This window comes from Oreochromis niloticus, linkage group LG19 (genome assembly GCF_001858045.2).
Source record: "Oreochromis niloticus isolate F11D_XX linkage group LG19, O_niloticus_UMD_NMBU, whole genome shotgun sequence".
In the NCBI taxonomy this organism is placed as follows: domain Eukaryota; kingdom Metazoa; phylum Chordata; class Actinopteri; order Cichliformes; family Cichlidae; genus Oreochromis; species Oreochromis niloticus.
The window spans coordinates 13,534,048-13,657,934 of NC_031983.2; the positions used below are offsets into that span (position 1 = coordinate 13,534,048).

Consider the following 123,887-nt stretch of genomic DNA (forward strand, 5'->3'; position numbering starts at 1 on the left):
AATAAATAAATAAATGAATAAAAGCAGTCAGCTCTTAAGTGATGTGGTATTATTCTTTTTTTATGGTTAAAATGAACTATTTCAATAAAAGGCCTTCTCAGATAGCAGTGCTAATGTGGCCATTATATTTTGATTTGATTGAAATTGGATTTGCCTTCCAGCTATGCAAAGCAACAGCACACAGTCAAATATTTTTTAGCATAAGCAGGAGTAATAATTACTTTATTATGAATGTTAGATTTATATCGCAGTTACTTTTCATGCTACAACGACTGATCTGGCATATGGCAAAAAAAAATAACCTCTTAACATTTTGGGTCGCTAAACATCTTGTCTTCTACACTTAAGCCAAGGATTTATCACCAGCACAACCAAGGACACGAGGGATGGGTTCTTATGTAAACACACAACCAAAATCCAAAATACATTCATATTCATCCTTGACATTTTAGATGTTAGAGGTGGACAGATGGATCCCCCCTAACAACCATCAAACACCGGCTCATTAATTCATAGCTTCTTTTATCTAAATTAATTCTAATCCTTTCTTTAAAAAAAAAAAAAAAATGTTGCTCTACTGAGAAACAGATGAAATCTTTTTAGGTTTATTTCTGTAATGCCTGTTTAAAAGTTCACAATAGGAAGTGAGTGAGTTTTACAGAGAAAGACATGAATTATTTTTAGAACTGCTGAAAATGTAAATGAAAATTGATATCTGCCCGTGAAATAGGATGGATTGAAGTTAGTTTAACACAGCATAAGGTGAAAAGAGGAAGACAAAAATGCTCGACTGAACTATTTCACATCTTACATCTCAGTGTTTACAGACTGCCACAGTGTTAAAAAGAGTGACAGTGCTGTGAAAAAAGTATTTCCTGCTTTCTTTTTCTTTTTTTTCTTTGTATATTTCTCACACTTACATGTTTCTGAACATTTAATACATTTTTACAAATCTGAATATTAGAAAAAGATACCCTAAATACAAAATGCAGTCTTTAAAACATAATATCATGTATTAGGGCAAATGAATGATCTTTGTCTAATGTCGACATTTCTTTAAAGATCTTGCGAGTGTGAGGGGACAAAGAGTTTTTAACAGCTCTATATATGCTCTAAGAAAAAAGTATATACAGTATGTTATAAGCTAACCAGATGCTTTCTTGTCAGTAATACAGAATCCAGTATGAGTTTTTCATGTAAGATCATACTGGAAGAGATGGAATAAGTTCTAACTAGTGCCAAAGTATTAAATTCATGGCATCAAATAGGACTGATTTCTGCTAATAACACCAACTGTATGGATAACATCCGACGCGGGTCTTAGTGATGACTGTTTGTGCAACCACTTTTTGACTTAGTATTTTGAAGTTACATTTAGTGAGTTAATGATTTTAAAATCTAGCAGTAAACAAATACCCATAATGAGAGCACTTGATGCAAAATGAAAACTCCCAAAATGAAAAACAACGTTTGTTCCATCCTGTTTTACAGTTAAACATCCACAGATGTGGATTTTTTTTTACCACCACAAACAAAACCATTAACTCTTTCAGTGTAAAAGCAAAATCATGGCTTAAAGAAAGGTAAATCAGAGGCCACTGGAGCAGGTCTTTTGTTGTTCTCAACTGCTGTTCTTAGACGTTTGCATCTATTTGTGTTAGTCCCTGTGGATCCGAGAGCGGTTATAAAAGGCAGCAACGTTTAGTTTGATGACATCACTTTAAAAAAATTGTATATGTCAGCATTGGCCCTTTTTACACACAATTCTAAAAAGTCATGTAAAACAGTTTTATGCACGTTACCTTACAAATGACCTTTGTCCACTAAACCAAAATGCCTAAGATAAATCTCTAATTAATTCCCCCTTTTTGCTCACCCCTCAGTTACCTAGTAACAAAAATCCAGGGATTAAATGTAACCACCATCGTCAGAATGGAAGGATGATAATGAAGTATGTTTTGAGTTTCCACTGGGTCACAGAGATCATTGATAAGGTTGGTAAGCTTCACTTAATCCAGGAAATTGCCAGGAAAATGTGTGGGCTATATAATGGGATGGATTAGACTAGAAGGGCTCACTGTAAGTTCTGTACAGAGGCACGGTGAAGGGGACACTTTCTCTCAGCATGGTAATACTCTGTCTCTATACTTTTGCTTTAACTTTATAGTTCTTTATTTTCATTTACCACTTTCTCTGTATTTGTTTCTATATTTTCAGATAATTGCTACAACCGCCATGGGCTCACTGAAATCACCTGGACTGTCCCTTCTGCTGCTGTCTTTTCTTCTTTACATAGCTGATTCCTATCCCAACATTGATTTATCAAACAGTAAGAATTGTTTATGATGTAAATACTATTTTAAGTTCATCCAGTGTTTTAGAATTGGATTTGAAATTAGATGTAAATGATCTGAGTCTTATGAAAGTCACAGCTCCAGAGTTCAACGAATTGGCGCAATGTTCTGTTCTAAATTTCTTATCACAGAGATTTTAATCTCAGTGTTCAAATGCTGGCACAATATTGCAAACCGTGCAGTTTGGTTTTTTTAGCAATGGTTCCCTTTTCTAAACCACCCTCTCTAGTGGGCTGTGAAGAATGCACGTTGAGAAAGAACAATCTTTTCTCAAGGGATCGTCCGGTTTACCAGTGCATGGGCTGCTGCTTCTCCAGAGCATACCCAACACCTCTCAGAGCCATGAAGACAATGAATATCCCAAAAAACATCACCTCAGAGGCGACGTGCTGCGTCGCAAGGCACAGCTACGAGGTAGAGGCACAAACACATGACAATGTCAGGCAGATATTTAACTTTTCTATGAATTTGTGACTTTTTAGCCTCATTTATATTGGTGTCAGTAAAATTTTAGTAAAACAAATCTTGGAGTTGGATGCTATCGAATAGTTAGGATGTATATTACATGTAAGCACTTTTTCTGAGTGACTGATTGTGTTATTCATTTATTTTCATTTTAGGGGATCTTATCTAAATTTTAAAGGGTTCTTTTTCTTTCATGTTTGCTGCTTTACACTCACACTCCACTCTAATTTACAAGAAAATATTGCCCTATTTATAGTCTTATAATGAACATTGCTCTATTGGAAAAAATGCACATAAGCTTCCCATATGGTTTTTATTTCAGTTTAAAACACTACTACAGACTATAGAGCATAATAGCATGACAGAACGGTTTAGTGTTATGCCATTTTTGTGTTAATATTCACCCTTTTTTTCTCCTGCTTAATCATCTGTTCCTTTTACAGATCGAGATAGCTGGCATTAAGGTGAGAAACCATACAGACTGCCATTGCAGCACCTGTTACTTTCATAAGATATGACAGATGGGGACTGGGGACCATTCTGCATCCTTCGGCTTGGCAACACGTTGTGTTTCTTTTAATACGCACACGCTTTACTCTGTTTTAAAATGCATGTGTTTGTGTTTCCCGAATATATTTCACAGTAATTCTGTGGCTGTGATGTGTCATTAACCTACATTTTTTGCCTTATTTGTATTTGAAAAATTGTGGATTTGAAAAACGATTAAAATGTGCAACAAGAGCTTGGAATAACGAGTGAGTCTTATTTTTAAATTTATGCAGAATGATTTGTCACAAGGAGGTTTTCATGAGTGTTTCTTTGGAGAAAGGTGTATTCTTACACAAACTGCATCTCACTAAAAAGTGAGAACTGACTTTCTGGTTGATACAGTCTAATGTCAGTAAGCAGACAGAATAGAACATTTTCAGGAACTAACAGCCAAAATGTGCTTTAATGGCAAATAAATGATAGAAATAAAGCTGAATTTTAAGTCAGCGTAGGAAAGAAAGAAGTCATTACAGTGATGATTTAACCACTTCAGTTTCATGACACTTGGTTGAGCTCAGACACCTAATAAAGATGTCATTTTTATTACTAAATGCTCATTTAAAGAGAGCTTTTAGGATGTGTGGCGATGTAGCGTAACTTCATCTTTTTACGTTTGTTGAGGGAAATGAAAAACCTTTAATGTGAAGGGTTTTCTAACATATATTCCTGGAGGTGCTAGTAAATCAACCTATCTGATATATTTTTTCAAATGTTTTATGACATTATGATAAAACACAATCATAATGAAAACACTTCATTCTTCACTTAGATTAACATGTTACAGTTACATCAGTGGTTTTTGTATTTTTCTTTTCTGGCTTGCCCCTCATTCAAATCACCTCATCCCACACCCAAGACTTTTTCACCAATAAAAAAAGAATTCATGTTGAATTTCCCAGAAATAAAGGTGTGTATCATCTGCTCAGTAACATCAGAAATCTCTTTCTTCTTTATTTATTATGAAGAAAAAAAAACATACTCATCCACTTTAGCTTAGTTGGCCATGTCCCAGCTGAACTGGCTCCAGCTTGATAACCACTGAGTTCCATGTTTCCTGCTGGTCCAGGTAACCAACTAGAGCACCGAGTCTGTTTGTTAATGTTAGAATAGGTTTATTCTGATGTGCTGGTCTGAGCACGCGTGCAGATAGAAGAGTTCAATTTCAATTCAAATGCTCATTTGGTGTAACATGAATTGTGGATTTATGAAATATACCCTGGTATCCTTTTTTCCCTCGGGCTGCACAGAGCTCTGTACCTCGAGTATTAATCTGATTTACCTCTAACATCTGGCCTGCTGGAGTGACTCTGAGCATGTGACACTGAATCAGGCCTTTTTCTGCAGCAGACCCAGGGGCACATTCTCAGGATTCATACCTGGAAGCTACATAAGGATTGCGTGGGGACACTGGGAGTAGACTAAAATCATTTTGCACACAGATTTGTGTTATTTTAGGAGATGGCTGGTTCACGCCTCGGTGTCACAGCCTGTGTGCGGTATCTTTTTATGTCTTGTACCCTACTATGAAGTGTTGATGGTAACCACATCAATCACTCTGAGGTTAGCTCGTCAGCATATATGTGACCCACAGCTCGTGTGCACAGTGTGATTTTATGCGTAAGGTTGTGGATGCTTTGTTGACATCGGGGTTATGTTGAGCTTATAACAGTACACGCTCCCCTCCCCCTGCGTGCGCGTGCGTGTGCAAGTCTGTCAGCGTAACATCTGTGCGTACGCGGTCGTGATTGTTGTGAAGATGGCGGAGGGGGAGACAGAGAAGGAATATGATACACGGAAAGCTATCGAGGAGCTCCGAGAGCGGTTCCAAGCGTTGACCACAGCTTTGAAAGAAAGTTCTCAGTCTCCGTTGGAAGCCTCCTTGCATTTCTGCCAGGAGTTTTGCCAGGTTAGCTCGTTATCCTGCTGCTCATCCCGGGCTGCCTGCAGCCCCTCTGGTTTCCTGGCCGAGGATGCGCGTCTACGTTTGCTATAACAATGTAGCTAAGGGGGTTAGCAGCCTAGCTAGCTCCCTGGCATTTCAAGATGGGGAAAAAACCTCCTCAGTGTTTTCCCCGAGTTTTACCAGTGATGTTCGTATGCGGCATGCACTTATTTGCAAAGTCTGACCATCCACGCGGCGAGAAGCCACGCCATCGCGTGCCCGCGCTGCATTAATTACACGTATTTTCCAGGCCAGATAGCTAATAGCAAATGAATGTTGCTAGCTGGTATGCAGGGTCCCCCTGTCTGTGCAGTGGTCATGCTGTGCAAAAACGGATAGCTGTGTTAGCGAGATTTTCCTGAGCGGTTGCATTCATGTGCACCGCTATTTATACTTGTTAAAGGTAATAAAAAAACACAGTGTAAGCGCTGCAAGACTGCACCCATGCTTGTGGGGATTTTAGCTTGGTGTGTATTTAGGTTACTTTTTGTGAAGCTGGTTTTTTTTTTTTTTTTTTTTTTTGTACGGAAAGGGCAGTGATTTTTTCCCCCAGTGTGCTAGCCCGGGCCTTTTGCACTAATTAATCCAGCTAACCACATCAGCGCATATGTTTATTTCAACGCTGTTACCTGTGCCAGCACAAGATGTTCAACTGATGTCATTGTAAAAGCAACCGATTAGCCTGCAGCTGGCTGAGCAGTGATTTGAAGGAGAAAGTGTTCCAGTGGTCACCGACTCCAATATCCGTCTCATTAATTAGCCATGACCACATAGATGCACGTTATGCGATTTCTCCATTTCCCTGCGATGCAACGTAGATTATCTTCATGGCACCAAATTGGTGTGAGATTGCAAATTTGCTCCTGTGCCTCTCTAACCGGCTCCGAAGAATTCATTCAACTTAAAAGTTATGTGAGAGGGAAAAAAAAGGGAGAGTCTGGGACTGTGTGCTGCGCTGAATGCACTTTTAGTGGGGGCAGGAATGTATTTAAAAGCGTGTAGCTGCAGGGATAATACACTCACTGAGCATGATAAGCGTTTTTATGCGAGTGGTGTGTTAAAAAAATAAAGTTTTATGGGTTAAATTTAGGTTTTAGATTTGCTGAGTCGTATAAAAAAGGATAAAAAAAATACTTTTTTTTGCACACACTAGATTATTTTTAATGGTTTAGGATACTACTCCTTAACTTAATTGTGTCATAAGTATGTCATGACATTAAACATAACATTTAATATTGATTGTCCTGATGGCATGGCTTTTTGTCTTATTAAAGATAGCTGTCTCTTAAATTTAAGCGATAATCACAAATCTGAAGCTTAATTTACACTGATAGCAGCAAGTTTTACATTATTGAAAGCGGTTCCCGTAAAGAGGAATGAGCAAATTTTTGTCTCTACGTTCTTACTGGGTTCCCAACATATTTCTTTACCAGTAAAGCCACATTTCTCTGGCTTTTTTCATCTTTATTAGATAGTCTTTCAGTGAAGTGGAGACACAAAAGCAGGAAGTTAAAAAATGATACTGTGGTTCTTATATCCATCACCCCGAGAGTTTCAGATTGACATAAAAGAAGCCTAAAACAGATAATATTCCACACAACTTTTTGACTATTTGTGCACAGAAGCTAAAATTTAACACTTGTAAGTTGTCATTCAGTGCCCTATTTTGACTGAAGTCTTTCTTTTCTTTTCTAAGGTCTTGGTGGAACATGCCAGTCGTTGGAAAACAGATGAAGATCCACTGCCCTTGCTGGAGGTTTACACCGTGGCCATCCTCAGCTTTGCTAAGGCTGCCTCCTGTCTCTCCTCCGAATGTGAAAACGTGCCACTCCTACTTGAAAAGTTGTCACTGTGAGTAGAAAATGAATTCAGTGTCAGTGCAAATGTGTGATAGATATTAATAACATAAACACAAGAGTGCATTAAGTCCAAAGATTAAAGTGGTGATGAGTAGTTCCAGTTCTACTGGCTTGTTTTAAGAGAGAATTTAATCCCTTTGGGTATTTGGAAAGAGGAATAATATGTGACAGTAAAAATAAACAAAACACACCCAAATCTCAGAGGAAACCTACATGAAAAGTTTTCAAATACTCTATAAACAGTCTACAGGAGCCACTTAGCTATTTGCAGGGTGTGCTCTTATGAAAACAAAGTCCTTGAGGCTGTAATGCAGAGTGGAAGTGGAGGGGATCTCTCAGGGAGCGACAGATTTGGGATGAGCTACATGGGAGGATGCAGCATGTACGCAAAATGAAGTCAGAGACAATAGTTATCAACACCAAGAATTTACATTAATTATTACTCTTAAGATGTGTTTGAATAACCCAGAACACATCATTATGCCTCTGGAGTTAACAGACGTACCGATGCGTCCAAATCACGCTACCGATTTCCGATGATCTAGCTGCAAGACAAAGCCTCCGTTTTAACTTGTCTAAAGTGTGGATTTCAAACTATACACCAGTCTTTAATCCTAACAGTACAGTTCTGTGGATTTTATTGACAGTCTGATGCATATAAGTCCCACACCATAAAAATAGATTGAAGCCAGCAAAATAACCATGCCTATGTCGTCTATGTTGTGAACACATCTTACTATGAATAACACAGAAGCTTTTTAGATATTCTATGATGTGGTAATGATACCATTAAAGTATGTAAAATAATAAATACAAAAGAAAAGATATTATGAATCACATTTAGTGAAGAGTTTGTATTTTCATCATTTGTACATATTAACCGGCATCTGTGTGTGGACAGCAGAGAAAGAATTTCATTGCACAGAGAAATGCTTTTCTTTGTACAGGCCTATTGCCACCTTTTCTTGTAATTGTAAATGCTTTTTGACCACAAAGTGGGCGGCCACTAACTCACTTGACCCAATTAGTCATGTTTCTCAAGTAATGATCAGTGCCTAATTATTGGTAATAGGCAGTTGTGGGATGTGCATTTTACCTGTGTGGAAAGGTGCAGAAAAAAGCATTCAATTCACAGGATTCACTGAATCTGTCTTCCTGAATGCCATGTCCAGGCTAACGTTTGACATTAGTGACCCATTGGTCCTACTTTATTTTAGGTGAATTAGCATATAATTCACCCTAAAGTGATCTCCAACTACTCTCAGAATAAGAGATAATACATTTTGGTTTCTCTAAACAACAATGATTTCATAATTACCCTTCCAACAAACCCAAAAGTGACCTGACACCAGTGTTTACAAGTGGCATCCCAAATAAGATAGGATAATACTGTGTGACAGCAGGAAACATCTAGAGAACTGAAATGTTAGCAAATAAAAACAAACACTGGAATCAGAATGTAAATATATCAATATTGGACCATATATTATGCCCATAAAGGACATTACAAAAATGCAATTCACTATTGTCTCTAGTAATGAAAAAAATAGTTTGAGTTGATGATATGGAGCTAAACAAAAAATGAACTGCAGCAAATGTTTTAAAACTCAATATGCACACCCGTGAGTCAAACGAGTTTATATAAATTGCGGTATTGTACAGCAATTTAAGGGACAGGAGAAATCAACCAGATTAACTTGCAGTCTGTTGCTGATTTTGTATCATGTATGATGCAGTAAGGAAGTAAAATAACAAAAATAACACCATGCGTGCGCACACAGACATATCTTCTAAATGTTAAGCAGAGCAATGCAACCAGTGAAAGGTTTTAGTTGCACTTGACAGATTTTTGTTTGCATGCGCGACCAAGAGGTGCATTCCCGTGCCCTAATATCCACTCGGTTGGAAATCTGACAGTTACCCTAAGGTCTCAGTTGAACCGTCTGGTGAACACAGCAATGAAGGCATGAAGGAACATCTCCCCCTTCAGTACTAAGCCAGGAAAATGACCCTCAACCCATCTTATATGCTCTTTCCAGAGCTAATTCTCATCTGGTCACTGTCTTTGCACTCCAAGGTTTAAATACAACTACCACAGGAACTCCTTTGTTCCTTTAGTTGCAACATTTTTGTTAATATGAACAACATGACTGCATGAATGGTATTAATATGTTTCTTTGTACAAGCAGCTGCGCAGTAAAATTAAAAATGTTCCTCAGCTTTATATTTGCAAAATGCCAAACTGACTTTACACTCACACCCTGCAAATAGCTATTCTTGTATGGTTATCCCCATTTTACGGATTGTGTGCACATCCTTGACCTAAATCTGGCTTTAACAAATTGCTGTGTTGGATTCACAGGAGCTGTGCAGAGCTGCTGCTCTTATTGCCCCAGCATGTCCCTGGTGCCTTATGGGAGGAGTTCCAGTCCTCCATGAAGGTCAGTATCCGCAGAGCTACTTGTAGATACTTTTCTTATCGTTTTTTCTTATCGTTTCAGTGATAAGCAATGAGAAGTCACTTAGTTATTAGAAAACATTTGGTTTTATTATTATATTATTATATTATTATTATTTATTATTATAAGGATTTATTCTATGTGTAAAGAACACATATATCACTTCAATAATTGACTATGGTAACATCGCCATAGCAAATATTTCAGGCAAGGCATGAAATTTTAAAGCACGACTGACTGAAGTTTTAGTAATTTAATTATTACATAGTTGTGCGTCTTCTGTTACAGTTGGCACACGGCCTTTTGCAAGAAAGTGGGAGCACACAGCTCTGCCTGCTCTCAGTACTGGCACAGCAGGACGGCGTCTGGGCCAACACCACATTAAGCAGCATCCTGTCCAATCAAATTCCTCAAACTGAGCAAGGTTAGTCTACTTTTTTTGACGTCTAGGCTTGCCAACGCACCGCACTGACTTTTACAGCTGTAATTCTAGGAAATAGTTCTCGTTGTGTATAATAGTAAACTTTCTGACTGAATTCTCTCTCATGACCAGTTTCTCAACTTTCTTCTTTCTCCTCCTCAGTCCATGAATTTCTTGAGCTCGAAGGTCCCACGCTTCTCAACATGCGTATAAAACATCTTATCAAAGTGGACAGTATTGATAAAGCAGCTGTCCTTGCAAAGATGTGCTCAGAGTATCCGGGATATGAAGGAAAAGGGAACTTCAAACAGACCTATTTGCTTTGCATTTGTATGACAAAAAGTCAGGAACAGCTAATGGAAGAGGTATGAAAACGACACAGTTTGGCTGAGAATTGTTTTACTTGATTAAAAATTGAAACAGTTGATTAGTTTAGTAATATTTCAGCAGGGTTTGTGGCCACTTTTTAGAGCCCTCATACTATGGTATTGTTATTAAAACCACATTTGTTGTTAGATACTTTTTTGAAACAGACAAATGGACTGTGCCTTTCTTAAACTGTACTGATTCCTGATATCTGAAATTGACTGATACTGCAACTGGATTTCATTTGAACTGATTTTTTATTTGATTTGTTTTCTCTAATAGATTGCATCAATAGACTGTAAGGATGCCCTTGAAATGATCTGCAACCTGGAGTCTGAGGGAGATGAGAAAGGAGCTCTCTGCATGTGTACTTCCTTTCTCAAAAGACAGCTTCTTCAAGGAGATGTTTACTGTGCCTGGTAAGAGTTGCTATATATTTCAGACATTTGCAAAGAATAAAGAGTTGCACAGTGAATTGAACAGTAGACTAAACATGCATGCTTTATGTCATAAGTGCAATTCTCTTTATTGTTAATCATTGTTATAGATGCAGTTTATAGATTGGCCAAATGTGAATAAATGAAGGATGCTATAAAGTATAAATTCAACATATTGGTTCCATCAGTGCAGACACAGCCTATTTCGTGTAAAAGTTTACACACTCTTTCAGTTCAAAACCTTGAACAGTTCCATTTGTGAACTTTTTCAGGGAACTGACTTTGTTCTGGAGTAAACTGCTCATGCGATTAGAGTCGTCTGCTGATTCCTTTCTGAGCCGCAGCAAAGAAATGGCTCTTCTCTGCAGAAGTGTCTGTCACATTCTGTTTCTCATCAAAGTAATCCAAAACGAGGTAAGGAAAATAGTCTATGCATTTACCGTTAATGCAAGAACAGACATAGACATATAAGGCTTTAAAATAAAATCGTTGGCCTTTATGTTTTTCTATTTTCATAGGTTGGGGAGGTGGGGCTTCCAGTGTGCGTAGAAATGTGCATTCAAGCTCTGAAAATGACCTCCAGTGACCATAAAGATAGCAAGTCTACCATCTGCAAGACTATTTCCTGCCTCTTGCCAACTGATCTAGAAGTTAAGCGTGCATGCCAGCTCACAGAGTTCCTACTCCAGCCTACGGTTGACTCATATTATGCTGTGGAATCACTGTACAATGAACCTGACCAAAAACCTGAGGAGGACGGGAGTCTACCAGTGCCCAATTCTTTACGCTGCGAGTTACTGCTGGCCTTGAAGACACAGTGGCCTTTTGATCCGGAGTTCTGGGACTGGAAAACATTGAAACGCAACTGCTTGGCACTGATGGGCGAGGAGGCAGCTATTGTGTCTTCTATTGACACACTCAATGACACAGATGAACAGGAGGTGGAAAGTGCACTTGGCAAACTCCCTGAATACAAAGACCTGGAGGATTTCCTGCTAACCACTACAAATGAACTCAATGAAATCACAGATGAAAGAGAAAAAAACAGAGAGGCTAAAAAACTGCGGGAGCAGGGTTTTGTGTCTGCCCGATTCAGAAATTGGCGAGCTTACATGCAGTATTGTGTTTTGTGTGACAAGGAGTTCTTAGGTCACAGAATTGTTCGTCACGCTCAGAAGCATTTCAAAGACGGAATGTATCTTTGTCCAATATGCGCTGACAGTTTTGAAACTAGGGAGATTTTAGAACCACACGTAGCAACGCATGTAAAGCAATCTTGCAAAGAGAGATTAGCTGCAATGAAAGCTGCAAGAAAAGTAACCAAACCACCTCAGTCCCCTAAAAGTCCATCAAAAATTTCAAAAGTTGCTGCCAAGACAAACACTAGTCCTGTTAAAATTGAATCTCAAATTGGACAACAGCTGGGACCCCCTGTTAAGATAGAACAAACTACATCTGACACACAGATAAGCCAAGACTGTTTCTGCCCTGTGAAAAACTGCACTAAAGCTTTCAAGTTTTTCCGTAACCTCATGGCTCATGTCAGATCTCACAAGAATGACGAAGAGGCCATGAGGTTTTTAGAAATACAAAAGCAGAAAGTGGTTTGCCAGTACTGCAGGAGGCAGTTTGTTAATGTCAGACACCTCAATGATCACCTGCAGATGCACTGTGGCACCCGACCATATATCTGCATACAGCTGAATTGCAAGGCCAGCTTTAATTCGAATTCGGAGCTCCTCATGCATAGAAAAATACACCCAGAATTTAAGGCCCAGTGCATGTTTCCAAACTGTGGCGAAGTTTTCAGCGAGGCCTACCTGCTGTATGATCATGAGGCTCAGCATTACCTTACCTACACCTGCCAAACGGACAACTGTGGAAAAATCTTCTACTCACAGTCTCAGTTCTTGTCTCACCAAGAGAATCACAACAGTGATGCAGCGAACAGTTTTAACGTCGCAAATCAGCTCCCCCCATCCGATGCAAAAGTGCAGCCACCACCACCACCAGAGAGCACCCCAAGCCAACAAGACACATGTTCTGCTGCTGTATGCTTTGAAGGGATTAATACAGATATACATATGAAGGAAGCATCAGATGCCAGTGCATCACCATGCACATCGCCAGCCCCCGGTCCCCTGAAAGTGAAACACTCAGTCGAAAATATGCTGAATTCAATTGGACATCCTGAAATAAAAGAACCAGAGAAATGCTACACTCCACTGACCAATCCCACTCCAGCACCAGTTGATGCCACTCAACCACCACAAGCTCCACATGCCCACCAAAATGTGGCTGTGCAAGGTACTGTTCCTCCAGTGTATCCTGTCCCAAATAATACAGATCCTTTGCCAGGTCAACAGGAAGTAACTGTCAGTGGGACTAATAATGTACCAGGCAATGAGTTTCAGAAAGCAACTCCACAAATAATTTCTGCTGCTCAAATCAAGACAGAAATTCCTTGTTCGCTTCAAGGATATCCTACTAGCACACCTGCAGCTACTGCTGGAAGTGAAGAGAACCTGCATTGCTGCCCATTTAATGATTGCACAAGGGCATACAGTACAAACAAAAGTTTGTCTAGGCATGTGAAGAAGCAACACCCTGAGATATTCGAAGATTGGAAATTGGCAAAAAAATATAACAAAGTGGCCAAAATTACTGCAAAAAAGACACCCAGTGGACCAGCGTCACAAAGTCAACCTCAGAACCCAGGTGCCAAGCCTCCAAACCAGCCAGGAATACTATGCAACAAACCTGGGATGCAGCAGATGGATTACCTAATGGGATGCTCAAGCTCTCCTGCCCAGTGTTACCCTGGATCGATGGAGCCTGTGCCTATCACTCCAATGATAAACCCCACGGTGTACCCATCCTGGGGAAGCCCAAACAATTCCAGCGGAATGATGCAGTCAGACATGTCTCAGTCTTGGTCTTCACCTCCTATGAATAACTGCTATCCAGATGCCTTTAACATGAACGAGTACCCAGCCCGCAACTATCCTCACTGGCAGGCAGACCCCTATCAAGCCACATCGTCTCTCCCATCTGATAGAGATCACTCAGTAGCAGCTATGCACGCTCCCACTATGTCAAACGCTCCTTCAGATTCAAGTTTAATGTCTCAGTATGTGTCCAGTTCTCTGATGCTTGACAATGGAGGCCAAATGCATAATGGAGGACATCAGTATGGACTCATGCATCCTGAGGGTACAGGGGACAATGTAGATGTGAGAAAAAGCAATGCAAGTATGACAGGACAGCTGGATAATGGAAACAGTATCTCAACTATTGACAGCCTCCCTGACGGAAGCTACCACACACCATATGCTCAGAGTGAAAACTCTTGTCTCACTCAATGCTCATCAGTTGATATTCCAATGAAATGTTTAACCCCAGAGGCTCCAGCGCCAATAAAATCTACAAGTGAAATAACTGAACCGGAGAGTATGGCACCTCACGGTTATGATCAGATAGACAACTCTGTGGATGGCATGCTCAGCCCACACGGCATCATTCACACTGATTTCCCTTATGATGAGGACTGTGCCAATGCCGACTGTGAGACAAACCCCTCAGATGAAAAGGCAAGTGAACCAGATGTGCAGAAAGGAAAACGCAGCAGGCTGAGCAAGCGTACCAAATGGCCCGCAATCATCAAGGATGGCAAGGTCATCTGCAGGAGATGTTTTAGAGAGTTTACAAGCACCAAATCTCTTGGTGGTCACCTGTCTAAACGCTCACAGTGCAGACCTTTAGATGAAATCGACCTGACAGCTGATCTCCCGACATCATTTCTTGATTTCCTCAATGACCCTCATGTCCCTGACACTAATGGAGCAATATACAACATGCCAAATGGTGACTTCTCACAGGAATCTTGTAGCTTGACCACTTTGACCTCGCCCGTGGTGTTGAAACAGGAGCCCCAGAATACGAATATCATGGACTATCCAAACTCCTTCTCAGTTTCCACTGAAATCCAGCAAGAGAAGGCAGTAGATTTGGCTAATCCAGCTCTTGATGTACCTTATCAGGAGGATCACCTGATGGAAATGTCACATGCCTTTCAAAGGTTGGATTTGATCGAGGCTGCTCAAGAGAAGATGCGGAGTGCAATGTCCTCAGAGCAAAGTGTTAGTCATTGTGATCCAGCCCCTGTTATCGAAAAAAGCAAAACACTGAGTAAAAGTGACGACAAGCCCACTGAAAAGATACCTAAACCTTTCAAATGTGACCAGGAGGATTGTGAGTACTCGTTCATGACAAAGGAAGCATTATTCAAACACTTGAGTAAAATGCACGATTATACTAATGAGATGATAGACGAACTAAAAAGAACGCCATCCAAACTGTCTCCATATCCTTGTCAGATCTGTCCAAAAACATTTACAAGAACGACAGGGTTGAGAATTCACTATGAAAAAGTCCATCGATTGTCAAAGGCAGAAATGCAGAAGCTTAGAATTAGTGCTAGAAATAGACGTGCATTTAGACTTAACAAAGCTGATGCAGTTATTAAACGTCCAAACACCGATGTCAGTAGCAGCCAGATAGCAAAGTCTGCACCTGTAACTCCTGCTATAAAACAGGAACCACTTGATGTTGCAATTGCACCTCAACCAGACGCTGCCAACAATCTAGACGTTCCTCAGATCACTCCAGAAGACGTGTCAAAGCAAAGCGTGACCTCTGAGGTATTGACTGTTACACGACTACCATCACCTCAAAACTACTTGACTGACAGGCCGTTTGAGGAAGTGGCACAACCTGCTCCTGAAAAAGCTCCAGAGGAACCTAAAGTGGCTGTTATTAACAACAGTCCAGAAATGACACTGAAATCCAGTTTGAAAGAGAAACTCAGTCCCGTTGGCAAAGCAAAAGTGCCGCAAGGAAAATTAGCCGTGAGCCCGAGCAAAGTGAAACAGCTAAAGTCTCCGCCTTCATCTCCTTCATCGTCTCCTGAAAAACCCAGCAGCTCCAAAAGCACACCAACAAAGGAGGAGAAAAAGGAGAAACTTCAGAAGAGGTTAAGCCTCAAAATGTTTGACGCAGACAATGCCTACAGTCCGTACAGACCTTATCGCTGTGTTCATGAGGGATGCACTGCAGCATTCACCATCCAGCACAATTTGATACTCCATTACAAGGCCATGCATCAGGCATCCCTGCCCCCTAACAAAACTGAAGGTGAAACTGAAGCTGAAAAGACCAGCGTTAATACCGGACAGGAGAGCGATCAGACCATAGAAAAAGATAATGAAGTCAGGTGTCAAGTGAAAAATTGCTCAAGGGTGTTCATGGGAATCACACGGCTGGTGCAACATTACCTCTTACTACACAAGTTCACCCGTGACAAAGCCACCGCCATGATGGCCAGTATGAGCATAGGAACTTTTAACTGTGACCGGCCAGAGTGTGCTCTCCCCTTCAGCTCTGTGGAAAAATACATTGAGCACATTAAGAATTACCACAAGGAAATCGCCATTTCTGAGAGCGGCTCCGTTGATCCAACTTTCCGGTGCGAGTACGATGGATGTGACCGAGTGTACACTACAAAGTCAAACCTGCTCCGTCACCTCATCAAAAAGCACGACTATATTTATGACCCCAAAATAAGTGATGGAAGAAGGACTAAATCGGTAGGGCTCTTCCCAGGGGTTAACAATGGCAAAGAGAACGTAGAAAGCAAATTCAGAGTGAAAAAGAAAAACACTAAAAAGAAAGATGGAAAGTCCATTGAACACTGGACTAGTTTTGGAAAGCCTACACTAAAATCTCACGAAGAAGCATCGGCCATGTGCACCAAGAAGTCCTCGCTGCAGTACCCATGCATGATCATAGGTTGCGATGCAGTGGAGTCTGCTGAAAGAAATATATTTAAGCATTACACCACACATGGCCTCACAGAGAGATACATTGAAGATCAGAGGAGCCAGTTCATTTTCTGCAAAAAATACTCACGCGCCAGATGCAAAGATGCAAACAAAGCAGAGGGCACGTCAGCTTCATCTTCTGAGGACATGGAGCCAGAAGAAGTTGAAAAGCCCAGTGACCAGAAAATTGATGAATCGGTAGAAAAAATAGTCCAAGAGGACAGCAAGCTGTCCAACGACGATAGTGCAGAATCTCAAGCTTCCACTGGGACAGAAGGAGGAATTAAAAGAGGCCGTCCCAGAAAACCTGCACATCCCACACCAGCTTGTCCGGAGAGGATACAAACCCTTAGGAACCGCACGACTGTTAACAGTTCAAGAGAGAACTCAAATCCTGGTACCCCTGCAGCCCAAGAACAACGTGATGACGGGGTTATGTCAGCGTCTTTCAAGCCGTTAGGACTTGAGGACTCCTTTCTTAAGTTCTTGGAAACCTCAGAGTCGACCAACTCTTCCAAACGCAAATTAAATGATAAATCTAGTGCTGAACTGCCTTCCAAAAGACAACACACTAACAAACAGAAATCTGCAACCAAAAGTAAAGCAGCTGATGAATTGAAAGGTTGTGAGAGTCTTGTAGACTTCAGAAACCCCCTCAATCTCCAATCAGTGAGTAATGTTAAGATAGTCATGGATAAAACATTATCAGATGGCGCTGATCTTTTGCTAAAGCAGCTACAAGACATGCGGCCCATAGTCATAATAAAAAAGTGGATTTATAGCGGATCATAACCCGATATTTTTTGTTTTCAGCTCAGTCTTACTCAGGATTTGAGAAGTTATGCTGCAGAATGGTTTGTTAATGCATCAAATTTCCAACTGTTAACAGTCATGGTCACACTTAATGAAAAAAAAAGGCCTATTTTGTACCTAATGAAATAACGTCTCGGATGATTTTAAGTATGTATGTTAGTTATAATAACCAGGTAATCTATAGGGCATAGATTTTAGAAACATGTTTGTATTTATGCTTAGTACTGAAGATGTTTTTTTTTCTTTTGCTAAATGGAGACTTTTAAAGAAAACTATGTTTTTATATATCCCTATGGGATTTCAAGTTCTGTTTGTATTTATTTCATCCTTTTACAACACTAGTAGACCTATCTGTAATATTTACATGTCTTCCACAAAGTGTTCAATAAAATGTTACTGGTTCTTTTTATAACATACTGACTGCACACTTTCTATTGTTCTAACTTATATAGTTTACAGTAGCTTTGTTTACGCACAATGCCGCTGTGAAATTATGCACATGATTCGGTTTTAAATGATATAATATATGGAAACTTGGAATATGGTGGGAAAAGGTTGTTGTGAGTAACTGAATAGATGTGGAAACTTTTCATATTTGTGGACACAAAGCTTCCCAAAGGAGCCTGGAAAATGTACAGTTTTTGAAACTTTTTCCATAAAGGGAATGCCAGCAATCTACACAACTAAAGTTGTAGACCTAATGTCAGTTTAAAACACCTTAAATTGGGCATACTGACATGAAAAATGTCAATAGTATAAATAAATCAGTGCATTAAAACATACTTGCATATTAAAACATATTATGGAAGCTTGTTTCTTTCTCTCAAATTTTCCCCCATTCAAACTTCACAATTTCAACTTGCTCAGAAACTAAATTTTGAAACGATATGATGAAAATTGACGTAGCTCTGCTTGCTTTTCTTCTTCTTTTTTTGCAGAAATAAGCCTCCATAGTTCATGGAAAAGTACATTTTAACATAAAAAAAATAATATATTGAGCTTATTTCTATAATTAAACATACTGTTCATTCAGGGGGCTTGTGCATGCATTTTTGGCTTGTTTTTACATATTTTTTCTTAAGGTTATCTAAAACTTTAATTTATTGCGACATATTTCCTCCACACAATGCACAATGGGAATTAACTCAGCTAAAAAAAACTATATATATATATATGAAGAAGTAGGTATGCACTGATTTGAGACTTAAATGGCTGTAATAGAGCTTTATGATTGTTATTGCGTCATTATTTTAAGAGTTGCCAGCTGTAACGCAAAATGGACCTGAAGGACAGTAACGGGACACCGGAGATGCTTTGGGGGAACGTTCAAGATCAGCAATGTTAGAAAGCGTTAACAGCAGTGATCTAACGGGAAAAAAGCTTTCGTTCCTTCTTTTAAATTATTTATCTGGTGTAATTTAATGTTAGTTTTGAAAAGTGGGTTGTGGTTGCATAACTTAAAACAACTTGACAAAAGTATGAACTCACGCTTGAAGCTGTTTATCAGCTGAACACAACCCTTTCCGTATACGTCACTTTGGCGGGAAGTAGATACCCAGCAAGGCTACAGGCATCCGTCATTTTAAATGCACATAGGACCTCCAGCTCAGGGTACAGGCCGGGCTATTCACTGCGGACCCGTGTAGCGAAAGATGGCTACTTCATCCGTGTCAAAGGTAAAGTCTTATATATGTTGTGCTTCATGCATGTTTGATTAAAACTTATTAATTTACTGGCAGTCGTCATACAATGTTAAATGAGACTATTTGTCAACGTTTTTAGGGCTGCTTTGTTTTCAAGCCCAGCGCTAAGAAAAAGAAGAAGACTCTCAGTCTGGGTGAGATACGCGAGTGTTTATACAAGATTTGTCTTCCCGAGCTGTCGGGTGGATTTAGTGGTATTAAGTTGCTGATGTCATGTTTTTTCGCCACAGAGAGTTACTTCGTTCAGGGATGCGAGGATGCTGAGAGCAGTGAAATACGATTCAGGTTATGTCAGGAACTGTGGGACGAAATCAAAACAGACACAGAGGTGAGGACAGATGTTCAGCAGGAAGGCCAGAAAGTAGACTTTTCTGTCCCAAGAAGAAAATATGTGCTCAAAGTAAAGTTAATAAAACTGAGAAAACAGTTAACTGCCTCTAGTTTTTATTGTATACATGCATATTTATGCACGACTCTTCATACTACACATGGCTTTAATGTTGTATATGCAAGCGTGCTTTTATAGTGTTGTAAAATTGAATATATAGTGACAAAAGCAGGAGATGCCTCTGGAGTACTCTATTAATATGATTTTTTTTTTTTAAAAAAGTCGTTAATTTAGTCATGGTTTGATTTTTACTGAGCAGACCGTTTTTGTATCTTCTACATACAAATACATTATACATTCATATGTACTTTTTTGCTTCTTAGGTTTTACAAGATGAACTCAACAGGACAATCTTGGACAGTTTGCTGGACTTCACGAGGAAATGCTCCTCTACACGTCAAAACAGTGACTGGACATCACAGATGAGGGCCAGTGAAATCCCCACAGCAGCTCTAATGCTCGGTATGTTGGTTATGAGGCAGTAATATCTGATGTTTGAGTTAAAAAACATGTATGACTCTCACAACTACATATGATGTAGTATTAGTAGATTTTTAGTAGAAACGAGGCATTTACATTACATGCTGTCATCTCTACCTAATCTGAACTTCCTTTAATGTCCACTCTAGGTGTGAACGTCCCAGATCACGACATGACCTTTCAGAGTCTGTCTGACATGCTAAAGCAGTCTGTCAGCCCTCACGTGGCCTCTGTGCAGGCCAAAGAGTGTGGAGGTAAGGGGTTTCGAGATCAGTCAGAAATCATTTTGTGCTCCCCTCATAGGCTTTGCTTTAAATGGTATGTGTTTGGTTTATGATTTCAGCACTGAAGCATTTGATGAAGAAGGTGCTCGAACGGTTGATGGATACAGTTGTGGTTGTGGATGATGAAGATGAGGAGGAGAATGTGGAGACGAGCCCTCGGGTCCATAGGAGCATGCACTGCTCTCTCGGGATACTTTGTGATTGGTACACTGCAAGAACAAAGGTGGGAGCACAAACCACTGCTGGCGTGCATACAGAGACTTGGATTGTAAGTGATATGTATCATATATGATTTTATTTTTTTCAGAAATCTCCCACTGGTACTCCAGGGAAAAAACGTAGCTCTCAAGTCAGAGATGAGCAGCAGCAGCCTCCTGTTGTAATCATTTTCAAAGATTTGGAGGCTTTTAACCCAAGAGTTCTTCAGGACTTCATCCTCATCTGCAGGTAAATGAAGACTCTTGAGTTGAATCGCTTTCTTATTTTTAGGGCTGCAGATAATACACAAATCATTGATAATGCATTTTGGATTTGCAAGCTGGGCAAGTCTCTGCTAAACAAACTCTGCTCCACAGTCAGTACATTGACCGCCTACCGCTGACCTTCATCTTTGGGATCGCTACATCACCCAGTACCATCCAGCACATGCTTCCCCACTCCGTGTCCTCCCTGCTGTGCATCGAGCTTTTCCAGTCACTGTCATGCACACAACACCTGGCTACAGTCATTGACAAGGTAAGTTCAACCTGACCAAAGAATAAAAAAACATAAAAACACTGATCTGTGCAATCCTCCAGACGGGAAAACCTTCCTGATATCTATGAGTCCATGTGTACAGTTAGCTTTCCAATCTGAAGACTGTTGCATACTTAAGCATATCCAACATCTTCTTTTTAAAAGCGGTTTCCTGAGTGTAAGTTGCATTTTAAACCTCCTGACAACACCAGGTTACAGACGAGCAGCCTCTGGTTAAAGAGGCACGTTTTCAGGAATTAGATGGTACATTTATTATGAAGTGTCCTACATTTATAACAATAGTTTCTGTTTTCCATTTCAGTGCCTCAAAAAGGATACATTTCTTTTTGAGCCATAGCGGTCACACTAACCCTAACTGTAGACGATCAGTGGCCTGGAGGATGTAAAGAAATTAAATAAAAGTAGTTAAATTTTCTTTCTTTTATTATTTCAGTTGATCCTGGCATCACGCATTCACTTTAAACTCAACGGGAAAGTGATGCAGGTCCTCATTGGTGTCTTCCTCTACCATGATTTCTCAGTGAGAAACTTCATTAAGGGACTGCAGGTATGGAGCATCCTCTAACAGTCTCCGCAAGTCTGTCATCCCCCTGCTTTCTTGCCTGAAGTGTAATTCAAATACAGAAATATGTGAGTTTAAAGTTTCTGTTTGGTCCTTGTGCAGCTGGCTCTGCTCGAGCACTTTCACTCTCAGCCTCTCAGTGTTCTGTGTTGCAAGAAAAAGCAGGCTCTGTTCAACGTCACACAGCTCAGCAAACCCAACTTGGACAGGATAAGACAGCTGCCGTCGTTCAAAAGGTACTCAAACTTGTTTCTTTCTCCAATCATCCACGTGTGTGAGTCTAAAGTGCAAATGCAGCACTTATTTAGCTGCAAAAAGTGATAGTAGGTGTCTTAGCATGTTTTTAATTTGTGTATTTGTGTTGACCTTTTTTCAAATGTGAAAGTAAGACTTTGAATTGTTCTAATGTGTGTGTTTCGCTAGGTATGTAGAGAAGCAGGAAGCACAGGAACAGGTCAATCTGATGACCGATGACTCTCACTTAAAGGTACATTCTCATCATCTGAAATACTGAACACGAATAACGTGCACGTTTTCAGATCCTGTAATGTCTGAGGTTTTTGAACAAGACCTGCTTGGTCTGTTTTTAGGAAGTGTGTCAACAACTGATAAAGGATCTCCACAAATACCACAAGAACTATTATCCCATCCTGAGGTGTCTCCACACTCTGACCTCATCGTTACCTCGATATCCTCTCGGAAAACAGGCAAGAGTTCACAGTTTTAATGCCTAAGCAGCCCACTATTTCTGACCTACTGTAGGTCTAAGCTATGTCTTCTTTATTACCAAAGTACTGCTGTTTAATCTGCCTTGACATAACAGTGGATTAATTCTGCATTACAGATCAGGGAGCTCTATTTAATATGTCTGGCGAAGAATGTGTGGGAGAATGAGGACTACCAGTCAGCCATGAAGCTTGTAAAGTAAGCGTGATTAGCTGGCACATGAACAGTCTGCTAAAAACTGACTTAAATTTTAGGCACGCCTAGTATTTTAAGATGTATTTTAAGATTATTTGTACTAATCTACAGTAAATAATTTAAAAAACTACTTGAGCAGATGAGATTGGAGTATTTCACCACCAGATGGCAGCATATTCATGGCTGATCAGAAGGTTATTGTGCCTCCTGGTGGCCAAATTGCTATTCATAGACAACAAACGAGTACTGTGCCTTTCTTGGATGTCTTTTTTTTTTTTGTTTGTTTGTTTGTTTTTTTTCTCTTTGACCCTAAAATAAATTAGAAGTTAACCACTTGAGGTGCTAATGTGTTTTCCTTCTAGGATGCTGGCAAAAGGCGAGATGGTTTCTTTACTACAGAAGTGTGTGGAGATACTGCAGCTCAGCAAGTCAAAGAAGATGAAGAATGCTCTTGTCCAGCTGGAGGAACTACTTGCCAAATTCAAGCAGCTGGACAGTAAGTTGAAGATATGATTTTATGTAATCTTGATTCAAGAAGAGATCGCTAGGAGATGGTATAACAGAGAAGGCGGTGGAGTTTTAAACCAGACTGTTTAACACAATCCCGGCGAGTGAGAGGAAGCCTCAGGAATGGAGGAGAAGTGTACTGGTAGCAACTTTCAATAACAAGGGTGATGAGCAGAGGGGTAAACTTGATGAGTCATTCCACGAAGCTAGAGGAAAGAGTTTTTGAAACTAGGCTAGGGTTAGAGGTGATGATCAGCCGAGCAGCAGTGTGAGTGGATGCCAAGAAAGAACACAAGAGATGGAATTTTTGCTTTGAGAGTGTTGATGGAAAAGTATTGAGAAAAGGAGGTTTGTGAATGCAGTGACAGCGAACAAGCAGAGGGTTGGTGTGACAGAGGAGGATGCTAGGCACATGATCCACTGTGGTGACCCCATAAAAGGAGCAAGAAAATGAGTCCAGTCCCTTCTTTCCAAATGTAAAAGTCTTTTATTTTGTATTTCAGCTGCTACTGAAATGACTCCAACTGTGGAAGCCTCTATCCCCTCTCCAATAAAAAATCTTCAAAAGAAAACGGATCTGTTCCAGCTGCAGAAGGTAACTGACCACTTAAATTGTAGCTTTTGTTTCTCTGGAGGGGTTCTTCGCCTCTTTAAAACTGCTGTTTTGCTGTTGCCTAAACTCTATTATCGTTTTCACAGACACTGCTGGAGATGAACGAGTCTCGGAGAGCCAAGCGACTGAGTCCGTTTGAAAACCTCAGGAACGAAGCGCTCGAGTTTATCGACAATTTAGTAAAGTAAGACAAATGAGACTCTGGTTCCCCCCAAATACAACTCGCATCACTGGAAACACTCTACAGCTAACGATTTTATTCCACCCAGGAGCCATCTGTCCCCCCCAGAGTCCCAGCCTCTTTATGAGGTCTGCTACTACAGTTCATCTGCCACAGTGAGACGCCACCTCAATGCGACACCTCGTACCTCCATTCAGGCTGCGCTCAGCAATCCTTACTACTATCTTCAGGTACACCTGCTTCAGCTTGTTACCTCCCTTATAAGCAGGAGGAAGTGAAAGTGAAGAAAGTTCTTCTTTTAGCGTACAACCACTAATGTGCAGCGATGTTCTACAAACATGTGACAACTTTGACTTTCTTTTAGAACGACAGCCTGAAGAGCGAAGATGGGACGGTGTCCAACACTGCTCCCGACATCTGTATCGCTTACAAGCTCCACCTGGAGTGCGGAAGGCTGATCAACCTCTACGACTGGCTGGAAGTGAGTTTAAAAACTAAGAAATTTGATTACCTGTAATGAACCAAGGTTAAACTTCCACAGCTTCCCACTTTGCTTCATAAACTTTCTTTAGCTGGAAGCTTTTGTTTTTCTCAGTGTAAGAGAGGCTTTGTTGATCCGGAGGGGCCCACGTGTCACATTATCAATCTGAGGATTAATTATTGGCCCAGAATGACCTGGACGCTGACATGAATGAAAACATGTTTGTTTTCAGGCGTACTCCACCGTGGTTTCGGCTGCTGAGGGTAACGATCAGGATTCTGAAAATTTTGGGAAAGTGGATGAAGTCAAACAGTATCCTTTCAGAAAAAAGTATTTCTCACAGATCATTTTGTGCTGCTGCTGTTTGTCTGTTTTGCTCAGTGAGTAAAATTGAGTAATGAGACGGCAGTAAAGCAGCTACTCCCCAGTTATGTCTTTGTTTGAGTGTCATGATTGGATAAGACAGTTGAGGTAATTCTAGGTTTGTAAGCAACCCAAGTACTTGGGGAGTTATAATGAAAGTTAAGAGCAGAAGAACACAAACACGACTGCTGAAATATGCCATTTACTTTTAACTTGAGTAAAGACTTTTTGTTCCTTAACTCGTCCTTTAGCGCTCGTTTCATCCGCGCTGTGTCAGCGCTCGAATTTCTGGGCTTCATCAAGTCTACCAAGCAGAAGACCGACCATGTGGCTCGACTCACCTGGGGAGGCTGCTAACCACAATTGTGACAATGAGAAAATTTTTTTAACATCTGTGGAAATTAATTTCAGATTTGTATTTTTCACTCTAATAAAAGACGTGCAAATTACACCTGCTTCTTTAAATAATAGACCGATGTCAGGTGCTGTAGGTCCTGTCTGCAATGACTGGACTGTGGTACACCTGGGCCAATATGTTGTTACACTGAAGCACAACTCAAACTAATTAAGACATTGTAATATACTGAGGTTTCTCACACATTACTTGAAATTTGACCACCATGTCAGACATGATACAACAGCTTGTTGCTAGGGAAAAATATGCATTCTCCAATTAGTTGGCAGTGGTTCATGGAGGCTGCTGACTCTCGCTGAGAGAAATGTCTTGTAAAGAAGTTGCTGTACCAAAAACCTCCAAGGGATTTTCTTTCCTTTCAAACAGTTACAGTGGCCTGTGGGGGTTTTGTTTGTCTGCAAACACCTGCTTACGAGCAGTGGTAAAACTGGAAATGATGGAAACTTTTTATCTGCCACTGGAGAAAAAAACAAAAAAGCCCCGGGGTGATGGAGCAGATTATAGCTGCCGTAGGACAAGAGGTTCAACCTCCAGTCAATTTAGAATCATCAGTTAACATAACCCCTCTAACTGCGTTCCTCTGGACTTTGGGAGGAACTTGAACCCACATAGACACGGATAGAACCTGCAAACTCCACACAGAAGAATGTGGATTCAAACCCAGGACCTTCTTACTGTGAGGCAACCGTGCTAACCACTGACATTTTGAGACGTTTATCCCTCATAACAGGTGTGTGCGAGATGGTCATGGTCTGGTCTTTAAGCCTTTGTGACTGGGCCCTTGTTCACTTGATCCTATATTGTCACAAGTTCAAAATGGCCAACAAGTTGATGTTGCATGGTTAGTGGTCACGTGCCTGCAGAATCTCTATGTATAGTCAGGACTTCTGATCAAGTTCGGGTTGTGAACAGTAACCACAGAGTGTACATAAAAGATGGACACTGGGATGTCACCAGGTCTGCTTTGAAGCCTAAAGACTTGTAATAATTTTGGTGTTTTGAAACCAAAAGTAACAAGCCAGGGGTGACTGACTGAGGAGCTCATATGGTAGTAACTTGTTACGGTGGAGAAGGTAGGCCAGCCCTGAAGATCATCATCCTTTATCTTCATGTTTAACTTTGATCTGGATCATTTTCATCCAAATGAAAATGGTGTTGTGCTAAATAAAGTCTTGAAAGCAGCATTATAGTTTTTAACTGAGGTTACAGATGGAGTGAGCTGAAGGACGCTATTCCTATGCAGTTCTATATAATCCAACTTACTTCTGTAATCAAAGCAGTCACCCCTTACTGGACGTGAGAAAGAATGCAGGTTTAAGGCACTTCCATATTGGCCTCCATGTTTCACTTACAGTTTGAGAGGAATTTAAGCACCAAATTCGTAGCAGTCCCAACGCTGTTTATCACAGCACTCGATCACATACATTTACTTGTATTTATTGAGCTATTCCTGATAGAGTTTGATGCATCCAACCAGTTTTCAACTCTTAAAAGATGTTTATTGTTTTTAATAAGTACATTGGTTTCAAAGTGATACCAGCAGAACAAAACTCAATAAATAAAACACTGGTGGTGGGAGGGGGTGGGAGCAAATCAGCCCACTTTATGCTCAGTTTAAAAAGCAGTGAACAAACAGCAAACATACTCTTTCTGTTCAAACTTGCGTTTCTTCCACATTCTTTCAGACCGACCTGCCAACCTTGTGTAAAACTCGACGCCTCCTTTATTGTATTTACATGTAACAAAACAGAAACAAGTGACAAAGCCTGGAATGCTGGGAATCATTACAAAAGTGAGATAACTGTAGATACACGTACAGCTGGAGGAACGTAGGCCACTGGTAGAAATAGGGTCCATTTACATGAGGAAGCACCTAGTTGCTTACAACAGAGTGGTAACAACTGACAACAGCTTCATATAAACCTTTGCCCAAAGACAGATATATGGCACAGTAAGAAAAGTTTCCTTTAAACTAGCTAAACTTAATCTCTTACAATGATGAGTTTTTTTCGCTTCTCTTCCTCGAGATATCACGTGATAGCTTGCAGCGTGGGAAGGCCGTCTTGCAAAATTTCTGTGCCACACTCAGGAAACATCTGGAGAGAAGGGAGGTGGAATATAAATAAAGTAACCAGAAGCCCCAGTTTAAACTTAAAATCGTAGAGTTCAAAGTGAAAGCCGAGGCTTTGTCCTTTACATCGAATGTGGAAATAAGGTGGGATTAAAAATAAAAAGGAACTCACAACTTGCAGGTTGCTCCCCAAATCGTCGCATTAACTGATCGTGTGTGAACTTCACAAAGGTGTCGTATTGTTCTGAAATCAAAATCAGTTAAAACCTTTTACTTCACAACTACTATTTGTTACTTGTGGAAAATACTTGGCTAACATTTGCTGGTTCTGTTTTTAAACACATCAGCACTGGGTACCAACCGGCCAACTTTGAAGTCATGGTCTCCTCGTATTCCTCCCGAACCTTCTCTTCCCTTTCTTTCAGCAGGCGTTCGCAGATCATTCCAACTTGTCTGAGGGTGAATAATGGTTGTTCTTTTCTAGATGGAGAGACACCTCCAGAGGATGTTCCTGTATAAATAAATAACAATCAAACCTTAAAACCACACTGTAGAATGGGCTTTATGATTATTTGAGCTTAACCGTGCGCTTTTACCTACCAGCCATGCTGGAAGCATTCATAGTAGACGACTGGGATGGGGATTCTGGCGAATAGCAGCACTCTGACTGTTGGTAGCCTCCATCTATATGCTTTCTCTTTTGAATGCGTTTGTACTCCTGTTTGATGCTGTTGAGGATTTGTTCTAGGGGGGTAAACAGACAAGCAGGGCGTCCATTAGTAACAGCTGTCATGTTTTCACGTTTGACACAGAGTGACTCAACATGTTGCTGATGCCCCCCTCCAGATAGTAAACAAGCAGGCCAACTTAGCCAGCATTACCTGCACTAAGTCTTGATGAAGACTCCCCAAATGGCGAAGGCTCCATGCTGAGATATTTCCTAGGGGATGAGGATGAGGACGACGGGGACACGGGGATGCATCTTCGTCTTTTGGGGGATGTAGGACTCATGAGCGGATCGAAATCCATGGTCCTCTTCAAAGTGGCTCCACACGCCATGACTTCAGTTTGTTAAAAGGGAGAGATTGCACGTAAAAAACACCCAAACAAGGCAATAATAAGGAGATGACATCAACTACTTTGGAGAGCTGTTAACCGAGCCTAATTGTTTACACAACTAGCTAATTGTTAGGTTCAAATCCGTTTCCTTTGTCGACGGATAAAACTACGAGCATACTGCGCAGCTCCGGCTTTAAATGCCTGCTAGCGAACTAGCGTTAGCTACTCCTGCTAGCCGATAATCAAAAAGAAAACAAAGCTAACGTTAGCTGCGGCTGCCGCTGGCATGAGCGTGTGTCCTGGTCTGCTTTTGTATAAAGCTGTTTTTATGTTACCTTCTGGGGAGGGGGGAAATTGGCCTGCTGCGCCGCGCTCACCAGCTCGTGTTGTTGTTAAAGTTGTTTCTCAAAAGTTGAAGTGACGATCAGCCAGCTGCGGGCCAACTGTCTGCTGTTAGATAGGGGGGCTAGCTAGCACAACTCAGCTGCCTGTTTTTGATGCGAGGTTGTCGCTGTCGGCTTCTCTGGTTAGTGACGTCACGTCTAAAAAAAACAATCCCAAAACGCGTTGAATTCTGGATTATGTAGTGAACCATGAAGCGTAAACCAATGACAAAACATGACAGCGCTGCAAAAGTCAAAAAGTATGGGTCATAAACCCCGCCCCCTTCGTGTCAGTTTAATTTAATTGATAATTGATTTAATTTTAGCTTTGAGGAATAAACTTCACATTTGACAGTTTGTTGTGATTCTTTTCTCTCCCCATCCTGTATTTCTACTCTTAATGCTGAATACACTCGTTTGTTTTAATATTGGAGTAAATCTTTAGTAATGTAACTGATGAAAACAGTGCAGAGGCTCAGTTACTATATTATGAAACCTGCAGCTGTTTTACTGACAACGCTGAAGGCAAAATGTCAAAGGCATTACATACAGAGCCTCTGTGCTTTGCCCGAGGATGATGGACATTCCTTCTAACATCATATTATTAATTTCCGTGTGGAGTTGTTCATGTTCTCCTCGTGTTTGCGTGCGTTCTCTCCGGATACACCGGCTTTCTCCCACAGTCCAAAGACATACTGTTAGTGGGGTTAGGTTAGCTGGTGATTCTAAATTTATCCATCAGTGTGAATGTGAATACGAATGATTGTCTCTCTGTGTTAGCCCTGCGACAGACTGGTGATCTGTTCAGCATGCACCCTGTCTCTTGCCCGAAGGTAGGTGGGATAGGCTTCAGCCCCCCGCAAGCAGAAGAGAATGGATGGAACATTTTTTTGTTAAAAAAAAAAAAGGAATAAAATACAGCAGAGTTGCCAAAGCAATAAAAGGCCTTTAAAAAAAAAAAAAAAAAAAAAAAAAAGGATAAAAACATGAAGGATATTACAGGGGGACATGAGTGCCTAAATGAATTAAAGAAATACATAATTAAATAATTAATTACATTTGTCATTAATAAATTAAAATGAGAAAGAATTAATAATCAAATATATAAATAATTAATTACACATCTGTTCATTTCATTAAATTATTTAATCAATTATTTATTTGCATTTTCAATTAACATCACATCTAAACGATTATTTAATGATCTTATTATTGAATTTTTTCAATTCATTTTGGCCCTTGTGGCGCTCCGCACATAGCTTTCTTCTTCAGCGTGTAGAGATAGCTTCACTCACCTGATGTGTACAGCTCTAAGCATGCCTCTGAAGGCAACAGATATTAGTAATTCCATTCTTAATATGCTGATACAGATATCTATAATTGGATTTTAGCATGTTGACTTGGGATTGTCAGTAGTGGAAATGTCATTTCCCAATCCAGCTATCAACAAATGCATTTCACACTTCTCAGCAAATCATTTTGGGACATTCTTGCCTAATTAGCTATTTTTTAGATTACGTGATTTTGTGTATATGTGTTGCTTAAATGCTGACTAATGTGCGTTTGTTTTTTATTGCCATATGTAATTGCGACAGATACCACTATCCGATGATCTAAAAATCTGATATTCCATAGCTTATCTTTTTTACTCTTTCAAACACACAAAAAATCAGATTTACCAACCATTAAATGTATTTATCTATTTACACCTTTACGCCCTGGCCATCTCTGCCAGTTGTTGTGTTTTTGGGGTTCCAAACACTTGTTCCCAACAGGGAAGTTGCAGAGTACCATCTGGTGAGCAAACTATGCAAAGTCAGCACTCAAGAATTTGTTGGTTGCTGTTTCTCAACTTTTTAAAATTGACTAATTGCATCTGTAATATGGGATTGCCACTAGTGAGAATTTAACTATTGACGTCAGCAAATTCTGATGAACTGAGCTGTAAATATCATAACTGGAACTTGTCAGCATTGCATCATGAATGTGGCGACTTGGAATTAGAAAAAGTTGAACTGACATTTTTCTATCAGTATTTTTTGTTTAACTAGATGTCAAACAGTAAAAGTTGAACAAGTAGTAATTTAAGTTACTTACATCAATGGACATTTCAACTAGTAATAAATAAATACGAATGTTAATATTAAAAAGGACGAACAGTCAAAAAGCATCAAATATAGTTAAAATGTGAAGATAATTATCACCACATGAGGGCAGTGTTACACAAAAAGACACATAGGAGTTTATTCTTCTACTAACTCCTAAAAAAGTGCCAAGGGGTCGCAAGCCTAAAGGTTAAAGAAAGGAAAGATGACACTTTCATGACTCTGAAATGTTTATATTAATAGCTTTTGTCTTGTTTCTGAAAAACTAAATATCTTATTTTAAGGCCAATCACACTCAAAACTCACCTTTACTTGTAGAACACGTGACACTCCAATACCCCAGCTAGTGGCATATATTTTTGACTTTGAAAAAGAAAAAAAAGACATATTGTACATGTGTGCAATAAGTTTAAGTACTGATAAGCTGATTTTCACCATTTTATTGAAAAAGATACCAGGCATGTTGACAAAGTTATGATAAAAATAGACAAATTTCACATTTTCGAGCACATTCTTCCACACAGGAATGGGACACAGTGGCACAAAGTATGCTTCACAGGAATATGGCAGTGTAGATTTGTACAAAAGATGCTCTTTTTTTGTAAGCCGATGTGAAAAAAAGCAGCTAAGCAACACTCCCAAAACACCACAGGCTATAGTTTTGATCTGATCAAAAGGCCATTCATATTTCAACACTTTGCTTTTCAAAATAAATAACTAAATAACTAAATAAGGTACTGACAAACTTCACAATATCATGGACTTACAAAATCATCAACAGTCACTTGAAAATTATTAATGAAATGCTTTTACTTACAGCAATGTTCTGTTATTCCAAACTGCTATTTTGTATGAGGATGGATACATTTTCACCTTGCATGACTGCCACAATATTGCCGTATAATGTAATGTGAAAATCTTCAAATGCAGTTTGTCTTTACTGCTAAATCTGTAAAAAAAAAAATTCAGACAACAGCAAAGATAACAAAGCATAGCATTTGCTTTGTAACAGTGGAGAGAAATGCCCTTTTTTCATATACAGCTATAATAATAATTGAAGTATTCTTCATAAAATTGCCATTGTCAGTCAGATAACTCATTTTTCACAGAAATGGGAACATAATGAAATAAGTACAGCCCTCATTAGACTAATCACACTCCACTCTACAGGGATCCAGTTTTATAACATTACAGATTAAAAAACAACAACAAAAACTTGCTTTTAGTTCTGTTTGTCAGTCATTTTGGCACATTTCACAGTCACAGAGGAGTGCACTAGGAGGATGGGGGCTATTCTACACTATCCTGACTTCACAGTTGTCTTGAGCAGATTAGACCGTCTTTTATTAGACCGGCTCTGCAGCAGAAGTGTCAGTCCCTCCAGAAACAGTAACCTGGGCTACTTTAATTCGAGTCTTTGCACAGTTTCCTCCATCTGTCCCCGCCCTGCCTGCTGTTGCTCTCACGCTCTTGATGTTCCAGTCACTCTCAGCGCTGCTGTCCAGAGTCTGTGTTGCTCCCCGGCACATATGGCAAATGTTGAGGAAGGCCCTGCGCAGGTCCTTGCTCCTCATGGCGTAGATCACAGGGTTCACGGTGGAGTTGAGCAGGCAGAGCATGCTGCAAAAGGCAAAAATGGTCTTGATGAAGTCGTTCACCTTCCCAAAGAGGTCGTAAACCATGATGGCTAGGAGTGGACCCCAGCAGATGATGAGGGCCACCAGGATCAAGACCAGGGTTTTAGCCAGACGGAGGTCCATACGGGCTTGGTCAGGCCTCACCGTCTGCACTTTAGCCCCTTCTGCGGTGTAGACAATCACACTTCTCTGAGAGGTGCGGCTTAGCATTCGGACGGCGTGGTGATGAGACTTCCAGAGGATGAACATATAGGCGTAGATGATGAATAAGAGCAAAATGCTCGTCATCCCAATCCAGAACATCAGGTACTTTTGGTCAATTAGAGGGAAAATGTCCGAGCAGACTGACCCAAGACGCTTGCAGTTCCAGCCCAGCAGCGGCAGCAGTGAGATGACGATGGAGATGGTCCACATCATGCTGAATGCAATGACAGCTTTAGTCTTTGTGATGATTCGCTTGTACGCCATAGGCTTGTGGATGGAGACGTAGCGGTCTATTGCAGTGAGAAACAAGCTGCCCACAGAGGCAGTGAAGGAGGCAATAACCCCAGCCAGCTTGAAGAGGAAAATGTTGTGGCTGTCCTTTCGGTGGAGGACATGGAAGTCCAAGAAGCTGTAAACAAAGATGATGCTTCCTATTAGATCAGCCACAGCCAGGCTGCCAATGAAGTGGTAGGAAGGCCGGGATCGAAGGGTCTGGGAGTGCAGGATCACACACAGCACCACGAGGTTCTCCAGAACAGTAAATGTACCCAGAGTGAGTGCCAAGATGGCAACCGCGAGCTGCTGACCGGGAGTGAGGATCATAAAACACTCCATATTGTCTGCTAAGTTCTCTGCGCACTGTGGCGCTCCTCCGCCCTCCAAAGAAGTGGCATTACCCAGCAGCAAGTCTGAGACATTGGTGGGAAAAATGGGAGAGAGGGCGCTGAAAATGACCTCCTTGCTTCCAGAGACAATCCCGGGAAAGGAGCTGCTGATGGGAGCAGAGTGAGTTTTCTCATAGTGGAATCCATTCTTGATCAGCCTCGAGTCAGCTGAGGGGTCGTCGTAGGTAGCATCATTGGAGCCGAAATACTGGACACCTGTTGTTAAGGTGCTCACCGTGGTGCCTGCTATCCTGTGCAAAGCCAGCTTCATGGTTTTTGAGGCTGTAGAGACGCTCAGTGGAGAGGTATGTGAGGTATTAGGAGTGTAGAAGAGCACATCTATGAAGAAAAATGCAATTATTTATTAGAATACTAGAAAGTATCTCTTGTTACATCACATTAAAAAAGTATTCAATACATGAGATAGTGCCAGTGCTTATTAAAGATTAATATAGTGGAAGATGAATTTGTTACTGGGAGTTATTCTGTGTATCAACCAGCTGACTCCACAACAGATGCATCCCAGACAATAGTGGGAAACTGAACAGTTGATGACAAACCTGTGCAGCCTCGGGGGAAATCACTGCATTAAGAATGTAGGACATAGAGGGATTTCTTATTAATTAAAGAAGGTCATTAAGCATCACGATATTTTGCAGCAATCACTGGACTAATTAGACATCAAGGGAGGGACAAGATGAAGAGCGACTGTATGTGTCCGATGGATCATTTACATTGTAATGTCGGTAATGATGGTATCAATTATTAACAGTTTTTCAAAAGGAGAGAGCGCGATAGTAGTGTGGAAGCTACCAGCAGCACTCACAAGAACAAATAAAGAAAACAGAAACTAATGCAAAAAACACTTACCTTGATTTTCTCGCTACAAATATCCAGCACGGATCCATGACGCCAAGAAAATAGAAATAAAAAAAATAGAAATAAAAATAATTCATTTACACTGGGAGTAAACCGGTCTGCTGTTTCTGCCTTCACTCCTGACCAACATTTAAAGTAACTGAAAAACCAAAAACTGGAAGCGAGAGTAAAAGTCTGTTGGTTGTTGTTCTTGTTTTGGTGGTTTACGGGGGAATAATCACGAGCTGACTCCTCGGATACTGCTAGTGTCAAACATACAGTAAAGCCAAGCAGGCAGCCGGTGGGGTGTGTGCGTTTGCCGGAGCAGGCGGTTATAAAGGCTGCGCTTTGTGCGCCTGCTAGTCACGTGATCTGAGGTGTTGGAGCGCAGTGGGAAGCGCATCATCCACGACCAGCATCATCCAATACCTAGGTTATTTACACAGGGATGGAACCCAGCTGTGTTACTGTTGAGTTATTTCATCACACAGCAATGAATTTCAAATACACGCCAAAAGCACCTAGAAAATCCACAGTTTTAGCTCTTTTATTAGAGCCGAAAATCTACAGAAGTCAAAACAAGTGATGTCTGATTTTCTGTTGCTTATAAGATGTGGCGATCTTAAGATTATCAGTAAAAAACAACAACAAACAAACAAAAAAACAAAAACAGCAAAACAGCATTGCCTTTTTGTGAAAAGTATTTGTCCTTTTCTTTTGTCACTGTCATGTTTCAGATCAAATTTTAGTATTAGATAAAATATTACAAACAAAAAGACGCAGTTTTTAAATGATGATGTCATGTCACGTTCGCCGAACGTAAAAGACTGTTTCACATCTCTGTGGAGAAATTTTTGCCCACTGTTCTTTTAAGGATTGTTTTAAATCAGTCACATTGGAGAGGTTTTGAGCACGAATGGCAAAAGCATCTCAATCTGATTTAAGTCCAGACTTAAGGAGGCCAGACTCTTTTTCTTTTCCACTCATAGGTAGACTTGTTGGTTTGTTTTGGATATCCTGCTGCATAACCCCAAGTGCTCTTGAGCTTCGAGGCAGGACGTGACGGGTGGATATTCTCCTTCAGGATTTTCTGGTAGAGAGCAGAATTCATTGCTCAATCAATACAGCAAGTCGTCCAGGTCCCGACGCAGCAAAGCAGCCCGAAGCCATCACAAGCTGTTACCTTGTACCCCAGTGTAGGACAAACAGATACTTCATACCATCATTCCTTTGGCTGTATTCATTTTGTTTTCTTCCTTGTCCTTATTTCTTGTTGATCTGTGCCTTGACATGCAACACTGATTGTGATTATTGTTTAAAAGCTGTAGGTTGTGTGAGTTTGTGAGTAGGTTGTGAGGTTAAGCAGCAAACAGTTTGCCCTTTTTGGGGATTAATAAAGTAACCTGAACCTGAATCTAAAATGTGAGATGGACCTCTGTGTTCTTTTAGGTCAGCAGTGGTTTTTCCTCATGGATGCCTCTTTAATCATGAACTCTGACCTTAACTGAGACAAGTGAGGTTCTTTTGTGACCCCCTGGATGTGCCATTAATGCGCTTTTGGAGTAATTTTGATAGACTGGTCACTCCTGGGAAGGTTCACCGCTGCTCTACGTTTTCCCTATTTGTGTCCCAAAAGCTCATAAAAGACATTTTTTGCAACCCTTTTCAGAATGATCTATGACAATCTCTCGGCTGTTTCTTTAGATCATGACGCAATATGTTGCTTTCTGACGTCTCATAGCCAAGCAAATGTGTCAAATACATCAAGGGAGAAGTCTGGAGGAAGTTCTGGTTCTAGGAAGTTCTCTTCATCCATGAGCATTTCTTCTCTCCTTTTCTTATGAAAAGGAAAGCTGTGAAGACAACACTTCTTCTCATCTTACATTTGGAAATCAATTACAGTGTTGCATGCGATTTTAATGGTGTGTAAGTGAGGGCATTTATGGGATTTATGGCCTGCGGTAGAAGTATTTGTGGTGGTTTTTAAAATTTAATGACCGCTCTTGCTTTTCTTTATGTACTTGTTGCTGATATGTGTGAAACGTAGTTTTTGTTTTTTGGGTTTGAGCACACGACCCTCTTATTGTTGTCTTTTAGCTGAAGTTTTTATGCTGATGATGTGAACATTTTTTTTCTTTGTGGTGGCTTGTGGTTACAATAATCTCAAGCTAATTTTAAAAAATGGACCATGATGTGTATTTTTAGTGCGGTGTTCAAGCTACTAAATCTATTCTGAACACTATTCATCTATTTATTTACTGTAGTTGGGAGTCACATTCACACCATTAGGAGTCCTTTTCCTGTCCTGCACAGCTGCGCAATTATTTCCACTATGCACTCCCAGTAGAGCCATCTCCCAAATTACATGTATCTTGTTGTGGAAAATACATGACATTTGGCGATTCAACATTATGGGAGAACAATAAAAGACACTGCGCGCGATGCCAGTGCCTCCAGATTTGGCAGAACAAAAGAGGCTGAGGAGTCATCCAAGTAATTGCTCAACGCTTGCTAAGCTGAGATTGATGCAGATTCTAGCAGCCGCTGATCACTCGCGGCGGGACAGTATATCCAAGACAGACAGTGTAAGCGAAACATCCACAAGTAATAACCGGCGTTTGTGGAATTCATCTGTAGTTAATTCACATAAAGTGACTTCCATTCAGGCTGCTTGTTCGTTCATGTTTGGAACAAAGTTTTAACGTCAATCCACTCCCAAAGCAGTGGGCAGACAGTTGCGACACACATCAATCATAATAATTATCATGGTTATTTCAGTCACCGAGGGCGGGATTTTAAAGACAGACTTGTCTGTGAAGACAAAAGGCCTCTTTATGACTCTATCATCAACTTGTAGAAGCTCATTTTTTTTCTAAATCCTCTGCACTGGGAGGCTGCTGCCATTGTCACATCCATCTGGCTTCATGGATGAACACTGCAAAGTGATTTAGAGTGATTGATTTTATAAGGAGTCCGCGTTAAAGCATCATAATGCACCCCCCCCCCAGCCAATATTGATCCTTCTCCAGTTACAGCCAATTGTCATCTGAGCAGTTGCCTACATTCTGGAGTCATTGTTTTCAGTCCACACAGAGCAAAGTCTCTCAAAACAGACGCAGAATAACATGCAAAGTAAGATTTGTTTCATTTATTGCACATCAAGAGACTCGTTCCCATTTTTGTGAAATCAGAGAGAGCAAGACGGATTTGGAGACTGAAAATATAGTGATTACACACACAGCATGTTAGCAGACGAGTCTCCAAAGCAGGCTGTCTGTCTCTGATGTGTTTGTTTCGATGGGAGCGTGCAAGGAGGCACAAGAAAGCAGGGAGCAAGGGCGGGGGAGCAGGAAAAGATGCATAAATAGAGACCCGCTCAGCACTGACGGTTCTTAACTGTTTCCTAATCTGCCACTTCTATACTCTGTTCCTCCCCAGCTGGAGACACTTCATGCCATAGTCGACGCAGCGCCGCAACATAAATTGAATTGACATCAAATTAGTTCAACTGGCAGAAGAAGAAGTAAAAAAAAATCCCAAATCTAATGTTTACTAAATCGACTCGGGGAGTGCTTTACTTGTTTTTCCAGCTCAGCGTCAGGCGCATCCTCATTATTCACTTCATCAAGCAATTACACGTAGCAACCTGGCTTCATTAGGCAAATCAAAGGTGCTTGTTGATCAGTTTCCCAAAGACTTGTGATTGAACAGCCAGCTCCACACTCTGAAAGTAATATCAGAGAAATAAACAGGCAGGATCAAAGTCTGCGAGCTCACTCTCGCAGGGAACAACACAGCACAACAGAAAGTCTGCAAAAGTTGTGAGTTTAGCCTTCTGTGAGTCAGTTTCCTCTTCTTGGAAAGAGACCAGAACACTAAAATAAGAGGACGTGTGATGCATGTGTTCAACAAAGAATAAATACATGAAATTAGAGATATTATTTTCTTTAATTTATCTGAAGGAAGTTGAAGTCAGTCACTGTTAACACTGCATCACATACCACTGCAGAGATGGGAGGTTTTTTGGTGCAGTGGAGAGGTAAGCAGCGTATGGTCAGTGGGTAGAATCTCCTTCATGCACCATTTAGTCATGTAAAGACCTTTTTTTTCTAATCTCTGCAGAGCACAGTGGTAATCAGAAGACTTAGCAGGTGGTTCAGTGAATGCTCACTTGCGCAAACACTATGCAAATGAATGCTACAGGCACAGATGAATTACTCAGTCAGCAGTGCGAAGCTCCAACTCACAGCCCAGTCGAGCTCTCGGTGTTATCCTTCATGGATTTGAGAAACAACAGCGATACAGTACTTAGATTCTTCTGCAACAAAAGAGGTTTTTGGAGTGACTCGCTCACCGAACAATCTTTTGAACTCTATAACAGAACCTAATCTGGAGCATCCTCATAGTGCAACGGGGTGATTCGCAGCCAGATAATCATTTATTCTCCATGGGCCCAGCTGCAGAGCTTCACCCAAAGACGAAAAACACCCCCACCCAAATGGGCCTGACTGCCATGACACCAGCAGTCAGTTTACCTACAATCACACGACCCTTTTCTGTCAAGAAGAAGAGGAGTTGTGAAATTGGATTTTTATTTTTAACTCGTCACCAGTCCCCATTTCCGATCCAGATTTTCGAGTCATTTTGTGCAGCTTGTGCAGGGAGAAAAAAAAGGTATTTAAAGCTTATTTTGTGGATGTGTGGGGGCTTCGAACACAAGTCACAAACACAAGTTAGGTTTAGGAAGCAGTTGCGTTTTTGTCACTGAGCAGATAAAGAGCAGCTTTAGAAATCATCATGCTTGTGGGATGGAGTCCAATTTTCACTTTATTTTTAGATCTATTTTGGTCTCTACCAACTCTTTGTGGGAATTTATGGTTCCTTAAGCTGCTAAATAAAAAAACATGTTTATGTTATTTTAAATTTATACCACGTTAACTACCTGAATTCTGTATAGCTGATTTAAGCACTCCATTTATTGCCAGTGCTGGAAAAATGCAATATTATGAGAGGGCGTATAGACATAAACAATAAATTAGCACTAAGTGCAGCACTTCAGGGAATATATGTTGTCCTTAAAGGAATCGCACTGCGAGCTCGATTCCAGCTGTTCCATGAAAACATTTCTAACCCACCACACTACTTATCTATTCTCATTCTGCTTACTCCATCTTGTTTATTCACCCATTACTGGCAAACGCATCCAGCGAGCAATTTCAGAGTGCTCTCACATCCCGGAAGAGCTCTTTCATCACACACAGACTTTGCGTAACGGCTTTTATCTTCATCACAAAAGACAAGACAACAGCACAAGTGAATAAGCTGACATTAAAGAACAAGCAGTTTAAATTTGCTTCAGGATCTGTTTTCATTTGTTTCTTGGACAGCGCTGTGGGAGAGGCAGGACTTCTGGGACAAGTCCATATAAGAGATTTTTTTTTAACTTTTGTGAAATTCCGCACTGCAGTCTTCACATGAAGGCTGGTTTACAGCACAAAGGGTTAAAATGTGGATTAAAACGTGCTCGTGCATCTGCTTGAATTTGTATAGAAAAAGGGAAACCTTCAAGTTGTTGGGATTCAGAGATTCTTTTATTGTTACCATATAATCTGCCTTATGATAAATGCATTAAGAAGATGTTTTACAGCATTATTTTATCAGTAATATTTCTTACAGGGTTCATATTGCATTGAATATGTTTGTCATCACATTCATTCTATTCACAGGTAGAGTTCATTTTATACACATTGCATATCTGTGCTTGTTTAGAGTTGATGTTCCATCCAAGAGGGTTTTAAGCTTCACTGGTGAGAGTGTCCAGGTGATACATGTTGAGGGAAGATGAGAACATAGCAGGTTAATTGCATGCATGCTTACAATACACATATTAATCTAGTAGCAGGCCTGAGCGAAGGCCCAAGTGTCTTCTGCTTCTTTTTGAGACCTGCGCCAATTCAGTCTACTTAGTGATTGATGACGAGGGTCAATTATTAGCCCTTAGAGACCCTGAAGCTTGAAGTTTATTACCTTAAAAGGCAAGTGTTATAGAAAAGAGAAGTTACATGTCTGTTTATAGTTATTAGAGATGTACAAGATGTACCCTTGTCTGTAAACAATGACTGTACACAATGTATTTTTGACCTGTATTGACATGTATGTGTGGGCGTTAATTTTCTATGCTATAAAACCAGCATTCAATGTATTTTTGTCAGAGGAAGACATATGCTGATGTTTCCTCTCCGGTGTTAATAAACTCATCGTTTGATTGCACTTGTCTGGTGCCTCCGTCGTTTGTTGTTCTGGTCTCCAATTGATTGATCTCGCACGATAAAATCTAAACCACACCATCAGTACAAATGCATTTGTGGTAAGCAGTAATAAGTCATGTGACATTAATCGTACATGAAGCATTAGTACTGACAGGTGGTGAAAAGTAATTTTTATGTGAAATCAAAACAAAATGTTCAACGAAAGGAGAATTAAAACCTCAGCTTCACACTGATAGAACGCTTTCCATTACTTTGTTTCCATTTGTATCCTTGAAACTGAGTCTGGAAAGCAATTTGAGATTCTTATGTGCAATCAGTTATGAGACAATAAATATATTTCACTCAAGCACAGTCCTATAGGCAGCATAGCAAGCCACAGGAGAGTTTGTGGCACTGCTGTGATGTTATTGAAGCTCATGGTTTCTTTTTATTGTGACCTTAGTCACAATTTTTCTGTATTCTTCAGTTGAGTGTTTCTTACTCCATAGATTAGGCCAGGCGAGTGGGCTGACCAGTGAAGCACAATAATAACATGGTCAGCAAACCATTTGATAGCAGTTCTGGCAATATGAGCTTGTCAGCAGATGGAAGAATGAAGTGCTCTAAAATCTCCTCTAGACGACTGTGTTGACTTTGGACTTGATAAAAACACAGTGGCTCAACCGCCACCAACACCCGCAGATGACATGGCACCCCAAATCATCACAGACTGGATTTCAAACACCTTGGATTTACTGCCTCTCCACTCTTCCTCCAGAATCCAGGACCTTGATTTTCAAATAAAATGCAAAACTTACTTTCATTTGAAAAGCGGACTTGTGGACCACTACATTTTCTCCTTTGCTTCTGATGATCTCTCAGGTTCAGGAAGGCTTGATAGTATGAACGCAACAACTGTAGCCCCAATTTCATGAAGACTTATGTCTGGGGCTGTTGATCCACCGATACCAGACTTAAAGTGGACATGAAACACTACCTCACTCCCCTGCTTTTAAAAACAGACATAGATTTAACACACTCTGTGAAGCTAAATATAAGAAATAAGCTCTTAAAGCTAAAGTTGGAACATGTTTAGCGCCATCTTGTGCCAGTACAGAATGTGATGTCACCGGGTTGGTTGGTTGGCTGATAAGGCTAACAAACTAGCAACACAACAGATAACTCACTGGAAAACAAGGGGACTAAAACTATAAATAAGTCTAAGGGGGTCACTTTTGTACAGCCCCTGCCTGCAATAATAAGAAACCAAGGATATGCCGTCCACTTCCACTCTCTGTCTCTTAAGCAGTAAGTGGTTCTTCATTGTTTGGCTAGCTGCACTGAAATGAGATAATCCACCTGTTAGCTGTGATGTTCAGGTTTGTTAAGCACTTTATAAATGCTTAATGTGTGGGCTTGAAACTGCAGCCATCACTGGCTGGGTTGCTGTTTATTGTAACAGTTTTATTTATTATAACACTAAAAGGAAACTTGTTAAATCTGACAGATTATATTGACCAAATAATGCATGAGCAAAATGTAAGTGGAGGAGCACGTTATGAAAAACGATGGCACATAAAGACAGATTTCATTGTAATCCTTGTCAGGTAGCGCTCATATCTCTCTCTCCTAAAGCAATCACAGCCATCTGGGCTGGAAAATAGATCGATTGCTACAGAGAATAAACAACCGTGCTGGCAGACAGCCACCAGCCAAACACAGATGATTCCTTCACATAACCCGCGCCCCCCCACCCATCCACCCCCGACTACTTTTATAACACTTCACAGCTTGTGGCCTAATTGACTTCAGGCTTACACGTATGTGGACCAAACTTTGAATCATCTGTGAGTTATCACACTGCGACAGCAGTGTATTATAGAGTCAGTAGCAGTACATGAAGTAAAGGAAATGATCATGGATGAGTTTTCCTATTTTAGCACCTTTTGACTTTTTCATGTTTTCAGTTCTGATAATGAATATTCAGCTCTGTTTGCTCTCCGTTTATCCCTGTTTTTCCTCACTCGTCGCCGCAGCTATTCATTTCTTATTAAATTCAGGAGTAACACCAGCCAAGGCCCACAGGAAATTTGTTTTGTGTTTAGTCAAGGACAATTATCTGACAGAAAAGATTATAAAAGCTGCACTGTACCTTTGTGAGATTTTCAGGTGCATCACCATGGAGACTCAGCTTCACCACAACCGCTCAAGGTCACCTGGCCTGCAGCAATGTTGTATTGCGTGTGTGTGTTTTTGTGCGTCTGTGCAAGGGCGATTCTTTGGTATGAATGCTCTGCAGTGGCAAAACCAGAGCGATTCATTTTAAAAAACTGCAGGTAACCAAGTTTTGCTCCGTTATTATTTGGGGACTCTAATCAGATCCAGATTTTGGGATTTGTTTTCAAGTGATTTGTTGTATTCCTTTTGTAATGCACTGTCGCATCCTTACCAGTTAGACCTTAGGATAAACCTTAGGATACACTCTCACACATTGAAACATGTCCCTAACCTGATGAAGACACAAATACATCTTTCTTTTAGTGTTTAAGTATGAAAACACAACCAAAGGAGAATTCAAAGAAGTCACATGTACAGGTAGAAATGCAAGCCGCAGTGCTGCAAGCCTGGCTGCCCATCGCTGCCTTTGTTACATGCTGAAGGTCAGGCTCTGGCTGCTGGGCAGGGGTTGGGATACACACAGCTTTAGCATCACTATTGTTAAAGCTGTGTGTATTAGCACAAGGTCTGTGCAGATGCTTGCAAAGAGGAGATGTTAGCAGTGTAGTGCAATGATTTCCCTCATATAAAAATAATGTTCATATCTCCATATCTAATGATTCACATCAGCTTTAAACCGTCTCCAGGAGATTCTGAAAGATACATAAAAGTGGCATATTAAATTTTCATGCTTGTCATTTCATGAGACACTGTGGGTTCTTCAAAAGGTCTTTACCCAAGGTCACAGCGACTCGTTCCTTTAATAATTCACAAGAATTTGTTCAAATACTGCAAATTCTTTGTTTCTGTGAGTGTTAAGCACTGAGAGCTGGAAAAAAGCACATTAGTTGCCCACATGCTGTGATTATTGCATTTATTGGCTTGGATGTGCAAACTCATCCCCAAGCCTTTATTTTTGCCAATAATCTGTAAATATTAGACATAAATACACACTGCTTACACCACACATTCACCATGTAAAGCTTGTGCACAATGATATGCCAGTGGTTTTTATTTGTATCTTATTTCTTTGGACCCAGCACGCCGATAAATCTGTTAATGTAGGTTTGAAGAAGGATAAATAATTTTCTAAAAATAAGCCCTGTAGCTTCTGGCAACAGATGCTGGAGTAAACAGTCCAATTGGCCGGGCTGGAGATTTAAGGAAGCTGACTGGTGTATCTGGGACTGAATATGAAATAACAGAGCCATGTTCATTATGACAAAGGAATAAATCAATGAGGGAGTGGAATAAGATGGATCAGACTGTGGATGAACAGACAGTAGTTAGTTGGATTTATTGTTGAATTACGTTTTTCAAGCTGGTTTTAACTGAATTTGTTGCGTAAATATAATAAAAAACGTGTAAAGTGTCGCCCATTTGCTTGCTCTTTCATCATTTGAGCAATGTGTCGCATTGGAGAAACATCATGTCAGTTTTGGCTCATTGGTTTAACCCATTTTCGGCTAAACGCAGGTTCGACCCTCATAAATCATTCTAAAAATACATGTTCATGGCTGAGGTCAAAGGTCATGACCAGCAGTGCTGGGAGATCATTGTTAAGTTCTGACTGATTGATGATGTGTCACGCAGCGGCACCTGTTTCCACAATGAAATCAACATATTATCTGCTCCGTTCCCTGATCATTTTCGTTTCAGATACGCTGAGTACGAGGTGTCACCATTACCCCTGGCTACACCACGAAAATCTCAGCTTGCTTTGCCAAGAGTGAGAGTGTTTGTTAATGTGTTAATGCGTAAGAGAGTCAGCGTGTGAAGGTCTCTGGCATCAGAGAAGGTGTCGAAATTATTTCTTTGATGTATGAGCTCTGGGAGCTTGAGGCAGACAGTCTGATATTACATTATCAAAGCCAGTTCTTGACCACAGCCATTAGAAAATGGAATTTATGTGAAATCGTACGTGCGCTATAAACATATTAGCAACGATTTGTTTTCTATTCCATCTTCAGAGCCATCTGCTTCTTTTATTTGCATAAAATATCAAAGGCATGATCCTTTTATCTGCAAAATAGGCTTCATTTTCAGCTGGATCCAATGGAAATAATTTTTTATTGTTCTTTTTAAGGATACCGCCACTGAGGTATACATTTGCTTTCTGGTGCGTGGGGTTGGACTGAGATAGGACTGTGCATGCTGCATCTGTTTTATCGACTGTTCCTGCCGTTTCAATTTCATTGATTATTTTGCCACAAGCGCACGGGGGAGTCAGCGCCACGATCACAGCCGTGATCAAACAAGAATGATACGTTTCTTCGTAATGAATAAATAACAATAGTCGCTGCTGTATGTGCTGAAACCACACACGCACGCACACAGATATAACCCAATCAGGCACAGTGTTGAAAAAAGATAAATACGCGGGAGTATGGGCTGGATGAAAGCTTCACATTTTTCTTTTTCTTGTCTCTTTTATTTTTTTAATTATTTTACCTTGAGGTTGAAGAAATAAAGGAGGACTATTGGAGGGGCTGCAGGCTGTAACAAATGAGGCTAGACTGTTGCATCATCTAGCCATTCATTTTCTTAACTGCTTATCTAACTTGGCAGCTGACATAAATACAGGGTGCACTCTGGACAGGTTGCATGTCCATCACAGGGCTAACACAGAGAGACAGACAGTCACACACTCTCACAGTGACACCTATAGCCTATTTTGAATCACCAATTAACCTAACAAGCATGTCTTTGCACTGTGGGAAGAAACTACACCACCCGCAGGAAACACATGCAGCATCGTTAAGATCAAAAAAATTACTCTCCTCCTTTGTGAGGTTGAGGTTAATGTAAAGCAACTAGCACATGTAATAATAATAATTAAAAAAGAAATGTTGATTCAGTGGAAGGTGTTTGATAAATGGGAATCTTCTTATTCTACACTTACCATTCACTTTGTTAAGAATGCCTGAATTCTTCACAGATTCATCAACGTGCTCAGGTTCCTGTTTTTAGGTGGAGTGGCACTCTGTGTGGTCTTCTGCTGCTGTGGCTAATCTGTTTTCAAGGTTCTTAGTACTATGCATTCAGAGATGCTCTTCTGCATATCTTGGTCGCTAACAAGCTGTTATTTGAGTTACTGTTGCTTTACTATCATCGGCTCATTTGACCTCTGGCACCAACAAGGCAATTTGACCCAGAGAAAGTTACATTTTGAAGCCTCGACTATATTTGCCAGGGACCTGGGGGAGTAGTCAGCTAATGCTAGTCCTAGCAAGCTAGCTCATTTAGCAATGTACATCTATATTTTAACATTCACTAGCAAAAACCCAAACCTACAACAACATGTACTAGAAAATTTAAGAACCAACTCCTTAGGGGGAGATTACTAGGTTGTGGATGCAGATACAGGATGACTATAAGGTTTATCTCTGATTTAAAGCTGAGACTTTTTAACATGAGCGCCTATAGCAGCGGTCCCCAACCTTTTTTGCGACATGGACCGCTTTATGTCCGACAATATACAATACAATACAACAAAATGAAAACAGTACTGGTGCCAAAAAAAAGAAGATGTATTCATAACATACGGGAAAAGACCTGGGGAAACCGAGTTAATGATAAAAACGATAAAAAAATAAGGATAAAAACTGATAAAAATCCTGAAAACCAAAAATTTCACACCCAAGTCTCAACTCTCGCAGCCCGGTACCAAATGACTCACGGACTGGTATCGGTCCGTGGCCCACGGGCTGGGGACCGCTGGCCTATAGTGACTGATTTTATTTTGAAGCCAGCCTTGGATAACCACTGAATAAATTCAGTACATTTTTTCAGCAAGTTGCCCGTTGATCTGTATACAACCTATCTGCATTAGACAACCATTTGGAAGGAAAATCAATACTGTCTAGATTACATTTTAATGTTGTTGATAACATAATGGATTGGACAATATGCATACAGTTTTTGTAGGAAATGTAACCCTAACCAAAGATGTGTTTAGAGACGCAAGCAACAGCAAACCACCTTTATTTAAGGAGAATTTTTACTAGTTTGTGAAATTAGTAAAATCTCTTCCTTGATTTTCTTTGAATGCTACAGCTCGTGTTCACATGAATCAAAACATGATTCATGTGAACACGAGCTGTTGAAAAGACTACCAAATGTAACAGTGCATCTTTGCAATGCATAGAATGAAATGCACTTTGATTGCAAATGAAAAATTATTATATTTAAACAAACAAATGATGATGATGATGGTTCGTATACCAATTTTCTACACACACACACATGCAGAGAAAACACATGCATCATGTAAAAAGGTGGATTACTATTTATAGCCAATGTTACACACTTTCATCCTTAATAGAGTAAAAATACTCACTATAATAACATCAAAGTAGCTATAAATGCAGATGGAAAGGAAGTAAAACTTAAATACTGTTGTGTGAAAAAGAGATGGCCACACATCTGTTGGTGAAAAACAGAAACAAAGCAGAAACATTTTGGCCCATTTTGTATGCATGCATTTCTTCTACTTCTTCTCTTTGCATCGAGCTATTATTTAGCTATTTTTTTTTCCAGAGGGCTAATCAATGATTACCCAAAAGGCAGGAAACATGTTTTACAATTGGCTCCACAACTGCTGCTTCCCATTTTAATAAGGCTGTAAACAACATCCTGTGGTGTATAATCATCTCTTCACATCCTGTAGGATGACTGTCTGGCTCTTTAGACTCAAATGATTGTTGAGTGAGCCTCTGGGAAACTGTTAACTTGTAGTTATTTGATTCCCCTTTATTATTTATCTCTTATTAATTGACTGAATTAAACATATCTAACAACATATACTTACACAATCATGCTGTCCCAGTAGCTACAGGATTTTAAATCAACATATTTAGTTAACCTTTTGTATTCTGCAGGCAGGCGTTTAAGCTGACATCCATCAGTCTAATAAACATGTTTGACTCATATCATCTAAATAATCTGAATAACAAGCTCCCAGAAATAATTATTCAATTAATTTCTCAGCTGAAAAACCATGACACACTAGGGTGTGTATAATCTCCCCCAAACATGATAATATCTCTCATTAACTCACTTCAGCTATGTTATTTATGCATGCAGAGATTTCATATTTCACTTTCAAAATAAGAAGCCTGTAGGCAACACTGTAGAAGCAGGGAAGGTTACACTGCGTTAGGAGTTCAGCTAAAACCTTTGCTGGGTGAAATGTGCCAAATTTTTCAGCCTTTATTAGCATTAGATGAAAGCCTGCTGCTACAATGGGTTCATTCTCATCAATCCCGACCTTTACATTGTCATTATTAAGACGATCAACGTGATGAGCTAATTTGGAGCTGTAGTTTGACATTTTGGGAAATACCCAGATTGGCTTTCTTGTCAAGAGCTACATGAAGAGACTGCCTCTCTGCTTAATGCCAGAAACTTCTAGACTTACCAGACTTGGAGAGACAAAGAGGGCTATCAGCTAGCCAGCATGTCTCAGAGTGTTAGGCTAGGCTAGCTAGCATCATAAATTATCCCTGAGGATTTCCTGACATCATTAACACCCTGCAAGTGTCAGAGGAATTTATAACAAAGGCGGTTTCATGTCCCACAACACAGCAACAATTACAAAAAACATACCACTGTATCTTTTATAGTACAATAAATCCAGTTGTGTCAGCTGGGGTTTCTTTTTTGAAGTCTTTTTTGAAGTGTTATTTATGCACAACAGATCACACGCCTCTGAAAGGAATATTAAGCATCTTCATTAATCGCGAGTAGCTATGAATCCGGGAGAACCGTGGCAATCACATTAGTCCATAAACACCGAGGACAAGAAAGACGCCCACAAGTTCCCGTGGGAGAGCTCCCAATTAACACTCGAGCTTTCTCCCCGACGTGTCGGCTGGTTCAAGAATGTGAAGCGATGGAAAGACAGCAAAAGAGAGAGAGAGTGTACTCAAATGTATCCAAGAAGGATGTGCATTATTTTCTAATAGGGAAATGCAGGGAAATAAATGCAGCTGTGTATAAATTGAAATGCAGTATATAAGGCACAAAGATTATACAATTCTAAAGAGTTTGAAAGTCAGTATTTCATATGACCATCTTTATTCTTCAATACAGCCTGAAGTCTCTTAGCTTTGTTGGAATTTCTTATAGTCTCCAGGAATAGTTCTCCAGGCTTCTTAAAGGACATTTAAAGCTCTACTTTGGATTTTGGCTGCTTTTTCTTCTGTTCTCTTAAGATGTTCACACGCTGCTTCAATAATGTGAAGATGTGTCCACTGTGCAATTTTCTATCCAGGCATCGATGAAGACATGCATGGTCCCCAGATGACTCAGTGATCATCTCTTTCCTGCCACCAGTGAAATCTCTCACCAACAACTCGGTGAATGTCAGCATAACTAGAATGCTAAATAGGCAACAGTTGTACCTACCAATCAAATATCAACATTGTAGCAATGCTGGACCTCCATGCAGGTTTATTATAGTATGGCTAATGTACGGTGAAGACATCCAGAAGCAGGTTTTTCATACTGAACATGAGTAAATCTAATTAGTTGTAGCTTGTGAGTGTTAAAGCAACAAGCCAGAAGTGGAGGAGGTGATACCTCACTATCTGTTACTCTGTCACAACTGCAAATGCACGCAATTACTGCAACTTTATTTCAGATTAAAGAATTGGAACTGAGATGTATTCAAAAGCTAAAAATCTTTGTTTAACTAGTAATTCTGGTTATTTGGTATGCAACACCGACTGACGTGTTTGATAAGGAAAAAAGAGGGGCTGATCAAAGTGTTTAGTCTTGTTTTTCTAGAAAAAGCAGCCCATTGTCTTTGCTTCATTTGCCTGTATCTCGTCAACAGCAGCTCTGCTTCTGTTTTGCTTCACAAAGACTGTCAAACCTAACTATAGGCAGATCCAGTCTGATGCAGCAGTTTCCCTCCTGCCTCCTTGAAATGTTCAGGAGGCTGGCATTTCTTTTGTGTTATCTCAGGCGTTTTTTTTTCTCTCCTTTTATTATAACAGAGGAATACTGATCCCAGCTTGATCTCTCTGTTGTCCCCGCAGACATTTAGACTCCTACTCACCCTTAGCATGTCTGTGGTCTATATTTTATTTAAGCAGCAAAGGCTCCTCTAAAGGGGAAGAGGTGTTTGTTCCCTCCTTGGAGCAGAAAACTGAAATTAATCCTGCCCCTCAGGAGCTTACTGACTGAATTAGGAGGACTGCAAATTAAGCTTGCTGTGTACCGAGGAGAGTATCAGTCTTTCAAATGTAATACGCATGGGTTGCATGAAACTCTGCGACGTGGTCTATTTTATACAGCTTCTTTTTATTCACTGAAGAAACCCTGTTTATTAAACAATCAGATTAAATATGAGAATTAAACAACTGGTTGATTACTGCTCCGAAGCATTTCTACAATCACACAGAAGATTATTTACTGTTGAAAAGATCCCCCAGCACAACAACTGAGTAAGATTTTGCACTTGAGCTCCACTTGTCACTCACCTTGGTGATTGTGGCTCCTCAGTGGTTTGAGGGACTACTTGTACTCCCACTGTTCAACACTCTGCTCACAATGGGTGACGTTATTGGAGCAGACAGCAGCCTTTTCAGCGCTGTCAAACAAAGAAAGGGCACCGCTACTGCGGGGTTGCCTCTGAAGCAGCGAGGGCAGCTGCGTGGACTTCTGGGGAAAAACAGACTACAAAATAAAACTGCACCCCAAGACAAAGACAAGCAACAGATAAAAGACTTGCTCACATAGCAGTGTAGCTTTCCTGCTCCAGGTAGATACATTTTCCAGTCTTTCTGAAGATTTGCACATCAATAACTGCTTATAATAATTATTCTGTCGCCCACAAACAAATTATTTGTCTGCTGAAATTTGAGATGACAGAAATGTGGAACTCTACTGATTAGTTTTCCCACCGCATTATTAAAAGGTCCAAATGTTAAAACGTTTATCGACCAGAAATGAGCTGAGACGGTAAATAACTGTGTAATTTCAATCAATGATCCAGAATAACAAAGCAAACATTCATTTATATGAAAATGTGGATTCCGCCTTTGAAGAAGTCGCTGTTTAATAGAATTTACATGCATGAATCCAAAACGGAGTGAAAAATAGTCATAGTTAATTGTTTTTGTGGCTTTGCATGCCTTGGAGACCAGGATGAAGTTGTCGCTCAGTCGTAAACTATCAAGCATCACAACAAAAACACGAACAAATGTTCGCACAGTGTAATCCCACCCCCACTCCACCTTCTGAAGATCCAGGACGACTCGACAAGCCGAGGTGCTAATGTATTCCAGTTTGAAGCACGCACAGGCACATTGTGTGCGCTGATGTGACATTAATGACGGAAACAGAACTGTCGAGTTGCACACGCACCCACACACGCATTTCTGAGGCCCTCTGGGATATTTTCGAACTACCGAGTGTCTTGCTGTGGTGAGTAAAGTGCTGCAGGCTGGATTTCCAAGGGACCCCTCAAAGGGCTCATTTTGTTAGGAAAGTGATGCTGACAGGGCAGAGCGAGCACGACTGACACATTGTCAGTTTCCTTCAGTCAGATGGAACCTCATGTTTATAATCAGACGCATCGACAGCTTGTGAGGATTTGTGCTTGGAAAACTGGAGGGAAAAAATGAAGTTAATGGGTTTATATGTCAATTAAAAAAAAGAGAAAATAATGTCAGTTTTAAAAATGTTCAAAATGTCACAGTAAGTAGGTTTTGAAAGCGAAAAGTCATGTTAAAAACTAAAACAATGTTAAAGACATTTAAGTGACACAAATATGCAGGTACATAAAAAGCAAAAGGAATGAAAATAAAATCAGTCAAAGATTGAGGCAGGCAGCTAGCAGGGCAACAAAAGGATGGTAACCAGAAGGTAAAAGCCTCGTATAATACCTTCAAAAGCAAGTCTACAGAAGTTAGCTTTTTAAAAGTGATTTAGAGGATGTCACTGACTCTGCAAGCCTGAACTACTCAGGCGGGTCATTTCAAAGCTGAGGGGCCCTGACGGCAAAAGCACGGTCACCTTTCTATTTAAATCTCAACTTTGAAACAGCCCAAAGGGCCCCACTTTAGGATCTAAAGGCTGCGAGCAGGCTCATATGGGGACAATAGTTCTGTTATGTAGCTTAGGGCCCGACCCAGGCGAGCTTTAAAAGTGATCATTAAAATCTTCAATTCTAAAAAAGTTCAGGACGCCAGTGGAAAGAAACCTGCACACGGGTGAGGTAATGATGTCTGCTAAAAGCACTAAGAAGACAAGCTGCTGAGGTTTTGTTTTAGACATGGTACTGATTTACTGTTGGCAAAACCGGGTATCTTTTTTTTTTGTTAATGTAAGGCTCAAAGCTAAGGGCTGAATCAAAGTGAAGTGGTGATAAAATGTAAATAATCATCTATTGATTAACTATACATACTTTGGTCTGCTGTTTGTAGTTCATTAGTTAAAATACTAGCATCTAAAAATGAGACATTTTGAAGAAAATACTACTGTATCAAACAGAGCCAGGCCAGAGCTCACTCAGATATTGATTTGTGTTTATCAATGTTCACATCAATCTGGGGAGAGTGCACATTTATTCCAGTCTGAAGAGACCATGGATTTAAAATGACGGGCAAACACAGGGAGCAACAGAATTTCCGACCTTTTTATTCGCAAGTTTATTGCTCATCAGTAGGATCCAATTAAAATATGAAGCACCTTCACTTTATGAACTTCATGAACCTGAGATAATCTAAGAAGGTGCTATCAAGTGAAACATTTTCCCTTTATTATGACTTTTTATACTGGCAGATATGAGTTTTCTAATGAAGGCACTACCATATTAATATGTGTGCCGCACTCGTGCAGTGGACTGTAAAAACAAAGACCCACCCAAGTATTGTTTATTTCATGTCTCGTTTCAGAGGCACGCTGTCATCAGGAGCACATCCATTCAATTGTATCTGTCGAGCCAGCCTTCCTTTGGGGCATCCCGCTGTTGCAACGCCTGCATGGATATATCATAACTCATGCATCGCTTCAGTTTTGGTAGCTCAACCTGAAACATCCGCGGTGCTTCAAATTTGATTCAAGCGACACATCCTCTGTTCATCTGAGGCCAGATTATGTCATCGTCAGCCTGCGCTCCTTTGTTTGATCTGATGAGGATCATCAGTGGTATAAGTCCAAAAGCAAATCTTCACCACATGTTTCATTCCTGGATGCACAGGGCAAGATTTGAGGCCAAACACATGTGTAATCATGTGAAATCAAACACATGCTCGTAGGGCAAATCCCTAAATAAGACAGCGGACTGACACATGGGTCCCTCCCTCACTTAACTGATGCACAATGGAGAGTGTCAGCATCACCGGCGGGGCGTAAAGTAAGCTGACAGACAGGTCACATCAGGAGGCAGTCGTGGTGTCAGCTCGCTGAGCGCTGTTCAACATGTCTCCTCCTGTGACTGACAACTGCCCCCAATTAACCTCCAACTCAAATACAGACAGAAACCACATATATGTACACCTGCTCTCCTTCTCATTCACTCGCTGCCTCACACATATCCATACACACACCGACGTAGCGCGCAGTCTCTAGGCGTGTGTCAGCTGTGGAGCTTCGTCTTTATTCATACAGCACTAATTGACCTTGTTTTCAGGGGCAGATTCGCAGCTCATCCTCTGCAAACAAAAGCAGTGTTTTCTCGCTGCACAGTCGTCTAAATTACTGCAGGGCAATAAATGAACAAATAAATAACTCGACCCCCTGAGGCTCATCCGTGTTTGCTTTTTCGATAAATGTTCAGTTCACTAAATTATTCAAGTTAACCCACGAAGAGCAGAACATTGATTTTTTTTTTTGTACTTTCACTAAGCGGAAGCAAAAGGAGTCTTCTACCAAACGTCGCTCTGGGTCCCTCTAGTGTGGCAACAGAGTGAGTAGAAAAGCCTGTGGAGTGTTTTCTCTCATCTAATCAGTTCAAACCACACTGAGACCTCGTAACTGACTGGTATCGCTGGGCAATCACAATTTCCATTACAAGCAAAAACGGCAGTTTGGTTTATTGACATCATATTGTGAGAATTTTTTAACATTGTGGAATTACAGCTTACTTGTATCACGTAAATTATGAATATTCTGAATAATTTTAGATCTCCACTGATAATTTTGATTGATAAAAGCTATTAAGAGGAACATCCTTGGCACTAAATGGGAATTTATGCTCATATTAGACTCATTACAATTGTATAGAGCATTTTAAAAATTCTGGTTCACTAATTTTTTACTATATTATATCTACACCTGTAAAGGTGCTTTGAAGATGAGTGGAACAAATTCAGAAATTCATCACGACATAAAAGTAGTCAGCAGTACTTTTCAAACCAAGCAGTGGTTTGAAAAGTATATATACACACATATCATCACTGTGACATTTTGAGTCATTTTGAAGCCTCAGCATTAGCGTCTTAATGCTGACATGTCTTTTTTGTTGGAGCCAGAGTGAACCATAATTGCACAACAGGGCATTGTAAGTAATCTGCTAACACTAGCAAGTTTTGGTAGCAAAGTCCAACCATAAACTGTATATTGGTGTTTGCAGCGCCTCTTGGGGCCTTAGGCAAAATTCACAGGATTCCCCTCCAGCCACTATCACCACTATCACCCCACCACCAACAACGTTCCTATTAAAGGAGAAGTAACACATCGCTCTTGTTGTCCTTGGGTTTTTTTGGTTTTTTTTTTTAAAGAACAGAATCATGGACACCACTGGGGACAGGATTAAGTGGATTAAGTTGGGTCTGCTCTAGTCTGTTCATGAGGGCCTGCCCACTGCAAACTTTGCACAATGATACTGGTGTAGTTTAAATTTTGTCTTAAAACTGTGTTGCAGACTGGACGGTCTGTTAAAGGATGGAAAAGATGCTCCAAAGTCATCAGCATCACAAACACAGCCGAGAGGTCAGGTTTTGTGAAAGCTCTATCTGCCTGTTTCAGCATGTGTCAGTCAATATATGGGACCACGTGGCCATCTGAGGGACTGCAGTTTTAAGCACTTAACCTGTTTGCGTTCATTTATTTAGGACATGTGAAGCCACAGCGGACGGCGCGTCCCTCTGGGTGATCCAATCTACCACCAGCCGAGAGCAAATTCATTTCAAATGTAGGCTACACGGCCTTTAATCAGCCAGCAGAGGGAAGCACATCAATGCTTCACTGGGATACGTTTCCTGTGTTTTTAGGAGTCCAGCTCTAACGCCTGCATGCTGTCGGGCGATATGGAGAAACGACAGCAGATGAAGGACGACCTGCAGCGGTGCATAGACGCACACAAAGACGAGCTGCACAGTCTGAGTAGAGACATTTGGAGCAATCCTGAACTCGCCGGTAACGAGAAACATGCGCACGACCGGCTTGTCCGCTTCTTCTCTCAGGACCAGACATGGACGGTCCAGAGTCACTACAAACTTCCGACCGCGTTCAAGGCCAGCTGGGGTCCAGTTAGTGGCGGGGTGGGGGACCCAGTGTTGAACGTGGGGTTCCTGTGCGAGTATGACGCCCTCCCGGGTATCGGCCACGCGTGCGGGCACAACCTGATAGCAGAGGTGGGCGCTGCGGCCGCAGTGGGGCTGAAGGCTGCTTTAGAAAACCAGACTGAGCTCCCAGTGCCTGTGAAGGTAACTGTCGCCGGGTTTAACGGACTTCAACAAGTCACACCATGAAAACCGAGTGCGACATACTGTGAAGCTGAAAAAAATCCCAAGCACTCCTTTAAATCCTCAGCTCTGTTTGCTGTGACTCAACAAGTGCAACAAATGTAATATGATGTGAATAATTAGTCTTATTTTTTTAATAATAGGAAATAAAGTTATATCTTTAGAATATGTTATGAATAAATGTGTCTTTAAGTGGTCTCATGTAGGGCGGGGGGAGATTTGTTACTCCAGTCTTTATTTAAAAGCGTTTCTGTTTTGATGAAAGCTCACATCTACTAAAAAAGAAACTAATATTCGAGTGAGCAGACCTCAAGTTAGGATATTCTTTTACTCTTTATTATAGATAACTGTTCTGGGAACTCCTGCCGAGGAAGAGTTAGGAGGAAAGATTGAGCTAATCAATGCCGGGGCCTTTGCTGATATTGATCTCGTCTTCATGGCTCATCCAGCTCAGCAGGATGCTTCGTTTCACCCTTGCATCATAATCGAAGAGTGAGTTCTTCTTCACTGCGTCATTTCAAATTCTTTTACTTTGTCTTCTCTCTTAATCTCTCACAACGAACACCTAACCTTCACATTTTTTCGGGAACTCTTAACCGACCGTGCTGATGTTACACAGGATGTTAGTGAAGTACTATGGGAAGGCGTCTCATGCAGCTGCATACCCTTGGGAGGGAGTGAATGCCCTGGATGCCGCCGTCCTGGCCTATAGCAACATCTCTGTACTCAGACAGCAGCTCAAACCAGACTGGAGGATTCATGGTGAGGAAAAGCTGTGGTAGGGTCACTTAAAGCTTCAAACTTTAGAAAACAAGCTTCTCATCTTCGATCCATCCTAGGAGGAGGCACAAATCCCGGAAGGAAAAAACCCCTCCTCTTTTTAGTGCCGTCAGGTGCCTCCTCATCCTTCTTTTCCTCATAGTTTATTAGCTCATCTAGCCGATAGCTAGCTCATCATTATCTGTCTGTCCATTCACAGGAATTGGTACGCCTCCTTCAGTAGAGGTCAGAACTTTCATACAATGATCACCTGATAGGTCTTCAACTAAATTTTGTTTGTTGTTTGTTTGTCTGTCATTTTAAAGGTGTTTTTCCATTTTCATATCATAACCTCCATGCACACTGCTTACAATTTCACCAAGTTCTCCTAGAATCATTAATATGGTTTATACTTTCACATGCTGATGTGTTCACATACATTATATAGACTATATGCATATTATATAATGCATAGTACTAAGCTACCTATACTTTACACCTGCAGGAGGTTCTCTGCTGTGGAAACACATGCCATGAAGCTCCCAGCATACAGTTTTTGTACTGATCTTAATGCCAGAAGAGGTTTGGACCCTGCTGTGTAGCTCTATGTGGTCTAACACTTCATGGCTCAGCTGCTGTGGTTTCTGCATGTTTCCACTTTGCAATAATACTTCTTAAATTTGATTGTGACATATCTAAGAGGGAAAAAATTTCACAGACGGACTTGGTGCATCCTATTACAGCACAATGCACAAATTCATTGGGGTATTTGGAACAAACCATTCTGAAACAATTGTTGGTAAAGGCAGACTGCATGCCGAAGTGTTTGATTTATACACTTGTGGCCATGGGACTTAAAAAAACCTAAATTTAAAGATTAAGAGGAGTGGCCCAATACTGTTTTGTGTGTATATATGCATAGACATTTTCATGCTTTTTTTAATGGCTGACCATGGAGTCATAATACTCCTGAACTCAGACACTTTGATTGTGTGGTGAACGTGTTCTGGGCATGACTGTTTGACATGTCAGTGGATTTTAATACTCATTAGTTTGTGCAGTGCGGTCCCCCCAAAGACAAGGCAACTTATGACTTTCTTTCTGTATCACACTTCACAGTATCCTGTGAAGTGTGATTGATCATGAGCCGGGTGAGCTGCTGCATTATTGACGTTCTGATTTTGTCTTTGCTACAGGCATCATCAAACATGGAGGAGAGAAGCCCAACATTATCCCAGCCTACACTGAATTAGAGTTTTATTTGCGCACCCCGTTGCTCAAAGACCTTTGTGACCTGAAGGCTAAAGCTGAAGCTTGCTTCAGGGCGGCTGCCGGAGCGACCGGTTGCCAAGTATGTTTACGTAAAAGCATCTTCAGTTTGCTTTCCTGTACGTTGGAGACATGTAGAAGCAGTCTATGTTGATATAGCAGTGCTAGAGAGTACTGCTGTTATATAACAATCCCCTTTTTTACCACATCTCCATAATTACTGTCCAAGTGCTGAACTTGTGTTACATAATTCATGATTACCTTCAGGCTCCTTTTCTCCTTCGTCTGCATGTGCTTCAGGCAGGTTACATTACTATGCATGCATGGCCTTATGTGCTGTTAAACATGACAGGCCAAATGTGCTATGGTCTTACATTTACTTGCATTTCCATTAGGTGGAGATCACCTCCCCAACCCCTACCTACTATAACATTCTACCTAATGCCACACTGGCAAGCCTGTATGAAAGCAATGGAAAAGCTTTGGGAATTCACTTTCCAGAGCAGCCAACCAGCTTCTGCGGTAAGCGTAAATGACAATATTATAAATCATTTCTGGCCCTGCTCTGTGCAAAAGAACTGTATACAACAAAATGTCTAACAGCAGAACTGTGATTAGTGTTTTTTCAGTGTTTTTGTTCACTGAATCGACATTGAACCACTATCACAGTGAATTTATAATCACCTGGCAGGTTCTACAGACTTTGGCAACGTGTCATTCATAGTCCCTGGTATTCATCCGTTTTTCTACATCTGCACTGATGCATTAAATCATACGGAGGAATACACCGAAGCAGCAGGTATTTTGGCACCTGGTTTTTGGGAACTGATGTTTCTTATAATTAAACCGAATCAGACTGTGATAAGAGAAATTTAGCCATCATCTCTTTCCTGTTTGTCTGTTTAGTTTCTGTTTACTCTGTGCTTTATATTTCTTACTCTGCCAGGAGCTGAAAAGGCCCAGTTGTACACCCTGAGGACAGCCAAGGCCCTGTCTATGACAGCTGTGGATGTAGTGTGCTGTCCCGATCTGCTTAAGAAAGTGAGAGACGACTTTAGACTGGCCAAACTGAAACAGAAGTGATAGAACTCCCTCATAACACTGAAATTAGAAATGCATATAGGAGAAATTATAAGGCTTAAAGTAGGTGCTATATATTTTAAGCTAAAGATCCTTGAGCGTAAGAGAAAAAAACCCCAACAATCAGATGGTCCCCTATGTCCAGGCACTTGGTGACAGTGAGAAGGAGAAACTCCCTTTTAACAGGAAGAAACATACAGGAGATTCAATATCAGGGAGGAGAAGAATCAAAACTGTGAGAAAGAAAAGAGACCAAACTGAAAGCAAAGGATAGAAAGAAAAAAGAAATGTAATCACATGCTGTAGTGCATCACTGGAACTCCTCCAGCAGCCTGAGCCTATTGCAGCTTAACTACAGGATGATTCAGGGTCACCTGATCCAGCCTTAAATATAAGCCTTATCAAAAAGAAGGTTTTAAGCCTAATCTCAAAAGTAGAGAGGGTGTCTGTCCCCCAAATTCAAACTGGGAGCTGGTTCCACAGAAGAGAGGCCTGAAAGCTGAAGACTCTGCCTCCCATTCTACATTTAAAACTCTATGAACCACAAGTCTCTGGTAGGACAATATGGTACTATGACTTCTTTAAGATATGAAGGACTTTGCATGTGAGGAGAGGGATTTTAAATTCAAGCGTGAGTTTAACGGGGAACAAATGAAGACATCTAATATCTTTCTAGTCTGTGGTAATGGACAACATGAATAACTGATGATGAGTTTGGCATACACTCACAGTTTTACACCACGAACCTCTAAATAAAACAAGCCTAAATGTATTACTCTATCCACGGATAGCCCTATTGTACTTGATTGCATGATCATACTACCTCTCTCAGTCATTGAGATTTCTAGGCGTACTTTCATCAGCTACACAGCTTGATAAAAAAATCTTGGCTCTCAAGAGTGGGCCCAGATGGGGTGGAAAATCAGGTTATGGACATCTTTTTGATGCTTTATCCTTTTCTGCCAGCTTTGATGCGGTGATGCCTTTGTTCGCATTTTTTTTCACTAGAAGATGGCGCACAAAGTTTAAATTGACACCTTCGGGATGTTGCTTAGATAAAAAAAAAACAACAAAAACATGCTTCAGCATATCCCACTCTCTCACTTTTCTGTGAGGAAAGCCTTAATGTAATTGTATATGTATATATCCTTTTACACACATGTGAGTGGTTAATGGCATTACATAATATGCAGTGTATATGATTTGTTTTAAATGCTCATCAGCACTCAGACATGTGCCAGAGCGAGAAGAAAGACCTTGGAGCTGTGAGCAACCCAGTGACTAATAACAGTAAAGGCTTATCCTCCAGGACTGTTTAAATATACTGTATAAGTGAGCAGAAAAATGTGATTAAAATAAAGGGATCAACTGTGTTCAAATGATCTAAAGTGTTGTGTGAATGTGTTTTAGGTTTTAAGCATCTCTCTGTTTCTACGATGTTCAGCACTCAAGCTCCGATTTTCAGAAACCAAAACATTTATTAAACATCTTCCCATACATGACAGTTTTAAATACCTGTAATATTTTTTTAAAATATCTTTTGCCTAACAAAGTATAAAGTTGTTTTTAAGCTGAAAAAGACGTTAAAACTAGCAACTAACAGGTCACAGCGAACCTCAAAGCCTCACAACACCAAACAGAGGAGATGAGCTTCAGTTGTATTTAAAAATAAAAAGAAGAAACATTAAAAAATAAAGAGTTAATATCATAGTCGGTGCGTGGGACTTCTAAACATACATTTTTACATTTGTTGTTTTAATAGACTGCATTACTTTGCGTTTTTTACTCAACGTTGTCAAGTCACACAAACAGAGCGCAGTAGCTTGACATCAAAATAACTGCATTGATACAAATTTCACAAGAAAATTGAAGCTCAACTGAATCATATTAACATGCTGCAAAGGAAACGTGGAACTTCAAGAATAAGCTCTGAATTAGCCTTTTTTTTAAAAATAAAACATTTACTTTAATTCAGATGTTTATTTGCTTTCGTGCAGAGTTGGGAGAGTGGGTTGATATCACTTTCATGTCTGCAGTAAATATGAAGCTCTAGTGGCTGAGCTGAGCACACAAGACTGGGGAAAAGGGGGAAGCAGCTGGGCGAAATTTGCCAACCACTACCTCAAAGGCTGACTAATTAACAACATGTAATCTGTTTTTTTTAATCTTTATAAAAATTGACATTCTGTTGGGAATTTAATTGCCAGACTCTTTCTTGCCTCTGAGCGTTAGCTAGGCAGTCATACCGGTAGAAAAATAGTAGGACTTCTGAGCATTAGCTAAGCATTTATACTGGTAGAGAAATAATAGCACTAGTCCCCCTATAAAACCAGGCTTTTAACTTGCTGCAGTTATTATAGAAATGCTGGTAGCTTAGCACTGGACAGAAACAAGTATCTTGGCTGTTTAACCTGGTTAGGGTTTTTATGCTAAGCTAACTGGCTATTACTGGATTTAGCCATATATTTAATTACAAGTATGAGAGTGGTATCAACTTTCTCACTACTAGATAACAAACAAACATATTTCTCAACATGTTAAATTATACCTTTAAATATTTTTAGTCTCTTATTGATTGTCAGGTGTAGCTCATAAGAAGAGGAAAAAGGATCCGTCTATTTGCTGGCAATGCTAGCCAATGTCAGTATGTTTTCAGTTCACACTTTCGGTGTTGAAAATGTGCTTGTTGTCACTGCATCTAGAACTGAAAAGAAGTAGTTAGCCTGAAGAGTGACACAAGTCCATGTACGTGCATCTCTGCGTCCTCAGGCGACAACAGCATCCAGACATCTTTCTGTCACCAGAACTATAGATACAGCATGAAACCAGAGAACTGATGAAGTGACAATATCGATGACTGTCCTGTTTGTTGGTCGCTCATATTTCTTTTTTAATCATCGGTGTTAAGTGGCTGGGTCAAGAAGGCAATGGTCACCAATCTGTTAGTGGTCTCCATGCATCTCATGCGCAGTTTCTCTGTCCCAAACACTTCAAGTGCAGCATCATCTTTCCTGAGCTGAGCTCCTGCTGTCCCAGCATGCACGAAACAGCATTTCATGCATCACAGGTTACAAGTAGATGGACCAGTAGATGATGTTAAAGAGGATGTAGGCTCCAGGAAAGACGACCCTTGAGTACTTGTCTATGGCATGGGTGTCTATCCAGATGTTCACGTAGCCTCTAGATGCCTTCACCTGGCCTGTGATCTGTGGGTCGTTCAGTGCCACTTGGGCCAAAATTCGTTCCTGGCGGCCCCCGTTTTCTGGCAACCCATAATTTCCTGTGATGTTGACATCTGTGGACCCATATCCAGTGATCTGGGGGTCGATCATCATTTCATCAGGGTTGCCAATGCCGCATGTACATGGAAGCTAGCGAAAAACACACGAAGAGTTATGAATTACAGTAGACTTTCTATCATTATAAATAAGTGAATTCCTCCTATATGTATGATTGTCTGCACACTCATGGCCTTTAAATAACTTTGGTAGGAAACATTTATGGAAGGATGTTTGTGCTGGAAATCTTCCTCAGGGTACGTGGGCAATTTGGCTCCATATGCCGCAGCAGTTGGCAGATGAAGAATACCAATATAGTTAAAGAGCTGTAGTCCCAGAAATAATTTGCCATAGCCTTGAGAGCAGCTTAAAGTAAGCCAGTTAAGAAAATATATCTGTTTATTGGAAATGCATATAAATTATTAAATCATGTTTTCATCAGTTTATAATTATTTTAATATGGAAAATATTTCAGTATAAAATTCAGGTCAGCCTTATGAGTGTCGACTTAGACGAAACTATTAATACGTCTCGTAAATGTCTCCATTCTTGGTTTTATTAACTGTCTTATTTGCAATAACCATGTACCAATAACAAGATTTAAATTAAGAAAAGTAGAACATAATTTTACAGATTGGTAGTACAATTAAAATTGAGAGATATTAGGTGTATAAACATATACACAAAGTGCATCTCTTCAAGGTTGTTAGTTGTGCGGCTCTGTAACATTTCCAGCTGCTACTTTTGACACTAACTACTAGTCTGCAGTGCCCGTTCAATGTCCATCAGTGTGTCAAAACAGAAACCCTTCATCTTGAATTTCAATTTGCATTTTGGGGAAGAGGAGGAAGTCTCAAGGAGCACTTTCTCCAGCAATGCCAATTGAAAAGTTGAGCACACTTATCTTTGGCCTTGAACATTATAGACTCTTCCTCTGAAAACAGCTGCTTGGTCTCTCAGACCCAGCTCTCATCGATATGATCCTCTAAGTGAAATTCTGTTCATTTTGACACTGGTGTTCACATTTCGTGCCAGTTTAAGGTTCGTGGTGAAATTGCAAACCTGTGTCTGTATAATTTGTCAGAACAGACTTTCGCGAGTGATCTAAAAACAACCATGCTGGAAACAGCTTTGCTCTTTAAGGTATGATTGGCCAAATTGAAATAATTTTCTTGTCTGAGCAGAGCATTTTGATCACTTCTTGTAAGCAATGACATATTAGATTCCCTTATTTATGGTCATGAGGGTAATGTTTTGAAATGGTCAGTTAATAAAGTAGTTAGAATGAATATCAAACAGGTAAGCAGTTACAGTGCCTAACCTGTCATAAAACAAGAAAACACATATTTTAGAATTCTGTAAAAAAAACTTGTTTAAAACTAAAAATTGTATTATTATTTCTCAAGTAAGTAACAAATTTTTTATACCCAAATCTGAGCCAGCACACCAGACTTTAATCAAGTATAATATTTTTAAAAACTAATATTTCTGTTCAGGAATGCAAGCAAAATAAGTAATTTGAGACTGTAATTAAAAAATAATAGTGTGCTTTATTACTCTAAATTTGAAAATGAATGGATAACAACAATAATTATATTTTAATATTAACCCCTAAATACATAAAAAAACCAAATTTGTTAAGTACTGTTTTAGGTTGTAGCTTTCACAGCTTATCCCAAAAAAGAAAAGAAATTTGCATCCTTACACTACTTCTAAAACTAAAAAAATGTGTCAGAATAAAACATGCTGCTGCATAAGTCATTACACAGATGTGGTGAAGATAAAGTATCTGTGTAAAATTTGTCAGTGTGAGCCATTAAAAAAAAATCAAAAGTTAAGTTTGTTCTTAACCAGAGGCAAAGTCACAGGAGGAAAAAAAACATGAAAGGAAGACTTACTCTCTCCCTCAGCTTCCTCTCTTTCCTCTCCTGTACGGTGGAGAGGTAGTTCACCGCTGCGTACTCTATCACCGATAGGAAGACAAAGACAAAACTGACCCAGAGGTAAATGTCCACAGCTTTGATGTAGGAGACCCGAGGCATCGAAGCATTGACCCCGGTGATGATGGTGGACATGGTCAGCACGGTGGTGATGCCTGAAGGGAATCGAACAAAGTTTAGGCACAGCTGTGTTGCTATTTAGTCTCCCACAGACTAAATAGCTCAGAAATGGTTACATTTGGGGTGTAATAAATCTGAATTTCTATGTTCACTATAGACTTCTTTTTTTTTTTTCAAATTTGGTGAGATAGTCCACTAATAGCTTCCACTTTCACAGCAAGGCCAACATTAAAAAACAAATCAAACCGACCCGTTTAAATTCAACCTAGAACTTACCTACTCACTGTGAAAGCTGATGGGAAATTGGGGGTCTGGACCCCCTGAAAGGATTTGAGATGATTAGTGACGAGGATGAAAAATGCACTAAATATCTTCCATAAAAATTTTCCACTAGTAAAATTTGTCCCAGCTCAGATAATTATTTCATAATACTGTGAAACGTACGATGATTCATGCTTTTCCTAGGCTGAATTCTAATAACCCGGCTCAAGTCAGTTTTTTCTGCTAGCACCACTTGGCTTAAATTGGGGGTTTTGAATCAAACGTCTGTCGGATGGATTGCCAAGTCAGCGCTAAACTCCCTGTATAACTTCACTATCAGCTAAAGATTCAGAGTCTTTAGTTTCTTAATAAACTCTTCTCGTGTTGGTGGCTGGTTAGCTAGCCTTACCATGCTAACATGCATAGTAAAAATGATACGCAGCGTTTAGCCTAGTGTTTTCTAGCATAGCTGATAACTCTTTGCTTCGAGAATGAAATGGAAATTGTACTTATATGGTACATTTGCCACTCTCACTGTGCTTACATAGAAAGAAGTACCCACGTACAGTTTAGAACCTAACATGCCTAACATGCAGATGTAGATGATGGAGCGAGATGGAGGCAGATGACCTGCTGTGGCAAGCCCTAATGGGAACAGCTGAAAGAAGAGGGATGATCTTAACATGCATGTCTTTGGATTGTGGGAAGAAACTGGAAAGCACCAGTAGAAAACCCACTAGGAGACGGGGAGCATGGGGAACACGCGAGCTTCACAATCCCCAGCCAACCAAGAGGTTCAAACAAAGAAGCTTCTTCTATTATTTAACAGTGCCAACCACAGCATATACAGTACTATGCAAAAGTTTGGCTCATTGATTATTTTGCTAGGAAAATGAGAAATAGATATAGTAATTTATTGAAATATGCAAACATACATGGAAAGATGGCTGTAGACACTTATCGTTCTACCTCTTTCCTGATCTCCTCTGTACACTGACAAAGATTTGATCCAAAAAATGTAAATTTAGATTCATCACTACATAAGACCTGTTGCCACTGATTTTTAGTCCACTTTGAATCCACTTTAGTCCGTTGTGTAATTTGCCATACCTCAGCATTTTCTCATTGTTTACCTTTCTTAAGAATTTTTGACAGCGACTCTTCCACTGACATTATTTCTCATTAAGCTTTAGCAATAATTCACGTGTCACGTCTTTGCAGGATATTTCTTCTGTATTTCCATATTTCTTTTCCGTTGACTTTCAGATACTGTTCATCTGCTGTAGATAGCTTTTTAGGCCTTTCACGTCTTCTTTTCTCTCCTCACATTTTTTAAGGACACACTGCACATAATGCCAAGGTTAGCCAAGTTTCCACCACTTGGCTCCTTGGGAAAGACTTGGTTGGTGCAAAAGATACTATTCGATGCATGTCAAGCTGTCTTATCTTATGGAGATTTTTCAAAGACTCAGTTAAATAAATGGGAACAAATGATGTGTTTTTGCTGCTAGTAACAACGTGCCTGAAGGTATAAAACTGGTCATTGTTAAGCGGTTCAACAAACTACAAAACATTCCTCTGAAAATGTTCAAGCTCAAGGAATTTTTAAAAATGTCCTAAGTGCTGAAGACCAAAAGAGTTACGAGAAAGTCTGACTCCTTTGAAGCAAAAAATAAAGAAAGGAAGGGTGGCTCAAGTCTTTTGCACAGCACTATAAACATGAAAAAAAAACTCCAACCCAACATATTGATTTACTTCATCATTCATTTTGCACTTTATCTCACATGGTTTTAATATGGCAAGAAATGAAGGTCATTTCATTGGATTTCTGGAATTATCTAAATTACTGTATTAATATATAATCTAGTGTGTTCATTTGTATTTTGCAGCTTATTAGGTGTTGTTCATTGTTCTTTATTTTATGTCTTTTTAAATAATCAGTGTTATAAATGTGGGATAGATCTCAGTATTTTTCATGTCTAATTAAAATAAAAGTAAAGTATAATAATAGTTGATTTAAGTAGCGCGGCGTACCTAGTGGTACCCTGGCGGGGACAGCCCTTCGGTCAATCCAGAACGACACCCAGGAGAGCATAACCATGAGAGTAGCAGGGAAGTAAGTCTGCAGCAGGAAGAAGAATATGTGGCGCCGCAGGGTGAAGTGGATGTACAAACGATTGTACCAGCCTAGGAAGAAGAAATATCACCATTATTCACACATTGTCATACGCTGGCTGGCATATATACCATATCAGCACTTTAAGCAGAGGTTCTCAGCTATTCTGGCAAAGAATGATAGGACACCAAATCCCTTTTATGCTTCAGGTTGCTCTGGAAAGTGACGTATGATAATCAAAAGGCTGCCAGGCTCTCAGTGTGGCTTTCTAGCAGCATACAAGTGGTTGGCAGGAGTCTGATTCATTTTGTTTCGCAGTAAGGATTAAATATTAGTGTAGTCGTTTTGGTGTATAATTCAACGGACACCGTTTTCTTGTAAGGAAGATTTGATCCTTTAGCTGAAAAAGGCTTACAAAGGGAAATTAGAATTATTGAAGTTTTAATTCAATTGTGATTTAGTTTCGCATGCATTACGCGCGTTTGTCGCATTTACATAATCGGTTTGATTTCGGTCTGACTTAGAAGTAGGCGGGTTGTGGATTACGGTACCTGTGCTGCTGTAGAAAGCCAGCTTGGTGGTGGTGTGAAATTTCTGGATGAGGAACTGGGACAGAGATATTCTGTCGTCTGTGTTCAGGGATTCGTTTCCTTTCTTCCAGTATAGCATCAGGTCGTCATCTGTGTACGCATCTGCAGAGGAAATGTGAACAAACCAAATCAGGACAGATGACGTAGGGCCGAAGAAAAAAACCCCACAAAAGAAACATGACAAAGGTGCCAACTCTGAAGTCCCAGTAGCTTCTCGTAGATGCTGAGAGTTTCAATTACAATCCTAGGACTTTCCCAGACTTAGCACTGGTGAAGTTATGGGAACGCTCAAAGACTTTCAAGGTTGAGACTTCATAAAATACAGTGACATTTAAAGAGTTATGATTTGAGACGGGATATGAAAGTAGAGAGAGCCAATGTTACAGACGGCTTGCAATTTATAGTGCAATTTATTTAGGTTTTTAGGGGCGCAAAAAACCCCTAAAACACTGCACTGAATATGCAGAAAAAACTCATGTATAAAATATGCCACACTAGGCATTAAGGGGTTGAATCTTAAAAATCAATACATGAAGATACAAGAAGATGACTTTAACCAGAAGCCAATTGAGCTGCTAACCTATTAGAAAACTGTTAATATGGACCAAGCATCAGAAAATGAAGAGAAAAGATTCCCAGAGAAAATAAAAGGTGTGTGTGACAAACATGTTTGGCCAGATTCTGCTGAATTCACTCACAGCTCTCAATCTCCAGTGAGCAGGTTTGGGTGTCCAGGGGAAAGCGGCTGAGATCCATGTTGCACATAGCAGTGACTGTGACTCTGCAGGGAAAACAGGCAGGACACATCAGAGGAGCAGGAATGTCAGCTTCAAAAATCTCCATATCCAGGTTTCTAAAGTTCAAACTCAGGCTGGTTCTTTTGTGCATCATAATGAGACTCTTGACTTGACGTGTCCCTTTTATATAGCCGTTTTTGAAAGAGCATTATTAAAGATGTTTTTTTTTTTCCCAGGTTCCTTCTTATACGGTCTCCCACTGGAGTGTTGTTTGAGTTCTATCCACTCTCACACTTGTTTTCTCCAATTTTAATCAAGTGTCCTTATGCCGCGGGGTCACTGGAACACAAACGGGTTTAGAAATGACTTTCCTGATTGAATAGAGGTTAAAAAAATGATTTGACTTCGTCTCCACTCTGCCACGCTGATTAGAATAATCAAATGCTGTTCCACGAAATGCTAATGGACCTGCTGGGATGTTCCACACAGGAAATCAAAGGCGACCTTTTTAGAGATTTTTGTATGACCTTTCTTATATCTTGTTGTGTTTTAAGGTTGTTTTGTTTCTGTCTTTTTGGAATGAAACGTTTTTTATTGTGGTGGTTTTCATTATTTTCATTAAGCCTTCCTTTCACTGTGCCTATTAAAATATAAAGTGCTTGCAAAAAGCACTTTCAGGGTTAAAGGGCTCTCAGAGCGAGCGAGTCTTTCTTTGTCATGTTAAGACACGCCGTGCAGTTTACCTGAGACTGTAGAGCACATTGCCATCAGGATAAACCCTCAGCATGACGTTGTCGGTGGTGGTGTCGTGGATGAAAGAGCGCTTAGAGTGAACAAAGAACATGTCAGGAACCCAAATTTTCTTCACCAGGCGACTGTCGAAGGTCATGCTCTGGTTGTTGGTGCTTGGAAAGGAAAGCCGCTCGTCCTTCCAGTAATGACGCAGGTACAGCGTCATGGTAAAGTCCTGCAAGGGAAAAAGAAACTAGAGTGTTATAAAGTATTCAGATCTTCACTTTATTATAAACTATATGTCGTGCTTTGCAAAGAAAAGTCTAGCATTCGCAGTCAATCTTGTGTCCCCTGCGAAAAAGTAAGTTATGATGCTGTTTGACTGATAATAATGATGATCAGTGTGTTGGTCACTACTTTATGGACAGTTTACATGGTTTAGTTCGATGTTTCCCAACATAAAGGTCACAAAATAAGTCCATGGACTCTTGAGTTAAAATAAAAAAGTGAGTATTCATTTAATCTGTGCCTACTTTTATCATCTTCCTGCTCTCACCTACCTTCATCAAACTCGGTAAAACTTCTTTAAACTGATTTAAGACGTGGCAAGTGATAATATCGCCGTAATTAAGGAGTAATTAAGGCATATGTTTGAGTAGAAAACAATTCTAAAGAAGAAGAGCGAATTGTAGAGGGTCTAGATATGAGAATGGTACAATGTAATGGTATGCTTTTAATGTTATTCTAAAGGAACAGCAACATTCATACTGATGAGGTTGATGAGGTGTTGCTAGTGTTCCTCGTCGCCATCTATGACAAAAGAGAAGTGCTAAAGCTGCTCAAACACTGGTTCAGTGGTTGTGATGAGAGGTTTTGAGAATGGCATGTCATTAATGCTCACTTCACTCAGTAAATACTCAGCCGTGGCATAGACTGCTATTCTTTTTTAAACTCCTGACGAGACTAGCATGTGAAAAATAGGACGTGTTAACAAGATTAAAAGTTTTAAATAACACCACGGCAATATTTCTCTTTGAAATTACGCTGCCAAGAAAGCAGCAAAAATAATAATAATAATAATAATGGATTGCATTTATATAGCGCTTTTCGAGGCCCTCAAAGCGCTTTACAATTCCACTATTCATTCACGCTCACATTCACACACTGGTGGAGGCAAGCCACAGTTGTAGCCACAGAAGCGAGGCTGCCATATCGCGCCATCGGCCCCTCTGGCCATCACCAGTAGGCTGTAGGTGAAGTGTCTTGCTCAAGGACACAACGACCAAGACAGACAAAGCTAGGGATCGAACCGGCAACCTTCCGGTTACAAGATGAGCTTCCCAACCCCCTGAACCACCAATAAAAATAAGTCTGCTCTTATGGAAGACAGACAGTGGTAGTGTTCCTCTGCAAAGACAGGGGCCAAAGTGCACCTACCTTAAAACTGCACTCGGTATAACACCTGAGTAAATGTACTGCATTGTGCAGCATCACGCTTACCATGTCCACCTCTGAGATGGTATCCAGACTTTCAACCTGAACATCTACACCAACAGGAATCGGGGGACCTGAAGGAAAATGGCATCATATAAGAAATGCATTAGTGCTGACATCATTTTTCAGCAAGCAAAAAGTGAAGATTACTTACTACGAGCAAGAAATCCTAAAGAAAAATGAATGCACTAATTGAAATAGGCAAGGACATGGTTTGTTTTTTCTGCCTGCTTATGGATGTGACAGCAGGTAGAGCAGTTAACATGCCCACAACCATTTTTTTCTTGCGGAAACGCAGCTTCTAACAGGAACCGTGGATCTCACACACACAGAGCAGCCGCTCATGACATGATGGTTACAGTTTGGCTCCGATTTCTTCTTTTGACCTATTTCAGCCTTTGTGCTCTGCATCACCACGATCATCCTCCACCAGCGCACAGATACAATCAGGTCATAACAACGGCTCAAAGCGGATCCGGCGGTGAGTAAAATACAGCGCGAGCTTTCCCTTCTAGATGTACCTGCTGGTTAAACTCGGACACTGCCAAAAAGGATTCAGCGAGGGGTCATCTGGTGTTATTTTCAGCAGCAGCAGATTGTTGTGTGATTAAAAGCGGTCTGACAAAAAACAGCGCGTGGCTTCCTTCTTCTTCTTTTTTTAATTTATTTACTTTTTCGGTTAAATAGGGCACTCTCATATTATCTCGACAGACAGATGCATAAAGAGAGCTAAAAAAGACATAAAAACATAACTACTTAGTGTATTTTCTGAAACAAAAGCCTGTGTGCCTTTATTTCAACATAATCCTAAAGAAAGCTGACATCAAATCCCTCTAACATGCAGCGAAGCAAAAGGAAATGTGTTAACACTCTGGTGATGTGAAGCACTGAACTGGAAAAGGAAACTCGCACAACTTGAAAGGAGGTTGTCAGTCAAGAGCTTAACGTTCACAAGGCAGCCGCACAGATCTTATTCAGCTGCACTTGATGCACAAGGATACTAATGTTATCTCTTTTTCTTTCCTAATTAATTAAGAGCTTCTGACCTCCAAATGCCGGTCTCATGGTGAAATCGTGATCGTCTATTCTCAGGAGCTGCTCAGATTTTGTCATCAGAGATTTTGTCATGTCTGGGCTTCGCTTGTAAATTGGGCTGGAAAAAACAATAAATACACAATAAACATGTGGTTACACAGATTTGAATGCTGAATATAACACAGAAAAGACTTGTACAACTTACCTTCCAGTTTTGTGACCTCCTCCGCCATCCATCCTGGTGTCTCTTCGCAACCTGTTCCATTAAAATAGATACGCAAATGAGACCAGCTTACGGCGCAGTAGAGCTTAAATCAAAGATATTGTGTTGCTTTCTTTTGTTTTACCTTAGAAATTCAACCTTTTCCATTTGTGGTTGTAAAATCACATATTTATTTAAATACACTGAGGAATGCTTCGTGGCATTTCTGTGTGTTACTTTCGAATTCTATTTTTTATTCAGTGTCTGGGATGATCAAAGGCCAAATACAGCAGAAAGTGTGTTTGAATATTGAATACCAAGAGGCAGACAAGCAGAAAAGCACCCTGGGTATATTTTTCCAGATTTGGTCTTTGATTTGCTTTTTAATAGTGTGGAGATTTTTTAAGGTTTGTCTGTCGTAAATAACACTTTTAAATATGGGCGACAAAGAAAAGCAAAACATTTTGCCTTGGTGTCTGTAAAAATTAATTTAAGCATTCTTCGCCTCCTTTTTTTTTTTTTTTTTTTTTTTTTTACAGATTAAAAATAATAATAATAACGAGCCAATAATGAAAACCATCTGTCGCCACTATCCATGTCCCTCCACCCCACCCCCAGCCTAAATCTATGCTGCTTTCACGTGTTGTTTTGAATCTTCTCCATTCCTAAGGAGATGTAGTACATCCGGTTACGTCATGCACATTTCATCTGCAAATCACATGAGGGCAAAAGAGCATTTGCCCATCACATCCAATTTAGAGCAAGCCAGCTCTTTTCTGGTGTCACTTTTCAAGAGGGCTGCCTCTGTGTAGATGTCTTTCAGGCAGCATATTCAGTCCGCACAAACACACACACACAGAGCGAGGGAATGATGAACTCCAAAAAACCATAAAATGGATTAATAGAGTAGAGCATGCTGTGACAGACAGAGCCAAATCCCTGTGACAACTACAGACGTGCATTAAGGAAATACCACAGAGGAAGAGAGAGAGACGGAGGAGAAGCACAAAACAGAGAGAGAGAGAGCACACGAGCAAAATGAAACAGTGAGAAGAGGGTTTCCATCGCTCCTGGCTCCAGCGCTTTCATGGGCAACGGGTGCTGGGCCCTCCTCGTGTGCTTCTATCCAGCAGCTGGTTCCTAATCCTCTTGGCAGAACTGCCTCTCCAATCCTTTCTCTGCCTGCTGCCTACGCCACACAGCCTGTCTGCACACTGCTCTGCTCTATGGCCCCACATTGTTTGCTTTTTTTAATGTTTTTCTTTTTATGTTTTCTGCCGCCGCGGGCTCGCGTACGCACATCACTGCAGGGTTTGCATCAGGGTTAATGGGCCACATTTCTGTGGCGGTCGTTCTGGACACATTTATGTATGCCGGTCCACGAGGGCAGAAAGCAGAACGAAACATTAAAGTACAGAAGAGGGCGTTCAAAGTTTAAAGAACGATTCGTTCATTTACATTTGAAAAAAGATTCACAACAACTACTGAACATTTGCCGCTAACGTCTCAGAAATGAACCGCTTTACTCTTGGCTAATAGGCTAGTTTACTAATATATAAGCTGAACTTCTAGGATATTAAACATTTTTTAAAAAAGCCCAACCAGTCAGCTTTAACCAAGCATGTAGCTACTAAATTTTGTCTTTGTGCGGCAAGGAGTGATTCTTTTTTCTCATTAAAGCACTTTTTTTCTTTCCAAGGAATCATCAGAGCGACCATTAAAATTGATCCTTTAAACCTCATGAAGGTTTTTTCTCAGATCTTTTCTTATGTTGGGACTCTGCTGTCCTACACAAATCCTCCCCCCTCTCCCCACCCCGCAGCTCATCCTCCTCAAGGCGGCGAGTGAAGAAAGTAAAACAGTTAACACTCCCCCACAGCCCACGCCAGCAGCGCACAGACGCTTCTGCGATTTCACACTCAAGAGAAGAGGAGTGGAGTGATGAGAAACACAGAGAGAAAGGGTTTGATTTCTAAATACGCATATGTGATCCCCCTCCCCGCATACACCCCCCCCCCCGTGCTAGAAGAGAAATGGGAGATTTACATTTGATTTGTATTCACAGGCTGTGCATGTCAGAGCAGAGAGAGGACTGATGCGAGAGGACTTTTAACAAGTTCGGGAAGAAAACAACAAACAGCGAAACACAGATGTGATAAAGAAGACGACACTGGCATTTAAAGATTATGCAGCGGCTTTGAGCCAGTTGTGCTTCCTGTCTTTTCCAGATTTTCCACAGACGATTACGATTGTGCTCCTCTTGTGCTTAATGATCTTCTTAATCATCTCGGGGCTCAGAGGATCACTTTAAATGACTGGAATTTCATCGTGGCTTGTTTACATCTAAAGAGGCAGCAGACACTGCCTCCAATAGCATCACACACGCTCGCTTACTATCCTTTAAACCGAAGGACCACTAGGTGTATCAAAGACCAGCAGATACATGTCAAGCTTGTTTATTTCACTCAGTTTTAATGGAGAGCCGATTGCTGTTTGGCGTCGGCTCTGATCTATAAATATCACCAGTTATAGCATGAAAAATTGATACTGTATCTAAAGGCTGGGGGATTATGGTTTGACAGGCTTTGTTGAAAATATTAAGTGGATGCAAATCATTCAATGCTGATAGCATACAGTTTTGCACTTTGCCGCTTGGTTAAATCTTATCTTTACCAGAGATTAAAGCAAATACAGTTTCTCAGCTGGGGAAGCTCTAGGCTAAAGTTGCTTATATTCTACAAGAAAAGCATTTATTTGTAAAAGCTACACTGGAAAACAGGTCAATCTGCACTGGTCATTTATGGGGAAAACTGCATTTATTTGCATTAGAAGCAGCAAAAATGTCAGGGGTGTGCGCTGATCAGAGTCTTGCTTTCTTAGGGTTTTAACGCCATCTGAAAGTGCTCAAATAATCTTGTAGTAGAGCTGAAAGATGACTTAATCAACCGATATCATAATTTCAATAATTATTAATTTCCTAGCCATTATTTACAAAAGGTCTTTAACATATTCAGCTTCAAAATGTGTTACGAAATCTTACGAAATAGCAAACTGAGTATTTTTTCTGTTACTGAGTGGGCTCTTGGATGGCTTACTTCACCAAAAAAGCCATTTGAAGATATAATCACACTCTGCTCATTTGAAACACTTTTGCCGGAAATTTAAACTGTTGCTTTTCAAATACATGATGAACATATTTCAGAATGTTGATACAATCTTTTTTTTTTTTGCTTTCATTTGAAATTAATGAGTGAAAAAAAAAGATTGTAACATTTTGTCAAAGTGTATGATACTTTGTTTATTTCCTACCAACCCGATTCATTCCAGTTTAAGTGTATCTGAAGTGGAATAAACACCTGTACCTCTATATTTGCATACTGATAAAAACATGAAATATTCTCTGTGGAGCTAAACCAACATGTGAACTAATCAGGTACTTCACCGACAGGTTTATAATCTGCAAGTATTGCCAGATTTAATTACTTTTTTTTCAGGTCATTCTTTAATTGTTACTTAGAGCCTTACTTTGTCTGTAAAAAATATTTAAAATTATATTCTTTTTGATAACACTTAGATATTCTGCTTTCTAAATACCTGACATCGGCTTGGAAACTACATTCAAAGATTAAAAGATCAACCTCCTGTGGCTCAATTTTGATTTTAGTGTTTATGTTTTGTAGTGTGAAGGTCACCTTTCTTCAGCTACGCTACACAGCCAAACTGCAAAAAACAAAAAAAACAATGCCTGCTGTTTAAATCACTGATGTCAGAGCCAGTTTGATCAATACGGTGCAGAAATGAAGCGACTTTATTGATTCCCACATCTAGTTCAGTCCTAAAAAAAAAAAGGTGGTAGTGGGGTGGGGAGTGGGGGGTAAAAGTCTAATCCAATGGGTGCATTGACAAGGCAGCAATTAGCCTAAATAATCACCTGAAAATGAAATTGACTACAACTGCTGCCGGTAGGGAAAAACGGTCATTAACTGATCTGCAGCATTTGCGGGGCAAGAGAACACAGCATTCACCAACAATACATAAATAGATGTGGGGATTTAGGTCTCCCACTCTATCCTCTCTCCAATCTGCTGTCTGAAAAAAAGTCTATTTTCGGAGGGGGGAGGGAGCGGCACAGGTGACACAGGAAACAGTGGACAACACTGTGTGCACCTAAAACAAAAGAAAAATGAACGAGAATAAAATGAAGTTCTTAATGGAAAACTAAAAACTTCTGCAGATCAGTTTCTGTGCACATCTTCCAATAAATAATTCAGTTGAATCCTGCTGAGGCAATGCAATCAGTTTTTTTAAAAAGCCCTATATATTCAACACCTTGTTGCTGTTACCTGCTTTGTTTGTAGGTTTCCAGCTTGTGACCTCTCGACTGAACCATCTTCCCAGCTGCGCCCGCCAGCCAAACACAGAAGAGCACAAACGCCGCATCCACCTGCATGGTTCACATTCCCCAGAGGACGGACCTCTCCTGTCAATCAGAATCCACTCCCCTCCAGGGTTCGGAGCACTCTGCCTTCCTGATACATTCCCTTCTCCAGCGCCTGAGCCGATAAGAAGGAGAAAAACAGCAAGAGAAGCAGCGGCGGCGACAGCAGCACACTGGGCTATTCTACGGCCTGAGTGGAAAACATCCTACGGTGCTTAATCTGCACAGTGGGAAAAGCAATTTTGACTAAACCCATAAATCCTTGAGCGTCAGATGGTACAGATTTGATCCCTCCAGCGGCGGATGTGCCTGCCTCTCTGTGCTCTGCTGCTCTCAGATACCCTGCACTCTGATGTGCTCTACTCCACTTTGCAACGCCCAGAAACACCAATTCTCACAGTGATGCAGTGTGCTCATTTGTAAGGTCAAGCTTCAGAGATACAGAGGCATAGAAACTGAGAATGAAGAAGCTCTGAGGCTTACCAGCTCCTTCTGGTGCTGGAGTCTGATTTTGACACTTTTCCAAAAATGCATTTCTGCTTGATGCTTTTTGCAGGATTTTATGAGGTTTCATGACGGGTGAGTGATTTTCTTCCATCCTGCTGTGGTGTCTTCTTTTTATATATATATATATACATATATATATATATATTTTTTTTTTTTTTTTTTTTTTCCTCAAGAGACACAGATATGGGAATATTTTTGGATGTACCCCCAAAAATAATTACACAGGTAGATATGTTGGCAGATCCAGCAGTAACAATGCCAACAGAGTTCCTCAACAAGGAAACTTTAAATCCACATCCTTCAGGTTATATATAATACAGAATATATTATATCAGTAAAGCTAATTATATTTTTATTATTTACCATGTTTACAATCAGTGATTTGGTCCTATGTGTTGTCTTAATGATAATAAACATAAACGCTATACGTATCTGGTAATGACAGCATACAACATTAAGTCTAAGCATCAATCGCCTTCAAAAAAATGAAGCCAGCTGAAAGTTCAGTGCTTGTGTTTATTCAGTTTAGCAACACACGTGCGGCTGCTTCGCTATTTATCTGTCAAAACGTGCTGTCCGAGTGAGCCAGTCAAAAAAGGCCTCGCCGCTGACGTCACCATCCGCCCGGACATGTGTCCCCTTTTCTTTTTTTCCCCCCTTTTGGCTCTCTGAACAGTTGGATTATAAGATCACGAATTTGGGTTAGCTCCATCTACGTCAATCTAAAAATTGGTGTAAGTAATGTTAAGCATGGTTTGTTTGAGATTTGCAGATTTATTTTATTTTTTTTACAGTAGTAGTGCTGACTGAGCAAATGCAACAGCAACCTGCTGCAAAAACTGACACAGACAACCAACACCCAGGCATACAACACTAAAAAACAATAAAATCCATCCTTCTAGTTAAGCTTGAATCAAATTACAGCTTAACACCACGATCAGAATTTTGATTTCTTTTTAAATCGCTGTTATTATATTCTGCGAGGTTTTTAAAGAGTGAGTTCACACCAAATTTTGGAAAGATGAAAAACATCACCGCTCGTCGGCGGAGAAAATCAGATTATTGGGCTAACTGCTGTGACTCTTTGGTTTATATTTGTATTTTAACAGAGCCATGTTAGAAGCTGAATAATAAAGTCTGCCAGCGCTGGAGAAATTATTCTTTAGTCCCGGAAGACACACTTAAGACTTTTTGTGAAAGTTTTTCTTAGTGGTTCTGAAGTTTTAGCACAGCATGGCACTGCATTAAAGATGAATCTTTCAGTTCATTATCAAAGCTCTGATTTTTCCATAAAATTCAATTACAAGGCTCAGTGGGATGTTTTCTGTGTATATCACTTGTACATCTTTACTACTTCTTTTCATTTATTAGCCAACATGTATAGCAGTACAAATATATCTGTGATTACGCATCTGATAACCCAATAATAGGCATGACATAGTTATTAGTTAATGAGTGATGTCAACTATCTGCAGATATGATGACATTTGTAAAAAGCTGCATATCTGCTGTATAGAATCATTTTTGCACTTTAAAACATGGTGCCATAAAGAGCTAAGGCCATTAAAATGTTTCTTATGTGTCAAAAAGATGGTTTTTTAGCACAAGGGAAGGGGGAGTAAAAACAAAACACACAAACATACACACACACGACCCTCTGCAGCTCAAATTCAGACCAAATCCAGGAGTGGGTGATGCAATCATCTACATGCTGCTGAAAGCTTACTCCCATCGAGATAGTAACTGCATTGTGAGGATTGCCAATTTTTGATTTCTCAGGTGCATTTAATATGATTTAAGCTGCTGCTAGTGAGAGAGGAAATACATAAAACATAAGCAGACATGTCCATCATCTCATCGATTACTGATTACCTGACAGACAGGCTGCGGTATGTGAGACTGAGCAGTACAGGAGCTACGCAGGGGCCTGCGGCGTCTCCATTGCTACTCACGTTGTGCACCTCAAACTTTTAGCACAACTCTAGGTCATTCCATCTACAGAAATACTCCGACAATTCAGCAGTGGTTGGAAATGTTAGTGATGGGCAGGAGGAGGAGGAGTACAGAGCACTAGGGGAAGGTTTTACGGATGAATCATCTGCTTCTCAATGAGAATAACATCAAAATAGTGATCGACTTCAGTATGAAGAGGACGGCTACACGACTCGTGTCTATCCTGGGACAGGATGTTGATGTTGTGGGGGAGTACAAGAACCCGGGCATCCACATTGACAACAACAAAAAAAAAAAGGGTAGGATGAGAAGGCTCTGTTTCCTAAGGAAGCTGAGATTCTTTGATGTGTGCAGCAAGATGATGGATCCTGAACCATACACACCGCCAGACAGGAGTGGAGCACATTCTCCAAACAACAATAAGAATGCATCATCATTTCAACTTCTGTAACAAAATCTTTTCCAAAAAGTATCTTCTCATTCATTCATTAAAGAAACTGTCTTGGAATTGCTCTTGGCACATACAAATTTGTCTTCCACATTCTCAATAAAGGAATAATTTATTATCGTTTGTTTTTAATTATTTCTATCTCATAGGTCCCTGTAGAAATGGGCAACCTAATGTGAGCTTTCTGCATTAATTAAACAACCCCAAAAAACGAGCTCTGTGACTAAATCCATCAATATTTAGAATTTCCTTCTCTACAGTAAAAAGGTTTTCCCACAATAAATTCACGCACCACTGTGCAATAGGGGTCTAGATAACAATTTTTACTGTTGCATTAATATAGCATCCATGAGTGTCAGTCCCTGTTAAGACTGATATTGAAAGACTGGAATATGTTAATCTGTAGTATGACATCTATTTTGCGTCATGAGGGGCTGACATATTTTTAAACTGTTATTTATTTTTTTATTTATTGTGGAAATCGTCTTCGTTCCCATGGCACAAACAGAGTAATAACACCAAAAGCAAAACTATCAAACTAAAAATATCAGTGAAATATGGGTCAAATTGCTATTTTAAAGCCCCTTGTTGCACAGACTTTCACAATAAGTGATTTTCTTCCAAACTGGCACAGGGGATTACAGGGTATCTTACCTCTTCCACCCCTCTGCTCGACCCACATACAAGAGGTCGCTGTGCACCGGTCACACACAACATTAAGCTCCTGTGCTGGCTGCAACATCTGTGCCTTAATGTAGCCACAAGCTCTTAAAACACTCCCACGTGTTTACGCTGTGCCTATGAGTGCTGGGTTTGAACCCTTTTTCTTTTTTTCCCTGCGCTGCAGCTCTGTCACACTCTATCCTTAACCAATGAATAATCGCCGTTCCAATTATTGCTCAATTTAGCCCTGAATTTGGTCTGTCAGACTGACAGCTTGCTCGTTTTCTCACACTTCATGCAAAATGTCAAATAATGTGTCCTCTGTTAAAATCTTAAAGGTGATCTGGACTGCACTGCCCACCTGTTAACGCCTTCCTTTAGAGTACGATGGGCTGGATTTGTGCCTGAGAGGCAATGATGAGGGTGAAATCGTGCTAATATCGTAGCCTAGTCATTGGCTGACGCAGTCCTGGCGCGGTATTGTAAAGTTTACTGAGAGCTCAAAGCTAAAGCAGCGACATGGATACTGAAGTCTTGAATATGTAACGCTGTTTCTGTGACATCAACGACGATCGGTTGCATAAAGGTTAGCGTAAACACTGCTACACAGCCACAGACGTGCTCCGGTGAAAATGAACTGAAGGTTTGTTTTGGTCGGTTTCGAGTTGAAGCTAAGCTAAAGGGAGGCGCGCTGAGTTGTCGTTTACTACCAGCTGGAAGAAAGTGCTAGCAGCACAGAGCTGAATCGAGATGAGTGTTTCACGGGAAATTAAACGTAAGTACCGCTTTCAGTTTACGTTTTTTGGGCACGTTTAACGGCTATTGTTATGTGACTATTAAAATAAAGTAACTGTTACATTTCGGTTGTTTGCAGAGCTGCAGAAAGCAAAGAGCAAAGCCCAGAGCAGCAACAACTTAAAGGAGGAAGCCAACATCTGCAATCAGCTAGGAGAGCTACTGTCCAGGAGCGGTGTGTATAGTTTGCCCAATATCAGCACTGTGTTATTTTAGCACTGCGAGTACTGCAGTTATGGATTGTTTTTGATCCTCAGCTTTTCCTGTCACAGCGTCACAGTGTTTTATAGATCACCAACACTCAAATAATCTTGATTTTTCTAATAGTTTTTGTCTCTTTACTTTATAACTGTGCAGGTGATCCTAAAACAATCTTTAAAAGGTGGATAAAAGTGCCATTACTTGCATATTTACTCCCACCTGGAGCCACTTGAATGTTGAGGATTTCAGTATTTTCCAGTTTGACCATCGCTGCTTCTTAGTACACGGCTGTGTCACTGCAGAGTTTTAATCACGGGATACATTTCAGAGGCTTTACATTCATATGCTTTCTTATGTTTTTGTTTTCATCTGGTGCCAATCAAGGTTATTAACTAAAAGCCAAAACTAGATGTGAAAAGCATTTAAATTAACTAAAATAAAACTAGAATATAGAAAAAATTAAATGATTTTTGTGAACTTGGAAAAACTAAAACGATAAAAGATAAATAGTGGATGCTTTAGCATTTATTTGGTAAAAAAATTTTTTATCACAGCTTGCCTGATGAGGCTTTGATGTACATGTTTATTAAGATTCTGGATGCCAACAACACTGTGAGCCAAATGCTTTTAAAAAGTTCTGCTTTCATTATGATACCAGTATGGATCCTGCCTCTGACATGTGCCCGCCATACAATAATAATTAAATCTAAAATTTGCCTTCCTCATTTAAAGTGTAACATTTACCTTTCTGCTTCGCGTGTGTCTCAGGTGACTATCAGGCTGCCATTAGGGAGCACCAGCAGGAGTTGGGTCTCTCTGAAGTGCTAAATGATGTGATTGGACGAGCTGTGGCCAATCGTAAGATAGGAGAGTGCTATGCAGAGTTGGGCAACATTGAGGCAGCTTTGAAAGTAAGTAAATAGACACGTCCAAGTTTATTAAAGCTTAACTTTGTCTTTATCAAAGTGATAAACTTCTAATTGAAGTGGTGTTTAGGACCTGCATAAGTGGATGTGTGTCTCTTCTTCAGCACCAGCGTCTTCACCTGGAACTGGCTCGATCTGTCAGAGATCATGCCGAAGAGCAAAGGGCGCTGGCCACTATCGGTCGGACCTACCTCTTCCGTTATGAATCGGACCAATCGAGGAAGAGCTTGGAGCAAGCAGAGGAGGCCTTCAGGAAGAGCTTGGGCATTGTGGATGACCGCCTGGAGGGTGAGTACTGTTTGTATCGTCCCAGTGGTTTTTAATGGGCGATTTCTTTGTTTCGTTATTCCTAATCCTCTACCTGGCTGCAGGGACTGTGCCACAGCGAGAGATCAATGAGATGAAGGCGCGTCTCTTCCTCAATCTGGGTTTAGTCTGTGATCATCTGGGCGAGCACAAAAGCTGCAGCGAGTTCATCCGGCGAAGTGTATTTATTGCCGAGTAAGAACATCCTAAACTTTGCTCCACGTCTAAGGATGCCAATCTTTTTCATCGACAGCTTTTAAAATGCTTAATTTGAATAACTGTCAACTGAGATATCTCCGTTATTCTCCTGTAAAGGAAGAGCCAGCTGCTGGAGGATCTCTACCGTGCAAACTTTAACCTGGGCAACATCTACTTCCGTAACGGTCAACACTCTAATTCGGTCCGCTGCTTAGAGCAGGCCAAAGAGTGCGCCCGGAAGATTAAAGACAAATTTAGTGAGAGCGAGTGCTTTCACTGCATCGGCAAGGTACGAGCTCCACCATATCCTCTTATTTTCTTCTGTTGCGATCATGCAGGTTTTGAAGTGCATGTGTGTTTAATTGTTAACATGCGACGCTAACAGGTGCAGCTGTCTCTGGGTGACTTTGTAGCAGCGCGACGATCTCTGAAGAAAGCTGTCTTCCTGGGTTCTCAGCAGCCGCTGGACAGACAGACAGTGAAGAAAGCTTTCAAATATGGTGAGTGAACGGTTAGATATGTTGTTTTGGTTTTTTTTACATGGGTAGCTGGTGGGTGGTACAGTGTATTTGTTTCCTATCACATAGCTGACCAAGGCTGTAAATTGGAGGAAGAGCTGGGGGAAGATCAGGGTAAAAAACCCAGCTCCCATCAGGCTGTCGGGTTGGCAGAGCAGCTCGGGGATCTCTGCTGTAAAGTTGGCTGCTACAGCAAAGCTCTGGAAGCTTATCAAGCTCAGGTGAGAAGCATCAAAAGAGTCACATGGCTAATTCTCACATTTTTTCACTTTTTTTTTTTTAAATAGTTACAACGTAGAGTCTAAATGTGACTTGTCTAAAGCGGTGTTGGTTTTGTTGTGTAGCTAAAGGGTGCTGAGGCGTTGGGAAAGCCTGCCAGGGAGCTGGCTGTCATCCACGTGTCCCTGGCTGCCACCTATGCAGACCTGAAACAACACAGCAAGGCTGTGGAGCACTACAGAAAGGAGCTGGCGTTACGACAGGGCAGCTCTACAGAGGTGATCGCGAGTAGCCTGCAAATTCACCCGTCTGCCCTGTGGTAGACATGAATGTGTGACTTATTACTTATATTTGTGTGCGTCAGGAGTGTAGCACGTGGCTAAACATCGCAGCAGCTCAGGAGGAGAGCGGCTGTGCTTTGGAGGATGTGGAGAGGAGCTACAATACGGCTTTACGCTGCGCTCAGGAGTCTGGACAGGCCAGACTGCAGGTGAGAGATAAATTAGTCAGCTGTGTTGAAAACTAAGCAGAAATTCAAGATATCTTGGAAAGGCGCGGTGATGAATATCATGCATGACCAAAGCGCACATTGACTCCCACAGAAGCGCGTGTTGAGGCTCTGGCTGGCGTCCCAGAGACGAAGCGGCTCATCGGATGCTGACGACACCGAGGCGAGGCTGCAGGAGCTGTGTGCTTCGGAGGGCTGGAATCCAGATGGGAGTGATGGTGAGGAGGAAGAGGAGGAGGAAATGGACAACAGCGAACCGCTGGATGACAGTGATGTCATCCTCTCAGACTCAGGTAAAATGTGCGCGGGTAACTATCCGGAAAGCACTGACATCTCTGTACAGAGGGATGCTTTGATTCATGTGACTTTCCATGTGGTTTGTAGACGATGATCTGGAGGGTTATGACAAGATGGTGTCAGGGAGGAGGAAAACAGGACGGGTGAGCGATGTGCGAGTTGTCATTTCTTCTTTGTAGACTGTGGTTTAGATCTTCATTCTTGGCCTTTTTTGTGTCGGTCTTTCTGCTTTAGTGGAACAAGCGGAACGAGAAGGGAGAGACGTCTCTTCACAGAGCATGCATAGATGGGAATCTGAAGCAGGTCCAGTACCTGGTAGAACAGGTATAAAGAAGATGATTCATTATTTTAATTCAATAAGTTTTTAACTCTTGGAATCAGGAGGGAAAACATCAAGTTGAGCACCATCAACATATAAACTGATTCACTGGTTGATGTGAAGCTGATGGTTGGCCACTATAATAAACAGTCCAGACTTGAGGCTTTCTTCTTAACTCAACAGAACAAGTGCAGTAACAAACTTCTTGGACTTTAATTTCGTCTCTGAGTTTTTTAAATATTTACCACCTTAAAAAAAACAACAACCCTGCATCATGCAGTTTGATGAGAACATCGATTGGCTCAAATATAAATGATTTATTAGGAGTGTTCATTAAGATTGCATGGAGGGGGAAAAAAATCTACAGACAGAATCTGTAACTTCGAAGAGCCTGGATGATCTGATGAAAGCTTTTGTTTATTTGCATATCAGGGTCACCCAGTGAACCCCAGGGACTACTGTGGCTGGACTCCCCTCCATGAAGCCTGCAACCATGGTCACTATGGTAAGTCCTGTCAGAGTCTCGGGAAAACTGTACCCACTCCCTCGCTCACGTGTTCTTTCTCTGCTCTTCGTGCAGATATCGTGGCTCTGCTCTTGGAGCACGGCGCTAACGTTAACGACCCCGGTGGCCCTTATTGCGAGGGTGTGACTCCTCTCCACGACGCCGTCGCATGTGGCAATTTAGAAGTCGCAGGACTCTTGGTGGAACGAGGGGCCTCTGTCACACTGCGCAACTCCAAGGTTTGTGTGTTTGGCTATGTGTTCAACCTGAAAGTCCATTTCAGCAGGATTTTCTTTACTGGCAGACGTGGGCAGTAAAATATCTTCTTTATTCCACACTTTAATGGATGACTTTCCAAACAATGTTACAAATTTAAGGGTCACACTGCCCACATTGACGAGATTTACATACAGTTAGTGTGCACAGTTTTTTCATAGGTTCAAAAGCTATTGGACAAACAGAATTTTAAATATAAAGACTGTTTTTAATACTTGGATGAGGAAAAAATCTATTTAAAAAGTGGTTGTAATTGTAGGGTCATTTAAAATCAGAGTAATGTGTTCATTTTTCCTGGTTCTCGGTGCTGAGGCTGATTATAAAACTATTTTTAAAGTTATGAATCTCTCTGATAAAAGTTTTACTTTCTGTTACTGAGGAATGATTGAAAATTCGTGCACGCACCCTCTGGTTGGGAATGAAATCCTGGACCATGCTTTCTGTTGGCAATATCGAAGTCACCCCCACTTCCTTTGGAGAAAGGCCGGTCTGCTGAACTTGCGCGCCTTAATCTCACATTTTCATCTCTGCCAGGGTGAAACTGCTTTGGACACCTTGCGTCAGTGGCAGAGGACCTACAGCAGGGAGCTGGATCATGAGACCAGGCAGAAGTGTATTGCTACAGAGAGACTTCTGAGGAAGGCGCTAGCAGGAGGAGGTGAAGCTCTTGCATCATCACACTGCGTTAGCCTCGGTCTGCCTTTTTAAACCTGCTTTCAAACGCTCGTGTTTCTCACTTATCTCTGCCGACCACAGTGCCTGCAGCTCCGGCCCCGGCCAAGCCTTTTGATGCCCTGCAGGACAGCCAGCTGTTTGATGCCGAGAGTTCTGAGCCACTCTCGTCCACTGGAGGGGGCTCTTTCTCCAGCCAAGACTGGCCGCGAAGCAGGAGCCCGGAGGTGAAAGCGTCAGCCGCCAGCCCCAAACGGCGGCAGACCAATGGCTCAACACAGCGGCACAGAGCCAGGGGAACAGAAGCTGCTGTACTGTATGGGGTAATGTCTGATGATGCTTTCAATGTGGACAGACAGAATACATAATGTCTTTTCACAAGTGTAGTAGAGTCATCTATATTGTACAAGCAGAATTCTTCAGATTTTTGATGTGTAATATATATTTTTTTAGATTAACAGCAGCAGCTCGGATGACAGCGAGCCTGAAACCCCGGTTAGTCCTCTCCGTCCTGTCCGTCCTAGACAAGGTTTCCCAGCAGCTCAGAGTCAGAAAGAACCTCCTGCGAACAAAGAAGCTGCCTCAGTTCCCACATCAGGACAGGAAGGCATCAGGCAGGCCTCTACGCAGTCTGTGTTTGCGCGAGAAGAGTACCACAGTGCCATCAGAGGCTTGGGCAGCGCCAAAACACTTCTTCAGGGTCTCTCGCAGCCTCAGCTCTCCAGCACACCTGCCGTTTCTTCCAGCAACAAATCGGCTCTTGTTCCCGAGGATGAGTATCTGGCTGATGACTGGTTGGAAGATGATTTGGTGGAGACCCAGCCGAAGAAAAAGCGGAGGCTTCGGACGGAGCAGGATGGGCCAAGAGTAGAGGAAACTGCTTCGTCTTCTGCAGCTCGAAGTCAAAACAAGCATTTGAACTCGGACACAGCCTGCAGAGGTAATTAGTGTGGGTTTGTTTGGTTTTTCTTTTTCTTTCTTTTGCCAGTTTTCTAGCTTGTTGTGCCCTTTTTCTTTCAGGATCTGCAGCTTCCTCCCTGTCCAGTAGAGGTCTCTCTCAGAGAACGAACACCTCGAGGAAGCCTCACCAGGTCAAAATGACTCAGATACCAGGGGTGGCCAGATTGGGGAGAAGAGAAGTCAACCGGTCACACGGTCCCACCGTTACAGATGATGACGATTCGAGATCAGGCACACCGCCACCACCTCTCATTATCCACACTCAGGTCAGAAGTGGAATGCTCTCCTAAGGAAATACACACAACACAGTGATTGTGAATGAGTCACTCCAAGTGTGAAAAGGTGATAGAGTGAGACTCCACATGAATCATTCAGGGAAACGCAGACTCAGTGAGAGAATAACTATAATTCAGTGTCACTAGGAGATATAACTTGAAGATGATGTGTCTTCATTTATGATTCATTTTGAACAGTGATGAATGTGGAAGTAAATGAGAGCGAGCTGATCAAAAAGTGGAGCTATTTTTAGATATTTCTGCAGCCTGGATGCCGTGGATTTTGTCAGGAGTAAAAGATGACATCGCTCATGTCGGATCTTATATATAGTTATACTTTGGTGTATTGTGGCATCACCTGACAAACTTTTACTTTCCTGATGTTTAAATAGACTTTCTGATCCCTCCATAGACTCTGCTTTGTCTTTCTACTAAGAGTTGACGATATTAAATTCGGATGTTTTAACAGTGCTTGAATGTTTTATTTTGTTTAATCTAGCCTCCAACTCAAACTTTGGTTGCTCCTATGCCCACCTCACTTCCTCCACCAATCAGAATGAGGGTCCGGGTTCAGGAAGACGTCTTCCTGATCCCAGTTCCACAAAGGTCGGTGAAAAGTTTTAAGTTTGAGCAGTTTATAAAAATAAATTCCAATCTGATTGGTATAGTGTTTTTTTTTTAATTTCTGTGTAATCACCTCCCATTGCTCTGCATCCCAGTGAGGCCAACTCCTGCACTGTGTCGTGGCTGTGTGAGCAGGCAGCTCAGCGTTACTACCAGAAATGTGGCCTCCTGCCTCGTCTCTCTCTGCAGAAAGAAGGCGCCCTGCTCTCCCCGCAGGACCAGCTGCTGGCCGTCCTGCACACAAATGAAGAGGTGAGGTGACACTGAGGACAGCCAGAAGTGACCAAACTTGGACCACAGACAATTTAAAAGATGCTGAAGACTACCATGATTGGTTTATGAAGTCTGATCTCGAGTCTTTAAGACAAATACAGGATAACTGATGGGTTTGTGTTGCAGGTTCTGGCTGAAGTTTGCTCGTGGGATCTCCCTCCTCTCCCTGAGCGATACAAGAAGGCCTGTCAAAGTCTGGCAGTGGGTGAGCAACACAGAGCAAACGCATTTTAAAACGCACACATGTGCATTTTTGTATTCTGTTATGAAATACCATCTCTTTCTACCTGTAGATGAGAACAAGCGTGTCTTCCGGCTATGTGAGGTTCAGGACCGGGGTTCCTCCGTGTCAGTGTGTGGACTCGGTTTGGCCGCCTCTTCCCTCGGCCCGCTCCTCCGTGCCCTAAAACTTCAGGCCAGCCTCACCGAGCTGCGAATTTCTGGCAACCGTATGTCTGACGACCTTCTCCCTGAGCTGATTGCCACAACGCTCACCATGCCTCGTCTGCAGCTGCTGGACATTTCCGCCAACTGCATTACAGGGGACGGGCTGGAGAAGGCTGTTAATGCTTTAAAGGGACAGAGTGCACCTGCATTCCCGGTAAGGGCCTCAGCTCATAATATTGGCAGCCCCAGGTTTACCTTCTAGCCTGTCTTAAACTACCTCTGCCTAAAATCCCATGCAGAATGCAGGAAACCGTATTGCCATTAAAAGAAGCAGATATAAAGTTCCTTACTAATGTGTGAATTATAGAAAGTAATCTGGACATGGTTTCCAATAAATCCTGCTGCCATAAACTAAATTCTGTTCAGCTTTATTTCATGACATTTTGTGCTGTCAAACTAAAACCACTTTTAACAAACACAAGCAGTGAAAAGGCGGGTAACACTTTTTTCTGTTTTGCTATAGTTTCTTCACTGTGATGCATTATATTTAGCTTTGGTTACCAACTGTAGTTTTAGCCTTGACACTTAGGTTAGTCTCTATGTATAACCTTGAGAAAAGTGCTGAAGTGTAATCTCTCCTTCAAACTTGTCTCCGTTAGATCTTAAAGACAAGCTAACCTGATTCGTATCAATGATATCTGTCAAAGAGGATTGGCTCTCGTGATCATTTGCTTTTTCTGCTTGTTTCCACTCAAAGTGCCTGGAGGAGCTGGACCTCAGTATGAACCCACTGGGGGACGGCGTGTCTGAGTCTCTGTCCTGTCTGCTGTCCTGCTGCCCTGTGTTAGCCAAGCTGTCTCTGCAGGCCTGCGGCCTCACTGCTCGTTTCCTTCAGCAGCATCGACTGCTGCTAGCCAGCGCGCTCACAGGTGACTCTCTAACAAGCAGCTGACTGAAGCCTTAAGCGTCACTGAACTCCCACCTATAAGCAAAACTGCAACTACACTGATTTATATCTTCTGAACTTTCAGGCACAGGCCATTTGAAATCAGTGTGCCTGTCCCACAATGCCCTGGGCTCCACCGGCTTTGAGCTGGTGTTAAAGACTCTGCCCCTCCACTGCCTCACACACGTGGACCTGTCGGCTGTCTGCAGAGGGCCTGCTGATTACCCGGCACTGGAACACCTCGCCAAAGTCCTGTCACAGGTGTGCACGCAAAAATCATGCAGTGGCATTTATTGTCTGAAGATATAACTGTGCAATCAGGTTAAGACTTTTGTGTTTTTGCAGGACGAGTGCTCTCTGACCCACCTGAGCCTGGCTGCAAATGGGCTGACAGACAGCAGCGTAGCTACCTTGGCGAGGTTTGTGTGTGAGGGCGTCATTTCTATGGCTCAGTTATTACTCATGTTGTTTAAATTGTCACTCTTTACTGGCCTGTTGGACTTTTTATTATTATTTCACAGGTGCCTCTTGTCGTGTCCCACACTGGTGAGTCTGAATCTGTCTGGAAATCCGTCTCTTACATCAGCGGGACTTCACAACATCCTGGCGTCTGTCAGAGTGACCCGTCGACCACTGACACTTCTAAACCTCGAAGGTATGCATGTGTCTGAACTTGGAGAGACTCCATGGAGTTCCTTTTTTTCTGAAGCTATTCTTAGATTCACTGTTTCACACTAAACCACATTTTGGATTTCTTTTTTTTTTTTTTTTTTTTTTTTTTTATCGCCTGTGCAAAGTTGTACTTGGCAACAGTTTGTTTCTTGCTATGAGTCTGTTTCCTTTTGAGTGTGAAGATTTAGTATGTATGCACAGAGGTGTTGCTTGATGAGTACACACACAGACATTACAATATAGACATGTGGTTTTAAGATTAAAAAAAAAAAAAATCTGATTAGTGGTGTATTAAATTTCCATTCTACTTAACATGATTTGCTACAAACACTCAGATAAGTTGAAGCTCCAGAGTTAAAATGAATAGAACGGAGGAGGAGCTGGATCAACAGAAGAGGGGCCTGAAAACTGAAGGCTCTGCCTCCCTGCTCATAAAATACTTTCTCCTTACCCTGCTAGTGGTCAAAATATCCTCATAGTGCCGTTATTGACAGCCTATTGATATGAAGACTAATGTAAAGGTGGAGCAGAAAACATTACTGGATGCTAGCTAATAGGCTACATTTGGATGTCAAATATTTATAGGGGGAAAAATGGAAATTATGGATATGAAATAAAATGTCTCTTTGTTGCTTAACCTGCAGGTTGTCAGGTCTCTGGCCCCTGGGAGAGTGAAGACCTGGACAGTTTGTCAGAGCTGGTCCAGGATATCCGTCTTTGCTCTCAGGCCCTCAACAAGCTGGATCGACAGGCCTTGAAGCAGAGCTGGGACAGGACTCAGTCACACGGACACTTCCTCGACCGAAACTCCAAGTGCCTCCTCTCTGCCACCTCCACTTGAGGGTGGGAGGTGTTCTTCAGTGATGATGTTGGCAGAACTTCTCTTCTGATGTCTGCTCTTTATCACTGACGATGGATTTTGAGCCAGTGTTCATTATAAAAATGGTCATTTTTATAAACATTTTGTTTAATGAGACTGCACCAAAAAAGAAAATAAAAACAAAATAAAGTGACATGGTGTCCACCAACAATCTGTCGATAGCTTGTGTTTTATGCATTTTTGTCTGCCTTATTTATACATGTAAAACTCTGTTTCTGTATAAAGAGTTTGTGTTAGTGTGTGTGAGGTTTTTGTGTCACAGTGGTCCTGTTTTGTAGGATTTGATTTAAAAAAACAAAAACCAAACATAATTAAAGTAACCGATGATGCTATACGTTGACATCATTCTTTCACTGTAAGACTCAGCAGGCCTTGGTGAATAATCACAGCGATTTTCAGGTCTCTGAAGAAATCTATCTAGGAGATATGGCAGTGTAAAGACACCCTGCAATTTTAAATGTGAGGCGATATTTGAATGAGGCGCGTACCAGTAGAGGGAGCCAACGCACCACGAATGGTGCACAGCCACAGATGCGCTTTGTGCAATGTATTTGTGACATGCAGGAGTGTCCGCAAAGAAATGTGGATAAGTTGTAAATCAAAAGCTAAAGAGCTCATTCTTGCAGTGTTTTGATCAGAACACACATGGGAATGTTCAAGTGTTGATCATTTGTAATTAAAAAGTGAATTAGGGAAAGATATTAGATACTGCCACTGGCTAGATTTCAACCCGGGTCTCCCGCTCCCAAAGCACGTTCTCTACACCGCGCCTGCCCTATAATATATTTCAAGAGTTTACCACAACTGAATGGCTGAGAGGTGAAAACTGCCATTTCTTCGTGTTGCAAAATGTTCTGTGACTCCAAAAGTACACAGGCTGTCGACATCATTCTTTCACTGTAACAATCAGCAGGCTTTGGTAAAAACAATCAAGGCGATTTTCAGGTCTTTAAAGAAAAATAGGTCTAGGAGATATGAGGAGTTGAAAAGTCCTCCCATTACAGAACTTCAGCTGTCATTTTCACTCAAGTCTCCATAGACTTTGAATGTGGAGTTTTCTGACTTTGTGTTGGTTGGAGGCCATTTGCGAGAAAACGGCAACTCCTACAATAATGACAGTGGCATTTTGTGAAAGGCAAGAAAAATATCTACGTTTTGATCTATAATTTGTGTTAATTAAGGCAAAATTGAGCGTTTGTTCAGACGTGAAGAAGAGATTGAGAAAGTGACAATGCCTGGTGCGTTTGGCGGTCGTAGCAACAATAACAAGCAATATTGAGGGAAAAGTTGAGGTATTTTGAGAGAGAGCGGTAAAAAGGCAGAGAGAGCCCATCTATAGGCTTCTAAGCAAGCGTATCAGGTGAATTTCAGAGCCAGAGATGTTAAGCGGCCTCATCCCCAACAGATGGTCCGCATGGGATTCGAACCGCTGCCCTCTGTCCTCAATCTCTGCCATAGGGCCTGTCACGTTCCCATGAGCCACTTGGCCGGCCCTGGAATAGCGTGGCTATTTAAAGTGCACACCGAATTTCGGCTTTTTTCATTAGCTGGACACCAGGCCTTATCTAGTCAGCCGTTCCAACCACAACCCTGCCAATGTGTGCCTACTTCAAGCGGCATACACAGTGTAACACTCACAATTATGTGCCATCACTGTAACACAACTTAAGTGTTAGTGACGTCACACCTGTGCGCCACTGCCCTCTGTGGAGAACGGGAGAAACGTGCTTGCACCTCAACCTATGGACTCAGACGGACTTTCAATCATCATCTTCCTCACTCAACGTAACCTTATGGGTTGTAGGAATACTGCACATGTATGATAAGACTGCAGCCGTTCAACCGGCCCTTGTAAGGTTGCTGAAGAGAGTGAGCACTGTGGAATTCCCAGTATCACTGTGGTCCTGGGTTTTTCACTGTCCTGCTAAGTGTTTCTGCCACCTCCTCTCAACCACTGAATACAACCAGCATTGCCAACTCCTCAGTAAGGAAAATCACTATGCTAGCCATTGCCTAATGTGCATAATTGGTCATGCTTATGTAATTATAACCAATGTAGGAGAGAGACATAGCATGGTGGAAGAGACATAAAGTGAGTAAAAACAACCTAAATGCATTTAGAATATATTTAGAACTACAAATTACACTTTTCTGAGCAATTATTGTTTTTTTTAATATCACACTTCAAGCCAGCTCCTTTATCTGGGCTTGGACGGCAAAAGTGACCCTAAAGTTGGTCTTTAAGTCTGGTCATTAGCCGTGTCTGGACCCAAACTACACTGCAGCTCCCAAAGAGTGTGGCTGCTCTACCAGGTGTAACAATGAAGTTTAACATTCAGGCATCCATCAAAACCACTGACTTTTTGTTAGGGGCTTGTTGAGATTAATTAGAACAAGTTACAAAGCATTAAAACATGTTAAAAACACAACAGCCTTATTAAACACAGAGTAGTTTGGGCCCAGAAGCAGGATTCATCACGTCATCACTTAAAGACCGGATAGACACACGGTGGAGTTACTTTGTTGTGTTTGTGTGTGTTTTTAAGTAGTTTTAAACCTTGTGATCCACAAAAGGTAACAGTAAAAGAAGAACATTTTTGGGCATAATGTTGTCACCAAACTACATTAATGGCCCAAAAAGAGAGCATAGAAAAACCAGTGGCAATATGGAAAAAATGATGACAACTGGTCCTAATTCAGGCTAATTGTTTTTTTTAAATTTTGTTTTGTTTTTTTCAGATATCCCTCCACACACACAGGCTGTGCTGGCTCACAGAAAGAGTGGGTCATCAACATTGTCAGGCAGCTGGTGTTCATAGCAAGCCTCACCAGACAGCTTCAGTCCATATCGGATGTACAGGATGGAGTTAAGGCTCTTCAAGGACATCTGATTTCTAAGTTTGCTTTTTACCACACTCATCTGGGCCAAAAGTAGAGGAAACTGCTTTATCTTCTGCAGCTGGAATTCAAAATAAGCATTTGAACTCGGACACAGCCTGCAGTGGTAATTAGTGTGGGTTTGTTTGTTTTTTCTTTCTTTTGCCAGTTTTCTTGCTTGTTGTGCCCTTTTTCTTTCAGGATCTGCAGTTTCCTCCCTGTCCAGTAGAGGTCTTTCCCCCAGATTGGGGAGAAGAGACGTCAACCGGTCACACAGTCCCACCGTTACAGATGATGACGATTCGAGATCAGACACACCGCCACCACCTCTCCTTATCCACACTCAGGTCAGAAGTGGAATGCTCTTTTGCTGTTTGTTAGTTACGGATGGAGTAACCCTAAGGAAATACACACAACACAGTGATTGTGAATGAGTCACTCAAAGTGTGAAAAGGTGATAGTCAGAGTGAGACTACACATGAATTATTCAGGAAATGCACACTCAGTGAGAGAATAACTATAATTCAGTGTCACTAGGAGATATAACTTGAAGATGATGTGTCTTCATTTATGATTCATTTTGAACAGTGATGAATGTGGAAGTAAATGAGACTTTCTGATCCCTCCACAGACTCTGCTTTGTCTTTCTACTGAGAGTTGACAACATTAAATATCCACAAAGGTCAGTGAATAGTTTTAAGTTTGGGGTTTATTTTCATGTACTACTCAATCTGATTGGCATAGTGTTTTGTTTTGGGTATTTTGGGGCATCATTTTTTATTTCTGTGTAATCACCTCCCATTGCTCTGCATCCCAGTGAGGCCAACTCCTGCACTGTGTCGTGGCTGTGTGAGCAGGCAGCTCAGCGTTACTACCAGAAATGTGGCCTCCTGCCTCGTCTCTCTCTGCAGAAAGAAGGCGCCCTGCTCTCCCCGCAGGACCAGCCGCTGGCCGTCCTGCACACAAATGAAGAGGTGAGGTGACACTGAGGACAGCCAGAAGTGATCAAACTTGGACCACAGACAATTTAAAAGATGCTGAAGACTACCATGATTGGTTTATGATGTCTGATCTCGAGTCTTTAAGACAAATGTTGTCACCATTGCTATCTTGGGTTTAAAAAAAAAGAAGAAAGAAACAGTGACAAGAGGACGGCTCTGACTATGAAACAACTTGCATGTCAGCCAGTGAGCATACTCCTTTTCTTAGGCACAGATAGAAGGAATGGAGGTTCTAGGTCTAAAAGTCGCTAAATGACATCATCGCCTCACATATATATATATACATATATATAATTGGTCATGCTTATGTAATTGTAACCAACGTAGGAGAGAGAAATAGCATCGTGGAAGAGACATAAACTGAGTAAAAAACACCCTAAATGCATTTAGAATATATTTAGAACTACAAATTACACTTCTCTTAGCAATTTTGTTTTTTTTTAATATCACACTTCCAACCATCCTCCTTTATCTGGGCTTGGGACTGTCAAAAGTTACCCAAAATAGGGACATGGTGGAGTTACTTTTTTGTGTTTGTGTGTGTTTTTAAGTCGTTTTAAACCTTGTGATCCATAAAAAGAAGAACAGACCCGACCTCAACACCACTGGAGAGCTCGCCTCTCTGCCAGTGGAGTTCACCATTGATGCCAAAGATTCAGGCGAGGCACTGCTGGCAGTGCAGGTCACTGTGGGTGCTTGCACGTGGACCATACAATAATGTAATGAAAGCTTTGATAGTTGGGTAACATTTTTTGTTACAGTTATTGAAGTGGTAGTGTGGTTTGCTGTGTGCAGGTGCTGGTCACTGGTGGAGAGAAGCAGGTGATGCTGGAGTCATTGGAGCTAGATACACATTACAGCATCTTGGTCACCGCTGAGTAGTGCAACAGAGAAGGAGGCAGCGGTTCAGCTCAGGGCAAAACTGGTGAGTCAAAGAAAGATGCCAGGACAGATGTAATGAGAAAATTCTAGTTAATCCTCACATTTAGATTGAGGTGTTTAGAACTTCACTGTAGGATTTTTGTGTAACCATTTTTTTCTTAGATGAAGTGTGTGTAAGTGTCAACATGACCTGGTGAGAACTGCTCAGCTAGGCCTAATGATGTTTCACTATGTTATCTGCTAACTGTTAGGGTGTAGAAGGACTCCCAAGCGTCCAGCCCAGGTGCCTCCTGAAGTCTTCCCTGCCCAGCAACAGCCCGGGTGGGACAAAAGACCGTTGTAGCTGAAAAGATACAGAGTTTGTGCGATGTTATACAATGGACGCTGCGACGCCCAAAGGTTAGAGCTCTCATGACTGTAGAACTGTGATGTTATGATGTTTGTGTTTGCTCTCCTGCATGCAGTAATAAAATAGCTTGAGCTCAGCTGACCTTGTTGCAGACTTTTTTTAACAGAAAATTGCACGACACAGCTCAAGTGAAACTTCCAATTAAGACCTACAGGTTTGAACTCTACATGGATATATGATTATAGTATTTAAATATCAAAGCAGCTGTAACAACCACCACTGACAATGCTCTAAAAGGCTGGTGAAGGTAAAAACCACAAAGTTTGAAAACGTTGTTGCTTCTCATTTAATTTTGAATGCAAACTACAAAAAAAAGAAGAAATAAAAAGACTTTCCGCTCCATTGAGATCCACATTGTAGTCTGTGGTGTTATAGGACATCTCACCCCCAATGCCCGGCTGAAACGGAGACAAAGATGCTACAGGTCATAATAGAATAAAGCTTTTGACCATCACTGATGCACCACATAATAAGCTGTAACGTCATCTTTAGATATACACAACTCCAGTTCTGAAAACCTTGGGACGCTGTAAAATATAAATGAGAACAGAATGCAATGATTTGCAAATTTGATAGACAGCAATTTTTGCCTGATTTAGGTGTCATGAATTGTATTCAAGACATCATTAAAGGAATCTTTTCACCGTGGAGGAAAGAGAACAACTGTGCAGCTGGTGTGTTCTTCAAAGTGAATTTTGAAACCTGAAAAAAATGTATTTAAAAGAAAAAAAAAGACTGTAATCAAGAATGGAAGCAATCGCTTCTTGTGTACCTGGTATGGTGTGAGGGTTTGCAGAGGTCTGACTGGGCCAGGGTCAGGAGACTGCAGCTGACTCAGGCTAGCAGAGATAAATGTCTCTGCTTTCATTATCGTATTTAAAATCCCCTACATTGTTTCATTGATGTCACAACTTGCACTGACCTTTGACCCAGCCCATGGTGTTGATAATAACGGGAGCCTCACTGTTGTGGGATCATCTGCACAATAAGAACTTCAGGTATCGATCTAAGTCTGAGTTGCATGATGAGTCACTGTAGTAAATCATGTGCTCTGGAGTGTGCTGATGTGTGAAAGGAGGACGTGCAAAACAGCTTATTATAAGTCTTTGAATCCACTCTTACTAATTAAGCAGGAGTCAGAAATGTAGAAAACACTATAGAGCCTTGTTATGGCAGAGGTTACTTCCTGTTAAAAGTGAGTGTTTCCTTCCCAAAGTGTTGCTCATAGGAGGTCATATGATTGTTGGGTTTTTCTCTGTATGCATTATTGTAGGGTCTACCTTACAATATAAAGCACCTTGAGGTGACCGTTCTTGTGATTTGGTGCTGTATAAATAATGTTGAATTGAATTGAACTACAGAGGCATAATTCTACAAAATCCACCATAAAATAACATTATATGATGTTTATTCACTCATTTGTTTGTTCACCCAATAAACAGAGGGTAAGGCATTTTCCTTTTTAGTTGCTTGTCTGTTGTGGCTTTGGTGACTTAAATGCAGGGGGGTGGGAGATGTGCGTCAATGATGATGATGATGATGATGGTTCTCCAGTCTTTGTTTCTGTCTTACAGACTGAATCATAAGCATTTATGATTAGCGTCAATACTCCCAGTACTACTGCATTGATAAGTGTTCATGACACAGATGTTATTACTAACCTTTCAAAGGTTCTGAAAGATGCACATTGTTTGGGAAGTGTACTCCTCAGCAGTATGCTTGGCATACTACAAATCGTTACAGATGAGTTAATGCCGTTCAAATACAATTTTAATCACAGTAATACAAGAGTGATTAAACTTAATGAAGAAAAAATTGAAGTCCTTCTTTGCACACCTGACAGATTTGTACGATCCCCTCACCTCATTTGCTGAATCTTCGATCAGGAGCCTTCAGCTGCTGAGGGATGCTGGCATCAGGAAGAGAGAACCACGCATCACTGTAATATACAGGAAGTGCTGATTGGGCCATACCAAGTGCAGCTCACAGGCGGTAGAATTAAGTAATTTATCTTAAATGTTGTATATTTTCTTTGACTTATGAGTTGCCTGTTTGTTGTGTTGAGTATTATTTATTTGATTTAACTTGTGACAGTTGGTTTTGTTTCTTTGTTGTTAGATCATTTGTTAGTATTTTTGTTCCCCCTATGTGCCAGTCTAGTGTAACCAATCAGGAAGTCTTCTTTGGCCTCTCCCTGAAAGGAGGGGATATGTAATCAGGACAGGTGGTTTGTTTAGCAGTTAGCTTGCAGTTATGCTAAGTTGCTAAATTGGTTTGAGTTTAGTTCTGTTCATTTGCTCTCTTTTGGCCTGTATTGTGAGCTCATTTTGTATATTTTGTCGAGTTTTGGGATAAATAAACCCCTCTTCTCTCAAAGTACTCACTTTGTCCTCATATCTAACCAGCTCGATCCACAGAGCTTTAGTAAAACTGGCCGCCAGACTTGTGCTTGAGATCTGTAGCCTCGGCAGTGTCTTTGAAAAAACAGCTTAAAGCTCATCTTTTTAAACTTGCGTTTGGTTAATGTTGTTTCTTTGGTTTGTTGGTTTGTTTGTTTGTGTTTTTTTTGAGGGGGGTGGATTTTGAAAAGTGCTCATTTTAATTACTTACACGAGAACTTCTTTGATTTTCTTTGGCAAATGTGTGACTTTCAAATGTGAGGCATAAACACCAAACATTATGTTTCGTGAAACCCTCCACCCACACATGCTACCAGTCCGATGTATTTTAAGACCTTACCCCACATAGAAAAAGCTGCTTTAATGTTGTTGCTTTTAATATTTCCCTCTGAGAACAGGAAAAAGCCTGGTTGAAGTCATTAAACGATTCTAAGAAGTGTCACCACAAGAACCACAAGACGCTTACATGTATGAGTTGACTTGAAAAAGCTGGGGGTGCTTCTGCTTTGTAGTGACAATGCTGACATTCATATCCCTGATCCAAGCGTCTACTTTGAAATTTTATTCAGGTTTGGTAAAATGCAACAGTAAAACAGAATGAGTGTAATCATTTCAGCTGTTTATTTGTGTTAGCTGTGCACAAATACAGACAGAAGAATTTAAAAAAAACATTGCATTGCAGAGGAAATAAAGGTAAGTTAATGCAGATTGGAAACAAAGCTTTAAGGCAAAAGTAATATTTACTGGAGCTAATTCTTCTCAGTTATTACTGCGATTTTTTTGCAATGTTTATTCATACATCTAAAGTCAGTCAAGCTCCTTAACGTCAATAAGTGGACCTCCATTCTCTGCATAAAAGAGCAGCTCCAACTCCTTTGACCTAAAGAGAGAAAACATAATAGTGGCGTAAAATCAGGGTTGCAGTATCATCAGTGTCATTTAGTATGAAGGCGTGTTTGCATGCCGAAGTTGGTCTCTGTGTTTCACACTTAACATCTAAAGTTAAATTGCTACAAAGTGACTAATCCCAATCATCTGAAAAATGAAAGCATTTAGATGAACCGCTGGGAACTTACTTGCATGCTCCCATGTTGACACAGATGGTCCTCACACCATCAGTTGTTGTGAGTTCCTCAATTAATTCTCCAAGGTGGGCCTTCACAAATTTGCGGCACAGTGATTTTAAGAGTCCAATACCATCGCAGACAGAGAGCAACTTTGACTTCAGGCTCTGTGAAAGAGACACTTGTATTACTGCTCTGACTGAATAATTCAGTTGCAGCTGGTACTCTATGAGACATTTTACCTCTGCAGTGGGGTTTGGTCCTGCAAGTTTCTTCACCTTGTTTAAAATCCACTCGCAAGCCCAGCACTTTCCTGGAAGCTGCAAATATAAGACACACCGATGCATGTTAGGTTTATTGGTGACTCTATCAATAAACTGTAGATGTGCGAGTGAGTGGTTGTGTGTGTCTCTGTGCCATCACTGTGAGTGGCTACCCGATCACAGCGTACCCTCTAAATCTTACCCAGTATTAGCTGGGATATTCTCCAGCCCCAGTGCAAAACTTGTTTGATAAGACATTCAGGGAATTTATCCTACTTAGAGACATGTTTCAGTATATCCGGTGGATACACTGGTATACTCATTTCTTTGGCAAGCTCGTTAAATACCATGCAATGTTATGGTTTTGTTGAACTTAGTGTGTGGTTAACCTGAAAATATCAGCATAGTTGGGGTTTCAGAAGTCAGATATCTCCCCACATTGTGTTACAAATGAACAAAATTCATTTGTTTTTCTCATTTCTAATCCAATGATTGTTGTTGGCTTAGAATTGAATTTGACATGAAAAAGCTTTTCACAAAGACTGCAAAGTGTGACTCCTGATATCTACAGGTGGACTGATAAAGTGTAACCTCAGTTCTTTAATATTAACATTAACCCCACTTGCCCCCATCAAGACTTCCATGTCCACGTCCTCTTCATCATCGATGCTGACCTCTAAGGTCCGTCCATGGACAGCACGGACTGCGATTCAAACAAACAGAAATACTTAATCACACTTTAAATCATAAAAACAAGTCAGTGATTTGACAGTTTTGTATGCGTTCTCATGCAAACAAATGTTACGGTACACACCTGAAAATGTTGCCACAAGGCACAGAAAGATGAGTGAAGACGTCTCCATCGCAGCCACCGAGAGATCATGGCAGCATCTGTAGTTATGGCTGCTTTTATACATTTAAAGGTGCATGGGCTGCACACACACCTCATTGCAAGGCGCAAAATTCAAACCACATGTGAGAACAAATTTTACGTGGTTTGGGTACCACATTGTGAGAAGGTCACACACCACCTCGCCCACCCACTAAAGAACAATTAGTGTGTTGTGCACATTTAGAACACAGTGATCCTTTTATGGCTTAAGGCTGTCACAGTGTCCCTGCCTTATTGTTAAAACCCCTGAAAATCAATGATTGCATCATGCTATAAATTTATGTTTCCATCAACCTCACTCTAAACCTTTAATATGCAGTGTACTGATCCATGAAGTGGATTTGAGTTTTATGGTCATATATAAACAAAAACCAACACTGACTTTGGACAGAGGTAATTGTAACTGTGCAGGCAAATTTTCTCAACCTGCCTGTAAGTTAATAACTTCCTGGAAGGCAACATGTGACTTTCTAAGGGTCCAGTGAGGTGACTCACAGTTTTGAAAGTAGACTTTCAAATTTCTGTCAGAGATCAGAGGTGAGAGAGAACTCTTAAAGTCAGAAGCTCAAAGAATTGCAGCATTTGCAGTACACACGTTTACTAGCTGCTAATTCAAGCTCACTAGCTGCTTACTGATAGTAATAAGAATTAAACCCGCGCACCTCATTACGTCTGTGCAACAGAGGTTTTGGAGAAGACGAGGCAACTTCCCAATGGAACCTGTGTGGGTTAATTATGTGTCAGACTTGACATTATTTACATATGTAGTTTTATTTGTTGCAAGTAAACAGGACACATTATGGGTAAAATAAGATGGTAAAATAATTCTAATCAGTAGAGTCAATTGCTTTGTTAATAGCTTAGTAGTTACAGAAGACGGTCATGCTTTATGGTGATGACTAATTAGGTAATATGCTTCCAGTATGCACACTCAAAAGCAACTATTTTAATTTTCATCTAGTCTATAGCTGACAGAATAAGAGTCGCATAATACGTATATGTATAAGAAAACTAAGGACATCAAAGTAAAAATATGTTTTTTTATTGGGACGGCAAAAAAAAGAAAATATGAACACAGGCTTATGTTATTAACACAAAAAGTTGAAGTATCACAAGTTCTTCAGACCGCTGTAGCTATAAAAAGGTGGCCTTGCAGAGTTTCAGATTAGTACAGATGGTCCTGGCAGACTTGCCGTTGGTCAAGGCGTTAATCAACTTGTTTTTTACTGTTTTCAAGATCTTTCTGCAGGCCGACCTTAGGAGACTGAATTTCAGTTTATTGCAGGCACGGTCCAACAGCCTCCTGATTTTTTCCTTCAAGTAAAAATATGTGAAAACAGTAAACAAGCAGCTTCAGTATAGGTTTCTTCAAGATTAAATTCAAATAGCTTTAAATTATATGTCCAACACTGAGATTATGGACGAAAAAAAAAATATGACAAAAACAACAAATGCACAGCATTAATAAAACTTGACAATAATGTCTCTGCTGTCTTGTGGCATATTTAAACAAAGTTACAGATCCGTGAAAAAGTATTTGCCGTCTTCCCTTTTCTAGATTTCTGCATATTTGTCACACTTACATGTTTCAGATCATCAAACAAATTTTTACATTAGACAACGATAACAAGAGTAAATACAAAATGCAGTTTTTAAACTATGATTTCATTAATTAAGGGGAAAAAGCTGTCCAAACCTACCACCTTCCACTCTTGTTAAGTCATGATTTAATTGATTAACCACATTTTTGGAAAGCTGACTTCAATTTCATTAGCCCCACCCAGGCCATTTACTGCCAGAAATCCTTACAGTAAGCTAAAAAGGTGTCAAAAGCAACACATCATGCCACGATGTAAAAGAATCAGCTCATTGACCTCTATCAGTCTGAAAAGGGTTTCTAAGGCTTTGGGATTCCAATGAACTACGGGGAAAGCCATTATCCACAAAAGGAGAAAACCTGGAACAGCGGTGAACCTTCCCAGCCTACCAAAATTCCTCCAAAAGCACATCACTGACTCATCCAGGAGGTCACTAAGGAGCCCAGAAAACATCAAAGGAAGTGTAGGACTCACTTACCGTAGTTAAGGTTAGAGTTCATTATTCAATAATAAGAAAGACACAGGGCAAAACTGAGACCCAAGGTGAAAATCACTCCTGACCAAAAAGATTACAAAAGCTCACCTCACATCTTCCAAAAAACATCTTTATGATCAGTGGAAAGATAAAAGCGGAACTTTTGAGAAGTCAGAGTCCTGTTACATCTGGCATGAAACTAACACACTATTTCATTAAAAGATCATAATGGTCAAACACGGTGGCGGTGGTATGGCGGTCTGGGGCTGCTTTGCTGCTTCAGGACCTGGACAACTTGTTGTAACCAATAGAGCCATAAATTATTCTCTCTATTAAAAAATCCTAAAGGTGAATGTTTTAGTTCATGCACTGAAGCTCAAGTGCATGTGGGTTATGTGGCAGGATGATGATGCAAAACACAACACAAAGTCCATCTCTGAATGACTCAAAAAAAAAAAAAAAACCCGTCAAAAAGCAAAGTGAAGGTTTTGAAGTGGTCTAGTCAAAGTCCAAACCCCATCAAATGCTTTAGCAGGACCTTAAAGAGAAATGCTAACACATAAAAGCTAATTTACACCAATATGCCCTGTTTTCAAAAACAGACATAGATAACACTGTCGGTGAAGCTGGATTTAACTTTAAGTGCTTAAAGTTTTAAAAACATGTTTAGTGCCGTCTTCTGTCAGTACAGAACGTGATGACATGTGGTTGGTTGCGGCTAATAGACTTACATTAGTTTATGTTAGCTAACTAGTGACAGAATCAATAACTATAGGAGGAAAATAAAGACAATAAAACTAAAAATCAGTTTAAGGGGATCACATTTGTGCTGCCCCTGACTGCACTGTATATAACTTCCTATTATCCAAAAATCCCCTCCCAAATGTCAAACCCCAGAGGGCTGTTTTTGTATCAGTATCACATTTATGTGCTAAAGAAGACCTTTCTACACATTTCAATCATTTCCTATACCCTACCACTTCAATCCAATAACAGTTTGAGTTGTTGGTATTTTATTGGCAGCTGTGTCGGGTTCTTTATGTGGAATTTCTGAAAAATTACAAGAAATTCTGAGAGGTTATTGCAGCAGTGCTGTCAACCATATATTATACTCATTACCTTTGATTTATCATTTCCAATCTCCTTCTGCACTTTGGACACAATAATCTTGCATGTAGGGCAGGAGCCTGGAAAAACTTCATCCGACAGAATCTGAGATGAAAGTTTCGGTAAAAAGCTTTCAATTTGCACAAAATAACAAAATAAGCTTCTTTATGGAGGAAACTTTGTCAAGTTTGAGCTTTCTCACCTCCTCTTTGTTGTGGTTGCCTTTCTTGTTTTCATGTTGTTGTAACTTCTGTGGAAAACGCTCCTCCTCAGTTTGGTCCTTCCGAGACTTCAACGACTCAACAAAAGCTAAGAAATAAAGCATGCTTTAGAAAAGTAGTTCAGTTATCATAAAGGTGGAGTAAATATTGCTGCTTTTTTACTTGTGGAGAGCAGGAGAAGGGCGATGGTGATGGCAGCACTCATGGTTGTCCACGCTGTCTCATTTGTGCTGTTTTCTGGGCCTTTTATACTTCTCTGCGGCTTATGCAGTTTACTTCTCAAAAAAAATCAGCACTTATTTTACCACATAGTGACCCTTAAACAGCATTTTTAAAATTTGCAGTATAAAGTGTTTTTAAAACAGCATTAACTGTCAGATGAAATACAACCCCAACTCTAACAAGGTTGGGATTCTGTGAAAAAAGGAAATAAAAAGAGAGTTCATTGATTTGCACATCTAGTAAATAAAAGAATTTGCACTGTAAAACATAAAAAACATACCAAATGTTTAAAATGATACATTGTAACCTTTCGAATAAAATATTGGTTCATTTTGAATTTGATTTGTCTCAAAAAAAGTTAGGACAGGGGCAACAAAAAGCTGGAAAAGTAAGTGGTTCTAAAAGGAAACAGCTGGAATTTAGTATAAAAAGAGTGTCATGGAGAGGCAGAAGCTTTACAAGTAAAGACGGGCCAAGGTTCTGCAGATAAACCCTGCGAAATATGGAATAATTTACAAATAATATTCTTGAGGTTGTCTTGAAAGCTTCCCGAAAACCTTCAGTTGATTCACAATCCTGCAGTGAGAATACTGGCAGGGACTAATAAGAGAGAGGAATATCATCACTGATCAGGCACAACTTCATGACCACTGACAAAAAAAACACTTTTATAATTATTTTAGGGGGAAAGTGTATTTTTTTGTCCTTAGAGTTGATGTTAGTAGCATAAAAAGCCTAAGAGCAAGCATAAGGTTTTAAGCAAGTATGACAAGGGTCAAATCGTGATACTCGGGGTGGCTGTAGCTCAGGTGGTAGAGCTGGTCACCTACTAACTGGAAGGTTGGTGGTTCGGTCCCAAGTATCCTTGGGCAAGATGCTAACTACATGTTGATTTCTAATTTATCCATTGAAGTGTGAATGTTAGATAGGAAGTGCTTAGAAACAGTGTAGAAGAAAGTGCTTGTGTGAATGTACAAGTTGTGCTATTTACCAATTTGTGAAGGGTAGACCCTGGGTCAAAGCATCTCCTAAACTGCTGCTCTTGTGGGGTGTTTCCAGTGGTCAGCATCTATTAAAATGGGTCCAAGAAAGGAACAGTGGTGAACCAGCGACAGAGTCATAGGAGGCCCTACTGTGGCTCAAATTGCCAAAAAGTCAGTGCTTGCTGTAGCAATGGAAGAGGGTCGCCTGGTCTGCTGAATCCTTTCATTTACATCACATGGATGGCTCGGCGTATGCGCGTAGCTTCCTGGGGAACATGAGCACCAGGAAGAAGGCAAACCGTAAACAAAATAATATTGCCTAATATGTCACTGTGCGCCTTGCTGATTGGATCTACTTTTGTGTGTTTGGTTATTTATGCTCCCCTGGTTTGACTTGCACCTTATCGTGGGGTGCGCATGAAGAGGTGAAAGCATGCAAAAATTTGATAGTTCTTCTGACATTTCTTTTCTTGGCAGCCCATTCTCTCACTGGTAAGCTGCAGCTCTGAGCTGATGTCAAAAGTATATAAGTGCATGGACTAGCAGCTCTTTTAGTTTATGTTTTTAATCAATGTAAAAAAAAAAAAGAAAGAAGGAAAAACAGCTTTTTAATGATGTGAACGGCATCGCTGTCTGTTAACTTGCTCTTGGCAACTGGTATATTGTTGAAGTAAATATTGCAAGGGCAGTGTTATCAAATTTTACTTTTTAACATCTATGTTTTAAAGACGTATTTCACCACCACCACTATGCTTTTCCTGGCTCTCACACCACAAGTTTGCACATTTGACCACATGTATAATTTGAGCTTCCGCCAATATTCGTATCTATATGTGTTTTTGTGTGATAATATGTGCAAAATGGTGCAACGTGAAAGAATTGTGCAGGCACCTTTTCTCATTTTACCTGTACGTTAATAACGTCCTGACATTATAATGGCACTCTCAATCCCCACACTACAGGGCTGTTGGGCCTCTCACACCACATGCCACTTTTGATATTTCGCCCAAATGTATCATCTGAGTCTTCCATTGTGTATTTCAATTTTGAAGATATATTTACTAGTGAGCTTTCTATAGTTTTAACAGCTGAAAAGGAAACGCAGACCAACACCTTCTTGCTTCGAACACTTACGTGTTGTACATTCTCACTTTCAAGAGCACAGTCAGCAACATTATAAAAAGAAAAAAATGCCGCTGACAGTTGCTGACATGTGTCATGGAGTATAGAGAGTATGTGTGAAAGTTCACAATCTGACAGAATTGCAAAACTGAAAAACAACATAAAAATGGACATACCTGCATGAAATCCCATCATGTTCTATTTAAAACTGGCAAGAGAATATGGGAATGTGTGGCAAACACTGAAAATGCAAGGTTAATGACTCTTTAGTGTTTACACTCAGTGCTGAGCAGGTAGTGCAGAGCCTGTACAAGCAGTGAGGGGAAAATTAAGCAGTCAAGTTGTGGTGCTGTGCATGAAAATATCAGTAAAGACATTAGGTAGGTCACGTGGGAATAAACCAAGGCTGCTTAAGGTACTCCCCTCTTGTAGGTGCTATTATGAATCTATTTCAACTGAAATAGAACAAGGTACACCCAGTTAGGTCACCAGTCTGTCGCACATAAGCAGACGAAAATGGATTGATTAAAAAAAAAGACATGATCTACACAAAGCAGATACCCAACAAATCCAATACCAACTTTTACCAGTTTTAAAGGTGAAGTAACTAATATTTGGTTTATTCAACAGTCATTGATTATCTAATAGAAAAAATGTGTTGTATTTAGTTTTGGTTCTACACAGCAGTCCAGTCACTCACACCCTCTAATATGGCTTGGTACTCTTAAGCCACTGCTTTCAAAGATGTGGAGTTAACTTGTAGTTTTGTTATAGTGATCCACCATTTGTTAACTTAAATCATTTGTATAAATAACAGTCTTATGTTTCCCAAGCCTGTCATAAAAATGTCCAAAAGGGCATTCAAGGTGATTCACTAAAATAAAAGTATTACCAATTGAACAGTGCTTCATTTCCAACGTCCTGTTGGAGAACACATCCGTGAAAAAGTCAGTTTCACACATGCTGTCACAAAGGCACCGCTTACCACTGGGGAAATTTCCTGTGGGTTTTTAAAGCTAAGTTGTTCTGGGTGGCAGATAGCTTTGAACAAATTTGTCATGCAATGCAGATGCTCTTCTTGAAACAAAGGGAGTGCAGAAACAGTTTTCTTAAAGTGGATATGAAACACTGCATTTATAAGGGCTAATTTACTCAATGGACACCTACTATAAAACACTCATAGATTTACTGTGAAGTTTTGATTTCAAGATTCGAGATTCAAAGTGTTTATTGTCATGTGTACAGAAGAAATAGCATTTCTCTGTGCAATGAAATTCTTCCTTTGCTGTCCATACACAAATGCCAAGTTAGGTAAGGGTTAAAGGGACAAGATAAATAAGGATAAAAATAAGACAAGATAATAAGATCAATAAAGATAAAAATAAGGATAGAAAATAATGAAAGATAAATAAACAAGTACAAAAATAAGTAAGTGAAGACAAGTGAGGTATGCAGATGTCGATGTAGATGGATGTACAAAGGAGCTTAATGTGCAAAATGAACTTAGTGTGCAAAGTGTCCTGATGTGCAAATTGCAGCTGAGGTAGGTCAGCTGTTCAGGAGTCTGATAGCAGTGGGGAAGAAGGAGTTGTTGAGTTGGGAATTTCTGGTTTGGAACAGTCCGTGTTGAGGGTGTGGGGTCTTTGAGGATGGAGGCAGCTCTCCTCTGGACTCAGCGATGGTAGATGGTCTGCAGAGAGGGCAGTGGAGTCCTGATGATCTTCTCCGCAGTTGTTATCACTCTCTGCAGGCGTTTGCGGTCCATAGCAGTAGTGCTGCCGTGCCATGCAGTGATGCAGCTGGTAAATGTGCTCTCCACAATGCAGCTGCAGAACCTGCTGAGGATCTTGGCCGACATACCAAATTTCCTCGGCCTATTCAGGAAATACAGCCGCTGCTGAGCCTTCTGACCAGCTGTGTGGTGTTCAGTGTCCAGGTGAGGTCCTCACTGATGTAAATGGTAAAAATGGTAAATGGCCTGTATTTGTATAGCGCTTAACTTAGTCCCTATGGACCCCAAAAGGCTTTACACTTCATTCAGTCATTCACACACACACATTCACACACTGGTGATGGCAAGCTACATTGTAGCCACAGCTGCCCTGATCTGGACGCCCAGATACCTAAAGCTGCTCACCCTCTCCACTTCACTCTCCTGGATAAACAGCGGCTGGTGAGGCCCCTTCTTCTTACTCGTGTCCACTATCATCTCCTTCGTTTTATCAGTGTTGACGGTAAGGTTCTTGTCCTCACACCATGACACCAGACCGGCCGCCTCTCTCCTTTAAGCCGCCTCGTCCCCACCAGTGATGCCGAAGATAACTGTAGAAGAATCTCTTCCTTAAACTAAAGTCAAGTCAAGTAGCTTTACTGTCATTTCAATCAATTTCAATCAATTCCCAAAATAAAGACAGTGCAACGCCAGACAGAACAGAGCAATACAGACCCAAGACAGTGCAGAAACAGTGCAAAACAAAAGTGCAACAATGACAGTGGGTTGTGCGAAAGACTGAGCAATCGTGCAAAAAGTAATATGATGTATGAAGGTGTGCGTGTATGTGTATGAGATTCTGCAGATAAGTGCTTGGTAGTGACGTGTATGAAAGCATGTGTGTGTTTGTGTGTGTGTGCCTCTTGCCAGAAGGCAGCAGAGTGACGAGTGTGTATGAGGGGTGCGTGGGGTCCCCCACACCGCTGGTGGCTTTGTGAATGCAGCGGGTGCGATAGGTGACTGCAATGGAATGAAGATATGCTCCAATGATCTTCTCAGCTGTTCACACTATCTGGTGTAGGGTGCTGCAATCCAATATGGTGCAGTTACCATATCAGACAGCGATGCAGCTTTTCAGGACGCTCTCAGTAGTCGCTTTGTAGAAGGTGGTGAAAATGGATGGTGGGAGACGGGCTTTTCTCAGCTTCAGCAGGAAGTAGAGATGCTTTTGGGCCTTCTTAGTTATGGAGCTGGTGTTGAGGGACCGGGGGAGGTTCTCGGCCAGGTGAACACCAAGGAATTTGGTGCTCTTGACGACTTCCACAGAGGATCCATCAGTGCTCTCCTGAAGTCAACAATCATCTCTTTTGTTTTGTCCACATTCAGAGACAGGTTGTTGACTCTGCACAGGTCCGTTAGCTGTTGCACCTCCTCTCTGTATGCTGACTCATCGTTCTTGTTGATGAGACCCACCACAGTTGTGTCATCGGCGATCTTGATAATGTGGTTTGAACTGTGCATTGCTGCACAGTTGTGAGTCAGCAGAGTGAACAGCAGTGGGTTGAGCACACAGCCCTGAGGGGCTCCAGTGCTCAGTGTAGTGTGTGGTGTGGACTCTGTCGTAGGGCTAAAACAGAGACAGGCAACCCATCCTACTCTACATACATGTGCAACCAGTAAGAGGCTTTTATTGCGTTACCCTTACCCCAGATAGAATAAGGATGTTTTTGTTTATTTGCTTTTAATATTCCCCGCTGAAAACCGAAAATGATCATTATTTGACTTTCTTTACACCATTAAAAATTTCTAAGAAGTGCCACCAGAAGAATCACTAAAAATGTATGTGCATGACTTGACTCAGCAAAAGCTGTGGTGCTCCTGCTTCATAGTGACAGTTCGAACATTCATATCTTTGATAAGAATGGCTACTCTGAACTTGAAGTTTTATTTAGCTTTGGAAAATGCAAAAAACAGAGTCAGCGTAATGATTTAATCTGTTTATTTTGTAAGCTCTGCAGAGATAGAAGAATGGAAAGTACAATTGCAGGCATTGTAAAAGAAATAAAGGTAAGCTGTTTTGAAGGAGAAAAGTGATGATACTTTAAAGTGTGGGAGCTAGCTCTTGTCAATTATTTTTGGAATAAAGTTTGATGATTTTTTTTTCATGCATGTGAGGTCATTGAAACTCCTTAATTTCAGTGTCTGGACCTCCCTCCTTTGGATAAAAGAACAGGTCCACTTCCTCTGCCCTAAAGAGGGAAAATCGGAAAAACAGAAACACATACGTTTAAATATAATGAGTTATGATAAAAAACTATATTTCATTGTCTTATTCTAATCATCATTAAGGTATTAAGTGTGTGAACCCTGATTTAAACCATATGGTTTCAGGTCAGTAAGACAAAATAATGGGAACTTACTTGCATGCTCCCGTGTTGACACAAATGGTCCACACATCATCAGTAGTTGTGACTTCCTCAATTAAGACTCCAAGGTGGACCTTCACAAATTTGCGGCACAGTGATTTTAAGAGTCCAATTTCATCGCAGATAGCATGAAACTTTGCCGTCAGGCTCTGTGAAAGTAAAACTTGCATTACTGCTCTGACTGAATAATCCAGTTGCAGCTGATACTCTATGAGACATTTTACCTCTACAGTGGCGTTTGGTCCTGCAAATTTCTTCATCTTCTTAACAATCCACTCACAAGCCCAACACTTTCCCGGAAACTGCAAATATAAGATGCAAAAAGCAATGGATTTTTGCATATTTATTGATTACTTTAACTTAGCCGTAGCTTTGGCTATGACAGTGAATGACTGTGTGTGTCTCTGTGCCATACTTGTGATAAGCTACCTGACTGGAGTGTACCCTGCAAAACTCATTTGATAACAATATATCCTATTTAACTACATGCTTGGACGATATACTATAGTTACTGGTTTCTTTGATAGGCCCGTTGAATACCAGGTGATGTTATGATTTTGCTTAATTCAATTCAATTCAATTCAATTCAATTTTATTTATATAGCGCCAAATCACAACAAAAGTCGCCTCAAGGCGCTTCATAGGTACAGAGAAAAACCCAACAATCATATGACCCCCTATGAGCAAGCACTTTGGTGACAGTGGGAAGGAAAAACTCCCTTTTAACAGGAAGAAACCTCCAGCAGAACCAGGCTCAGGGAGGGGCGGCCATCTGCTGCGACCGGTTGGGGTGAGAGAAGGAAGACAGGATAAAAGACATGCTGTGGAAGAGAGACCGAGATTAATAACAGATATGATTCGATGCAGAGAGGTCTATTAACACATAGTGAGTGAGAAAGGTGACTGGAAAGGAAAAACTCAATGCATCACGGGAATCCCCGGCAGCCTACGTCTATTGCAGCATAACTAAGGGAGGATTCAGGGTCACCTGGTCCAACCCTAACTATATGCTTTAGCAAAAAGGAAAGTTTTAAGCCTAATCTTGAAAGTAGAGATAGTGTCTGTCTCCCGAATCCAAACTGGAAGCTGGTTCCACAGAAGAGGGGCCTGAAAACTGAAGCCTCTCCCTCCCATTCTACTTTTAAATACTCTAGGAACAACAAGTAAGCCTGCAGTGCGAGAGTGAAGTGCTCTAATGGGGTGATATGGTACTACAAGGTCATTAAGATAAGATGGAGCCTGATTATTTAAGACCTTGTATGTGAGGAGCAGGATTTTGAATTCAATTCTGGATTTAACAGGAAGCCAATGAAGGGAAGCCAAAACAGGAGAAATATGCTCTCTCTTTCTAGTCCCTGTCAGGACTCTTGCTGCAGCATTTTGGATTAACTGAAGACTTTTCAGGGAGTTTTTAGGACATCCTGATAATAATGAATTGCAGTAGTCCAGCCTGGAAGTAATAAATGCATGAACTAGTTTTTCAGCGTCACTAAGAGACAGGATATTTCTAACTTTAGAGATGGAAGAAAGCAGTCTTACATATTTGTTTAATATGTGCGTTGAAGGACATGTCCTGGTCAAAAATGACTCCAAGGTTCCTCACAGCGTTACTGGAGGCCAAGGTAATGCCATCCAGAGTAAGAATCTGGTTAGATACCATATTTCTAAGATTTTCAGGGCCGAGTACAATAACCTCAGTTTTATCTGAATTAAGAAGCTTAAGGGGTCTTGATCAGTTAAAAGATCAGTGTAGTTGGAATATAGTTCAAAAGCTATTATGACTTCCACAAAAGAAAGATTTCTCCTCACAATTATGGAGTATTAGGGCCACATTAAGAAAAAGTATATTCTTGATCATTTTGAGGTTAAAGTCCTAATTGTATTTTGATTTAAAACAGTTGAAATCTGCAGATAACAGTTGTGTCGAGACAAATATGCCTCATCTAGATGAGTTTGTGAAATCGTACTTTATTAATGGTTTTAGTTACAAGGAAACTGTTTTTCTTTTAGCACATAAATACAGTGTGGTGATGAGTTTAAGGGCACTGAAAAGACGGTGAAGAAAGCTGCTTCTGCTCAAAAGAAAAAAAACAGAAACTTGGAAGAGTTGGCCAGTAAAACTGTCTGACAGATGCAAGGATACCGATAGCTACGCACTCGTGCAATAAAGAGAATATATGCTGTATCAACAGGCACTATAAGACAGCTGATCAATTTGTTTCACTAACTCATCTGCATAAGGCATTTTGGAGAGGGTATAGCAGCTAATTCAGTTTGCCTTGAAAAGGCAACTTTTCTTTGTATTCTCTCAAAACAGAATTTTGGCTGTAACTTTATCTTTTTTAACATGGCCCTAATTTGTACAGATATTATGTTAAAAATGAACACAGCAAATTTGTGTTGCAGATTTTTGATTGTCATGTTTCTTACCCGATGATTGTCATTGACTTAGAAATTAAGTTTCCCATTACTGATCATAAGTCGTATTTTTTCTTTAGTCAGGTTGACTTAGAAAATAAGTTGAAATGAAAAAGTTCAGATATTTCACATAGCCTGCAATGTGTGACCCCTGATGTTTAAAGTGTCACCTCAATTCTTTAAAATGGTAACATTACCCCACTTTCCTCCATCGAGAATTCCATGTCCACGTCATCTGCATCCTCATCGTCCATGCTGAGCTCTAAGGTTCGTCCATGGACAGCACGGACTGTGATTCAAACAAACAGAAATCATAAAGACAAGTCAGTGATTCTGCAGTTTCATATACATTCTTATGCAAACAAATGTTAAGGTGCACACCAGAAAATGCTGCCACAAGGCACAGAAAGAGGAGTGAAGGCATTTCCATTGCAGCAAGTGAGAGATGATGCTGGTATCTGTAGTTAGAGATGGTTTCATACAGAAAATGTGCATGGGCTGCACACTCATTTTATTGCATTGCAGACCACATGTGGGGATGAACATCACATGTGCATTGGGGACCGCAGTCTCAGATAAGTTGCACACCACGAACCCACCCTTTATCTGGATCTTTATCTTTTCTAGTAAGTCAGTGCAGTCACTCAGAGTTACACATGTCAATAACAATTGTAGTGTAAGCTGACTATAAATTGGCATTATTGTCCCTGACATTTTGTTAATAATGAAATGCTATATATCTGATATAGGTTCATATATATATATATACATAGTCCCGATAAAAAGTTTAAGACCACTTGAAAAATGGCAAAAAATCATATTTTGCATGGTTGGATCTTAACAAGTTTCCAAGTAGATTCCTAGGAACCACAAATAACTCAGCAGCCTGAGAGCAAAGTGCTCTATTGCATTAATCAAATAAATCATCAAATGAAAAGTCAGAGTAAGGCCCAGGTGGGCAATAGATAACAAAAACTAAAGCTGGTTTTTGCAGTTTTCCAATTAGGGTGGACAAGGGTAAGAGTCAGATCTCCAAATGAATTAAAACTCTGTCTGGGTCCATGGTAGATTAATAATCTGGAGTGATCATGGCAATCGTGGCTCAAGAGTTGGCATTTCATCTTGTAATCGGAAGGTTGCCGGTTCGAGCCCCAGCTCTGACAGTCTCGGTTGTTGTGTCCTTGGGCAAGACACTTCACCCGTTGCCTACCGGTGGTGGTCAGAGGGCCCGGTGGCGCCAGTGTCCAGCAGCCTCACCTCTGTCACTGCGCCCCAGGACAGCTGTGGCTACAATCTAGCTTGCCATCACCAGTGTGTGAATGGGTGGATGACTGAATGTGTAAAGCGCTATACAAATACAGGCCATTTACAGTCCAAATATCAACAAAAGGTTCCTCACATGGTGAACTCCCTCACTTGTAGTCATTTCTTCTGACCTGGCTGATGCTGCCTCCCCCTCTCTCATCTCTGTCCTCATTCTTCTGAACATTTGCCTCTGATCATCTGCAGAGTGTTGCAGGGCACGAAGCATCTCTTCTTTCTACTTGCCACTCTGATGAAGCTGCTGCTGATCAGTTATACAGTGCATCTTTTTCTAAATGATTATAAAACTGATCATTAATGACAGGGAATGTGGGTGTTTTTTAAGGAATAAATACCTTTTTGTCAATAGGAAAATTAGCATAATGTATTTGCATTCCTGCTCTGAAGATTCCCAAACATCTTCCCTTGGGACTGAAAGCTGGAAGGAGAGTGAGTGGGCCATAGGATCACTTAGTGTTTGGTGGTTAAATCTCCACTGGGGTTGCTTACTTTAAGTCTCCTTGTAGTCCTAACATGCCCTGGACAGCATTGTGGGAAGTGCAGCCATTATGCTCCTCTGTCTGCCAAATCCACTTGAGCTTTTCAGTGTACACACTGATCATTTATTAACCTGATGTTATTTTTTTTTAAAGCTAATTAGCTCTAAGCAAAGTAAAATGATGCTACTGCTGATGATGAGCACAGCGTGAGAATCTTTAGTTTGAGCTACAGCTGTGGGCCACAAAGCTTATCTAAGATTGAGACTTTGCATAGAATGTGGGTTCATTCTTTTTTTCCTCTGGTTAGACACTTGACCCATGATCGGTTATTTATTTTTATTTTTTTTTCATGCAAAGTTAATGCAGTAGCATGTTTGCTGCCGAAATGTTCAAGACAGCTCACTAAGTCATCATTTTCACTGACACATGCCACACCAAGAAGAAATAATGGTCTTTGCCTGAGGATATTAGTAGCACACCAGCATCCTGTTATGGTAAAGCCTGATGGGCTGAATTAATGAATGCTTTTATTCTTTTGCTCTTAATATTTAAATGATCATTACATGGATTTCTTTACAGGACTAAAGGTTTCAAAAAAGTGGCCCCTGAAGAATCGTAAAAAATTATGTGCATGACTTTATTGAAATGCTGCTGCTTCATAGCGACAGTGCTGGCATTCATATCTCTGATCTGAAGGGTTACTCTGAAGTTTGGTTTGGAAAACAACAACAACAACAACTACAAAACAGAATCAATGTGATGATTTCAGCGGTTTATTTATGATACCAGTGCATAGATACAGATATGGAACCTACCATTACAGGCATTGCAAAGGAAATAAAGGTAAATTGATGCAGTTTGAAAAGAAAGCAGAAGAAGAAACTAATTAGATTATTATTGGCAAATGCTACTGGGATGCATTGTTATGATTCTTCTTTCCAAAGCGTTGTAGATTGTATTCATGAATGTGAAGTCAGTGAAACTCCTTAACTTCAATGCGTGGAGCTCCCTTCTCTGGATAAAAGAACAGGTCCACCTCCTTTGGGCTAAAGAGAGCAAATCAAAACAAACAGAAACATTAAAAACATGTAATGAGCTATTACAGATAATATTAAGGTATGTTTGCATGTTGAAGCTAGCCTATGTATTTAGCAGTTATCACCTGAAGCTAAAGTTGCTACAAAGTGAATAATGAACACTCCAGAGACATTTTCTGAAAATGAACTGTAACCCACTTTAATATAATCTAATGCGAATTGTATTTTGCACTCATAAATAACATTTCTGTTGTTATTTTGTACTCTTCTATTTGGTGTATTGTCCGTTTATCAAATTTACCAGCGACAGCCACTCGCTGCACCACTGCGCCACTCGCTGGTGGAAGTAGAGGGGAAAAAGAACTTGTACGAGCCTGTGAGTGAAGAGAGACTACCGAGCACGTTGGGAACAGATGCCTTTTTTAACTTTTATTTTAATGTGATTGTGTACAGCTTCAGTTCTTGTGGATAACATCTACTTTGACCGAGTCTGAATGAGGATTTGGCCAAGTTGTTGTGCCGCGTGGAGACCCTGGCATTGAAAACCCGACGCTGTTAACCTGAGACTGTTCGATCAACTCACAGAGATAAGGAAATGATTCACACTTCTGAACTGTGGTAGCGCTTCACTTTAATCTCTGTTCAAATCCAAGATTTTATTTTACACCGGGGGCCAGGGTTAACATGTGATCCCCAAATAGCGCGCACAAGAGTGGTTAGTTTTCCGGGTTATTTACAAAAGTTGTGCTATTTTTTTTTTTTTCATCCAGACGCCTTCAAATTTAAGAGCTAAATACCTTAGCCTCTTTTTCCCGGCGTGAAATATCAGCGCAACGATTAGTAGATTGCATGTCGCAAACATTATTAAATCTGTTTGTGCGCTTAATTTAAATATTCTCCTCCCTAAACTCTCTGAAATGCATATGCAACAGGGTCAGCTGCAAAAGTCTTTTTCTCTAACAAGTTCACACCTGTTACAGGCAATCTTGTCACTGCGCTCTCTTTGAAAGTTTGGACAGTAATGCTTTCATTGTAATTGTACTGGTAACCCACTGAAGTGATACTGAACGTTCCCAACCAGTCATTCTGCAAGTGTAGTGAGTGAGGGGGTTGTGTAAATTTGAATTAATTAAGTTCAGATGTCAGAAGTGAGTCCCACTCATATTGATCGGAGAATCTGAATAGCAGATAGAAGTAATCTAGATTAACGCAAAGGAGCTGTTAACATAACAGATAACCCTGAACTGGACAGGGAGAGATATTTATTTATTCTGGGATTTAGATGCATAAATTATTTTGCATGCATATTCCTGTGTCTTCTATTTCCCATAAACAAGCCAGCACTTCAAAATTCACGCTGGTCTGTTTTTTAGGGCTTCTACTTATAAACTGCTACTGTGGTCCTATAGCTATCTCTAAAATTCTACAGTGCTGCAGAAACTATTAAGATCAGCCCCGATTTAAACCATGTGGTTTCAGATCAACAAGACAAAATAGTGGGAACTTACTTGCATGCTCCCGTGTTGACACAGATGGTCCTCACATCATCAGTGGTCGTGAGTTCCTCGATCAATTCATCAAGGTGGACCTTCACAAATTTGCGGCACAAAGGTTTTAAGAGTCCAATTTCATCGCAGACAGAGAGCAACTTTGACTTCAGGCTCTGTGAAAGTAAAACTTGCATTACTGTTCTGACTGAATGATGCCGTTAACAGCTGCAGGTACTCTGTCAGACATTTTACCTCTGCAGTGGCGTTTGGTCCTGCAAATTTCTTCATCTTGTTTAAAATCCACTTGCAAGCCCAGCACTTTCCTGGAAGCTACAAGTATAAGAGGCGACCATGCATGTTAGGGTTATTGGTGACTCTAAATAAGACTTTAATTTTAGCAGGACTTTTTCCAGCTTGGAATCCTTAAACAACATATATCTTTCAATTATTCCACCATGGTGAAAAAAAGAACAGTTCAAAGGAATCCTTAAAAAAACAAATTTCCAGGACATTCATGCCCAAGATGAATGTATCCAAACCTCTGACCACAACTGTATCTGTATATTTCTGATATGTTGTATGTTTAGTGCTGTTTATTAATAATAATAATTAAAAATAAGTTTTAAAAAAGCCATGGATGTGAGAGTGAATGTGTGTGTCTCTGTGGCATTCACGTGATGATGATGATTGGCTGCCTGACCACAGTGTACCCTGCATCTTCATCCCAAGTGCAAAAGTAGTTTGAGACAATGGCTCCTACTTGGTGATACTATTATTAATATATACTATATATATACTATTATACAATATATTCACTTGTGCCAGGGCCCTTTTTTACTTAGGTAAACTCTGAATACTTCTACCATTACTGATCATAAGTTGTATTTTTTGTTTAGTCAGGTTGACTTAGAAATTAAGTTGAAATGAACAAGTTCAGATTTTTCACATAGACTGCAAAGTGCCACCCCTGATATTTAAAGTGTAACCTCAATTCTTTAAAGCGGTAACATTAACCCCACTTGCCCCCATCGAGACTTCCATGTCCACGTCCTCTTCATCGTCGATGCTGACCTCTATGGTCCGTCCATGGACAGCACGGACTGCGATTCAAACAAGTAGATATGCCTAATTACACTTTAAATCTAAGACATGTCGGTGATTTTGCAGTTTCATATCCATTCTCATGCAAACAAGTGTTAAGGTACACACCTGAAAATGCTGCCACAAGGCACAGAAGGAGGAGTGAAGATGTTTCCATTGTAGCCAGTGAGAGATGATGCCTGAGTATCTGTGGTTATAGATGCTTTTATATAGAAAAAGGTGCATGGGTTGCACATGTATATTTCCGAACTTCAAACCACAGTTACCATGGAGCAGAAAATTCACACACCACCGCAACTCCCTACATATTTTGATTTCTCTTTTTTAGTCAGTCAGTGCACTTTCTCATTACCATAAAAGGCAATGGCATCTTGGGGAAATATTTTATCTCTTATTTGAAGATTAACGTTTATATGACCATCTTTATTTAGTTTATTTAGTTAAGTACTGCAAAATCTAATGAACAGTTAGTGTGCTGTCCACATTTAGAGGTGGGCGATGCTTTTATGCACAATATTCTCACATCACTTTAGAGGTTTTTGTGACTGGGTAACTGTAGAATTTTAGAGAAAACTGATTATAAATTGACTATAATATAATATATAGATGTGGCATTGTTATTGCTTTTTGACTTGTATTTCACCTATGTAGCCACTGATTAATGGTATATATTATATATATGTAATTTTACTCATAACTTATCCATGAATGTGGGTTTAGATATTTGCCAGTTTTGCTGTCATATAAAATAAAAATAAAATCAACACTGATGTGTACAGGGGTAATCATAACTGTGTGCATACATTTTCTCATCTTGCCTCTAAACGAATAACTTCCTGCAACGTAATGTTTGACGTTATAAAGGTATTTGTGTCCGGTGTGGTGACTCAAAGCTGGCCAAGTGGACTTTCTAAATTTCTATCGGTGATCAAAGGTGAGAAGGAAGAACGGTTCATTAGCAGCTCATTGATAGTAAGAAAGGAAGTCTCTGTGAAAAAAGCATGCACACCTCAATTTCTTAGCAAGAAGAAGAGGAGTCAATTTCCACATGGAACCTGTGTGGGTTAATGACCTTTATTCAAAGGTATGGCCAAGTGCTCGTTTTAGACTGGGGAACATATTATTTGTCAGAGTTTATTAAAAGTTTTTTTGACACTACTTACACTTTTAGCCTTTTTTTTTATCACATCCAAATAGGCCACAGGTCCATACTTAGTTTCAATGTTAATAATCCCTTGTTAACACAGCTAACATTCTGTGTAAAATTTAGAAATAATTTGTAAGACTTCCTTATTGTTCTTATAAATCGCTGGCAATTGCCTAGTTAATGGCTTAGTAGTTATAGAAGATTGTAATTCCTTACAGTGCGCACGCTAAAAAGCAACTATTTAACGGTGAATGTCAGTATCAGTCTCATGATAAGTATACGTGTAGGAAAATGAATGAGATCGCAGTAAAAATGCAAAAGCTTAATATGTTTTTTATTGGGAGGACTAAAGCAAGAAAATATTAACACAGGCTTCTATTATTAAAACAATCAGTTGAAGTTTCACAAGTTCTTCTGTCTGCTGTGTGACCACACTGTCGATAAAGAGGTTTGCTTTGCTTGCAGAGGTTTAGATTTTTTTATTTACAAGTCTGAGACCTGATGAACAGTCAGGGATGAAACTGAGAAATAAAAAATTATTTTGCGACGATATATAAAAGTAACTATACTGTCCTGTTTCTGATGGAAGCAAAAGGCAGATTTAGTGTCATTACCTCGGATGTTTCTGTCTGTTTGAACTGGCTGTTAGACTGAGTTAATGAAGAATGTATCTTGCATACCCACAGAGAGTGCTGTGGCTGCTGGGTAAGTAGTGATGCACCTGCAAACATTTGTTTGTCTCTGGTAGGTTGCATAAGATTGACTCCCTGTGAATCAAGTTCCAGCTTCAGTTTTAGAATGTGATGTGCACAACACAATGCGTACACATAGCTCACCATTGACTACAGCTTCCATATCAGAAACACAAAGGAGGGGAAAGGAATACCTAAAATGAACAACTGCTGCATGCAGCTTACACCATGCATCTGTAATTCCCCACTACCACAACAGCATCCCACAGCACTGCAGAATGAATAAATGACTCAAAGATGGTCAACTTTCATCAGTCAAAGATGTCAGCAAGGAGCTTGGGCCCCATGAGAGTAACATAAGTACTAGTAGATTTTTGAGGGGTGGAGATGCTCAATATTCAATTCAATTCAATTCAATTCAATTTTATTTATATAGCGCCAAATCACAACAAAAGTCGCCTCAAGGCGCTTTATATTGTACAGTAGATCGCACAATAATAAATACAGAGAAAAACCCAACAATCATATGACCCCCTATGAGCAAGCACTTTGGCGACAGTGGGAAGGAAAAACTCCCTTTTAACAGGAAGAAACCTCCGGCAGAACCAGGCTCAGGGAGGGGCGGCCATCTGCTGCGACCGGTTGGGGTGAAAGAAGGAAAACAGGATGAAAGACATGCTGTGGAAGAGAGACAGAGATTAATAACAGATATGATTCGATGCAGAGAGGTCTATTAGCACATAGTGAGTGAGAAAGGTGACTGGAAGGGAAAAACTCAATGCATCATGGGAATCCCCGGCAGCCTACGTCTATTGCAGCATAACTAAGGGAGGATTCAGGGTCACCTGGTCCAGCCCTAACTATATGCTTTAGCAAAAAGGAAAGTTTTAAGCCTAATCTTGAAAGTAGAGATAGTGTCTGTCTCCCGAATCCAAACTGGAAGTTGGTTCCACAGAAGAGGGGCCTGAAAACTGAAGGCTCTGCCTCCCATTCTACTTTTAAATACTCTAGGAACAACAAGTGCCTGCAGTGCAAGAGCGAAGTGCTCTAAAATATGCAGATGGCCAGTTGAACTGTGCAACGATGAATTGGTTACAGAGTTTCAGATTAGGGCATATGGTCCGGGCAGAGTGGTTGTTTGTTAAGACATTGATCAACTTGATTTTTTTTATCGTTTTGAAGATCCTTTGGTCGGCCAGCTTCAGAAGTCTGTCACTCACTGAATTAACGGCCTCCTCATTTTGCTCTTCAAGTAAATACATTTAAAATAGTAAATTAGCAGATCCACTATGGGTTTCTTCAAGGTTACGCCAAAGTAACTTATTTATTTATTTGCATGGGTATAAGCTCTTGTAAAAAAACAAAACTATAGCACTAATAAAGCAGAAAGTAAAAGCACTACTGATTTGTGACTTATTTAGTGAGATTTACAGGAATTATGAGTGATGGATTTCTCCCAAATAATTTTATTTAGAGAAACAAGATACAGTAAAATAAATCAAATTATCATTTAAAAACTGTATTTTGTATTTACTTGGGTTTTCTTTGTCTAATATTAATATTAATTTGATGATTAAACCCTCGGAAACCCTCCAAAGGGTCTGAATTTAAGGAATTCTGCAAAGATGAGTGGGCCAGTTATCACAAATACTTGATTGCAGGTCTTGTTGAAGAATTGGTTATTAGGTTTAGGGGGCAATTACTTGTTCACATCAGACGAGGTAGGCATACCTGAGCTTCAGGAGATGAATTGATGATTATCCAGGTCCTGAAGCAACAAAGCAGCCCCAGACTATCACACTACGACCGCCATGTATGATGTTCTTTTTATGAAATAGTGTGTTAGTTTTATGCAGGATGTAACCAAACTTAAACCTTCCAGAAAATTCAGCCTTAGTCTTTTCACTATTTCTTTTTGTTGAATCATAAAGTCAAGTGAGGCCTGCAGTTGTTAAGATGTTGTTCTGGGTTCTTCATTGACCTCCCGGATGAGTCATTGGTACATTCTTGGAGTAATTTTGGTAGGCCAGCCACTCCTGGGAAGTTTTCTCAACTCTTTCCCCATTTGTGGATAACAGTTCTCTCTGTGGTTGACCAGAGCCCCAAGGCCTTAGAAATAGTAACTTGTCCCATACTTATAGATATCGATGAATTTGTTGTTTCTTAGTTATTTCTTTAGATCACGGCATGATGATCTAACGAAAGGCATGAGATCTTTTAGCCTGCTTTACTTGCATAATCTGAGCTAAAGGTCTCCGATAAAAAGCTTTCAATATAAAAAACAGTACTCCCTTGTTTGAATGAATATTATAAATGTAAAGTGCTCACATGTCAGTGAGTCACTATCTCTGCAGAGGAAGTTTTAGCTTTCTCACCTCCTCTTTGTGTTCTTTGTTGTGGTCACCTTTCTTGTTTTCATGTTGCTGTAACTGCTGTGGAAAATGCTTCTCCTCAGTTTGGACCTTCAGAGACTTCCATGACTCAACAAAAGCTAAGAAATAAAACATGCTTTAGAAAAGTAGCTGAATTATCATTAAGGTGCAGTAAATATTGGTGCTTTCTTACTTGTGGAGAGCAAGAGAAGGCCGCTGGTGATGGCAGGACTCATAGTTGTCCACGCTGTTTCATCAGAGCTGTTTTCCTTTTATACTCTTTGCAGGTTATGGAGATTGTTTCTCAACTATATTAGGGCTTATTTTACTACATATGTGACTCTTAAACAGAATTTTTTACGTCAACTTAACTGTCAGTAAAAATCAACCCCATTATCAACAAGTTTATAAGAGGTGAGAGGTGAATAAACACATAATGCAATTATTTGCAAATCTCATAAACCCATCTTTGCCGCCCAGCATGTTTGCACTCTGTTTGCCCCTTCAGATCAACATTTTTAATAACGTTCAGCTTCTTAATGATCTGAACCACATCCAGCTGTTAATTCTTTCTAAAACTAAAATTCATAATTTTAAAGTAAAAATTCCCTGGGTAGTGTTGTCAGGTTTTTCTTTTCAACGTCAAAGCTTTTGAGGTCTCGGTCGCCACACAACCACCACCAATCACTACTAGGGTGCATGTTGGACCTCTCACACCACATAGTACTTTTCATATTTGCCCACATGTATAATTTAAATACCATTCTATGTATTTTGATTGTAAAGGTTTATGTACCCATGAGGGTTTTATGGGTTAACAGTTGAAAAGGAAACACAGACCACCACCTTCCTGCTTCACACCTATTCAAGCACATGATATACATGGCCTCTTTCAAATGCACACTTGGCAAATTTATGAAAAGAAAAAAAAGTTTACAAGAAGTCTTGTTGCTGCTGACAGTTAGTGCTGTCATTATGTACATCCGCATATGCATTTGTGAGTCAGAGATGGAGTGTATGTGCGAAATGACACGATGTGAAAGAATTGAAAAGCTAAACCAAATTTAAAAAAGCATGAACGCCCTTCAAATTCTTTAAAAGTGCATAAATATAGAAATATGTGACAAATACAGTATGCATACTGTGTGTTGCTTAGTGCTGAGCAGGTATTCCAGATCCTCTGCAAACAATGAGGTGAAAAGCAAGCAGTCAAGCTGTGGGACAGTCAGCTAAACAATGTGACCACTATGCACATGAAAATATCAGTAGGCCCTATTCAATTGAGAAAACATCAACTCAAAACAGACATTGTCAGTTATGACATTTAAGTTTTGGACTGTCTGTGAGTTCATATTTTGTTTTGTTGACAGCATTAAACATTTGGGAGTAGCTCCAACCAAAGGGCAGATGGAGGAGGTGGCTGTGTTGAAGATATTAAGGTTTTAATTGGGGGTTAACAGAATACGCAATCAGAATCTAAGGTGCTGCACTGCAGTGGAATAAATCATATTTTCCGAACAGACTCCAGTTTTTGTCAGCCACTGGCTCGTTGTAGATTCACCAGATAATTACCTACTATATTCTCACATAAAAGAGGTTGGACACTAAAATATGTATTCTTTTCACGTAAAAAGCTGAGAAAAGTTCAGAGCTGCAGTGATTAGGATCAAAAAAAGAGTCTTCTTCACACACAAAGGTTATCTTTGGAGTTCCGTGGGGTTCTGTGCTAGGACCAAATCTGTACTATTTACATTGATCTTTTCAGCACAGCTTCTTCACCTCTTTTCAGCAGACAGCAGAACTGTAGTTTATCATTTTCGCACGAAATGCAAATTTTTCTCGTTGATCTCTTCTACATCCTGTCCTTCATCGTGTATCCCTCACCTCACCTCAAACGGTTGTTTCTACTCTAATCAGCCACCAGGGGGCGTTGCAGTCAAATATATGAGACCTATGGCGCCCTGCAGTGATGACCTGGTGGGCGTTAGCAATTTCAGAGACAAAGAACAGGAAGATTAGGAAACACCAAAATAGCAAATTGTTTGTGGTTGTCTCAACCTCTATAGTTAGGCAACTATTTAAACATGTGAGCAGATGCTTAATGGAGCTGCTGAAGCCTCTGAATGTGCAATAAGATTCTCAGAATGCAGGAGGTGCATTTACTCTGCTTAGAGATCAGATAGGAATAAACTTGGACTGCCTACAGACTTTAAAAGAGTGTACAGGTTGCATTTTGTTAACAGACTCCATTTAAAGATCGTTTAACATCCATGCATCACAATGTTCTCGCATTACCAAACTTTTAGCCCCCTCTCTTCCTTATTTTACTTTTTATTTGTCTAAAGTGTCAGTACATTTAGACATTATGTGATTATCCATTAAAAGCGAAGACATGGTCTACACAAAGCAGACACCTCACAAACCCAGTATCGGCGTTTACTTTTGACCTTTTGT

General features: G+C 40.5%; 11 protein-coding genes and 2 long non-coding RNA genes across 16 annotated transcripts; 6 read left to right on the top strand and 7 right to left on the bottom strand.

Annotated features, from left to right (window-relative positions):
- Positions 1–2,018: 2,018 nt before the first annotated feature.
- On the top strand, positions 2,019–3,568 carry cga (glycoprotein hormones, alpha polypeptide). 2 transcript variants are annotated; one of them, XM_005477075.4, is made up of 4 exons: positions 2,019–2,128; positions 2,218–2,329; positions 2,584–2,768; positions 3,263–3,568. In XM_005477075.4, exons 1-4 carry the CDS (start codon positions 2,126–2,128, stop codon positions 3,335–3,337), a joined length of 375 nt encoding a protein of 124 aa, XP_005477132.1. In that variant the 5' UTR covers positions 2,019–2,125; the 3' UTR covers positions 3,338–3,568.
- Positions 3,569–5,066: 1,498 nt separating this feature from the next.
- On the top strand, positions 5,067–17,960 carry znf292a (zinc finger protein 292a). The gene is made up of 8 exons (XM_003453259.5): positions 5,067–5,274; positions 7,007–7,161; positions 9,532–9,610; positions 9,917–10,052; positions 10,212–10,414; positions 10,698–10,834; positions 11,125–11,266; positions 11,371–17,960. Exons 1-8 carry the CDS (start codon positions 5,125–5,127, stop codon positions 17,521–17,523), a joined length of 7,155 nt encoding a protein of 2,384 aa, XP_003453307.1. The 5' UTR covers positions 5,067–5,124; the 3' UTR covers positions 17,524–17,960.
- A 1,106-nt stretch (positions 17,961–19,066) lies between these two features.
- On the top strand, positions 19,067–25,232 carry orc3 (origin recognition complex, subunit 3). The gene is made up of 20 exons (XM_003453228.5): positions 19,067–19,220; positions 19,327–19,381; positions 19,478–19,575; positions 19,959–20,097; positions 20,265–20,369; positions 20,459–20,622; positions 20,707–20,846; positions 20,975–21,134; positions 21,589–21,702; positions 21,820–21,953; positions 22,141–22,204; positions 22,308–22,424; positions 22,562–22,641; positions 23,001–23,134; positions 23,649–23,740; positions 23,845–23,942; positions 24,028–24,169; positions 24,304–24,420; positions 24,653–24,732; positions 25,035–25,232. Exons 1-20 carry the CDS (start codon positions 19,197–19,199, stop codon positions 25,138–25,140), a joined length of 2,163 nt encoding a protein of 720 aa, XP_003453276.1. The 5' UTR covers positions 19,067–19,196; the 3' UTR covers positions 25,141–25,232.
- A 1,443-nt stretch (positions 25,233–26,675) lies between these two features.
- LOC100710341 (akirin-2) lies at positions 26,676–28,898 on the bottom strand. Of its 2 annotated transcripts, none has more exons than XM_005477113.4 (6): positions 28,706–28,898; positions 28,151–28,330; positions 27,870–28,013; positions 27,631–27,780; positions 27,442–27,513; positions 26,676–27,294 (listed from the first exon to the last, which is right to left on the bottom strand). In XM_005477113.4, exons 2-6 carry the CDS (start codon positions 28,326–28,328, stop codon positions 27,284–27,286), a joined length of 555 nt encoding a protein of 184 aa, XP_005477170.2. In that variant the 5' UTR covers positions 28,329–28,330; positions 28,706–28,898; the 3' UTR covers positions 26,676–27,283. The 2 variants fall into 2 exon arrangements, with proteins under 2 accessions (XP_005477170.2, XP_003453275.1); XM_003453227.5 differs by having other exon boundaries at positions 28,664–28,897.
- A 2,238-nt stretch (positions 28,899–31,136) lies between these two features.
- Positions 31,137–34,597, bottom strand: LOC100696119 (cannabinoid receptor type 1B). The gene is made up of 2 exons (XM_005477114.4): positions 34,193–34,597; positions 31,137–33,661 (listed from the first exon to the last, which is right to left on the bottom strand). The coding sequence occupies exon 2, from the start codon at positions 33,591–33,593 to the stop codon at positions 32,163–32,165; it is 1,431 nt and encodes a 476-aa protein (XP_005477171.1). The 5' UTR covers positions 33,594–33,661; positions 34,193–34,597; the 3' UTR covers positions 31,137–32,162.
- A 20,086-nt stretch (positions 34,598–54,683) lies between these two features.
- Positions 54,684–59,713, top strand: LOC100695858 (peptidase M20 domain-containing protein 2). Its single transcript, XM_005477115.4, has 7 exons — positions 54,684–55,304; positions 55,687–55,835; positions 55,963–56,105; positions 57,299–57,453; positions 57,767–57,893; positions 58,063–58,170; positions 58,318–59,713. The coding sequence occupies exons 1-7, from the start codon at positions 54,891–54,893 to the stop codon at positions 58,452–58,454; spliced, it is 1,233 nt and encodes a 410-aa protein (XP_005477172.1). The 5' UTR covers positions 54,684–54,890; the 3' UTR covers positions 58,455–59,713.
- A 191-nt stretch (positions 59,714–59,904) lies between these two features.
- LOC100534513 (gamma-aminobutyric acid receptor subunit rho-1) lies at positions 59,905–79,162 on the bottom strand. Of its 2 annotated transcripts, XM_025900922.1 has the most exons (11): positions 78,957–79,162; positions 75,300–75,509; positions 70,960–71,010; positions 70,766–70,872; positions 69,726–69,793; positions 68,237–68,460; positions 67,455–67,537; positions 66,718–66,858; positions 66,085–66,237; positions 63,628–63,824; positions 59,905–61,822 (listed from the first exon to the last, which is right to left on the bottom strand). In XM_025900922.1, exons 2-11 carry the CDS (start codon positions 75,404–75,406, stop codon positions 61,520–61,522), a joined length of 1,434 nt encoding a protein of 477 aa, XP_025756707.1. In that variant the 5' UTR covers positions 75,407–75,509; positions 78,957–79,162; the 3' UTR covers positions 59,905–61,519. The 2 variants fall into 2 exon arrangements, with proteins under 2 accessions (XP_025756707.1, XP_005477175.1); XM_005477118.4 differs by lacking the exon at positions 75,300–75,509.
- A 242-nt stretch (positions 79,163–79,404) lies between these two features.
- Positions 79,405–89,873, top strand: tonsl (tonsoku-like, DNA repair protein). The gene is made up of 28 exons (XM_019349044.2): positions 79,405–79,740; positions 79,840–79,935; positions 80,730–80,872; positions 80,992–81,175; positions 81,259–81,388; positions 81,509–81,680; positions 81,777–81,891; positions 81,979–82,130; positions 82,254–82,406; positions 82,493–82,618; positions 82,731–82,929; positions 83,021–83,076; positions 83,168–83,257; positions 83,685–83,757; positions 83,833–83,996; positions 84,568–84,691; positions 84,790–85,028; positions 85,159–85,645; positions 85,726–85,931; positions 86,440–86,546; positions 86,660–86,816; positions 86,964–87,042; positions 87,131–87,438; positions 87,982–88,153; positions 88,256–88,431; positions 88,516–88,589; positions 88,692–88,825; positions 89,487–89,873. The coding sequence occupies exons 1-28, from the start codon at positions 79,716–79,718 to the stop codon at positions 89,681–89,683; spliced, it is 4,338 nt and encodes a 1,445-aa protein (XP_019204589.1). The 5' UTR covers positions 79,405–79,715; the 3' UTR covers positions 89,684–89,873.
- Positions 89,874–93,002: 3,129 nt separating this feature from the next.
- LOC112843112 (uncharacterized) lies at positions 93,003–94,439 on the top strand. The gene is made up of 3 exons (XR_003215245.1): positions 93,003–93,281; positions 93,417–93,573; positions 94,396–94,439. It is a non-coding gene; the product is annotated as an uncharacterized LOC112843112 (long non-coding RNA).
- A 1,901-nt stretch (positions 94,440–96,340) lies between these two features.
- LOC106098816 (uncharacterized) lies at positions 96,341–96,806 on the bottom strand. Its single transcript, XR_001225132.2, has 3 exons — positions 96,754–96,806; positions 96,553–96,618; positions 96,341–96,466 (listed from the first exon to the last, which is right to left on the bottom strand). It is a non-coding gene; the product is annotated as an uncharacterized LOC106098816 (long non-coding RNA).
- A 1,082-nt stretch (positions 96,807–97,888) lies between these two features.
- LOC112841639 (uncharacterized) lies at positions 97,889–99,581 on the bottom strand. The gene is made up of 5 exons (XM_005477119.4): positions 99,432–99,581; positions 99,244–99,320; positions 98,597–98,674; positions 98,367–98,521; positions 97,889–98,170 (listed from the first exon to the last, which is right to left on the bottom strand). Exons 1-5 carry the CDS (start codon positions 99,532–99,534, stop codon positions 98,098–98,100), a joined length of 486 nt encoding a protein of 161 aa, XP_005477176.2. The 5' UTR covers positions 99,535–99,581; the 3' UTR covers positions 97,889–98,097.
- Positions 99,582–100,535: 954 nt separating this feature from the next.
- On the bottom strand, positions 100,536–103,144 carry gnly (granulysin). The gene is made up of 4 exons (XM_005477120.2): positions 103,073–103,144; positions 102,892–102,998; positions 102,702–102,794; positions 100,536–100,823 (listed from the first exon to the last, which is right to left on the bottom strand). The coding sequence occupies exons 1-4, from the start codon at positions 103,113–103,115 to the stop codon at positions 100,644–100,646; spliced, it is 423 nt and encodes a 140-aa protein (XP_005477177.1). The 5' UTR covers positions 103,116–103,144; the 3' UTR covers positions 100,536–100,643.
- Positions 103,145–108,930: 5,786 nt separating this feature from the next.
- On the bottom strand, positions 108,931–112,286 carry LOC102080439 (uncharacterized). The gene is made up of 5 exons (XM_019349214.2): positions 112,174–112,286; positions 111,990–112,081; positions 109,599–109,676; positions 109,369–109,523; positions 108,931–109,197 (listed from the first exon to the last, which is right to left on the bottom strand). The coding sequence occupies exons 1-5, from the start codon at positions 112,220–112,222 to the stop codon at positions 109,125–109,127; spliced, it is 447 nt and encodes a 148-aa protein (XP_019204759.1). The 5' UTR covers positions 112,223–112,286; the 3' UTR covers positions 108,931–109,124.
- Positions 112,287–123,887: the final 11,601 nt, after the last annotated feature.

What these genes read in the sequence shown, in the direction of transcription:
- LOC100695858 (XM_005477115.4), top strand. Translation starts at nt 54,891, where the DNA reads ATGCTGTCGGGCGATATGGAGAAACGACAGCAGATGAAGGACGACCTG. An exon ending in CCGGAGCGACCGGTTGCCAA is followed by an intron (nt 57,454 to 57,766) that starts GTATGTTTACGT and finishes CATTTCCATTAG; the next exon opens with GTGGAGATCACCTCCCCAAC. An exon ending in GCAGCCAACCAGCTTCTGCG is followed by an intron (nt 57,894 to 58,062) that starts GTAAGCGTAAAT and finishes ATCACCTGGCAG; the next exon opens with GTTCTACAGACTTTGGCAAC.
- gnly (XM_005477120.2), bottom strand. Translation starts at nt 103,115, where the DNA reads ATGAGTGCTGCCATCACCATCGCCCTTCTCCTGCTCTCCACAA. An exon ending in CCTTCTCCTGCTCTCCACAA is followed by an intron (nt 102,999 to 103,072) that starts GTAAAAAAGCAG and finishes TTTATTTCTTAG; the next exon opens with CTTTTGTTGAGTCGTTGAAG. An exon ending in GCAACCACAACAAAGAGGAG is followed by an intron (nt 102,795 to 102,891) that starts GTGAGAAAGCTC and finishes CTTTCATCTCAG; the next exon opens with ATTCTGTCGGATGAAGTTTT.
- LOC100696119 (XM_005477114.4), bottom strand. Translation starts at nt 33,593, where the DNA reads ATGAAGCTGGCTTTGCACAGGATAGCAGGCACCACGGTGAGCACCTTA.
- znf292a (XM_003453259.5), top strand. Translation starts at nt 5,125, where the DNA reads ATGGCGGAGGGGGAGACAGAGAAGGAATATGATACACGGAAAGCTATC. An exon ending in AGGAACAGCTAATGGAAGAG is followed by an intron (nt 10,415 to 10,697) that starts GTATGAAAACGA and finishes TTTCTCTAATAG; the next exon opens with ATTGCATCAATAGACTGTAA. An exon ending in TCAAAGTAATCCAAAACGAG is followed by an intron (nt 11,267 to 11,370) that starts GTAAGGAAAATA and finishes CTATTTTCATAG; the next exon opens with GTTGGGGAGGTGGGGCTTCC.
- tonsl (XM_019349044.2), top strand. Translation starts at nt 79,716, where the DNA reads ATGAGTGTTTCACGGGAAATTAAAC. An exon ending in GCTTTCACTGCATCGGCAAG is followed by an intron (nt 81,681 to 81,776) that starts GTACGAGCTCCA and finishes CGACGCTAACAG; the next exon opens with GTGCAGCTGTCTCTGGGTGA. An exon ending in GCTAGCCAGCGCGCTCACAG is followed by an intron (nt 88,154 to 88,255) that starts GTGACTCTCTAA and finishes CTGAACTTTCAG; the next exon opens with GCACAGGCCATTTGAAATCA.
- cga (XM_005477075.4), top strand. An exon ending in CAACATTGATTTATCAAACA is followed by an intron (nt 2,330 to 2,583) that starts GTAAGAATTGTT and finishes CACCCTCTCTAG; the next exon opens with TGGGCTGTGAAGAATGCACG. An exon ending in TCGCAAGGCACAGCTACGAG is followed by an intron (nt 2,769 to 3,262) that starts GTAGAGGCACAA and finishes TTCCTTTTACAG; the next exon opens with ATCGAGATAGCTGGCATTAA.
- LOC100534513 (XM_025900922.1), bottom strand. Translation starts at nt 75,406, where the DNA reads ATGCAGGTGGATGCGGCGTTTGTGCTCTTCTGTGTTTGGCTGGCGGGC. An exon ending in CCATCTCAGAGGTGGACATG is followed by an intron (nt 68,461 to 69,725) that starts GTAAGCGTGATG and finishes TTTCCCTTGCAG; the next exon opens with GACTTTACCATGACGCTGTA. An exon ending in AATGTGCTCTACAGTCTCAG is followed by an intron (nt 67,538 to 68,236) that starts GTAAACTGCACG and finishes TTTTCCCTGCAG; the next exon opens with AGTCACAGTCACTGCTATGT.
- LOC102080439 (XM_019349214.2), bottom strand. Translation starts at nt 112,222, where the DNA reads ATGGAAATGCCTTCACTCCTCTTTCTGTGCCTTGTGGCAGCATTTTCT. An exon ending in CCTTGTGGCAGCATTTTCTG is followed by an intron (nt 112,082 to 112,173) that starts GTGTGCACCTTA and finishes TTTGAATCACAG; the next exon opens with TCCGTGCTGTCCATGGACGA. An exon ending in GACCAAACGCCACTGTAGAG is followed by an intron (nt 109,524 to 109,598) that starts GTAAAATGTCTC and finishes TTACTTTCACAG; the next exon opens with AGCCTGACGGCAAAGTTTCA.
- LOC112841639 (XM_005477119.4), bottom strand. Translation starts at nt 99,534, where the DNA reads ATGTATAAAAGCAGCCATAACTACAGATGCTGCCATGATCTCTCGGTG. An exon ending in CCTTGTGGCAACATTTTCAG is followed by an intron (nt 99,321 to 99,431) that starts GTGTGTACCGTA and finishes TTTGAATCGCAG; the next exon opens with TCCGTGCTGTCCATGGACGG. An exon ending in GACCAAACCCCACTGCAGAG is followed by an intron (nt 98,522 to 98,596) that starts GTAAAATGTCTC and finishes TCTCTTTCACAG; the next exon opens with AGCCTGAAGTCAAAGTTGCT.
- orc3 (XM_003453228.5), top strand. Translation starts at nt 19,197, where the DNA reads ATGGCTACTTCATCCGTGTCAAAG. An exon ending in GCAGGCCAAAGAGTGTGGAG is followed by an intron (nt 20,370 to 20,458) that starts GTAAGGGGTTTC and finishes TTATGATTTCAG; the next exon opens with CACTGAAGCATTTGATGAAG. An exon ending in ACTTCATTAAGGGACTGCAG is followed by an intron (nt 21,703 to 21,819) that starts GTATGGAGCATC and finishes GTCCTTGTGCAG; the next exon opens with CTGGCTCTGCTCGAGCACTT.
- LOC100710341 (XM_005477113.4), bottom strand. Translation starts at nt 28,328, where the DNA reads ATGGCGTGTGGAGCCACTTTGAAGAGGACCATGGATTTCGATCCGCTC. An exon ending in TTCATCAAGACTTAGTGCAG is followed by an intron (nt 28,014 to 28,150) that starts GTAATGCTGGCT and finishes TTACCCCCCTAG; the next exon opens with AACAAATCCTCAACAGCATC. An exon ending in CATGACTTCAAAGTTGGCCG is followed by an intron (nt 27,514 to 27,630) that starts GTTGGTACCCAG and finishes TTTTGATTTCAG; the next exon opens with AACAATACGACACCTTTGTG.